Source organism: Monodelphis domestica, chromosome 3 (genome assembly GCF_027887165.1).
Source record: "Monodelphis domestica isolate mMonDom1 chromosome 3, mMonDom1.pri, whole genome shotgun sequence".
NCBI lineage: Eukaryota > Metazoa > Chordata > Mammalia > Didelphimorphia > Didelphidae > Monodelphis > Monodelphis domestica.
This window is the reverse complement of record NC_077229.1, coordinates 445373991-445518169: the sequence shown is the minus strand read 5'-3', so window position 1 is coordinate 445518169 and position 144179 is coordinate 445373991. Positions and strand designations below refer to the sequence as shown.

The 144179-nt window shown below is 35.0% G+C and overlaps 1 protein-coding gene across 4 annotated transcripts; it reads left to right on the top strand.

The window, feature by feature from the left end:
• The first annotated feature begins 44252 nt into the window (after nucleotides 1-44252).
• On the top strand, nucleotides 44253-133026 carry LIFR (LIF receptor subunit alpha). Of its 4 annotated transcripts, XM_056824562.1 has the most exons (21): nucleotides 44958-45770; nucleotides 48412-48451; nucleotides 69865-70022; nucleotides 71414-71528; nucleotides 81475-81614; nucleotides 88082-88245; nucleotides 92009-92180; nucleotides 92614-92871; nucleotides 95103-95232; nucleotides 100539-100708; nucleotides 102809-102954; nucleotides 104054-104216; nucleotides 105341-105411; nucleotides 108469-108691; nucleotides 114118-114297; nucleotides 116118-116219; nucleotides 117000-117167; nucleotides 121231-121398; nucleotides 122567-122660; nucleotides 124188-124266; nucleotides 124974-133026. In XM_056824562.1, exons 3-21 carry the CDS (start codon nucleotides 69887-69889, stop codon nucleotides 125598-125600), a joined length of 3306 nt encoding a protein of 1101 aa, XP_056680540.1. In that variant the 5' UTR covers nucleotides 44958-45770; nucleotides 48412-48451; nucleotides 69865-69886; the 3' UTR covers nucleotides 125601-133026. The 4 variants fall into 4 exon arrangements, with proteins under 4 accessions (XP_007487496.1, XP_056680540.1, XP_007487495.1 ...); XM_007487434.3 differs by lacking the exons at nucleotides 44958-45770; nucleotides 48412-48451 and adding an exon at nucleotides 44253-44646; XM_007487433.3 differs by lacking the exon at nucleotides 48412-48451.
• The last annotated feature ends 11153 nt before the right edge of the window (nucleotides 133027-144179 follow it).

Sequence of the window (144179 nt, the reverse complement as noted above, 5' to 3'; positions counted from 1 at the left end):
ACCTGAACTTTGTAGATGATAAGAAACATGATATTAAGCATTATTCCTAGATTCTCATAGACTCTTTTCAGGATATCTTTTGTAAAACGAGATCCTTTATCAGAATCTATGGTAATTGGTACACCAAACTGAGGAACAATTTCCTTAAGCAACACTTTCACCACAAAGCTATCTTGTATTAGTATTGGATGGAAAAGCTTCAGATCATTTAGTTAATCAATCAACAATTACAAGATAAAACTATCTTCCAGCTTTTGGCATACTGATGTAACCAATTTGCAAACTCTCAAATGTGCAATATATCAAAGGTCTACCACCCAAAACATTCTTTCTGAATTTACCTTGATTGAATTTTGGCAAATAGAACAACTTGTACAGATCTTATTTGCAACAGCACTTGTTCCTGGTGCTATCCATTGCCTTTTTACAGAGTCTACTACAGCTTGAGTACCAAAATGACCTTTTGTGTGAATGGCTTGACACAAATAGGTATATAAATCTTTTGGTAACAGCAGTTTTCTAGTGTCTGCAACCCATATTCCATGTTCTTTCCTTGCTCCAAATTTCTCCTTTCACTTCTGAATTTCTGAGTCTACATAAGCTCTTTCTAAATCATCAGACTCAATACTTGACAAATTCATTACATACACTGGAGCATTCTAGGCTGCAAATTTAGCAATTATATCAGCTCTATGATTTCCTTTAGAAACTGAATCTCTGCCACAGGTATGACTTCTACAATGGATCACTGCTAGCTGTTTAGGTTTTTGGATAGCATCCAACAACTCAGTTACTATTTCTGCATGTGCAATTGATTTTCCCGATGCAGTAAGAAAACTTCGTTGTTTCCAGATCTTCTCTGTTGCATGATATACTGAAAATGCATAATGAGAGTTTGTAAAAATATTAGCACTTTTACCATCAGCTAGAAGACGTGCTTGCTTCAATGCACCAACTCTGCTCCTTGAGCACTAAGGATACTAGGTAATGAGCCATACCACAGTGTCTCAAATTCTGTGACCACTGCAGTACCAGTAAAGCTAATTCCATCACACAAATATGAAGAATCATCTGTGAATAATACTAAGTCTGGATTTTCAATAGGAGTGTCTTTTAAATTCATCCTAGACATATCCACTAGGTCTGCTACTTCTATACACCCATGTAATGGTTCTTTTATTTATTTTTTTTTTTTTTGCAAATCAGGAAGAAGCATAGCTGGATTTAATACACTACACCTCCTCAACTGGATGTACACTACACCTCCTCTACTGGATGGTCTCACAACTCAGGAGAATAATTTCATACTTAGAAATTCATTGATCTGAATATGTGTGAGTATGAAATTTCTTCATTAGTGCTTCTATTTGATGTGAACAATATACAGTCAATGGACATCCCAAAACCAAATCTGCTGGCTTCTGGACTAACACTGCTTTAGCTGCTACACCCCTTAGACAAGGAACTGTACCTGCAGCTATTGGATCAAGCTGACAACTATAATATCCAATTGGACAATAACTTTGTCCTAAAGTCTGTGTCAGTATCCCAGAAGCAATACCTTTAGTCTCATTAACAAATAGTTAGAATGGTTTTGTATAGTCTAGGATACCCAAAGCAGGAGCAGATGAAATGACTTCTTTAAGCTTACTTAAGACTTGCATATGTTCAGCCTTTAGTTTCAGAGATTCAGGTTCTGTATTCCTGGTTAAATCTGTTAGACATTTTGTTAGTTCACTATATCCAGGTATCCATTGTCTACAGAATCCAGTTGTTCCAAGAGCAGCTCTGAGTTGCTTTTTGGTCTTAGAAGCACTCAGTTTCTGGATATCTGCCATTCTATTCTGTGTGATTCTTTTGGAACCCTCTGATAACATAGAACCAAGATATTGTACTTGAGGCAAAACCCATTGTAGATTTTATGCCCACGCTTATAGAATTCTAACAAAAGAACCTTTCTATCTCTTAGATACACCTTAGCATTTGGGGAAGCAAGAAAAATATAATGCACAAAATGCACCAAATTTACTTTCTTTGAATGTTATAGTTTTTAGATCTCTATTCAGAATTTGTGAAAATTGGTTTGGTGAATCGATAAAACCCTGAGGCAAATTAGTCCAAGTCTACTTAGTTTTGTTTTTTTTTTTTTTTCCAGGTAAAAGAATATATCTTTTGATTCTCATGAATTGGAATTGAGGGGGGGAAAAGACAAGCATAAATCTTCGACAGTGAAATATCTTGCCTGACTTGGAATGGAAGAAATTATAGCAGCTGGACTTGGTACAACAGGATGAGCATTGATTAAATAATCATTGACTGATCTTAAATCCTGTATAAAATTACATACAAATTTGCCATTCAGATCTAACTTTGGCTTTTTGATTGGAAGAATAGGAATATTAAATTATGAGAAGCAAGCTATTATGATCCCTTGTTGGATTGAATCCCTAGATTCAATGATTGGTCTTATACCCTCAATTGCTTCTTTTGTCAAGGGATATTGAGGTACACAAGGAACTGGCCCTTCCTCACCCTTAATTAGTCCTCACCCTTAATGGAGTAGATTATTTCAATAGACCTACATCTGTGGAAGACTTTGACCAAAGATCTTCAGGGATATCCTCAGGTATTGGATAGATTGAATCTAAGTCGCCCTCTGTACTGACTGAATCTAAGAATAGCAATGGAAAAGCTTTCAGAGATTCTTCTGGTAGGTGTAATGAGATATGACCTATATCAGTACATTGGATTATTGCCCTTAGTTTACATAATAAATCTCTATCCTAAAAAATTCATTGGACAGTCTAGCATACACAGAAATGAATGCTCCACAGATAATCATTTTTGGTTGTAATTTTGCTACTCTCTGTGGTTTACCAGTAGCACCTATTACTTCCATTATACCAACAGCTCTACAATTCTTAGGAAAACTTTGCAAAACTGATTTACTGGCTCCAGTATCAACCAGAAGATCATAAACCTGGTCTCCAATAGTTACAGACACATATGGTTCTATACTATTTAGTGGTTGCAATGTTTCCAATACTGGCACAAGCACAGTAACATCAGTACAAAGCTCAGTTATTTCTTGTCTATCCAAATTTACATCTGCTTAAATTGCATGATATTCCCAGGACTTCACATCTTTAACACCATCATCAGCTTTTCCACTGCTCTCACTGGTCTTTATAACCTCTACCTTGGTATCATTTTTCTCATTTATAATCACATTATATTAATCTAATCTACATTCTTCACTATTTTCCATTATTTCAAAATCATTAAAATTTTCAACTAATTTTACATTAAACTTTTCTTTTCCCTCACAATTATTAACACTAATTACATTATCCTTTGTTTCAATCACATTATTTATAAATTCATTAACCTTATATCCATTACATTCAATTCCATTTAATTCCAATCCATTTTCCCTTGATTTTTCAAATACTTGAGAACTCCAGGTACACCTTCATAATGAATATGCCTCTTTGTTCTGATCACCCTTATGTCCACTAACCACTTGGCTCTACTTGGGTCTCGCTCCTGATTTAACCCCCTCTTGCATTGTGTTCAAATTAGGTGCTTGAGCTCCCTGAAAGCAAACATTTTGGTAATTATTACTATTTCTTCTCTGATAATTATTGTTATTCCATACATTATTATACTGCCTATTATATCTGTTATTCTAATTAAATTACCTAGAAAATTGCCCTCTGAATCTACATTCCCTCACAAAATGTCCTACTTGATTACATAAGAAACCTCTTGGAGGTCCAGATCTTCTTTCTCTTAGCCCATACTGGCTATTTGGTTGCACAGATCTAAATGCTGCCAATGCTTTTATTTCCTTATTTCCTTTATTTCACTATCCCTTGCTTTGCTTTCAGGATCCCTTAGTTTCTTTTTCAAACCCCCAATTACTGTATCCCTGTCTTCATATCTATCATCATTATCCATGCATAAATACGTTGCTTTTCTCTTTAACTCTTCCAAACCCATCTCTTCCCAGTATGGTCAATTATTCTTTAAAAATAACTTTATCTTAGGACAGGCATTTGTAACAAATAGTCTATTGATGTGGGCAATTGTGTCATCCACTAACACATCAAGTCCTAATATTAATTCAGCAGCATCTGTTATTCTTTCTAGAAAATTGGTTGGTGATTCATTCTGTTTCTGCTTTATGCTCTCAAATTTGGACCAAGCATTTGGGTGTTATAAATGCCTTTTCATTACATTAATGATTGACCTCCTCACCTATTTTATCCTTCTATAATCAGGAGATGAATTAATATCTATTTCTTCAAAATCCTGTGGCCATGATGTCAAAGATGGTTCATTTCTGGTCTGTTCTATGAATTGGTTCCTCTCTCTCAGTTAGTAATTCCTTCATCAGTAAGAAAAAATCAGCATAGTCAGGGTCAAAGATCTCTATCGCCCTCTGAAATTCCTTTACCACTTTATTAGGTTCATCAGAAAAGAACGGAATTCTATGTTTGATAGTTTCTAAATCCTCAGGAGTAAATAACTTAGGTGTTTTAATGTTATCTATCTCATTGTAAATCCTCTCTTTCTTCCTGCCTCTTCCACAACATCCTGAATAACTACTGGTATATCTCTTAGAGGGAACAAAGAAACCTGATTCTTATTACATTCAGCATTTTACTTTTCCAATCTGGACATTTTCTTAATATTTCCTTCATTAAATTCCTTATCAACAGCATTATCCTTAAAATGATTCAAAATACCATTATTTAAAATCATTCTCTCCTTCATACATAATTCCATTGCTTTTATTTTATCTTTCATCATCATTATCATTTGCTTCATTTCTGAATCTTTCATTATCCATTGAAAAATTGCCCTTAATTTATAACCAATGCCAAAAAACAAGAATCTGCTTTTATACAACACAATTAAACATAAGCAAATCAATGGTACATAAGCCAAAACAGTTCTTACAGTCAATGACATTACTGGTTCCATCCATTCATAACCCAAGATAATATAATAGCAATGAGGGAACAAAGTGAAAATCCCATAAGGGATATATAGGAAACAATTCCAGAAAAAATACAAAATAGCATTTGCCATGTCTCCTGACATGATGCTCAAACTATATAGGAAACTTACAAAGCACAGGAAATGTGTTATTAGTATCCACCTTGATTAGAAATTACAATCACCAAATAACAGAACCAGAAAACAACAACAACAACAAACGTCTCCCAAACCCATGTGCTTTTGGCCTTTAGTCTATTTAAAATTTAAACCTCCCTCTGTGTCAATCAAGAGTCAAAGTTCCATGTACCAGGACCTTGGAGAGCAACCAGGTGCTGGGAAGGACAATAGAATGTTGCAAGGTGCCCTAACTGTCAGTTGTTATAAACTATTTCCAATCTGCTCTGCCCTAGGCCAATTCCTGTGTATTTGCTCTACTGACTAACCAACTGAAATATGTAGGTTAAATAAGGGTTCAAAACTATAACTATATAGAACAAAATAACAGGTTTATTAAACTAAAGGGAGAAGGGAAAGGGAATCAGGGAATAACTAATTTTTACCCCCAAACAGACATTAAAACCCTTATACCTTCCTATAACTATTCTATACTAACTCCTTAAATTATTAATTAAGATTAGGGACGGTTTGGTAGGAGCAAGAACAGGGACAAAGTAGATCTCACACAACTGGAGTCCTTCTTTGAGTCAAGCAGCTGTCTCAGTAGGAAGTCACCAGCAGCTCTGTTGAACATTCACTTCTCAACAGCAGCAAGGATAAGCAGAGTCTCCAGAAAGTCCACAGGAGAGGGAATCATTGGCTCTCTGGCTTTACCCCAGAATAACCAGACTGAAAACCCTCTGGGCTCTCTCCTGACTGCTTTGGAAAAGCAACAGTCTCTCTTTCCCAACATTCTGGAATCCCTTTTGCTCTCCAGGACTTCCTGGTTTACAGGATTTCTTGTTCCTGGTAAAATCCCTTACAACACCAGGAATTAGAAATTGAGGGGATGTCCATCAATTAGGGAATGACTTTCATGTCATGTCCTTCCTGTTCAGTCATTTCAGTCATGTCTGATCTTTCATGGCCCCATTTAAGGTTTTCTTGGCAAAGATACTGGAGTGGTTTGCTATTTCCTTTTCCAGTTCATTTTGCAAATGAGGAAACTGAAGCAAATAGGGTGAAGTAACTGACTCCAGGCCTAGAGCTCTGTAACTATCCTGCAGTTTGATATGTCTGATAGTGAATCAACAAACATCTATTAAACACTTAATTTATGCTATGCACAGTGCTATAAGCACTGTATAGACTAATGGACTTGGAAGCTAGATGATATGGATTTGAAATCCACTTTAGACATTTCCTAGCTAACTAATCTAGACATGATACTTCCCACCTCAAAACTTCAGTTTTCTCATCTGTAAAGTGATGGAACTAATACTGAAATGCCTCCATAATCATGTCATTGAGAGACAAGTGGTTTGAAAATCTTAGAATGTTATCAATACAAGTGGTTATTATGAAATACAGAGATCAGTCAGTAGCAATAATCTGGTCACTTGGTAATGAATTTTTTGACTTTGGGAACCTATGAAACAAAGAAGAATACAAGATGGTGGGTTCTTAGGCAAGTATATGATCCCTTCTGCTTCTGCAGCGAGAGTGATGGAATGGCCAAAAAGGGGGCAGGGGCTGCTAACAGTCACAATTTTTAGATATTTATAAATTATAAATTACCTATCAGCCTTATAAATGGGAGATTCTTGTCAATAAAACAGCATAATTCTCAAAGATCTGAGCTACAAGAATGTTGATGTTTTATAAATGAAACTAGAAGATAAAAGGCAAAAGTAATATTATTTCAGGTAGTATCTGGTCATCATGATTTGTAATCCCCATGATAAACCATTTTACTCTCAAAATAATTGCAGCTTATATGCCAAAATTGGTTTCAAAGAGTGAAAAAGAAGAGATATTCTATGATGATGCAAGAAGATCTCAATAAAATCAGCATACACATGGATACCAGGTATTATAAGGTGAGCTTAGAGAAACATTGGCAAAGGTTTTCGAGTTTCCATGACCAAACTACAACTTTAAGCTACCTGTGAGCCTCCCACATTACCCCCAGAGAGTGGAGGGAGGAAGTGCTTGCTTTGGGCAGCTGGGCAGGGGAGCAGGACATGCAAAAATGCCCTCAGGCTCTGGGAAGAGGAGGAATGGAGCAGTTCCCCATGCCAGCTGGGCACACATGCCAATACTTCACCAACACTGGCTTAGATGATGACAAAAATTTTTAGAAAATATATTTCGATATTAAGAAATGAAAAAAGACAAAAGCTTATATGTAGACTGTAGACTACCAATATTGTTGCTGTCTGTATATCATGAATGCTTTCTTGTAGAGGAGGAGAAAGTATTAGAAATTATGACATCACACAGAGAGACACATACTCACAAAATAAAATTGATTGTATCTAAATTTATAAGAAAAACTAGTGACTCATGTGGCACTTGTTCTGGGTTAGTCATCTGTGTCCAGTCAGGTCATCAATTAGTATAAAAGTCAAAATCAACTTTTGCCAGTCTTTTTATAATAACCTTATAACAGTGCACACATAATTTGTTATTGTTGAGTTGTTTCAGTTTTGTCTGATTCTTTGTCCCCACTTTTGGGGTTTTCTAGGCACAGATAATGGAATAATTTGCCATTTCCTTTTCCAGTTCATTTTATAGATGAGAAAACTGAGGCCAACAGGGTTGAGTGATTTGCCCAGAGTCACATTTGTGCCACCTTTGGACTCTAGTGCTGTGTCTTGTACATGTTTTTCCTGTTTTGGACCTGTTATTTAGTCAGTATAGGGAACTCTCTACACTGGTGTAGCTAGGTGCCACTACAGATAGAATGCTGAGCCTGGAGTCAGGAATATCTAAATTCAAATCCAGTCTCAGATACTGACTAGCTATGAGACCTTGAGCAAGTCACTTAATCATGATTACCTCAGTTTCCTTATCTACAAAATGAATGGTAGAAAGAAATGGTAAACTACTCAACTATCTGTACCAAGAAAACACCAAATAGCATCACAAAGAGTCACAAAGACTGAAAATGACAGAATAACAACAATAGAGAACTCTTCATTCTGGAAACTACTTTCACTGATACAGATTAATACATTTTTTGGTAATTTATAGTCATTGTTTCAGCCATTGAGAAATTAGGAGATTTTCTCAAGGTCACATAGCAAATGTGTATCAAATGTAGGATATGAACTTAGGTTTCTCCAATTCTAAGTCCACTATTCCTCACATCCTTTTCCCTTGTAGCAGATAAATTGGACCAAGGACACAATAAAAAGGTATCCACACTGGGTGGGTGTGGGACATAATTTTGAAAGCATTAAAAATTTGATTTTCAAGATATTTTAAGAAGAGGGAAATAGAGAACAATGAAGAATTCCCTTCTCTCAAAAAAAGGGCAACTGAAAAGACATCAGTAACAACTCATGTATCTATTTTCTTAGTTCTCTTAACATCATTCTAAGAATGATCAGTCATATCAAATTCAAAGAAAAATGGGGTAAACTAATCCACACATAATGATCCTTGTAGGCTTCATATATATTTAATTTTAAAATGTTTATTATTGTACATTTATTTTGTTGAATATTTCCTAATTACATTTTAATCCAGATCAGGTAAAATATGGAAATGTTGCAGGCTACATGCCTTTGCCCATTGACTAACATGTCTGATATCTTTGATCTACACAATACATTGAGGGCATCCTTGATGAATATATAAAAAGGGAAGAGAAAGATTTTTAAGTTATTTTCTACAGGAGATCAGATCTTCCCAGTTCTATTAGCTACTAAGAGATGTAGAGAATACAAGGTCTTCTGTGTTTAATGTTTCTTGGTTACAAAAATGCATTTGATTAAGAGGAACAAAATTCAACCTTTAAGACTTTCTTCCAACAAAATACTTCTTATGCATGAATTCAAATCTTACAACGTTCCTCAATAAATGAAATGGCAGAGTTAACTTTGGTTAGTGATCCTAAGAATATTGTTATTAAGGAGGACATAAAACAAGATGTATGCCTGCTGAAGGTGTTCACCTGTCATGGAGGATTTCCTTTGCAAAACCAGAGTAGAAGAATTCCCTATACATGGCATAGTCCTCTGATGCTCCTGTTTTTAAATGATACTGTGCTGGCTAATCACCAAAATATTATAGGACTTCATTGAAATTCATGGCCATGCAATCCAAATGGGGGGGTATGGGGATGGACTTAGACTATGACATACAGCTGAAAGAGCAAGACATTGATCTGATTCATTAGCTAACCTAATTTGCACAGGCACTGCAGCTGGACAATGAACTGGATCCTAAAATTGAAGAGGAGGGTCAGAGAGGTCAGAATTACATTGAAGAAATTGTTAAATTCCTAAGCAGTTCTACAAAATAAAACCACAAAATTACAGGATTGGAAGGCTCAGAGACCATCTAGTTCAATCTATACCTGGAGAACATCTTCTACAACATTCTCCACAAATGGTCACCTAGCCTTTGCTTACAGGTAAATGTGAACCATTGCTTCCAGAATATTAGGCCATTCTATTTGTAGACTCTCATCATTAGGTACTTTCCCCCTTTATCAAGTCTAAATCTACCTCTACAACTTCTACCAATTGGATGTGAATCATGGATCATCACAAATTATAAAGAATGAAAACTGTGGATTCATGAGCCAGAGAGCAATGGAAAAATGCATGGTGTCTGAAAAAGAATGTGGTATAGTTCCAATGATGTATGTGCAAGAAGTAGCATTAAAATATCATCAAAGAAATTATCATGGAAAAGTTGGTAGACTGACCATGCAGCTAAAGAAAAGGATAGCATATAGACAACACAAGAACAGCAGTAATACCCACATTAGAGGAAGATCTCCAGTAGGTCCCCTATGGAGGATTTAAAGGAGCTTTGTGCAAAACTGTGAACTAGGCAGTTATAGAGTCATAAAATTTCAAAGTTAAGTGGTTTTGACTTGTTCAAATTGATAAGAACATAGATCCTTTGAAGTACGAAAGTATTAAAATATGAGATCATATTGTTTCTTTTTTTGACTTCTATGTTTCATTGTTTACTTACACTGAGTTTGCAATACACTAAAACCCCCAAGTCTTTCAATGTATATCATTGTTGAGGCGATTCTGTTGCAATTCTACTCAGGTACAATGTTTTTGTTTTGTTTTTTAAATCCATGTAGGACTTTACATTAATCCCCATGACATTTCATCTGATTTGCTGAATCTTTCTTTCTTTTCTTTTTTTTTTTTGCATTTATGTTCAGATCTGTATCACTGACGATTTTGATATGCATTCCAAATATGCATTTATCCAAGTCATTGATAAAAACATTGAAAAGAACAGGACCAAGGACAGAGCCTTGTGGCATTACATTAGAGATAACCCCATGTTAACAATGAGTTCCCATTCCAGATAACTATATTATCACCCAATCCACACTCTCCATCTTGTCAACAAGATGTTATGATGAGGTTTGTCAAATGCCTTGCTCTGTAGCAAACGTAATAGTACAACAGAGTACACAATGTCTATAGCAATTTTGTTTTTAAACCTTCCCCCCTACAAGTTCCCATTTGTACTATTCTTTTGTCTTCCCCAAACTCTACCCCCTGCCACCAGCCAGGTTTTTATCCTGTGTTTTATTCTTGTTTTTCTTGTTGTTACCTAATTCCTAAAAAGATGTTAACTAATAAGGTACTAGCTAATAGTGGCCGATGGTATAATGTCTCCCAGAGGCATTCAGATTTTTAAAATGGATTATTGGAATGCAGACTTCAAGAACTAAAGTTAGAATGGTAGAATGAAAAGTGATACACTGGCTGGCCCTAGGTTGAGGCTGTGGGGCAGGGGAAGGGTTGGAAACCTTGGACAGAGGTGAGCACTAGAAACTTTCCTCTAATATTTTGTATCATTGCTACACATGGGTTCTCTATTTTATCCCTTTCTTTAGGTGCATGATCAGTCAACTAACTTTTCTAATCATAATTTTCCTGAAGATATTTAATGCTACTTCTTGCACATTCATCATCATTGGAGCTATAATACTCTACTTGAGACTATTCTGCAGCCTATGTATGCCACCATGCATTTCTCCATTGCTCCATTTACTTTATTAGCTTGAGATGAGGCAAGAGTTATCCTGGTTTTCCTCAACTGTACCTCCATTGGCTGACAGTGCAAGTTTGCTTCATAGCACAGTAATTTCTTAAGGAGGAGATCATTATCTGTGAAAAGTGTGCCTTCTTAATGGCAAAGAGCAAAAAAACAAACAAAACTGGCTTGCAACCTTTAGCCAATTGCCAACTCCTGGCTTTATTAAAAGATTCAAGTAGTGCTTTTACTGGCAGAGTAAGTAAATCCATGGTATTTCAGGTGAGCAGTAAAGTCCACACTGGATGAGGTTTTGGTGACTAATAAAGGGTCAGTAGTTCTTCCTCTTTGGAAATTTTGAGGAAGTGGCTAAGAAGTTGTTCTTCTGAGATGGGTTAAGTCCTCTTCTGATAGGAAGCTGAGTGATGGACTCGTTAACTTCCTATGAGTCTCCTGTTAGTATATAAAAGTGAATGTATTTCTTTTCTTGCTTTGAAACATTTCATGTCTTTGCTGGCAACGAGGCTGGCACAGGACGTTTATGCCAAGTTGGAAACAGATCTGGAATATCCTCTTCTATTCCATCTGCAGAAATCACCACAACATTTCTTCTTGTGACCCTAATGGGAAGCACATGGAGATCACTGAACAGTGGGATCACTCTTTTCCTCAAATTATGTTTCTCAACCAAGGGCTATGATAAAGTAACCTTAAAAATATGACCTTGGCAAAAAGAGTCAGTAGCCTTGCTTATTCTGGCCTTGGTCCTGGTGCAATCCAGGGTTCTGGGAATCCTTTCTTTAATTACAGCCTCTCTCACCCTCTCATTCTCTTTCTCTAAGGCTCTTGAACTCTTATATAAAACATTGTATTGAGGTTACTAAAATCAAGAACTTCATTCTTAAGTTAATTAAGTAGATATAATTTCCACTTGGATTCTTTCCCTTATAGAACATCTGGTAAAATTAATATTTTGTTGTTTTATGTTCAGTACATAATTTGAATTCCTTTTTTTTATTAACTTAGTTTAGTTTCTGTTTCTGAGTAAGGCTTCCAGTCTTGCTTGTTTATAATTTGTGATTGTTTAGACTTGTGATTTCATTACTTTGAATTTCTCTCAGGTGAGGAAATTCCTTATGCTGATGCAGATCTCCAGTTGTTTGCAACTTATTGTCTTAGAAAGCTTTCTGACAAGCACTGGGAGGATTAACAATTTGTTCAGGATCACACAGTTAGAGTGTCAATGGTGGGACTTGAGCCCAGGGCTTCTTAACTAGGAATCTGTGTCTCTAGCCATTATACAAGCTTCCTCTTATGTAAGATAATAAAAGGATTTGAAGTGAGTCTTATACAGCCTTTTCCAACCTATGAGCAAAATTCTTTCCAAAAACTTTCCTACTGCAAAGAACTTTAATATAGTGAGAGTTTTCCAGGAATATTAGTTTTGTCCTTCATGAAGTCATATGTTTCATAGTCAAGATATATGTGTATGTGATCTAGTTTACAGTAAAAAAATTATATTATAAATAAATTATATAAATAATTAAATTAAATAACATAGACCAGATTAGTCATGATAGAGTTACTCAATGCTGTAGAGAATTTAGAATATTGCAATGTAAACACATGTTGAGATATGATAAAAGTATTTCAATTTGCATAAATAAATGACTTCTTCTTAGAGATGTGGTATAGGGGAGTCATAAACTAGAAAATGGACAAGATCTGCTCTAAAGTTCCTCTCAACTTCCCCTGACCCCTCCCCACCTCTTTTTAGTATGTAGAAATTGCAAACGATTAGGAAAGGTGAGAAATCTGAGTATAATCACTTTCCTCTTAGTAATTTGCATCACTTTGAGTACAAAGATTTTGATGAAAACATTTATAAGGCAAAATCTGTTTTGAAATTAAAGAACTATCTTGTCTGTTCAAGATTCATTTGTCTTCTGAGACATTTGCTACTATTGTGTAGATATAACCTAAAGAGAAAATTAGAATGTTTACAAGCTCTTTTTTTTTTCCCTTTTGAGCAGAAGCATTCATTTACTGGGGATTTCTATCACTTCTTTCAATTTTCCTCTTTAAGATAGAAATGAAAGGGAAAGTAGTTCACCTACCCAGTCTTTGAGTCTATCAGTAGGAAAAGTTTCTAGGACCCTTTAAAAATGACTATAACTATTCCAGCAGGATTCAAATCACTGACTTTTACTTGGCTACAAGTTTGATCCAATGCATGCTCCAGCTCCCTTTGAGGGCTGCAGACCAGAGCTCAGCATGATCAAAATAATTGCCATACAAAACTTAGTCACTGAATAAAGTAATACTTAAGCACTGGAAAACAACAGCTCTTTCTATTTTCCATCTGCATGAACTTGGACACAGTCCTTTCCTTTCTCTGTGGTGATAATATTTAGGTAGATTTAAGAAAAAGAGAAGGTGAATGGGTAGAGGAAGAATTGTCTTCAACATAGAATCATAACATCTTAGAAATAAGGTCATCTAATTTTATCCCTTTCCAAATTACAAATCTTGCCTAAAATATCCCCAGCAAGTAGTTCTCCAGTCTGTATTTCAATATCTTAGGATAGTAGAGTCAAAACTCTATGAGACCTGAGAGAATATCTTTCTAGTTGAACGTATTCATTTTACAAAAAGTTCCAGTGATAGAAAACTTACAACTCTCTAACAATAATAATATTAATAAACTAGCATTGATACAAATTTTTCAAATTACTATTCAAATTACTATTACTATTACTCTAATTGTTAGGAAACTTTTCTTTATGTTAAGCTCCATATTTAGCTTCCTGTAACTTCTATCTTCTAGGCCTAGTTTTGCCTGTAAAGGGCAAGCAGAACAAGCATTCTTCATGATAACTCTCAAACATCTGAAAACAGATGATATTTGCCATAAATCTAAACCCAGGATAAATAACCAAATAGATAATAGAGATATACATATCAATATACACATATATGAATACATATTTTATATAACCATACATAAAATTATATGTATGTATATATCAAGGAGCAGCTAGTTGGTGTCATAGATAGAATGTCAGATTTGGAGTCAGGAGTGTTTTAGTTCAAATCTGGCCTCAGACACTTGTTACATGCCTGGGGAAATCACTGAATACTCTTTGCCTTAGTTTCCTCATCTGTAAAATAAATTGGAGAAGGAAATGTTAAATTATTATGGTATCTTTGCCAAAAAAAAAATCCAAATGTGGTCACAAAGAGTTGGGCACAACCAAATTACTGAAAAACATCAACACCTGTATAATATACATATAGACTATTTCAGAGAGAGAGAATATTTCATCTACATGTCCTCATTTGGTATAATTTTGAGTTCTCTTTCCTTTTCCATTGAGCCCCTTTGGATACATCCAATCTGTCAAATTCCTACTTTGTGCCACTAGAACTGAAAATTGTACCCTAGATGTGGTTGGACAAGAGCAGAGTAGAATGAGACTATCATCTCTCTTATTCTTGATTCTATATCCTATTAATCCAGTGTATATGCCCAAAGGATTGTATCCCAATGCATATGCTTTGATCCAGTAATATGACTACTAGGTCTATATTTCAGAAATTTTTTAAAAAGGGAGAAAGGACTTACTTATACAAAAATATTTATAGCCACTCTTTTTTGTGATGGCAAAGAATTGGAAATTAAAGGGATATTTACAGTTGTGGAATGGGTAAACAAATTGTGGTATACAGTGGTGATGGAATATTATTGTACTACAAGGAATAATGAACAGGAAGATTTCAGAAAGAGCTGGAAAAACCTACATGAACTGATGCAGAAAGAAAGATGTAGAACCAGGAAAACACTGTACAAAGTAACAGAAATATTGTGGAGTGATCAACTTTGATTGACTTAGCTACTCTTAGCAATGCAATGATCCAGGACAATTCTGAGGAACTTATGACAAAGAATGCTATCCATCTCCAGAGAAAGAACTACTGGAGTTGGAATGAGGATTGAAGCATGTGATTTTTCACTTAAATTTATTTGGGTATATGTTTTGGGGTTTGGGTTTTATGAGATTACACATTTATGAAAATAAATGATATGGAAATATGTTGTACATGATAATACATGTATAACTATATCAAATAGCATGCCAGAACTAGGAGGGAGAAGGAAAGAGAGGGATAGAGATAGGTTTGATCACATAATTTAGGAAAACTTGTGTGGAAGTTTGTTGTAACATGTAAATGGTAATTAATAAATCAGTAATTTTTTTAAAGCATGTGATTTTCACTCTAGTTTATTTGGGTTTTTATTTTGGGGTCTTGGCTTTATATGATTATTCTCTTACAAAATGAATAATATGGAAATGTTTTGCATAATAATGAATGTATAACCCAGGTAGATTTGACTGACAGCTCTGGGAGGGGAGAGGGAAAGGAAGAAAGGAGACAATTTATATCGTATAACTTTGGAAAACCTATAGGGAAATTTGTTATCACATGTAACTGGTAAAAATAAAATATCTTTATAATAAGAGAAAAAAGAAATAAATTAATACAGTCTAAGATTTCAATAGCTATTTTGGCTAGCATAAAATTTCAACAAAGTTGACAGATTAGAATCCCTAGTTTTTTGTCATATGAATTGCTTTCCAGCCATATTACTCTCATCCTATACTTTTATAATTCAGTTTTTTAATCCAAGTATCTGACTTGTAAAACTATATTTTATTAGAATCTCCCTTCTTATAAAGGGCAGAACAAGGAGAGGAAATCAAATGTGTGGGAATAAATAGGTGGCAATCATAACTCTGAATGTGAATGGGATGAACTCACTCATAAAACAGAAGCAAATAACAGAGTGGATTAGAAACCAAAATCCTACCATATCTACCAGTCTACAATAAACACACATGAGGAAGGTAGACGCACACAGGGTAAAGGTAAAGGTTGGAGCAAAATTTATTGGGCATCAACTGAGAAAAAGAAGGCAGGAGTTACAATCATGATATCTGACAAAGCCAAAGTAAAAACTGATCTAGTTAAAAGAGATAGGGAAGGTAATTACATCCTGATAAAAGGCAGTATAGACAATAAGGAAATATCAGTACTCAACATGTATGCACCAAATGGTATAGGTATTGGTTTTGTTGTTTCTCTCTCTCTCTCTCTCTCTCTCTCTCTCTCTCTCTCTCTCTCTCTCTCTCTCTCTCTCTCTCTGTCCTATTTTTCCCTTATCTCTAACTGTTATAATTTCATAGCTGGTATGTTTACAAGACCCATCAGAGAGACTAGTCTTCCTCGGGCCTCCACTAGTATAGTTTTACTATCTATTTCATCTTTGAGCTCCACTAGTTTCTCCTTTAGAAATTTGGATGCTATGCCATTTGGTACATACTGTTAAGGGTAAAATTAGGATTGTTGACTGAATATATTATTTTAGTGGTTGCCAGGGATTTAAATTCAATCTCAATAAAATACTCAAGTCAGTTTGGGATTTTTATGGTGGTTTAATTACAATAATAGGAAGAAATTAAGAAGAAGAAGAGAGAGAAAAGGGTATAAGATTTCTCTGGCCTAGCCTAAGCCAAGGGAAGTTCATAGGCCTCAGCCATGAGGCCTTCTCAGAAAATTAAATCTAGCTCATCTTCCAGCCACAAGGTCTACTCTGATGTTATTGATCAGGAAATAGCTAAATCCAATCTTCTAAAGAATGGTCTGAATAGGATGAAGTAGTTTTGAAATCCACAAAAGTAAACAAATTAAAAATCCCCAGATGAAAACTAAATTAGAGATCCTAAAATTAAAGGAGAAATTAACAATACTGAAAGTGAAAGAACTATTGAATTAATAAATAAGACTAGGAGCTGGTACTCTGAGAAAAACAAATAAGTAGATAAAGTACTGCTTAATCTAATTTAAAAGGTAAGAAAAAAACAAGATAACAGTATCAAAGATGAAAAGGGTGATTTTACCTCTAATGAAGATGAAATTAAGGTAATTATTAAAAACTATTTTGCCCAACTATATGGCAACAAATATGGCAATCCAGGTGAAATGAATGAATATTTACAAAAATATAAATTGCCTAGATTAACAGAAAAGGAAATAGAATACTTAAATAATCTTATATCTGAAATAGAAATCAAACAAGCCATCAAAGAACTCCCTAAGAATTATCCGCAGGGTCAGATGGATTCACAAGTGAATTCTATCAAACATTTAAAGAACAACTAATCCCAATATTATACAACATATTTGACAAAATAAGCAAAGAAGTGGTTCTACCAAATTCCTTTTATGACACAAATATAGTACTGATTCCAAAGCCAGGAAGACCAAAAACTGAGAAGGAAAACTACAGACCAATCTCCTTAATGAATATAGATGCAAACATCTTAAATAGAATACTAGCAAAAAGACTCCAGCAAGTGATCATGAGGATTATTCATTATGATCAGGTGGGATTTATACCAGAAATGCAAGGATGATTTAATATTAGGAAAACCAGCAACATAATTGACAATATCAACTCACAACAGAAATCACATCATTATCTCAATAGATGACAAAATAAACACTCATTCCTATTGTAAACACTAGAAAGTATAGGAATAGATGGGCCTTTCCTAAAAATAATAAACAGTATATATTTAAAACCATCAGCAAATATCATCTGCAATGGGGATAAATTAGAAGCCTTCTCAGTAAGATCAGGAGTGAAACATGGATGCCCATTATCACCTCTATTATTTAGCATTGTACTAGAAACAATAGCAGTAGAATTCAGAAAAGAAAAAAGAAATTGAAGGTATTAAAATAGGCAATGAGGTGACTAAACTATGATTCTTTGCAGATAATATGATATAAAGAGTCCTAGAGAATCAACTAAAAAGCTAATGGAAATAATAAATAACTTTAGCAAAGTTACAGGATACAAAATAAACTCACAGAAATCATCAGCATTTCTATATATTTCGAATACATTTCAGCAGCATGAGTTAGAAAGAGAAATTCCATTTAAAATCACCCTAGGCAATATAAAATATTTAGGAATCTATTTGCCAAGACAAACACAGGAATAATATAAACACAACTACAAAACACTTTCCACACAATTAAAACTATATCTAAACAACTGGAAAAACATTAATTGCTCATGGGAGGATGAGCTAACATAATAAAAATGACAATCCTACCCAAATTAATTTACTTACTCAGCACCATGTCTATCAAACTACCAAGTAACATTTTAATTGAATTAGAAAAAGACTTGCAGAAAAATATTTATAGCTGCACTCTTTGTGGTAGGAAAAAAATTGGAAAATGAGGAGATGACCTTTGATTGGGGAATGGCTGAACAAATTGTGGGATCTGTTGGTGATGGAATACTATTGTGTTAAAAGAAATAATGAACTGGAGGAATTCTATGTGAAGTCAAACAACCTCTTGGAACTGATGCAGAGTGAAAGGAGCAGAACCAAGAGAACGTTACACAGAGAGATGGGCACACTGTGGCACGATCAAATGTAATGGACTTCTCTACTAGCAGCAATGCAATGATCCAGGACAATTCTGAGGAATTTATGAGAAAGAATGCTATCCACATCCAGAGAAAAAACTGTGGGAGTAGAAACACAGAAGAAAAACAATTGCTTGTTCACATGGTTTAATGGGGATATGACTGGAATGTAGATTCTAAACAATCACCCTAGTGCAAATATTAATAATATGGAAATAGAACTTGATCAATTACATGTGTAAAACCCAGTGGAGTTTCTCATTGGTTACAGGAGAGGGGGTGAGAGGAGGGGAGGGAAAGAACATGAACCATAGTAATCATGGGAAAATATTCTAAATTAATTAATGAAATAAATAAACTTAAAAAAAACACTTCATACCTTTCTTTGAAATATACCATCATAGAGGTATCTTTATTCAATGTTTCTCTGCTAGTAAATACTAAGTGAGGTATTAAAAAGGAAGGTAGATGCTTCCTAGTGTCATGGAAACTATCTACAAAGGATAAGTACAAATGGAAGGGATTCTCTATGAGAAGCAAATTCCTCAAGATACTTCTTTTGGTGAATGGCATTGTACTGATTATATCAAGTTACAGACCACTGCAGAGATTCCTAAATGAGTAATCATTGGGGAGAGTTTGGCCTCACTTTCCACATAAGAAAGTCAGGAAATGAAGTAAACTTGTTGTCTACACCCTAATAGGCAATTAGATGGATAGTTCATGAACTAGTTCCAGAATTGAATAGAAGAAAGAGAAGAGAGTAGGTTACATTTCAGGAATTTTTGTAGTGCTTTTCATACACCCAAGAGTCTCTCTGAAACAGAAGATCATTTTATTAACACTAAAATTTTTACAGTTATGTTATAAAACTGTAAATCATGGAATATCACCTTTTCCAAAGAAAGGAAATTGCAAGTCACCCAAAAAGCAATGGGGATATATCTAGTGGGAATGAATAGATTGTAGCAGACTATCAAAGGGGAACTGCACATCAGAAGTGGTGGAAAAGAGGTCACCATAGCCATGAAGATCACAAGAAGAGCTAGTCGTATAGTAAGGAGCAAGGGCTAGAAGATAAATGACTCATATGTTTCACTGGTACTCCCATAACTTCAAGAGATCTAACCAAAAAAAAAAATAAGCTCCAGCTGATTGAGTGAATTTGTCTTGAAAGATGTACCGCATGGCATCAAAAAAGCACACAGGATGAGAAGGCAGGAGTTGCAATCTGCCCTGTTGGAGAGAGTACTGACAGTGGTAATACTTTTGATTGTTCAGTCATTTCAATTGTTTCCAGTTCTTTGTAATCCAGTTTGGGGTTTTCTTGGCAAAGGTCCTAAAAAAGTTTGCTATTTATTTCTCCAGTTTATTTGACAGATGAAGAAACTGAGGCAAGCAGGTTTTAGTGAGCCACATAATCTGTAAATGTCTGAGGCCAGATATGAATTTAGGAAGATAAGTCTTCCTGACTCCAGTCTCAGTACTCTATCCACTGTGATATCTAGTTGCCCCAGTTAATAATATAGTAAATCCTTTAAATATGTTATTCTCTGGGATTTGGTGAATCATGTTTGTTAGTAAAAAACAACAATACACCATATTAACATATACTTGTATATGATGCTTTAAGATTCACAAAGTACTATATATATGTACATATTATTATAGGATGGGTTAAAAGAAAGGTTCAAACTATACATATAAAATAAATGGTTCATTTAACTAAAGGGAGGAAGAAAGGGAAGGGAATCAGGGACTAACTTACTTCTAACCCACACCAAATAGTAAAATACTAAACTCTCTATAATTATACTAAACTAACTAATTAATTAAAGTTAAGGAAGGATTGGTAGAGGCAAGGACAAAGAGCCCAAAGAAATCTCACAACACAGGAGTCCTTTCTTTGATCCAAACAGCAATCCCAGTAAGATATCACTAGCAATAGCAGAAATCCACTTCTCTGTACCAGCAACAGTAGAAACAGGCAGAACATCAGGACAGTCAAAGAAAGAGGCAACCAATGGCTCACTGGGTCCACCCCAGAAAAACCAGACAGCTATCCTCCTGGTTTATCCTGATAGCTAGAGGAAAAGCAGGCTCTCATTCCTCCAGAGTCCACCAACTCCCAGTAACTCCTCTGTGTTCCATTCCTCACCTCCTGAGAGCTTTGGAATGTTGGTCCTGTCATTGCCCTGTGGGATCTCTTCGCTTCTTGCTTTTTGCAAAGCTAATCCCTTGCAACAATATAGGCATATACATTTATTTGTGTATATTTCACACATTTCATGAAATTACAGATCCCCAAAAGAATCAAATATGATATATTAAAATAGAAAGTCTTCTTGCTTTATATGTATTCCTTCCAATCTTTTAAAACATATTTATACCCCATTCCACTAGAATACTTCAGCTGTAGACTTTGTAACAAAGGGAAAAATGTTTTTTATGATTACAACATAAACAAACTAATAAATGGATTTCTTGTACTATAGGGAATCAGATACCCAACTCTTCAATCTTAATTTGTCTAGTATGACAGTTATGACATTCTCAATCTTAAAATGCCACAAATGATGACATCTCTCCTGCATTAATAATATTTCACATTTATATCATACTTTTCTTCTCATTGTTGCTATGAAGTAGGTAGTACAAGTATCATTTTCATCTTTCAAATGAGTTAACTAAGGCACAGAATAGTCAAATAATTGGTACATGATTATAGTCTTGAAGCTAGATCTTGAAACTGTGTTATCTGATTCCAATTCCACTAGGCTAAGTTGCTACTTGGGCAGCTAAGTGGCTCCATTGTGCCTGGAGTGCAGGAAGACTTACTTCCCTGAGTTCAAATATGGCCTCAGACACTAACTGTGTGACCCTTGGCAAGTCACTTAACCCTGTTTGCCTTATTTTTCTCATCTGGAAAATGAGCTGAAGAAGGAAATAGCAAAACTATTCCAGTATCACAGCCAAGAAAGCCCCAAATAGGGTCATGAAAAGTTGGATGTGACTAAAAATAACTGAACAACAACAAATGCTGCTACTAAATCATAGTATTGCCTCTTATCCTAAGGTATTACATCTTTGAAGGTAATTCTTATAGGGGGAAATATAGGAGGTGCTGCTATGGAATAAAAAAAATTGATTTAAAGAAACCTACCAAGCTTTTTACATCCTCTAAAGTGAGATTTCTGATTAATGAGACTTCTAGAAAACTATCTAGTTCACGGTGTTAGTGGTATAGATGGATCCAAATATAAAAAAAGCTATAAAGAAATGAGTGATTTATTTACATTGTATAAATTAAAGCCTTTTGAAAGTTTCTGAGCTAGTAGCTAATATTGAGATTCTTTCTGGAATCTAGTGGGTGTTAAAGCAAGCCCTAAATGTGTATTTCTTGTGACTTTATAATTTTGTAATATGAAATATGATTTAAGAGGCAAAAAAGGTGCTATATACAGTCAAAATCTTGTGTACAAAGCATTGACCCTGCTATTTACTAATTTTATGACCTTGGGCATGGCACTTCTACTTGCCAGACCTTGCGTTTCCTCAGTTGCAAAATGAAGGGGTTGTTCTAGACTGCAGGCAGTAGTAACTAAAGATATGGCATAAGGCAGTTCAGAGAAGAAGCAGAATCTGGAAATTCAGGTAAGCCTGACCTGTAATAACCTTCTAGTGCTCTAGAGAAAGCCTTAATGTGAAGACAGATGCTACAGGCCAATGGCCTGGATTTGGATTAATGCAGAGCTCCCTAGGAAGTCTCAGGAGAGACTAGGAACTGTAAGCACCATATAAAAATGGATTTCTCAAGAAACTCAGCCACAAAAGAGAAATAAGATATAGAATTGAGAAACATCTGGTGATGAAGCTGGTGAGAAACATCGAATTCTTTTAGAAAAGTAATTTTATTACTTTATAGTCACATCTCAATTTTTACTCAAATTATTATTACTAAAATCAATCACATATTTTCTTCATCAGACTTTGCTCTGAATGACTTTTAGCTATTTTTCAAAACTCAAACCCAACCTCAGAAGTAAGCTGTGCCACCACTAAGGATTCTAAAAAGTATGTGTCATCAGTTCATATACCATGACTGCATTATGGCAGATCATAAGATAGCCTGTAAATGAGAAGGGTGATTTTTCTCTAAAATAGGTTATAGATAGGATTATTGGTTTGGATTAGAGGGGATATTTTTATTATTGTTATTGTTGTTGTTCAGTTGTTTCAGTCTTGTCTGATGCTCTATGAATCTATTTGGGATTTTCTTTGCAAAGATATTGGAGTGGAAGGGACTTTAGAGATTATCTATCTCAATATCTTTATTTGTTAAATTAGGAAATTGAGACCCAAGGGGTTAGTTAAGTGACATCATAGTCTTCAGAGCTACCATTTATACAATACCTACTATGTGCCAGTGTTATAGTGTTAAAATTAGTTCTAAATAGTGTTATAAAACACTAAGTATTTCATAAATATGATCTCATTTGATCCTCACAACATCCCTTGGAAGTAGATGCTATTATCATCTGCATTTTACAGATGAAGAAGAGACAAAAAGAGGTTAAATGGCTTGCCCAGGGTCAGACAACCAGTAAGGGTCTGAGGATGGATTTGAACTTGGGTCTTCCTGACTCCAAGATAGTCATACAGAAACTGAATATGAGCCCAGGTCCTCTTAAAAAATTCTCAAAAAGCTAACACTCTTTCCATTTCACTATGATGGATTTCAATTTGGAGGAATCGTTTGATTCATGATAACAGAAGGTGGCAAAAGATATTACTTCCATCTCAGAAATAAGCAGAAGGAAACAATGAACCAAAAGGATCTTAATTAAATATCAGAAGTCCTTTGTTTCTAGCTAAAACTTTATGAGGGGAGCCAATCTTTTCATTTGATATTTTTAGCTTATACATGCATGCAGGACCTGGGGGTGGTAGGGAGGGGGACTTGGTTCTAGAGATTATGAAAGGTTATTGAGAAAAACTGGCAACCTAAGGGGCCTTCAAGTCATTTACTAAAGGACTGGGATCAGAGCCAGATGCCACATAGATTTTAAAATATTCCAGAGAAAAGCAGATCTTGTCTTTTCTTTTTTTATTCTCAGACCAAGAATTGTAGATGAGGTGCCTTACCCTGCCTATTTAAGAAGAGGCGCTTGTTAGTGAATGTGCAACATTCTTCCCTTCTCTTTCCCTTCCTAAGGGTCCAGGATATTCTTTAATGAAACACAATGTGTTATTACAACATGCTTAAGTAGGAAAAAATGAGGTCGATGGAGTATCTACCTCATCAAGACTAGGACCATTTTTCTTCAGCATCTTATAATTAGAACAATTAATTTGTACCTACAGTCTTTTTTTCTGTTAATCCCATACTTCCCTACTTGTTTACTCTTATTCTAACTTGATTTTTAGGTCCTTGTGGGTAGATACCCTATATTCTTATTCTGTTTTACTTCCTAACTATGTATATCGTCTGATTCTTGATGGATACTTGTTAACTAACTCCTTGTGTACAAACATACTTGGCTTCTACTATGCAGGTATCTCTTGAGTTCAGGTCATTCCTTACAAAACTTCTAAGTTCAGCCAGAATCTGCTTACATGGTTTTCAGAAGACTGGGAAAATTACTAAAAAGGGAGCTCAGTAGTAGTAGTAGTAGTAGTCTCTCGGTAACCGAGAATGACAATTGTCTTTGTGCGGTTTCATCTATGATAGATGAGTGTGCACAAAGACACTTGTGCATGAAGATTTAAGTGGAAAAGTTGATGCACAGAGACAGTCCCACTCTCTTGGCGTTGGAAGCTTGGGTCCAGTGGCATGAAAAGTCCTTACACCTGGACACTTCCTCAGCTACACTGGATGGCCATGTTGTCTTTTGTGCTCCAACACGCCCTAAGCACTCCACAGTGCTTTGCTGCGTCGCCATCTCAGCCATTGAACCTTCTTATTGGTTTATTCCGTCTCTTCGGCCGAGGCAATCTTCTCATGCTGGGTGAGCAAAGTCCTGGTTCACCAGGGGTCAAGGACGACCCGATGGCTACCCTCACAAGGTTTAGCCGGCCTGTCAAAGCCATTGCCTGGGGTGTGGCCACTGCCACATGCTAGCAGCTACTGGGAGCCACAAGTGAGAGGGGGTCAGAGGCTGGAGAGCTGCCCTAGAAGGGCACAACAAGCCCTCTATACCAGAGGTACTACCCCTCCCTGAACACCCCATACACCCCAAGAAACTATAAATCCTCCAAAATGTAGTGGCTCAATTTGCTTATTATAGCCCAAGCTTTATAACAAGTTCTAATTAATGAAATGCTATTATTTAGGAAGATAATTAGTCTATCTAGCAATGTCAAAAGCAGGATGCTCCAGATTTCATCATCTGACTGCAGAGTAAACACTCCTTTTATGACTTGTATGATCATGCACCAGGGGTGTTTTCCACTGTCTTTCACTTTGCATTTTATTATCTAAGGAGTTAATATGATAACACTGCATGGTCTTCAGACCATGATAGAAAATTCTAACAAAGGAACTAGAGTAATACATGTCCTGACTCATTGCCTTTGTCCTCCCCCACCTTTCTTCCTTATGACCTCCTTCCTTGTGTAGTTGTAGGAAACTTGATAAATTATGCTTTTTATGCCTCACAATCAGTAACTAAGATAACCAAAAGTTCAGGGCACTGGTTAATTTTTTTTGGTAGCCAGTGAACAGACCTTTCAAGTGATGATAATAGGAGAAGAGGCAGAGATATGACAAGAACACAATAATAATATGGTTCTTTAAGGTTTGCAAAACTTTTTTTGCATACATTTGATCCTTGAAATCCTCTTAGATAAGTGCTGTTATTATTCCACATTTCACAGAAGAAGAAATTAAGGTTCAGTGTGCTCCATAATTTGCTCCAGATCATATAACTAACAAGTATTGGAAATGGGATTTGAGTTCAGATTCTCCAAGTCAAGCATCCCATCCACTACACCAATCTGCCTCTCAGACACCCAGAAACTAAATCACAGTTCTCTTTTCTGAATATATAACCCTATCACCAGTTTCTCTGAATAATATCTGGATTTCTTTTAGAATTCTCATGGCTACAATGCCAACTGGTGCCCTCAATGTCAGTTAAAATCAGAGTTTCCAATGACAAAATAATAAATGAATTTCAGTGTTATCTCCAAGGATTTATTATAGTTTATACAATTAGCTTTGTTCATATGGGAATTTTAGTACCTTTCCAATCTAAAAAATACATTCATGGAGTGCTGTTTACTAATTTTCACTTGTTTGTACTTCTGTGGTCAATCGATTTTAACTTAGCATTTTGTCCCTTCCTTTTATACTTGCCAAAACAAACCCTAGGAGACATAAGGAAAGAGAGTGTAACTTTTCCTATGTAATGCAACTACTGTATCTAGATAAGTCTGAAATGTTGTTGCTCAAGGAAATTGTCTAATGCCCCATGTTAATGTAATAATAATAATGACCAACTGGAACTTGTCAAATTTCTTTCATTCAAGGATCAAGTACTATGTTTATTCTTCGTGTTTACAGTTGTTTGGCTATTGAGAAGTATCATGTTTCTATGGTTCTCCAATGTGCTGACTCTGTAGATTTAAGGGAAAGCAAGAAAGTTGTTAGTTGTTTGTTGTTATTGTTCAGTTGTATCTGACTCTTGGTGGCCCTATTTGGGATTTTCTGGGCAAAGATCCTGGAATGGTTTTGCCATTTCTTCTTCAGCTCATTTTATACATGAGGAAACTGAAGCAAACAGGGTTAAATAACTTGCCCAGAGTCACACAGCTATTCATTCCAGATTTGAACTCAGGTCTTACCTGACTTCTAGAAGTCTAGACCTCTATCCACTGTGCCACCTGGCTTTCCAAGAATGTCTAGGCAAGCATTACATCAAACTTCCCCATGATTTGGAATCATGGAGGTAGGAAGGTCAAATAGAATACAGAACTAGAATTATAGCAATGTCATGGGTCATCTGTTGAAAACTATTAGTTTTCCTGATGAGGAAACCACATCCCAAAGAACTTCAATGACTTGCTCCAGGTGGCACAGGGAGTAAGTAGCAGAGTTGAGATCTGAATTCAGGCTCCTTGTCTCTTAAGCCAGTCATCTTTCCCCAGCACCATATTAATTGTTATATGAAATTTACTTCAACCCACTCATTTTACAGATAAGAAAAGGAAACTGAGGACCAGAGTTAAGTAATTTTAAGTGATTTGTTAGATGATTTGTTAAGTTAAATGATCTGACTGAGGTTTGAGGCTGATTGATGTGTGGAGGAGAAGAAAGAACAGTCTTTTGCCTCAGAGGATCTGAGTTCATATCCTGTCTCTGGTACTTTTTGTGTGTATATAGACAAACCATTTAACTTTTCTGAGCATGAGTTCTTCATCCGTAAATTAAAGGGGTTAGACTGGATGGCCTCTTGGGCCCTTTCTAGGTGGGAGTGTGCTAAAGCTAGCTCTAATTCATTACGAATCTTTATACTTCAAGGATCAGCATATTCTAGAAATCAAAACTTGATTTATTATTTGTGCTAGAACAAAAATTACATTTCCCATCCCTTAACTCTGAAGTTAGCATATGCTTTCTCCCATGCTAGATATGCTCAATTAAGGATTCATCTGGGGGCAAACGGGCCAAGTAGCAGTCAGAAGAAAGTGGTAGATTTGATGTTTTGACAGTAACATAGTTTTCATTTTGTTCTATGCACAGATTGGTCAAGTAACTGCATAAATTCTTGCTTTATTTATGTTCTTGACCATATGATTTTCAAGTGATTGTTCACAGAGTGGAGACTTTTACACTGAAAGTGGATATTAGTGGACCAATATCCACCTGGGAATAAGTACCAAGTGATTCTGTAAAGGGTTCAGTTTCTCTCCAGAGGAATTTTCAGCAATACCACAGAGAAAGATACATTACATGTACAGATGGAACTGATATGGTCTCAGAGAGTAACTGGCATATTGGAAGACAGAGTCAAATCCTGAACTGAACTTAGAAAATTGTCATCAGAAACAGAGAAATAGAATTAAACAGTAAATGAACTCTACATATACAAAGTGTGGTCAGAATTGGGTAAAGTCATATTCACGTGTGGGTAAAACTAGGTAAAATACTCATCAAAAGTCAGAAAAATGGAATATAGTATATACAAGCAAGCATTTTTTGGACATGAAGAAATAGAAGTACAATTCTACCATTCTATAAGTTAATCTATAAATCTCAAACTATGTTTGAGCCTAGTATTCATTCTTCATTATTTTTATTTTTTAAAAAGTCAGAATTGAAAATTTCTGAAATTTTTGCAATTTTCTTACTAAATAAGGAAGTTTTGAAGAACGGACAGACAAAACCTGAATCAGCACATTTCCTCTCCTACAGGGAGTAAGTATTCTTTCATTAAGTACATAATTCTCAATTGTCATAGTGGGTGTTCTACTTTCAAAAGCCATGGTGGATAAAAATGTAGGTTGGCAATATACCCACTAGTATTTCCAAGAATTTCTAGGTGATATTAAGAGCTGTGATAAGTAAGCAGAGAGTACAGACAGTAACTTCTCTGTGCCTTAGTTCCTGGTTGCCCAGGAAGATCAAATTAGTTAATACATATAAAATGCTGTGCAAACCTTAAAGTTTGTAGTCTCTCCTCTTTTCCCCATTTTGACCCATTAGTGAACCAAGTCAATTTTACACTGTTCTCTTCTCTTGATTCCCTTCATCATTTCACTAATTACACCCTGCCAAGCTTCAGCCTTGGATCACTTCCACCATTTGCAAACTATGCTCTTCTACTACTGAATGAAGATGGAGAAAAGCATACAACCATTCTGGAGCCCAATATATATTTGTTACACAACTTCAACTGAGACCTCATTACTGATAAGCTTCTCTACCTGACTTATCATTTCACTATCCTACTCCCCAGAGCCTCTTCCAAATCTTTTCATCCTTCCTTAAACCTCTCATGACTTCCCTTTCCCCTGACCTTCTAAGTGGAGAAGTTTGCTTAATATTTTACAGGAAAAAAATGAGGCCATTTGCCATACGTTTCTTCTTCCTCATCTTTTATCACTTAGGTGTCCTCTACCATTCTCTCCTCCTTCATCCCTGTCTTACATGGTGAAGTGAGGTTACTCTTTATCAAGACTAATTCCTCTTCTTGTACAAGCAATTCCATTCTTTCCCATCTTCTCCAGTGGGTTACTCCCACCATTAGTCCCCATCTACCACTTATTTTCAATCTTTTCCTATTGGCTCACTGCCTTAGATTTTCTCTATCCTGAAGAAAACCTCCCTTGATCTTCCCATTTTCTATCTTACTACATTTTTTTTTGCCTTTTGTGGCTAAAAATTCCTTGAAAAGGTCCATAAGAGAATGCTCTACTTCCTTCCTCTTTTTTTTCCTAATCTCTTATAATCTGGCTTTCAACTTTAACATTCCACTAAAACTGTTCTCTCCAAAGTTACCAGTGATATTTTAGTTGCCAAACCCAATTGTCTTTTCTCAGTCCTCATTTTCTTTTACTTCCCTGCAGTTTTTGATACTTCTGATCATCCTTTCCTCCTTGATATTTCTCCTTTCCATGTTTTTGGGGCACTATTCTCTCCTGGTTTTCCTTCCTATCTTACCACTCCTCAGTTTCCTTTGTTGAATGTATATGCAGATCAGATCCTCTAATCATAGGTGATCCAAGGACTCGAGGTCTGGGGCCTTCTTCTCTTTTCTTTCTACATTACTTCACTTGATGATTTCATTAATTACCAAGGATTTAAATAACATCTCTATGTTGATGATTTTTAGATTTGCCTAACTTATCCCAACCACTCTGCCGACCTCCAACTTTGAACCTCTAGCTGCCTTTCACACATCTCATACTGGATGCCCAATAGACATCTTAAACTCAATATGTCCAAAACAGAATTCCTTCCCTAAACTTTTCTCACATTCTATTTTCTTTATTACTGTAGAAGACATTATCATCCCCCAATCCTTCAGGCTTACAACCTAGGGGTCATGTTCAATTCCTCATTATCCTTCACCCCAGCTTTCCCCTCCCATATTCAATTTGTTGTCAAAGCCTAGGAATTTCATGTTTGCTGTGTCTCTCAGATATGCCCCCTTCTCTTTTTTAATATTGCCATCAATCTGGTGCAGACCCTCATAACCTGTACTATTGTAATAGCCTGCTGTTGGGTGTGACTACCTTAGTCCCTCCCCACTTCAATCCATCTTTTATTTAGCCTCTAAAGTGAATTTCCTAAAGGTCCAACCACATTACCCCCTACTCAATAAACACTAGTGACTCACTATTACCTTAATGATCAAATGCAAATCCTCTGCTTGGTATTCAAAGCTCTTTATAATCTAGTCTTCTAACTTTCTAGTCTTATATCTTACTTTGGACCTACACTCTTTGATCCAGTGGTATCTGCCTCCTTATTTTTCCTCAAAAAATGCCTCTTATTGCAGGCATTTTCTTTGTCTATCACTGAAAAGCTCTCCCTCCTCATCTCTGCCTGCTGGCTTTCCGGGCTTCCTTTATGTCACAACTAAAATATCATCTTCTACAGAAAACCTTTTCCAAATTCTTCTTAATTCTAGTACCTGCTCTCTGCTAATTATTTCCTATTTATCTTGTAGATAGCTTTTTTTCTATATTTATCTGTTTATTTTTTCCCCTATTGGATGAGTTCTTTGAGGGCAGGGAACTGTCTTTTGCCTCTTTGTATCAGCAGCTAGATCACTCTGTGGTTAATGAGCTGAGTTTGAAGAAAGAAAGAAAGAAAGAAAGAAAGAAAGAAAGAAAGAAAGAAAGAAAGAAAGAAAGAAAGAAAGAAAGAAAGAAAGAAAGAAAGAAAGAAAGAAAGAAAGAAAGAAAGAAAGAAAGAAAGAAAGAAAGAAAGAAAGAAAGAAAGAAAGAAAGAAAGAAAGAAAGAAAGAAAGAAAGAAAGAAAGAAAGAAAGAAAGAAAGAAAGAAAGGTGAGTTCAACTATGGCTTCAGACACTTGTTAGCTTTGTGGCCCTGGGCAAGACCCTTAACCATGTGTTTGCCTTAATTAACTGGAGAAGGAAATGGCAAACCATTCCAGGATCTTTGTCAAGAAAACTCTATGGCCAGTATTGGCATGCTATGGTCCATGGAATCATGAAGAGTCAGATGCCACTGAACAATAACTATCTCCAGTCTTTAGCATAATGCCCTGCACATAGTAGGTGCTTAATAAATGTTACTTAATTGATTAAAGTGCTATCATAAATGCTAACTAATATTAGTTTGTTTGCTGAAACCCCAAGTAAGCCTTAATATTCTTATGAGTTCTACTAAAATGAAAAATGAAGATCAGATAAAATTGATTTCCCTCTCCCTCTACCCCTTTACTTTAAACAAACAAAAATTAAATTAAAAATGGAACAAGAAATCAAAGAATAATTCAAAATAAAGAAATGCTAAGTCCAAACTGACTGATTCAGACCAGGATCGCCAGACTCCTTACCACACAGGTACTAATCTGTCTTTTCAAGTTTTTAACCTTACTCAGGTCTTCACCTATTGTCTGATAGAAAGAGAACTGGGTCTGGAGTAAGACCTGAGTTAGGGACCTGGCTCTGATATCTATGTAGCTATTTCATCTTTCTGAGTAGTAATTTCTTCATTTATCAAATGGGGCTAATCATACACCATTGCCTTGTAGGGTTATTGCAACATAAATATGTTGTAACTCAAAGCACTGCAGAAATGTATGCTATTATTCATTTGTACCCACTGTTTAATTTTTCTCTAAAGATAAAATATATGCCAAGGATTTACAATTAAAGGAACTGCAAATAACTCAAATCCTGTTGGCTAAGATTATATGTTAATTGCCAATACTTTTATGAGCTGTAATTAACCCCAGAACTTTGATGATATTTAATGTTAAATTCTTAAACATTTGGAATATAAAATGGCATTTGCAGGAAACAAAAACAACCTCAGAACAAAGAGCAGGGAAAAAAAAACAAAAAAACATTTTTTATGTATATCTTTAAATGCCTGCTAAGGTAGTCTAAATTCAGCCACCCCCTAAATATAGCCTTAATAATACTATAAAACTTTTTTTTCCTCTTTAATCCTTACTTTCTGGCTTAGTAATGATTATATAACAGATGGGCAAGGGCTAGGCAATTGGGATTAAGTGACTTGCCCAGGGTCACACAGCTTGGACATTTCTGAGGCTAGATGTGAATCCAAGTCCTCCCAATTCCAGGTCTCTTCTATCTGTTGTGCCACTTAGCTGCCCCTTTATTATAATATCTCAAGGATCTGTTACTTCACTGGTAAAATTATTTACTGCAGTCATGAAGAGGATAAACTTTAATTCTTTTATATCCTGGCAAACCATTTCGGGGGTTGCTATGGCTAAAAAAAAAAATTATTATCTAGTGGCAAAAAATCTTCTGGTTATAACTGCCTTCCTGTTGTAGTCCAGAATGTGAATGGAGTGGAGTGGGGGAAGCTTTAGTTAACCCCAGTGTTTCTACAACATTAACCACTGTTACAAGCAAAGGTGCTAGGGAACAGAACTGGAGGACAATTTGATAACTATGCTCTCAGATAGATTGATGGGGGACCCAGCTATGGGTTCTTTGGGGCAAAGAAAATAGAGACAATACTTAGGGCTTTGGAGTAGGGATCCTGAATCCCTAAGGAACATCCTTGTGGTCTTATTTTATCTCCTTGTGGCTACTTATAATTTTGGAGACTGCTTTTAGCATCTTATGGAATGCTTTTACCTGTGAGTTACTGGACATGTTTTTATTAAGGAAACTGCATAGCTTAACTATAATCATTGAGTGGTCTATTATACTAGAGGTGGAACCACAACCAGGATTAGCAGCAAATAGGTTTGGATCTGGTACAATGGTTTATCATCTGTCTGTCAACACAGTCTTATCTATTTTATCTACCTTAGCTCTAGTAGACTTAAACAGAATATTTACTAGTTAACAGTGATTTTATTAGAATATATTTTGGTGTCATGATTTTAACCAATATTTTTCCAAATCACTTCCAAGAAAAAGATGTTAAACACATTTAATATATCCTCTAAAGTCATGTCATAAATTTTAAAAAATAAAAGAATCATTTATTAAGCATTTACTATCTGTTGGATACCATGATTTTAAAGGAGATAATCTCTATCTTCAAGGAGTTTATATTCTAATAGGGGAAGAGGAGAAATATGGGGAAGGGATAATCAAGGAAGGGAGTATTTTCCCCCCCTGGAAAGGAAAAAAAAAACTTATATGTGTGAAAAGTAGTGTGTGTGTGTGAGTGGGAGGTTTTAGGAGAGAAATTCTAGAATAACCTGTTTTATATGGTGCTGTTACAAGTAGGAAGAAACAGGTCAGAGGAAGCAGGCATATTAAGATGGTCTGGGTAGATGTAGATGGCTAAAAAAAGATATAAAGTTGAAGGATGGTCTGGTAGCCAGCAACTGATATGCTAATTATGCTAAGTGTGTTAGTTTTCACATAGTTAACAATCATACTGGTTTGGCAAATAGATCTGGAATTCCAAAAAGCAATGACTAGATTTGCTTCTTCATGGTCAGGGGCAAGGATTCAGGAAGTCTAGATAGAGGTCCAGATCTCAGTGTCTAGTGTAGACAGCATTGGTCCAAGGTGGGAGGAAGAGCAAGTCAGCTGAGAGGGACAAATGGTGAGATGACTTGGGTGAATGAACCATGTGTTAAACTCTCACTTTTATTAGAATGCTATTAGTATAAATGGCTATTTTTCTTTCCTGGTGGTCCTTAAGCAATGGCCAATAATTAGGAATAGTGTAATTACTGTTGATTCTACTTAAAGGGGCCAGAATTAGATTAGATGGCTTTTCAAAAGTAAAATGTAATATTAGATTAGACAATCTACTGAAGTTTTTTCCAGTCTTTTGAGTTGATGGTGTACTTTAGCCAAACTACATTTTGCTACATATATTGAAGAAGGTGAGAGATGGATACCTCTCACTGAGACAGCACTGTCTTCAATTACTTGAAGTTCAAACTTGGAAATCATCAGCTGACATATCCCCAGTTAACCAAGGCTACCATGGTAATGACTACCTAAGAGATCACTTTTTTCCAATGGAAAACTGAGGCAGTAACCCAGATTTAGCACATGAAATAAACCTTAGAGACCTTATCATTATTTAAATTATTTTTTCCTAAAGGAACAAGGACCTTTTCACCTAACTGAACTTTTAGAGGCTTTAGATTGAACCTAAAAGCAAGTTTTTATCAATAAAAAATTCATAAAAATTAGAGAAAAATATTTTATTTCTTAGAGCATGGGAATTTCTGACTTTGCATGGTATCCTGAAAGATATGGATGGAAGGCTTTAAATGGAGTAATTGGTTGAATTGGATTCAAAGATTTTTGGAATTGGGTATCTATTTCTAGAGACTCTATATTATCTTTCTCTGGCCTGACTTCAGCTAAATCTGGTAATCTTTCACTTTCTTCCTTTCACTTGCAAAATGATGCCTCTGGCATCCTATTCAATTGGATGTCAATGAGAATTAATGAATAATGGATTTAATACTGTCCTGAGAAGGAAGTAAATTGTTCTTTTGTGGGATCTGCTAACTCAAAGTGGACAGCAAATGAAGGGGACTGTGGGCTCAAAGAACTAGAAGGTAAAATGTACAGAAAAGGATAGAGAGAAGTGGGAATTCAGAGTGATAGAAATGTAACTGAGATGATGAAAAAAGATATTCTCTCCCCCACTCCAGCTGACCCCTCCCCAGATTGGTTAAGGAGAAGAAAGTGGAAGGACTTAAGGTGAAGAGACCATGAAATCAGAGTGGGGTAGACCAGGCTATGAACTGTAGAGCAGGAAAGTGGTAGGCAGGATCTACCTACCCTATGCAATTAAAAAAAATTAATTTTAATTATATTTTTATATCTTTCTCACTGAGTTCTTTATTCTTCCTCCTCCAAGAGAGCTATTCTTTGTTATGAAAAATGAAAAAGAATAATGGTATTCTTCTAGTAATTGTGTATATATTATTTTCTTGGTTCTGATTACTTTCCTTTGTATCAGTTTATATGTCTTCCTACACTTCTCTATATTTATGTTCATCATTTCTTACAGTCCAGTAATGTTCCATTGCATTCATGTACCACAATTCGCTTAGCCCAGTCATTGATCATATAATTTGTTTATAATTCTTTGCTGCTCCAAATAGGTAGAGATATGGATAGATAAGGATATATGCAGGGCATATTGTTTTTGTCAATTTTGAAATGCATGAGGTTTATCTTCAGTGATTTTTCATCTTTCGTTTTAGTGACTTTCTATTTTTTTCTAGGACTTTTTCTCTTAGTCTGGTGTAGGAACCACTAGGAATGAAGTACCATGAAGAAAATGTCACACTGAATCAAGGCAAAGGCAAAAGATTCAGTAAAAGCAAGAGATTATTGTTGAAGCAATTCTCTTGTCGTGGCAGCATTATGAAACTTCATGAGTTAACCAAGTCCTAGTCATCTAAATTAATTTTGGGGGTAATTTTCAAATTCTTAAAAATCTATTCATTGGCCAGAAGGACTAAATTTGCAATTGACTGCAGACCTAGTCTACAGGTGTTTTCATTAGCATCTCAGACTTCCTTAGATTTAGCTTTTACAAGGGCACATCTGGCCTAGGCACAGAGATTCCAGTCTGCCCTTACCCATCTCCCCATCCTCATTGTTTCCAGCCATAAATGTATAAACTCTACCATTAATGAGAATTAAGCAATTGGGTGGTTTATTAGGACTTTTGTATCTCAAAAATACTTCTTTGAATTGACCATCTATATTGTTTTCCCTGCCTGCCACTGATACCCATCAGGTGGTCAAAGTGTAATGATACCCTTAATAAAAAAAACTCTCCAGCTGGGGTATCAGAGAAAGCACTTTTCCCAAACATTTTGGCTCCTCATCTCTTCCTTTCTCTTCCCCTTCTTCCTAATTCCTACCACTTCATGTCAGTGGCTCTTCCCCAGTCAAAGAACTCTATCTAGGCCTGATGGAGCAGGAGGTAAGAGCCTGGTATCTTGAATAGGACTTTGATGCCTTCCGGTAGCTGTCAAAGACTACATAAAGTTGTTAGTTCATACCAGCTTATGCTATTACACCTGGATTTTAAGGTAAGACTCTTGAATATGGAAAAGTCTTTAAGACTTGAAGAAATGACTAATGGTGACAATTCAAGAATGTCTGTACTAGCCAGACTTTAACCATTTTGTTAACCAATTTAATTTTACATTTTACTCTACTATTGAGTCCCTTACCCCATACCAAACCCTTTTCCTCTATGCTTCATTGGTGCTCTCATCAGTTCTTGTGCATTTAACTATTGTCTCTTTACAGTTGACTCTCAAAGCTATATATAATCCAGCCTAGTTTTTCTTCTACCCCACATCACAAATTGCCAATTGAACATTTCCAATTGGATGCTCTAAAGGTATCTTAAACCCAGTATGTCTAAAAGATAACTCAGTAGTTATCTTTTAGCTATCACCAGAGATCCTGCACTCTTCTAAAGTTTCCTATTTCTGTTTCAGACCATCCCTATCTTTCTAGTTGCTCAGTTAAATGACTTCACAGTCATCCTTGACTCTGTCCTCTTTCTCATTCTCACATTCAGTCAGTTGGTAAGTCTTATCAATTGTACCTCTATGATATATCAATAGTTAAGCATTTATTGTGTCTACTGGGGCCATTGAGTGGCTCAGTGGATAGAGTGTCAGGTCTGGAGTTGGGAGGACCTAGGTTCAAATCTGGTCTTAGACACTTCTTAACTGTGTGACTCTGAGCAAGTCACTGAACTCCAATTGCCTAGTCTTTACTGCTCTTTTGACTTGGGACTGATACTTAGTATAGATTCTAAGATAGAATTGCCTTCCCAATAAGATGAGGGGTGAAGCACAGATGCCCATTATCACCACTATTATTTAAAATTGTATTAGAAAGGCTAATTTTAGCAATAAGAAAAAGAAATCAAAGGAATTAAAATAGGCAAGGAGGAAACTGAACTATTCCTCTTTGCAGATGATATGATGGTATACTTTGAGAATCCTAGAAAAATAACTAAAAAAATCAGTTGAAATAATAACTTTAGCAGTTGCATAATACAAAATAAACCTGCATAAATCACCAGCATTTCTACATATTACCAATAAAGTCCAGCAACAAGAGATAGAAAGAAATTCCATCTTAAACAACTCTAGATAAAATATACACCTGGGAATATACCTGCCAAGAAAGAGAAATTATATGAACATAATTACAAATTTATATTAATTACAAAATATACAGTGGTAAATAACCTTAGCGATCTAGTTTTTTTTATAAATCCAAAGACACCAATTTTTAGGATAAGAATTCCCCATTTGACAAAACTGCTAGGAAAACTGGAAAATAGTATGCAGAAACAAGTTGTAGATCAATCCCTCACACCCTATACCAAAACAAGTCCAAAATGGGTATATGATTTAGACATAAAAGGTGATACCATAAGTAAATTAGGTGAACATAGATTACGTCACCTGTCATATCTATGGAAAAGATAGAATGCAAAATTAATAATCTTAATTATATTAAACTTAAAAGATTTTGCACAGATAAAAAACCAACGTAACCAAGATTAGAAGGTAAATAACAAACTGGGGGAAAATTTTATAGCAAATTTCTCTGATATAGGTCTATTTTCTCAAATACATAGAAAATTAAGTCAAATTTACAAGAATTCCCCAATTACAAGTCATTCCCCAATTGACAAATGATCAAAGGATATGAATAGGTAGTTTTCACTCTGATGAAATCAAAGCTATCAATAATATGAAAAAAATGTTCTAAATCACTCTTGATTAGAGAAATGCACATTAAAACAATTTTGAAGTATCACCTCACATCTATAAGATTGGCCAATATGATAGTAAAGGAAAGTGATAAATGTTGGAGGTGGTGTGGCAAAATTGGGGCAATAATAAACTCTTGGAGTTCTGAACAAATTCAATCATTCTGGGGGACAATTTGGAACTATGCACAAAGGGATGAACCCCCCCCCCCCAGCATACTCTTTGATCCTGTATTACTACTATTAGGTCTGTATCCCAAGGAGAACCAGAAAAAGGAGAAAAAGGACCTACTTTACAAAAATATTTATAGCAGCCCTTTTTGTAGAGGCAAAGAATTGGAAATTGAGGGAATGCCATTAACTGGAGACTGGCTGAGCAAATTGTGGTATATAATGGTGATGGAATACAATTGTGCTATAAGAAACAATGAGCAAGATATTTCAGAAAATGAAATAAGCAGAACCAGAACATTGTTTACGATAACAGTAATATTTTGGGATGATCAACTGTGAAAGACTTATCTACTCTCAGCAATACAATAAATCAGGACAATTCTGAAGGATTTATAACAAAGAATGCTATCTACCTTCAAAGAAAGAACTGTTGGAGGTGGAATGGAGATGAAAACATTACTATTTTTCACATTAGCTTATTTGTATTTGTATTTTGGGATTTTGCTTTTATATGAATATTCTCTTACAATGACAAATATGAAAGTATGTTTTGTATGATAGCACATGTAAAATCAGATTATATTGTTTACCATCTCCAAGAGGGGAGAGGGAAGGGAAAGAAGGATAAAACTTGGATATTATAATTTTGGAAAACCTGTGTTGGAAATTGTAGTAACATGTAATTGGGAAAATAAAATATCTTTTCAAAAAAAGGTAAGGGTTTGAAAAAAAAGTATCTACTCTGTACCTGGCATTTTGCCAGCCATTTGGGATATAAATACAGCTGTGAGATACTTCATGCCCTCAAGGAATATATATGTTACTATTTTAGTTCAGGCACAGGGGGGATGGTAAATATTTAACAACTAGCTCCCCTTTACCAAAAATAAAATTGTAGGCCCCCATATGCTTTTGCATTTAATCTGCTTTATAAACACTTGTTGCATCACTTTCTTGAGTGTAGCCAATCAACAAAACAATAAATCAGACCTTGATCTATAAGGTGAATTTCTAATGTGTAAATGCTCACACTGAAAACTTAACAATTGACCCAAAGTTGTTTGAGCTGGCTCCAGAAAAACCTCTTCATCACTTGTCCCTTGGACTTTTAGAAAAGCATTCTAATTGGACCCCCAGCCCCTAATATCACTTTTTCCCTAAGTTATGCTCCACTCATTTTTTAAAAAGATATTTTGCCAATTACAGGTAATGACAATTTTCTACTTAAGTTTTCCAAAGCTATAAAATTAAAATGTCCTCTCTCCCTCACTTCCCTTTCCCAGAGATAGTAAGTAATTTGATCTGGGTTATACGTGTATTATTTTATTATTATTTAAATAATATTCATTATATTATATAAATATATTATTTAATATAATTTATTATTATTAAAACATATTTATATATTGTTCATTGTTATGAGAATAGTAATATAAAACCAAAAACCAAAATAAGAACACAAATAAACTAAAGAGAAAAATTGTATGCTTTGACCTGCATTATGATTCCAACAGTTCTTTCTCTGGAGTTGGATACCATTCTTTGCCATAAGTCCTTCAGAATTGTCCTGGATTATTGTATTGCTGAAAGTACCTAAGTCTTCCACAGTTGATCATCCCACAATACTGGTTATTGTATACAATGTTCTTCTGATTCTGCTTATTTCATTTTGCATCAGTTCATGTAGGTCTTTCAGTTTTTTCTGAGATTATCCTGCTCATTGTTTCTTATAGCACAATTGTATTCCATCACCATTATATACCATAATTTGTTCAGTCATTCCCCAATTGATGACATTCCCTCAATATCCAATTCTTTGCCACCACAAAAAGGGCTGCTATAAGTATTTTTGTACAAGTAAGTCCTCTTCCTCTTTTTCCTATTCTCTTTAGGATATAGTCCTAGTAGTGTAATATAGGGACTAAAAGGGAACAAGGAGGATGGAGGGAGAGAGGGGATGTGGAGGGAGAGAGGGGTTGTGGAGAGAGGGTAAAGAGATTGTTTTTCCCTTCTCTTTCTTTTGGGAGGAGATAGCCAAGTCCTGTCTCCATGAAAGAGGGAGTGTTTCCTCAGGGAATGGTTCTGGGAGATGGAGGACAAGAACTAGAGGGGAAAGCCTTAGTAAGATGACACAAAGTCCCCCTTGAGGTCCAAGCTATTCTTGAGAGGCAAGATGAATTCTTCTGCCTCTGGTTTCCTCAGGGACATCAACTGCCAATTCCCTTCAGGACCTTGGGGCTACTCCACAACCAAGGAAAAATGTTTATTCCTTAGGTCTGATAGTTTTGGATCATTGGGATTCTGAGGTTGACCCTTCTTTTTGGGGAGAGTTATTACCCTCCCCAAATCTTTAGTCCCCTTTACTATTGTTAGAAACTGGCCCAGACCTAAATCTAAAGTAACAGATAATTTATTTGGGTTCAAACAGGGAAAGAGTGGTAAAGGTATCAAGTAGGGAAAATGGGTGAAAAGGAAGTCCTACAACTTGCCTCCTCTGGCAAATTGGCCCTCCAAAGTCTTAGGGTTCAGGGCTTCTCAGCCTTGATCCCTCTTCTTGTCAGCTACCAGTTGGTTTCTTAAGATAACTAACTTGAATATAGGAGTCCAGGTAAGGGAGAGAGATGGAGAGTGAGATCTTTGAAAGGGATCTCTGTGGACAGCTCTCTCCAAAGTCCCAGTCCACAATATCTACTAATGGCTCTTGATTGTAGTTATTTAGAGTTGAGTGAGAGGTACCCAGGGGCTCTGGAAGAGACACAATTGTTCTCCAGAGGGAGACATTTCTTCTCAGCCTAGAAGATCTAACTCTTCCCTCAAGCTCCCAGCTGGAAGTGAGAGAGTGACCAGTTGGAGTTCTCCAAGCTTCTGGTTCCCCTTGGAACTTTCAGTTTTTTCTTCTTGCACCTCCCCCACTCTCTGCAGTTGATCTTTGTTAGAGACTGTTCTCTTTCTCAAGTGGATTATCTCTCCTCCTACCTTACAGTAGTCATCATTTACACATATGTAAAATTTTAATTCTAAAACATAGCTCTGACCATTTCATTCTCCTACTCAAGAAGCTCAAGTGGTTCCTTATTTCCAGTGGTATCAAATGTAAATTTCTATTTGGTTTTTAAAGCCCTTCACAATCTGTCCCAGTCTACCTTTGCAGCTTTATTCTACATTACTGTTTTTTGAAAATATTATGTTCTAGCCAAAGTGAACTACTTGCTGTTCTGGTATATAACATGACATCTTCTGTATTTATGCCATTACAAAGGCTGTCATTACTCATGGCTAGAATGTATTCATTCCTAAATTCAACTTTACAAAATTTCCATCTTTCTTTGAAGTTCTACTTAAGTATCACATTTTCTATCCCTGGGAAAAATCTGCATATATTTTATATCTAATTTGCTATGTGCATGCTTTTTCATCCCAATAGTGCATAAGCTCCTTGAATGAATGGATGGTTTCCTTGTCCTTGTATTCTTAGCAGCTAATAATCAATCAATCCATGAACATTTATAAGTGCTTCTTATGTACCAGACACTGTTCTAAGTGCTGAATGGAGATCAACACATAATGTGTACTTTACAAATTATTGTAGAATGAATCTCATAACTTCTTAGCTCTTGAAAGAAGTTGCTCTTTTGATTTAACAGAGGACCATGTCCAGGGTTCCTTCTAGTATACATCAAGTTCTCTCAATTAAAGTCAAAAGAATGAAATGAAAAGGGCAAATATAAAGGACATAAAAAGTTTGGATATTAAGTATTTTGTAAATTTCCACTATTCAATAGAAACCTTTTCTAAAAATCACACATTTTTCCCCCTAATGAAAGCTTCTGAATAGATTCGTAGGGATGTGATATCAAGAATAGTGTATATTACACTTCCCATGACCCTTATTCCCAACTACTCTGGGTAAAGACCTCTAAATCTAAGGGAAAGTTAGCTGATTACTCTCATTTCTTTTTTTTCCCAGTGATATAATTAAAGGTTTGAATCTCATCCAAAATAGTGCTCCAAAGTAAAACAATTTAATTCTGCATTTATCAATCAGGCTTAGGCCTAGGGATAGTTAGTAAAAAGCATCTGTTGGTGACTATACTTAATTTGCAGATTTTTATTCAGTTCCAAAATTTCTTCCAGGAATTCTGCCATATCTTATTCCACTGATTTATAAACACTGTACATATTAGCTCACACAACATAAGAAGCATGTTTAATGGGCCAAGATATGTGTAATTTAATAACAAAGAGGGAACCATGAGCTCAAATTTATGGTTTTTATGACTGACTGATCTTTTCAAAGGACAAATCCCCTCATTTCTAGACTTTTCATCACACGTATTTTTATTGTTTACTGATTGACTGAGAGGTCATTTCTCATCCAAACATTTTTATTGATATCTCTTAAATTTATAGTAGCTATTTAAAGAAATTGGAATAAAACAGAAAATCCATCTAAAAAGGAAAGGAGAATCATCCAGATTGTAATAAAAAAGAATGCCCAATCTTAGACTCATTCAACAACTTACTACCATATCATTTAACTTCTTCAGTCCTTAGTTTTTCCCATCTATAAAATGAGAGGTTAGACTAAGTGATTTGCAAGATCTCCCCAACTCTAAATCTATGATCCTAATGGCCAGAGTTAGAAAGAAGAGCACAAGTCTGTATATACAATGCAGTTAGGTAACAAGATTACCCTGCTTATCTAGCCAATGTCTAATACTTGCATGTGATATAGAGATAAGCTACTTTATTCACATTCATATCTCCAATGAACTAAATTTATGGTTACACAATATGTCCTTTTACATCCAATTTAGGCATCTTTATCATATACCCTTGGTCACATGCCCTGTCAATCATACCTAGGTTTGCACTTTTCAGTTTTGCACAGTTTTGCAAATTGCAAACCTTTCCATCCTTTATCACAAGAAACAACATTTTTGTTTGTCAGTATTAGTAGTACCTAAAATTCACGCAGCTTGAATTCTCATGCTAGTGGCATATCATTGTGTGTGCCTCATTTTGGAAAAAAAAAAGGAAAAAAGTTGAATACGATAATTATTGATACTCATGGATTGATTTAGATGGAAGAAAAACGAATTCAATTAAAATGAAAATTATATGAACAATTCATATTAGTTAATTAATGTCTTTTTCACAATTGAGTAATTCATTTCCACCGCATAGTTATCAAAACTATGCAAATCCTGTGATTTTTTAAGGTTCCCAGTAGTGATTTATTGGCCAAATACAGAGATAGTCATACCCAGATCTCTAGTCATGGACTATTTTGAAGCTCCTTTCCTTAGTATATAAATATAAAATTCCATTATCCTTCACATGTAAGTCTATTTGTAACACTGCCTTTAAGAACAGAAGCATACCTGAGATAGCTTTAAAAAAAAAAAAGAGGAATTACATTGTAGCAGTAATAGTATTTTTAAAGTGCAAAGTAACTCATCCATCCAAACTCCTGTGATATTTTTAATAACATAAAAGTTATTAAAGTATGTATTTATACCCAAAACATTTAAAACTGGAAAATTCTCAGGGAAAGGGTGTTTCATTTCCATTCAAGCCAGTTCCATTCAAGCCAGTTGCTAACTTCTCCCGCTATGTGTGCATTCCAACTGATGAGATGCAAGTAGATTAAAACAAGAATGGACAAGGGACAATCATAGTTTCTTCTGTATTGGCCAGAACATTTTTCAAAGCATACTCCTTGTAAGTGATAGGCCCTGGGAAAAAACCCACTCATCCCAAGATGATAGCTAGTACATAGAAGATAGATAGCCTTGTGCTTTTTTTTTTAACCTCTCCTGTAAGAACTAATTTTTTTTAACAAAACAATTTTGAACAAATGTGGCATTTTATTTCACAATTACAGCAACATGAAAAGGTTTCTTGGGAAAACATGCATAGCTTTGCCAGGGTAGAAGCTGCCACAGGACAACAGGGGCTACTTTAATGACTCTAGAAACTGAACTCCTGGGACTGTTATGCTTCGAAAATGCAGTGTCTCTCTCTGGCAATTAAAAAAAAAAAATCAGGTCTCCAGAGGAAGGTGTGTATCCAGGACCCCCTGTAACTTGCGTGCCAACATTTCTATCTGGCACCTTTTTGAACATTGCAAAAATTAATTGTGCCAAGACAAACATTATCAAAAGAGTCCGACATCAAGTGTAAACATCTTCCCACCGTGATTCTGCGCCATCAAACACTCTTCAGCTAATTTCATCTTGTGCATTACTTTGGGAGCACACCGTGGCCAAGTGAAACTGCGGAAATGGGAACAATGCACAGAGGAAAAATCTTACACCATTAAGGGATCCGTTTCTTCTTCACACAAATAATAGCCCAGCCACGCCTTGCTTTACAGGCAAGACTAGATGGCTCCAGGAAATTCTCAGTAAAGAGAATGTCCTGTCTGTCCTCTCAAACCGAAGTAAATCCCTCCCACAGGAAAGTTTGCCCATACCATCGGTAAGGCCACGGCCACGGACTGCCTAGAGTGGAACATTAATAGCCCAGAGAAACTGGAATGTACTCATTAGCCCAGCAGGACTCAGGATAAGGCTGCAGGGTTTATCACTGGGTATTAGGAGCCCCCGACTTGCACACCCGTTAAGAGGTAGCGGTGCCGGATTACTTCAAGATAAAGAGAGTAATAAACTGTCCCACGACCCTTGAAACTCACAGGGAAAGGGAGCTTTTAAGACATGGGACTGGAAGGGGGAGTGAAGAGGAATAGGACAACTTTAAGCATTCTCCCCTCCCCCCACAAGCAAAAGAATAACTATGCCTCCGGAACCCTCAATAAAATGCATAGCCCTGATGATACGCGAATGTGCAGCACTTGGGTGAGTAAAAGGGACGCGCTTCTTACTTTTCTCCTTTCCTCAAAGATATTTATTATTTTTAATTAGCAATATGCTTGTTGACCTTTTTGCCCGATTAAAAAAAAAGGTTTTTTTTTGTTTTTTGTTTTTTTTACACATGAGTATTGGGGGTTTATGCACAGCCTTAGTTCGCGCTGATCGTACCTCCTATAGCCCTTCTCCAAGCCTGCCTAGGACAGTGCTCACTCCGTTTTCCCTCGGATCACGGTAGGCAGGAGGACTGAGCTCTCCAGACCAGCTCCACCAGCTCGCTTTCTCCCCTTCTTCCTTCTCTTGGGGACTTAAAAGACCTTTCAAGATTTGCCGTGGGATAGAGTGGGGGAGGTGAAAGAAGTCGGGGGAGTCCCTCTGAAAGCACCACCCACCGCGCCCGACCCCCACTGCGCTGCGGAGCGCGCCTTGGAAAGGCCCCCGGGGCGCGCACGAGCCTCCGTTTGGTTTTCCCTGCTCGGGACACACGGGCGCGCGCGCAGGATGAGACTAAAGTAGGAGAGGGAGGGAGAGAGGCGAGGGCGCGCTCCAGGCTTCCTGTTGTGGTTGTAGAGGGAGCCGGCTGGAGTAAGAGGGAGCGAGCCGGGTGGAGCCGCGAGGGTGTGTGGGTGGGTGGGAGGGGGAGGAGGGGGCGGGGGCGGAGCCCGGGGGGAGCAGCGCCCCCAGCTGTGCTGCGTGCAGGCACCGCCCCCGCGAGCCGCAGTCACAGCTGTCGGGTCTGGGGCTTGGCCGCCGTCGCTGCCGTTACCGTTGCCTGAGGGCCCGAGGACAGGAGTCGAGGCGTCCGGGAAAGCGGCGGTCGCGCAGACGCCGGACTCGCGGCGAGGCGGCGGGGGAACAGTGGAAGGAGGCTGGGGGCGGGCCTGTCCTGGCCTTGAGAGCCCGGGGAGTGCGGAGCGAAAGCCGAGGCGGCGGCGGCGGCGGCGGCGGCGGCGTGTCCCTGCTCCGGCTTTGCCTCCCTTCCCCCCTCGCTTGTTCGAGCCGGCGCCGGGAGCCCCGGAGCCCGAGCTCCGGAGGAGGCGGCGGAGCGGCCGCGCCGCCCACGGGAGGATGGAGAAGTAGCGGCGCCGGCTCCGCTGCCCGCCAGCCCGCGGGTGAGTAACGGGAGGGCGAGACTGGGTGGCGGGGCGGGCGGGGGTCCTTGAGTGCGGGAAGGGGGTCATGGAAAGGTCAGCCCCCCAATCCCTCAGGAGCTCCCCAAGCTCTGCAACCTTGGGGGGGCTGGGAAAAGGCAGGGGATCTTCACTGTCCCCCACTTAAGGGAGGTGACAGCCCTGGGGTGCGGGGGGTGGGAGGAGAAAGACCCTCACCTTCTGATTCCTCTAGGTTTTTCTCTTGGTCAAGTTATCGTCTGACCTCCAACCCTTTTGGGGTTCTGAAGACCATAGGATGGGAAAATTTTAAGTTTTGAGGCCAGAGGTCAGCTGGCTGGGATGAGAGAAAGAACGCGCTGATTTTTCTCTTTGGAATTGGACAAGCTCCCTGGTTTCTATGTCCATATGGCTCTGTCCATCTTCAGTATCAGCACCAACCATCCATCCTTCTTCCCTCTCCCACGACCAGACTTTGTACTGAATTACCTTTTCGATAACTCTAAAATAAAATAAAATACACTTAACCCAAGGTTTCTTCTTGAAAGATGGTTAATTGTGGACATACAGACTTTGGTAAAAAGTGTTACTATATAAGGTGAAGTTTTGAACGTGTTGGTGCAGGTGGAGTACAGTTGCTATAGAGGCTACGGCGAGAATGAATTAGTGCAAAAAAATCATGTCTGATGCAGTGTTCCCCCTCTTAAGTGAACTCGAATGATGAGACTTGTTGTTTTTTAGTAGTTTGTGAAATATATGATACTATTTAACTGTGACTTGTTCTGGAAAGGAAGCTTGCATTAGGCATCTCCTTGCGTCGTTATGGAAACTTTCTTTTGTATCAGATTTTTTTTAGCCGTGAGAATTTTAATTAGAAGTTGCCCCAAATCTTTAAATCACTATTTCTTTAACACTGTGAGAAGGGGGGGGGGGGGCTGTGAGGGAGAAAGTAGAGGAAGAAATTTTGTATGTCATTCATAAAGTCTTATCAATGTTTTAGGTAATTGCAGTATTAGGTAATTGCAAATTAAACGTGTTTGGTATATTTTCAAGGTGAGCTGTTTATTCTAAAAAACTAAGTTTAGGTTATATCACACTCACATGTAATGTGTGCAAGCACTCACAGTGCAAGCCTGTTTTTTTAGCTTCTTAGGAATTGAAGGGATCAGGAATTGTGCTTAATTCCTTACAAAATAATTATTCTTAATGATTTCTCTTAACAAAATATAAAGATGGCATCACTAAAATTGAGGGAAAAAAATTTCCAGTCTATTTTTAGGTTTGTAATTTGATTTGAATGTCTCCAGTAACAAAATATTGCATAAGACATACTTCATATGTTTACAAATCAGATGTCAAAAAATGTATATTCTATCATTTAGATTCTACTGTACCTTGTCCTTGGGTGCCTTCTTCCTAAAGATACTTAAGGCTTTTTGTGTTGCTTAGCAATAAGTCTAGTAAAGTGAATAATTTGCATTTCAAGAAATGATGTTTATTTATGCTTACATTTTTTAAAAAGTTTTAACTCTCAAAAGAATTTTTGTGATTAAAATAAGAAACAAAAGTAGTTTGTTCTAAAGTAATCCATTCACCTTTAGGTTGCAGGATCAGTGAATTCCATAGATTATTCAATGTTATAAATTTTAAACTGATTTGGCAAACATATGTAAGTAAATTACAGGAATGATCATTTCTGAGATTGGGTCTTTTAATAGCATTAATGAGGTGGGAGAGTATTATTTGTGTATGTGGATTAATAATGTATCAAATTTCTTTTTCATTTAAATTTGAATTCTTAGTGCCTTTTACAATTTAAATTATAATGTTAATGGTGACGGACTATAAAGTGAATAATTTTATAGCTTAATTTATCAAATTTGAGAATTAGCTAACATTAAGGTTTATATTAAAGGGACATATAGGTGCTCATGACTATATGTTTATGTTCATGGTGTTATTTATGTAGTAATTACTACTAGTTTTTAAAATGCTTGAATTTCATTCTTGGATATTCTCTAAGCTTTTCTCATGCAATTTATAAATTGCTAAAATTTTAACATGTCACTATGGTACATATTCACATAGCTTATATATTGAAAATAACCTTTAACTTAAGTAAAGAAATATCTCATGAAATTTTCAGTAGAACCAGCCCTGGACATTGGAGAGTTAAAGAAAGTTGCTCTATTTTGGTAACTACTCAGATTTGGGAAATTTTGAATTAAATTATGTATTATTTAAATCCTATACTTTAAATACTTGTATTTTGTAATTAAAAGCTAAGTGCCCTTTTTCCTTATGTTAGCCTGACTTTTTCACCACATTTTGTAATTCAATGTGTTCTCTGAAAATACAATTCTTTATTCATGGTACTCACTGTGACATGAAGCTAAAATATTAACATGGTTATTGATTCAATAATGGGCTATTTTAATATTTTGTAGGCTATATACAACATATACACTTGATTTTATTAAAGCATTCATTTGTTTGCTTGTGAAGTTTTCAAAGCCACTATTTTATGACTTACAGCTTGTATTAACAAGTCACTAAAGATTTTATGTATATATGTATATAAACAGTACCTATATTTGTATTGTCATTGTTATCATAAAAGGAATATGTTCTTTCTCTATTTTAGGTAACATTTGGAAACTTGTGGCATTTCCTCATTCAAATTTGTAAGCTACTTGTAATTCTAAATATATATATAGCTGTGTGTCTCTGTATGTGTGTATCTATATAAATTGTATGTATGTCTGTATATATTATATATATATATATGTATATATGTATGTTGAGAGAGAGACAGAGCTGGCAAGTGCATGCAAAGAAGCTCTTCTTGCTTTTTCCATGTAAAATCGGAAGCTTGGGAACAAAATAAGTTTTGGTGCCAGGCATTGTGATAGAAATTGTAATAAGTATTTATAATTCCCTTATCTTATCTGCTAAGATTTTATGATTCTGTCATCATGCAAAATGAAGATTTTTTTTCCCCCCAATTGGCTGGTACCTTAATCTAACAGTGTATTTTTTATTAGGTTTTTCTTTATCTTTGCTTTTTCAGGCTTATTTGCATTCACAGGACTTTGTAGGTAGTAAGTGTTCAGTAAATGTTTATTGAATTGAATCCTAAATTATATGTATGTTCAATTTTAATCAGAATGTTTACCATCACTACTTGTAGTTGGAAGGTCCAGGAGAAATTCAAAAGTGTCAAAAAATAGGATTAAAAATCAAGTACTGACAGTACCAATTTAAGAGGACAATAGTAAGGTAAAGGGCAGACAACATGAATGAAGGCATTTAGCCTTTTTTAATCTTAGCTGGTCATTAAATTTAGTTGTTTGAGAAGACTAAATTAATTAGCCTGATGCTGGCAGATATAAGCCTAAAATAGTTCATTAGGCATTAGGAATGAAATAAGCTACAAAAACATTTTCTATGATAAATGTAATGGCCCTGTCCTTAGCATTTGCAGTCTCTAAATTTGCTTATGTAAGCTACTTGATGGCCAGTACTCTGCATATTAAATTTTCTAATGTTAGAACTTTAAGTCACTTACCTGTAACCTTTCTGATAAACGCTAGGAAGTTAGAAATGCAAAAGATAATTCAGTTCGATCTCTTCATTTTTTGGCTATAAGAAAACTGAGGTTGAGAGAGTTATTTTGGTTTCCTGTCTCAAATTAATCATCTTCCCCCTATATCAGGGTGTTCTTAACCTTTTTTGTGTGAGTCATGGACCCCTTTGGCATTCTCAAGAAGTTTATGAAATCCTTATGATAATATTTTAAATGCATAAAATAAAATACCTAGGATTACAAAAGAAACCAATTAAATAGCTATCAAAATTTTTTTCTTAAAAGTCCATAGGCCTCAGGTTAAGAACCATTATCCTATATCAAATTAAAGAGACTAATATAGATGGTCTATGAATCTGTGGGTTTAATCTTCATCTGGTGTGTTTCTGTCAGATGTTGTAATTCACACTTCCCTTTAGTTTATTCCAAAAGCATTTCCCCTCAGAACTTCAAAATTTGCAAATGTTCATGGAGGATTGATTGGGAGTGACAAGTAGAAACGGTTAGAGGACTTCTCATCATGCAGAGTGGACTTTGTGTGTATGTGTGTTGTGAGTAGGGTAAGCAGTATTTATACAGTGGAAAATATTTTTAATAATTTATATAATTGCAATTTTTAAAAATGCCAATTTCTGTGGTAACTAGGAAATATTTTATGATAAATCACATTTGTTACATGAAAGCTCAAAGGCTTAGTTAATATAGGAGATGTAAGAAATTTGATTCAAACTGTACAAAAGTAGAATGTGTTGCTTTAAATTAGAGAGCTTTTCATCAATATAGTCTTGTCCTTGGCACTCTCATCTTTCTAGGTTTTTTGGGACACTGTTCTCCTCTAGTTTTCCTCGTCTTTCTGACCATTACTTCTCAAGTCTCCTTTGATGAATCTTCATCCAGGTCATACCCAATAGCTGTGGTAGTCCCTCAAGTCTATAGTTCTACTCTTCTCTGGATAAACTTGACAATCTCATCAACTTTTATGGGTCTAATGAATTCTATGCTGGTGATTCTCCGATCCACTTATCCAGGTCTAGAAAGGCAGAGAGACCCAAGTGGAACTGCTCCCCTCCTTCTCTTCACTGTGCCAGATGACATTTTTTCACATCCCTTGCCCCTGTACCTAGCAGCTCAATGGAAGCTCACTAGGGGTAAGGTGGGCAGCTCACAGAGGGTGAGGAGCATTCAGCATCCCCTCTCTCTCTACTAGCTGAGGACATTTATCACTTCATCTGTCCCTCCACCCAGCAGCCCAATGGGAGTGCTTCCTCCCTCCCTTGTGGGGGGTGGGGGATGGGGAGTGGGGGGAGCTGGCACTCCATCTCTAAAAGGTTTACCACCACTGTTCTAGTAACTGGTTGGTAAATTAGGGGTCATATTCTGCCCTCCTTTCTCCCTCCTTTCCCTCCAAGCCAATCATTTATCAGATGCAGTCTGTTCTATCTTCCCAACATCTCTCTGAAATACCCTCTTCTTTTCTCTGACACTGCTACCAGTGTCACCACTTTCCTGGTAAAAGTCCATATCACCTTAGACCTGAACCACCACTACTGTAGCTTTCTAGTTGGTCTCTCTAGTCTCCATTCAACTGTCAAATTGATAATTGATCTATATTCCTGAAGCTCAAGTTAACTGCCCCCCCCCCACACACACACAAAATCTGGCATTAAAAGCTCTTCATAACCCAGTCCCTTCCTACCTTTCCAGGCTTCTTATACTTTACTCCTTTCCCAAGTACTCTGTGATTCCTCTCCTGACTGAATTTTCACTGTACCACACACCTGGAATGGGTCTCCCTTCTCACTTCAGGTCCCAGATAAAAGCCTGGTTTCTACTTAAGCCTTTCTGGATTCCCCTTTATGCTAATACCTTCTCATTGTTAATTATCTCCAATTCAATATGTAGTTTGATGGGACATAATTGTTTTCACCACTGTTAGTCTGGGAAGTTCTGTGAGAGTAGAGAATTTTTTTTTTTGTATCTTGACACATAGTAGATATTTAATAAATTCTTGTTGAGTACAAAAGGAATAATATGTAGTAAGGCTGGAAAGATAGATTTAAGCCAGGTGAAGTTTATTTTTGATGCTTGAAGCAACAGGGAACTACTGGAGTTTGAGTAACATACTCAGACCTGTACTTTGGGGAAAATTACTTTGACAGCTATATGGAGGATGAATTGAAGAGAGGAATGACTTGAAGCAGGGAGACCAATTGTGATGCTATTGAAATAGTAGAAATAAGGGGTGGAGAGCCTAAATTATGATCATAGCCATGTGAGTCAAAAGAATAAAGCATATGCTGGAGATGTGGAGATGGACAGATAATAGATGATTGAATATATAGGATGAAAATGAGTAATGAGGATTTGAGGATAATTTCAAGCCCAGGTTGTCGGAAGGAAGCTTTTAGCATCAACAGAAATAGGGGAATTTGTAAGAACAGTGAAGTTTAGGGAGAAAGGTAATTGTGTTACATTTTGAGCATGGTGACTCTGAGATATTTATGAGACATCTACTTTTAAAAGTTCAGATGACAGTTTTTAATATAGGACTGGAGGTCAGGAAAGAGACTTAGACTGCTTATAGATCCAGCAGTCATTTGCATAGCAATTATAATTACTCCTTGGGATTGATGAGATCTCTAAGTGAGATTGTAGAGAGACTAAGACCCAGGTAAGTATGATATGAATGAAAGAGCTAGCAAAGGAGACTGAATAATATGCAAAGGTTAGAGATGGAGGAGAACTAAGAGAGAGTAATTACATGAAAACCCTGAGAAAAGAGAATAACTAGAAAAGTATGTGTGTTGTGTTTGTGTGTGTGTGTGTGTGTGTGTGTGTGTGAGTGTGAGATGATAGTCAAATGCCTCCAAATCCTATATATTCTTCCCTTTCAGGTCCAATTTATTCCATTTTCTCTTTGCCATTACTGCTGTCCAATGTAGTTCTATCATACATAGACTACTATCATACATTCTTAGTTGATGTATCCCTTCCTCTTGTTTCTTTACTTTTCCTTTTCCATTCTCCTTTCTACCTGCCCTCTTTTTCCTCCCTCCCTTCTTCCTTTCTGCCCTTCTCCACTGCCAGTCTCTGACTGTGTCTGCCTATTTCATCCAGGTTAGAAGTGGAGAGAAGTCACCAATTCTAGTACTGATTGGCAAAGTTTGGACTTTCTCTGTTTATCTCCTGGATTAATTTATCAATACTTGGGTAGGTTGTTGGCCCCCTTCTCCTGAGTGGCTCTCCAAGTTGTTTCTAGACCTGGTATAGATGACCAGTAATCTTTTTATCCCTACTGCCACCTATAGAGCTCAAGAGATCCACCAGTTCCCAGGATCAGGGTTTACAAACATGAACCACCATGCCTGACCTTTAAAATTTTTATTTTGAGTATGTCATTTGCCTGCTCAAAAATCCACACATCCTAGTCCTCAAAGAATAAAGTCTAAATTGTTTAGTCAGGCATTCAGTGACTTCTCAGCTTATTTAAAATAATGGTTTTGTCTCCTATTTTTCACCTTTAAAAATCTTTTGTTTAAACCAAACCAGACTTTCCCAAACCTAGTTTAATATCCTCTCCCTCTCCTACTCCAGCCTTTTCTTACATATTACTCCTAACTTATTTGTTCTTTGTGTTCTTTGCCTATCCAAATCCAATCTTCAAATCCAAAATCAGGAACTCTACTCCTCCATGAAACATCTTGGATAACTCCAAACTACCATGATCTATCCCTCCCCAGAACTCATGACAATTTAGTATTTATAACATTCATTTAGTAATCAAGTCTATATTGCCTTAGGATATTTCTTACTTTATATTAGTGAACTCACATTTTTAGATTTCCTGATTTTTGTCTTCTCAACTAGATTATAAAATTCTTGAAGAAAGAACCTATGTATATACTTATTTGTGTTTCCCAATAGTTTTTATAGTAACATTCAGTAAATACATACAAACACACATATAAGAAGGTGTTATTTTAGAAGTAAAGGACTTCTAATCAAGGAAATTGCTTTATGTGAAAGTATGGATATGGTTTTGTTTATAGGTATAGTTAAATAAAACTAGTAGTTCTTCATGGCAATTGAAATGTGAAGTGGAAAAAATTCATCTATATGATAGGACATTCAAGGGGAGATAAAATGAATTTAGATATGAAAAGATTTTTTTAAAAAATACCTTATAGGAAAAATGTTATACATTTTAGAGTTTTCTGGTTAATGGATCCTTGCTTTAGGGTCATAGGATTGTAATTCTAGAGTTAGAAGGGGCTTCAGGGATCCTAGTCCAATTCCCTTACTTAGCAGTGAAGCTGATATGAGGATAGTTAATTGACTTGCCTAAGAGTACATATGTAGTTAGTATTTAGTATCAAAGGTAGAATTTGAATTTAGGTACTTTAACTCCAAATTGTTTCTATTGTATCACTTTTAAACTGGAAACAAGGGGTAAATATCCAAAACTGATGTTGACTGAAATGATAATATAATCTTTTTCTTTGGGTTTATTTTGTTGGACCATTATTAATAAACTAGTGTTTGTTACAACAAGGTTTTCTGTTAATTTCAGCAATAAATCTTCTAGTGTGGTGGCTCAGAATTCTACATTATAGTGAGTCATCATCATAGTAAAGTTTGTCTGTTTATCCAGGATATGAAAATCTGATTTACATGAAGATAGATTAGAATGTGATTATACAAATAGGATCCTCTTTAATATATTTAAAATATTTGAATTATAACAATTAAATGTACAACTTTTGGAGCTTATATCTATTGTGTGAAGCAAAAGTATATACAGAAGTTTTAATTAGTGTTGTCTATGTCTAGAGACTCAAGGTAGCAAATAACCCTTTTAACTGTTCTTTTCAGTTATTTGCTGGGTGTGATTCTTTATTCATTTTTGTTATTTCCCCCTTGTTTTTAAACTACTACTTCTTAAAGTAACAAAGTAAGCAGGTACAAATAAAAATAATATTTATTTGGTAAAGATTATCAAAGTTTCTATACAAATTGTCTTCTCTTTGTCCCTTCTATGTGAATATATTTCTTATAATTCTTAGGGGCTTGAGTCATTTCAATGGTGAGTTTTGACCAAGTCCCCAAAAAATTTGGACAATAATACAAAGAATGAAATGAATGCCATTGTATTTCTATAACACCCTCTGCCTCCTTTCATACCATTGTGCTATTTTCAATACAGAAGTAGAAGAAGGCCTGATAGGACTGAAGACTGCTTTATATTTTTCTTTGTTTTGTGGATTCTCATAGACAAAGAATTCATTATCCAATAGCCAGCCTGTTATTGATAATCCTTTCCATACTTGGACTTGTCTATCAAAAGTTATAATCTATTGCAGGACTATAGTATTTGAAGTTTTTTCAAACTGGTTGATAGAATGGGCTCCACTGGTATAGCTTTTGTGAATTCAGGGTTAAATTCACACCTTGTTTTAAGCATGGGAGTTAGTCTAACCAGCCTGGAGGAAACTGAGAGTACTGTTCTCTTGCTTTGCCAGCAGTTTACAATATGAATTGCTTTCTTTATATATAACTTGAAACAATAGAGAAATATCTTTAAGAGTATGATATTGTATACTAATTAGGTTATTCAGCTAAAACCATAAGTTTTAGGTAGACTTGTTTGAAATTGAAGAGAGTCAGAACCACAAGGCCAGTACCTGTAGTGGAGAAAATAAACACATCTTTTAAAGTTTTGAGTGATGACATCCTGAAAGGTCAAAAGCTGTTAAAGCTGTTATTCCATAAATGTAATTCTTTTTGTGTATTTTTCACTTTTTGACTGAATCTTCATGTCTTCATCCATGTGCATGCCACTAATTCTTTCTGCATTTTTTCCTTTTCCTTATTCTCTTCACAGTAACCAGTAAATTTAATATAATAGAACTGAAATTTTGATTTTGATCTGGAATCATTGGCTGCATCAAAAGAAAGGAATGCATAAATTGATGATTGTACAAGATCAACTTTTTAATATAAAAGTTATAAAATGTGGTAGGGGCAATAAGGGCTAAAAGAGATAGAAGAAAAATGGAGGTAGAGGGAAAAAATAAATCAGATAAAGAAAGCTGCTAGATTAGACTTGATGACAGGATAGTGACAGCAATGACATACAATGGAAGTAATGGTAACCAGTGGTTAAGAGTAAGCTGTAAGAGTGGCAACTTGTTGGATAGCTCTGGAAACAGAATCACTGATGATGAAACAGAACAGCTCTGCATTCTTAAGTATGTATGTGAGTGATGACACACATTCACTTGCACTTCAAGAGTGTAAGTAACACTTAAGGGCATTTCTGTATGTCATGTAGGAAGTACACCAACCTGTACACTAAAAAGAGAAATCTTGAGTATGTATTCACCATATGCAGTATTTTATAGAGATAAACTAAGTACATATCTGCAGCACAATATAATTTTTAAAAGGCTGAGAATAAATAATACATTTTTGAAAGTTTTCCATTAAAAACAGGCTCCAGCATTTGTATTTCTAGAAAAAAAATAATTCCTATTACTTCTTTGTCTAGACAACTAAAGTTTTTTCCATTCAAATGAAGATTGTTTTTGTAGTAGATTCTTGTTTTATTTCCATGAAATAGCTAACAAGTTTCTGTGTTTGTAAAGATTTAGAACTTAAACAGATATTAAAGCTGAAGATGTCATATGCACATATTCAAATGAGAATGTTTGTGAAAGAATTTTGAATATTGTAAAAGCAGATAAAATGTAAAATTGTAATTAAAATTGGGAAAGGAATATATAACATGGTTATCAATGATTTGGCTAAAATGAAATCTACTTAACCTTAATATTATACAATAAGAAAGATATGACATATATTCAATTTTGAAAGGAAAAAAAAAACATTCTCAACAGTGCTCTCTCAAAATAAGCATAATAAAAACTACTTAAGGTAATTTGTCACCTTTTGGGTCTTTGACACCTCCTTAAGACCAGTAATAAAAAGAATCTCTAGAGGAATTTCATAAAGTCATAGCTTGTTATTCTATTTAGATAAGCCTATTAATATTTGAAGTTGGAATTGAATATTAGCCTTTGCGTGTGTATATGGATATGTATGTATGTGTATGTATACAGTTATTTGGTTTACTAAAAAAAAAACCCAAAACACTTGACTTAAGTCAGGAGACTAGTTTCTGGTACTTCGAAGCTTTGTGACTGTTGGTAAGTCAAAGATAATTCTGAGATTTTTAACAGGTGATCAGAAAAATGGCGTTGCTATTAACAGGAATAGGATAATTAGGTAGTAGGGCATATACAAAGAAGGAAACAACTAAAGTTTTAGACATACTCAGATTCAAGCAGGAAGAAGTCCATATAGAAATTTTTGGGTAGAATTAGATCTGGGTCTCTTAGGAGAAATTAGGGCTACATTTAAAGGTTTGAAAGTCACAGTCAATTATTGTATGTAGCCCATTGTGATCTTTTTGGACATTGATTCTCATATCCATTGAATTAGATATCTTTCTCATCTTCTCATTTGCAAATTTGATAAGCATACCATTCTTCATCAAAGAATGGCTGAGCATTTTTATTGGCAATGGAGAAAACAAAGGGATAATATAAAGCATTATATTATTCCTGCATTTAGGGGATGGGTTTGAGAAAGGGGTGAGTGAAAGCCATACCTGGAGTGATCTGAGAGCTAGAAGGTGATCATGCTCCATTTGGTGTTATAAAGGATCAAATAGGAGATGATAGAGTATTACAAAGAAGAGGAGGTGCTAAGGAAAAGGAGAACCCAGGAAAGCCAATCAATATGCAGCAGTTGAGATAATGGCTAGATAAGAAATTTCAGATAGAGGAAGGAAGCCAGATTGCAAGAGTTTAAAGAATAATGGAGTAGTAGCAGTCAGTGTGTATTATATACTTTTTGAGAAATTTGGCAGTGAATGAGGAGAGGGAGATGATGATACATTAGCTTGAATGGGGCATTGGACTTAAGGGAAGATTTTCTTAGAACAAAGAAGACCTGAGAATCATTTTAGGTGGAAGAGAAAGGATGATTGAAACAAGATGTGAAGCAAGATGGGTGAAACAGGCTAACTTCTTTTAAGGTAGAAAGGAAAAAGAGGGAAGAGTATAAATGTAAATGTAGAGCAAGAGTTCATAATCCCCAGGGATTTGTGGATATATATATATCAGGGGGTTTGTAAAGTTGGATGGGGAAAAAAAAACCCTATATCTTTATGTCAACATAATTGGTTTCCATTGTAATTCTATGTATTTGGAAAACGAGTCCACAGGCTTTATCCCAGATAACAAAGGTGTTCAAAATGCAAATAAGGTTAAGAACTCCCACTTATAGATGTTCAAATGTGGCCAGTAAGTTGAAGGAATTCATATCACATGATCTTTTTCTCAGTAAAATAGGAGGAAAATAAGTTTTTTCTTTATTAACATTTAAAAATCTTTATGTACTTCAATGACAAGAATTTAGTTTTCAAAAACGAATCTACCCAACAAAGTCTGAAAACTGTTCATCTTGACTTCCTGATAGAGTAATAATACTTTAGTATTTCTTCTCTGGTCTACCTTGGGTACATTGGCCTCTGTTCTTGATTCTATAAGTATTTGTCATTTTCCAAGAAATGATAAATATGGATAGATGCATAAAATTTCAAGCTAAATAATATCATTCAGCTAAAGTTTTGTCAGTGGTTATGCTGGTTGTAGATACCTATTCTGAATCCCTAGATGAGGCTATGAAAAGAACTGTATAGAAATCTTAATGAAATATTTTCAAGATTTCTTAAGAATTGAACGATACTTTCAATTCCTATCAGGATCATGCCACTACTGAATTGGGATGAGTCTAATTTGTGAATTCCTATCCTACTTTGTTTTGGAATTCAATTCAGCAAGCATTTATTAATTACCTGTTTTGATCTAGGCACTGGGTGGGGATACAGAGACAGAAATGAAACAATTGAACTGAATATCTTATAGACATCTTAAAACTCAGCACATTTAAAACTGAACTACTCTATATCTTTCCCATTCCAGATTTCCCTTTTCCTATTGAAGATACCCCTATTTTTCCAATTGACTCTTAGTTAACTAATAAATAATCTATTACACTCCCTAACCCCAATCTAATCAGTATATTCTACCTTCAAAGCAACTTTTGTATTTTACATTCTCCCCTCTGATATTGCCTCCCCCTCTCCTCCCTCCTTGCCCATTCAAGGTCTTCTTAACCTGGACTATTATAGTAGCTTTTGATGGTTCTCCCCACTCCAATCCATACTCCATTCAGCTGCCAAACTCAACTTGCAGGTTTAAATATGTCATGCTCCCTATAGAAACCTCCTTTTGTGCCCAAAGGAGGTGATCTAGTTCCTGTGAGGTTTTGTTTGTTATGGGTTTTATTGAACTGTCACTTAGTATGACCAAAAAAGAGTATGCAGAACACTGTTTATTGCTTCGGTCAACACAGAACATATATGTGTGATTATGGAAAATAATATAGGCTTGATTTAACCATCCTCTTTTTACCTTTCATGATGATAACAGTTTAAGATAATTCTGACTTTACATAGACAAACATAAAGGAAATATAAATAATGGAGAAATTATGAGTGTTAACTGATATATCTTGTCACCTTTACTTCTGCTTGTGCATTTGTGTAGTACTTGACAGTTTACAAAATACTTAGGGTTAGTGGACAGTGCTAAATTTAGAGTAAAGAGTTCAAATTCTGTTATACTAACTTTGTTAGTATAGAAAGTCACTTAACCCTCTTGAGCTTCAATTTGAATTATCTTTAAAATGGGAATAATGGTACCTGTAGTACCCATCTTTTAGGGTTGTTTGGATGATTCAGTGACATTTGGCTAAAACATTTTGCATATTTTAAAGGCATATAAATGCTCGTTCTTATTATGTACATTGTTTCATTTGATCTTCCCACATTAACCTTTAGAGGGAGTCATGGTATAACAACACCAATTTACAGAAAACAAATTGAAGCTAGGAGAAATAATCCAATGTCATATGCCAATCAAATAGTAAAAGGACTAGAATTCAGATCATCTAACTTGTAGTCTAATTTTCTTTCCATGTTTCCTAAGCAATAGTCAATGCTTTTTCTAAAGTTTAAAAAATTTAAATGTTTTCCTTTGCATATAGAGAGCATGTTCAGATTTATACTTTAGATAAAGTACTATATAATATCATCTGCATTTCTGATGTTTCCTTTTAATCATGTGAACAACAGTGATCAAACAACTTCAATTAAGTTTGCTGCTTTGCAAAATAAAGAATGCCTGTGCAGGTTCATGTAACAGCAAATTCAGATATCAGTGAAATTATTATTTTGGAGAGAACACAGCTATTTTGTGGGCAATGCTTAGTGATATTTGGAATAAATTGAATGCAAACATTATTTCCAACAATAATAGAAATATAGAAAACTGATTTCCAATTTTGGTTGGTCTTTGATTTTACCACAGCCCAAAGTACTGATTAGGATTTGTATCATGCCAGAGAAAGACTGTCATGATTAATAGGAACTTTCTCCTAAATTAGCTCTTAGTAAATTTCCAGTTTCTGAACCTCATTGAACCAATGTTGGTAGTTTTCTTGAAAAATTCTTGAAAAGTTCCCTGATATCAACTTATTGATAAAGGTTCACATTATTTTGGTGTGCCTTATCATTATTTAGAAGTTAAAATTTTACATTTTGTACCTCCACATGCTGTGTCCAAACTCTTATTTGTCATTATGTCCTCTACACATTATTCTTTTCCATCTCCATGCCTTTACTTATGCACTTATTTTTGCCTGTCTTCCACCTACTATATCTCCCCCATCTTTCAGCAAATTTTGCTTACTGAATTCCTACCCATTTTTAAAACTCTGTCCATGCCATCCTTTTCATTGTCTTCTATGATTACTTTTCTCACTTGAGTCTAAAATAATCGTTACCTATTTAGATCTATTATAGTGTTTTATTTGCCACTTCTCTTATACACTTATATTTTGTCTTATACAAATTTATCTCTACGGTAGTCTCTCATATATTTTAAACTACATCGGAAGGAAGAAAAATTACTTCTATATCTTTCCTAGTGCTTAGCATAGTGCTTTATAAATACTAGGTTGGCAGTGCTCAAATATGCCTGCAACTTCATTGAAGAGGATATTCTTTGCATAAACCAACCTTTCAGTGCCTCCTCATTCTGTGTAATACTTGTTTATTCCCTCCAAAAAGTTCACCATCTTGGGTTGATTCAATGTTTAGGGTGCTTTCACTGATTTCTTTTGACCCTTGAAAACACACTAATAAAACGAATAAGCTACCTATAAATTAATCTTTTGTATTCACCACATGACCAGCCCATTTTTATTATACATTTTGATGAAATATGTAATTTAATTATCCCTTACATTATTGCTTTGTAATGTGTTCCCAACCTGTTTATACCTACTTGTTCTCCTTTATCCATTGAGTAATCCTCAAGTTTATTTCTTTGGAGAATGTATAGTTCTATAATTTTCTGCCATATAGTACTTGAAAAATACCGTTATTTAAAAGATAGGCATTCACAGGGAAATAAATGCATGGGGTCATTTAGAATTTTGCAATTAACCAGAGATAATTCAGGTCAGTCTTCTTTACTTCAATTCTTGTTCCAATTATCTATTTTCAGCATTTGTTCAAGATATAATTATTGATAGTTGACTTTTTAAAATACTTTTATACTGTTGTTGTTGGGTCAATAAGTATCCTTTATACACTCAGTTTTTACTCTGGTTATTTGTTGAATTCATTGATTATAATATCAATTTGTTAAATCTTCTAACATAATTTTAAATAAATTCCTTAATTTTTAATGTTTTCGATGATTTTTAAATATAACTTTTAAGACTTTTTCAGTAAAATTGAATTATTCTGATCAATGAGATATTTTATTGTATTAGTGTTTTTTTTGGGGGGGGGGAATGGCAATGACTTCTGTGATTTCATCGGTATAAGGAAATCTCAGAGAATTTCTTTCACTGATGCAGATTGTCACCTGCCCTGATTCTTAGTTTTCATGAATTTTTTTGGAGTACTGAGAGATTAGGTGACTTACCAAGGTCACACAGAAAGTATTAGAGATAAGACTTCTACCTCTGTCTTCCTGACTCAAGAGACCAACTCTATTGGTATTAGTGTATTAAACTATAAAAATGGAAAGTTTTTCTTAATAACTGACATTTGTATCTAAAACATTGTAAATTATTATATCAATATTTTCCTAAAAATTTTGTGAGGGGGAATAGTACAAGCAGTAGTTTTTCCATTTATAGATCAGGAAACTGAAACTTAGAAGAAAACGTCTAAGTGACTTGGCCAAGATCTCATGGCTCCCAAGTGTCAGACTTGAAATTCAAATCTCATCTTCTGATTCCAAGATCCTTTCTTTTTCTACTACTTTATTGTAAAACTTCAAATTTTGAGTTATTGGTAAATTGTATTAAAATTATATGAAATACTTAAGATATGTAAAATAATATATTACCTTGCCTATGTTGTATTTTAAAGACACTTGTAGACAGGCTGTTTTGTATTTTGTACAAAATATGAGATATTTGTAAAGCATCTTACAAACTTTAAAGTACTATATAAATGCCAACTATCATTGTCATTACTATTATTGTATTCTATAGCCTAATGGGTTCACCAATTTTTTTTTTATTAATGAAGATTCAATTGTTAAACAAATTTTGATCAGGAGCAGATTATTATTTGCAGTTTGTAGGAGACTGACATTTGGATTTCTGGGCTGGACTTTAAAATTTAAGAATACTAAATAAAAGTGAATTATCTTGGCTAGAGTTAAGAGTGCATCTAACAAGGAGTGGGAACTATGTTTATCTATTTATCTTTGCCTAGATTCTTCCAAATCTAATTATAAAAGGACTTTAAATTGAAAAGGAGTAAGAGGGAAAAAATTGGTTATGAATATCTCCCAAACCAGTAGTCTATTATAGTAATTCACAGAATATAAAATTCAAGAAAGTAACCAAATATAAATACAAATGAATGAAGCACAAGCACTAAACAAGACCAATAGAGATTATAAAAGAAAGGAAAAATAGACCCCATAGGTATTACTGAGAGTTAGTGGGGATGTTCTAATTGCCTATTTCTTATAAGACTGAGATTCATCTGATGCCTACTTCTTTTTTTTCATGTTTGTATATTCTTCTTTTATACCCTAATTATGAGAAATAGCAAATGTTACCCTTCCCTTCTTCTATACAGCTATATTTCTATTACACTCCTTTCCCCTCTTAGAACTTTTAGAACAGATCTTCCTCATTCCTAGGTCTTCTGTTGGAGGTTTTTTTTTGTTTGTTTGTTTAACTGTCCATACCCCTTAAGGATATTAATCTAAAGCCCTAACTAAATTAAAATGTAATTGACAAATATTTAACAAAATAATTAAAAATACAATATAATCTAATATTAGTATGTTACTTTTCTAAGTCAATATGTAGCCTAAAGGCATTCTTATGTATAGTTTAGTGACCCCTTTTTTGATTTGCATTTGGCACCACTGATATAGACCACACCTGCAGAAACTAACTGCCTCCTTCCCTCCACCCCTCCCATAAAACTTCTCATATTTATAACTCTGTTTTGTAATTGGGGTAGTTTTATTGGGGGATGATTGAATAAAAGCATACCACTCACCATCCCTAGCTGGCCTTAGACTACTTCATATGTCATTTACCAGGAAACCAGGATCTACTCAGGCATGTTATCTACATTGCCATACTAAAAATGGTGTGACAATTGTTACTGCATTGTGTCTTTACTTATAATCCTTTTGACTTTCCAGACCAGAACTCCCCTTCTACCAGTCCCTTTATACTTTGTATTCTCTAATTAAAATAGAATCTCCTTAAGAGAAGAGATAATAGGGAACAGCTGGGTGGTTCAATAGATTGAGAGCCAGGCCCAGAGATGGAAGGTTCTGGGTTCAAATTTGTCCTCAGACAAATTTGTGTGACCCTGGGCTAGTCACTTAACCCCCATTGCCTAGCCCTTACCACTCTTCTGCCTTGGAACCGATACCCAGTATTGATTCTAAGACAGAAGTTAAGGGTTTTTAAAAAAAAAGGAGAAAGAAAATTTACATGGTCATTTCAAATATAATTTATCATAATTTCTGATGAGCAATATAATTCATAATACTTTTTAGTATATACACACACACACAGATATATATATATATATATATATATATATATATATATATCCTCAACTTGGAAGTATAATAAAGCACCAATAGAAAAAGAAAAAGGGGGGCATAATTTTTTTCTATTTTCAATAATTATTTTTTAAAAATTGAAAATACTTTGTATAATAAAATGTTATATAAATGTCTTTTTATTGATATCCTTAAATTCATATATGATATGAAGCCTCTATTCCCCTTTATATAGTTTCTAAACATTACATAATTGAAGTATTTTTATGTATCTCTGAGCCTTAATTTTCACCTTTCCCTATGCATAACTTGCTATGCATAAGTAGATTAGAAGGGAGTTATGCATAGGGAAAGGTGAGAGGATAGGAGTTTGCACAAGATTAAAGAGAAAATTTTAGAATTCAGGATCATGGAGGAAATACAGTTATGGGTGATGATAAACTGTTGGCTGTGACTATCTTACTTAGTGTTCTGATTTAATAATAGTAATCATGATGAAACTTGAAATAATAGCTAGCATTTATATAATACTTTAAGGTTTGCAAAGTACTTTACATTTATTATCTTTTTGATCCTCAAAATCATGTTGTGAAGTAGGTGCTATTATTATTTTCATTTTACCAATTAGGAAATTGAGGCCAAGAGAGATTAAAGTGACTTCTTCAGCATCACATAGCTATCTAAATGTCTGAGGTAAGACTTGAACTCGGGTCTTTCTGACTCATATCCAGAGTTTTATGCTTTATGTCACCCATCTGCTTAGATTTTGAGTGAAAGAGTTGTTCAAGAGGATATAAACATAAAAATATGTTGAAGTTCCTATTGGGTTGAGATGAAAACTTTGAGCCAGGTACTAAACTTGAGAAAACAAGAAATTCCTCATCACTTACAGATGACTACAAAATCATCTAGATTGAATTTCTCTCTCTCATAGGAGGGGAACAGAAATAGTTGATCAATATAGGACCCCAGTCTCATAAGATTCTATGATAGCAGGGGAGTGTACAGTTCTTTTTTTAAGTATAGATTTTTAAAAACATATAACTATAATATAATATATATGATTTGCTATAAATATGGAATTACAATAAATATGCTTATCCAAAAGAAACAAACTTTCACATTAGCTAGGTCCGAAATTTTGTCTCCTTTTCCTTTTCCTCTTCTCTTTCTTTCCTCCCCAAGATGAGATGTAATATTATATAGGTTGTACATCTATTATCATATAATTCATATTCCCCTGTTCATCATGTTGTGAAATGAGGTATATTGCTTACACTAGAAAAACAAATTCATGTGTGGAGGCATTGTGATGCAGGATTTCTGGATTTAATCATGGGGCTGGGGTTTCAATCCCAACCCTACCATTCTACCTGTATGAATTGGACAAATCCTATAATCTTTTAGGATTTCAATTTTTTCATTTGTAAAATTATACGGTTAGATATAGATAAATTTTGTGACCCCCTCAAGATTTAAATGTATTATTTTAGAGTGTATCCTTGATCCATTCTATTCCCTAGGTGATTACTGAATCTACTGCTCACTTTTCCTAAATCCAAGGAAAGAAGAACACTGGTTCTACCATTAGAAGATGTGGGTTTCTTGAATGCATAGTACTTATGTACCCTTCAGCAAGTCCATTAACCTCCTTGGCCTTTGGTTTTTCATCCTTAAAATAAAATTGGGTTGTGTGGGGAGGTTTCTAAGATCTTTTGTACTACTATTTCTGTCATTCTATGATTCTTATTAATTGCTGCCATCCATATGTATCACCAAATATCAGGGATTGAAAACTACTGGTCACACAGAAAATAAATTTATTGCTGAAGAGATGAAACTACTTTCTTCTACCCCGAACTATTTTTATAGTATAAATTTGTATAAAATCAGTTAACATGCTAATTACTGTTCTTATTTATAGTCACTAAAAGAAAACATTGTAATCATTGAGGACAAATTTACTAGTACATTTAAAAATTTTTTAAATATATTTCCTTGAAACTAAAAAAGCTGAATATCTTTAAAAAATCCAAATGGCTCTTAATTTGAGTATCTATAATTTAGAGAATAGTAGCATGAAATCCTGAGGAAGTAATTAGATTGTGCGGTGGGTAGAGTTCTGGGTCTAGAGTCAAGAAGAACTGGGTTCAAATTCAGCCTTAGATGCTTACTAGCTATGTAATCCTGGGCAAATCACTTAACCACTACCTTATTCCATTGGAGAAGGAAATGGCAAACCACTCCCATATCTGCTACGAAAACCCCCTGGACAACATTGTCATATCATAGTATAGTCCACAGACTCATAAAGTGTCCATTGCAAGTGAACAACATAAATAGCCATAAACATGATATCCTAGAAGATAAAATCTTCCTCATTTGGAGTTGGGTGCTATTTGTATCCATTTATATTCTTCGTTTATTCAAACACACTCAGCTAGGATGTGGACATACGAAAGACCAAAAGTAAAATTTCTTGTTTTCAAAGAGATGACATTCTATTGAGATATGACACAGATAAAGATAAATACAGGATAATTTGCAAAGGGAACTTAATACCAACAACCAAGAAGATCTTGAAGGAGCAATCTGTTAGAAGTGGCACCTGGGTTGAACTTGAAAAGATATGATAAGGATTTGAAGAATAGGAGAGGAGAAAATATATTCAGGTACAAGAGGCAAAGGATAGAAGAGGGAAAGGGATTGCTGCCACCTATTACTGGTCAACATAATGGAATCTCTATATTGTTCTTTTGGTGAGCCATGGTTTTCATTCCTCTGAAACTGAAATAGTTGATGATTCATAGTCTAAATCATTACCAGAACAGTGCTGGCGTTTAAAAGTTAATGTTTGTTTCAGGAAAATTCATGGAGTGAACAGAAGCATAATATAGTTTACTAAATAAAGTGGATTCTCCCTCTTCCTCCTTTTTAGTTCTGGACCCAAAAACATTTTTAATATGAAATAACTCTCCAAGTATACATACATACATACATATATATATATATATATATATATATATATATATATATATATATATATATATATATGAATGGACCAGCTCAGTTGTCCATACATCTGAATGATGCATCTACTTGATTTTTCTTGTGTAAAGAATGACTATTATCAGCTTTTGATTATTTAGTGGAAACTTTTTCTTCCTATCCTAATAGAACTTTAGTATCCAGACCTTGATTTTTTCCAAATGATGAGTATAAGACTTGGGGTATCATGAAGAATGTATTAGTTTACTTCTCACTTTCTTTGGGGAGTGTTGTATTCAAGGTCAGCAGGCCTTGTTTCCAATTCCAGCTTATGAGAAAGGGTCTCATTGCCTTCATCTGTAGCAGTTCAACTAATGGGGGAAAGAATTGTCATTTTACATTTTAATCTTTTACTTTTAAAAACACTTAATTCTTTCTTAAATTTAATTTTTCTTTTACCAATTACATGAATAACAAATTTCCACACAAGTTTTCCTAAGTTATATGATTGAACTTATCTCCCTCTCCTGTTTCTGGCAGGCGATTCAGTCTGGGTTATACGTGTATTATCATGCAAATTATTTTAATATTTTAAAATTATTTCTGTATTCATTTTTATTAAGTGAGTAATCTTATAAAACCCAAACCCCAAAATATAAACCCAAATAAATGACTGAAAAATCATATGCTTTTTTTTCTGCATTCTGACACCCACAGTTCTTTCTCTGGAGGTGGATAGCATCCTTTGTCATAAATCCCTCAGAATTGTCATGGATTGCTGATAATAACAATGTTTTTCACAGTTGATCATTCTACAATATTGTTGTTTATGTATACAATGTTTTTCTGGTTCTGCTTATTCCTCTTTGTATCAATTCATGGAGGTTTTAACAGCTCTTTCTGAAATTATCCTGTTCATTATTCCTTACAGCACAATAGTATTCCATCACCATCTTATACCACAATTTAGCCATTTCCCAAATGATGGATATCCCTTTAATTTCCAATTCTTTGCCACCACAAAAAGAGCAGCTATAAATGTTTTTGTTCAAATATGTCCTTTCTCCCCTTTTAAAAAAATCTCTCCAGGGTACAGACCAAGTAGTGGTATTAGTGGACCAAAGGGAATAAATTGGGAAAAAAAAAACCCATTTATTTCTTGAAGGAAATTTTTTAAAGATGAATTTTATGCCTAATGTTATTAAATGACAGGTCAGACTAAAAAACAATCTTATTTTGAACTAAATTTTATTATTAATTTAACAGTATTATGAATAAGGAAATTATTCAGTGATGATGACATCGTTTGCTGTTTATGAGTGGTAACAAATATTAGATATAGTAGATTACTAAAGTACTTCTTAGGGCAGGTGAATAGAGCAATCGGCTTGGAGTCAGGAAGAATTATTTTACCAAGTTCAAGTCTGGCCTCAGACACTAGTAATGTGACCCTGGGCAAATCACTTAATCCTGTTTGCATCCATTTCCTCACCTATAAAATGAGCTACAGAATGAAATGGCAAACCATGCTAGTATCTTTGCTAAGAAAACCCTAAATGGGATAAGGAAAAGTTAGATACAATGAAAACAACTGAATAGTAAACACAAAACACTTTTTTTCTTTACCAATTTATTTACATAAATATTTTGAAATCATTTCATTACTCAAATTAAAATTTGAGTTTTGCTTTTACATTCTTTGCCAATATCATAGAACTGTTTTTAAAAGAATTATTTGTGTTCCCTGAACAACAGTATTTCTAAAAATAAGTTAAAGTTGTAAATAAGTGCTTCATTTATATTTCATATACATTTAGGCTTTCATGCCCAAATTAATTTTGTGAGTGTTTGTTTTATCATTTTGGTGATTTGTGGATAAGCACATCATTTATAGTTCATTTACATTTGTACTTCAGTATTCAAATTAGATTTGTGGATATTTTTGATTACTTAAGTTTTACATTTGTTTCTCTTCAAACAGTAATTGTTTCCCCATTGTAATTCCTCCTCCCCCCCCCCCCCCATCCCCATGTATCTCTAATGGGCAATAGAAGAAGAAAATATTTTTACTAAAAGCATGAAATGTAAATAGGCATTGTTTTCACATAACTACTGAGACAGGCTAATCAATTGATTATTAGTTTTGGTATACATTATGGACCCCCTTTTTATCATTTGATTAATTTTGACATGTCTATAATGGCCTTTCACAATGATTAGTGCACACAATCCAGATAACAAAATAAATGGGTTTGCTCTGTGGTGGTAATTGATTGATGTTTTGGTAACTCAAAGTCCATCACCCCCTTCCCAACCCTTAGTCTTTTTACATTGGGGATAAGGATATTCGACTTAATTCGACTTTAGTCCCATGGTAGCCAAGAACTCCTGGAACTCAAGAAATCCACCAGCTCAAATACTACCTCCTTCCTCACAAGTAGCAGGGATTCATTCCAAGGATACTCCATCCTGCTTGGCTTGCTGTGGACTTTTCATCTGTTTTAAGTAGACCTCTCAAAATTAGACAGAACAATTTAAGGGAAAAAACCAAACTGTCACAATTAGAAAGATACAAAGAGAAAAAAATCTTGGTATAGGAAAGATAGGGGTAGCCCATTAAAAGGAAAATTTTATGTATAAATTGTATTTATTTAAGATAAAAAAAGATTTTTGAAATAAGTTTTGAAGTCCTTCCCCTCCCCTTCCCCGCTTCAGTCATCCAAACCTGTTATTTCATTGGTGTGAAGAAATCCTTTTGTAGCAGTCTTAGAAATTTGCCTGGGGGCACTGGATGATTAAAAAATATGTCCCTGGTCATTCAACTAATATATGTCAGGGTCAAGACATAAAACTTTCTAACTCTTAAACCCTCTATCCTCTATGCCTGACAACTTGCAGATACTTATTTATATATCTAGCTGCCATATTCTAGATCCCACTAGGGATCAGAGCCATTTCTGATACTCCCCAGTAGAATGGTAAGGGCTAAGCAATTGAGGTTAAGTAACTTGTTCAGGGTTTCACAGCTAGGAAGTGTCTATGGACAGATTTGAGTCCAGGTCCCCCCCAACTCCATGGCCTGGTCTTTAGCCACTGTGCTACCTAGCTGTGCCTAATTACCTTGATTCTTGATAGTTTAAAATTTCTTAATAGTACATTGTTAGTGTATCTTAGTGTTCATATATTTAATAATATTTATTTTATACTTCTACCTAACAATGATTCTTTTATAGTACATGCAGGTTTTAAAATAAATGTTTTCTTTTGGTTTTAGATTTGACTGATGTGTGTTGAAAATGGAGGTTTATTTTTATTTGAGACTGTTATTAAAAAGAGGGGAAAATAAAAGAATGAGAAATAGTTCAAAGTTCCAATGGCTATCATCAGTTATTTTTTTATATTTGGTGAACCAAGCACATGGCCAGAAAAGAGGTAAGTGTTAATTATAAAACTGATTAAAATTGAATACCATTCTGTTTATACAGAAATAACCCATATTGTTTATTAAACATTTCAACTATAAGTTACTTAATAGTACAATTAAGCAAAAATTTTAAAAGATATTTTGTTAATTTTCTCCATCTGCCTTTTTATCCCTCCCTCATCTCTATCTGCCCTACATTAAAAAAAAATATATATATATATAATTTTAATACCATTCACTAAAGTTATATTTTAGTGCTTTGTTATGGCACGGTGATGACCCTGGATTCTCAAAGGTTATACCAGTGGAAGGGAGCACAACCTCTGGCAAGTCATAACAAGTTGGAAAGATTTTTGAGTATGGTTCTGTGAAGAACATATATTTGCTGATTTTTCAGTAACATGTTATAATCAAACTGACCACTTGGTGATGAATTTTTCAGTCATAGCAACTCTGAAAGACTACAAAGTTAAAGTAGTTGCTGTCTTTATCAATGAAGAAAGTAAACCACACTGCAGAATCAGAGATTCTTAAAATGTTGAAGACCACCTAATTTAAATACCTTTAATATCAATATTTTGAACCCTAGATTTATAAAGAACATTTTAACTACATGGCTCTCTGACTTAGTTTTGTAATATTTGGGGTAGTTTATTAAATCCTGTATCATCATCAAGGTAAGTGATTAAAATAAGTTTGTTTGCTTTTTTATATTGATCTCTTTAAAAAAGTTGTTCTCATAAACTGAAAATCAAATAATACTTAAATAGAAAAGAAATCAAATCTTTGGTCATGGGAATATCTACATTTATAGAGAAAACAGGAAAGGTCTCTATGCTGCTATTGCTATTTTCTTTGGGTAACTGATGTTCTGATTATGTAGTATCTGATAACTTACTGATATAGTATATTTTATTACCATTCCTACATATAGCATCCTCAAAATTGTGACTGTGCATAGCAGTCAGTTAGTAGCATATGGAAAATTATAACACATTTGTTCATTTCCATTTATTTCTTTTACAAATCATTTTTAAAGCCCATAAATGAAATGTTTCAGCTTAACATATTATGTAAAAATCCATGCATTCAATCTTCCCAAAACTGATTAGCTTTCTTCTTTGTGATTAGGTGTTGATAGAATTCTTTCTCCTCACTATCAATTCACTCTTGACCTTTTACAAACTTTCAGTTTTCTAACTACTTCCCATTTCTTGCCCAGAAAACAAGTAGGAGATGGTGTAACAAAATAAGCAAAAGGAACTCTTTTCATTATAGTCCTGGAAATGATACTTTTGGGGGCATACATGTGGCATATAGTCTACATAGCTGAAATATCTTATGCTATCTGTTTTATTACTTCACATTGAAATAATGTATTATTACTTTTGCTCACCAGGTGTTCCCCATGATTTAAAGTGTATAACCCATAACTTAAAGATATGGGACTGTTCCTGGGAAGCCTCCTATAGAATAAACCATGGTACTACTTATGAAGTTTGTATTGTAAACAGGTATGTTTCTAATGCTCTTAAAACTTTGATGAAATTTTCTAAGAAACTTTATAATTATTAGTTTTGTGGAAAAAGTAGGAAAGTATATACTGTTTTATTTTGCAACAATTGGATGAATCCCATTGTTTAAATATAGTTTGGTGAAAATTTTCTTGTTCCGTAAGTTCTAAAGAAGAAAAGATCATCTCTGGCATTGAACTTTGGTAAAAATGTGCGTACTAGAGAATGTTAAATTCAACTAAACCCTTCTGTTCTGTTTTTAAGTATGCTGTATTATGCCCCCTAGAGCCACACAAAGGAACAAGCTCTCCTTTCTCAACCCATATTGATTTTCTACCCCAATTCCCAAAATTGTTATGCTAGTTTTAAATTCTGAAATGGTTACACTCTGAAGATTGTTTTTTTCAACTTTCCATTTATAACTGGTGATTTTGTGTGAGTCCTGAGTGCTGTTTGAAAAAAATAAAGCTATATGAATGAATAGAAACTCTTAAGAAGATAGCAGTCCAGGATCATTTAATATGTTATCAAATGGTGATATTTACCTCTGTACTTCTTTATGGTGGTAAATGTTAAACCTAGGTCATTAAGGAAAAATTAAACCTGAACCATATAATTTAGAATTGGGAAGACCCTTCTTAATCCTGTCAACTATATCCCCATTTTACAAATAAGAGAAGTGAAGTTACTTGCCAGTTTTATACAGATGATAAGTACCAGGGCTCACATTGAGATTGAAGTTCTTAAAGTCCAGGTTTAATGCCATACTCATTATGTTCAGTGTATACTATTTAAGAAGCGGAGATCCTTTGGAATTAATTTAGAATTATTTGTCAAAACCTTTAAAAAATTTGGTTTTGAGTAATCTGGAAAATTCATTTCTGTAGAACACTTCATTCTCATAAATGGCAGATAAAAATAGGTGAACTTATATCCAGGAATCTGAGACCAATCTAGAAAAATAAGAGGGAAGTCTAGTTAATGTTAGGGAATTAGTAGAAGCATTATTCAGAGCTACCTCAGCTTCTTCTATGAGTAAGAAAATTGTGAAAATGGGGCTCTTGCCCTACTTCTATACATTAGGACAATATAATAGCAACTTTTATTTATGTAACACTTTCAGGTTTATAAAGAACATGTTAAAATGTCCTTACATGTAATTGGGGAAAAATAAACTATTATCAAACTAAAAAACGTTAACCAAAAAAGCGTGATTTTTTAGAATAACTGTAAGGTAAATTTAAGTATAAAACCTGCCAATTTTCAAATGGAAATATTAAGGTCAAGAGAGATTGTACCATGTTAATAATAATTACACAACTGTGTAATAAATGAATGAATTAAAAAGTATTTATAAGGGGCAGCTAGGTGGTTCTGTAGATATAGAGCTAGATCTGGAAATGGGAAGTTCTGGATTCAAATTTGGCATCAAACACTTCCTAGCTATGTGATCCTGAGTAAGGGTCACTTAACCCCAATTGCCTAGTCCTTACTGTTCTTCTGCTTTGGTCATGATACTTAGTATCAGTGCTGAGACAGATGGAGAGGTGTTTTTTAAAAAATATTTGAGTAACTTCCGGGTAATCATGGCTGCAATCTAGACGCCACACGCTTCCTCTCCCCGGCACCGAACGAAATAGACTACATCAAAGGAGCATAAAATCACCTTTGGAGGAACAGAAGGACCCCCCAGTACCCCACAGAGGCAAAGGTAAGTGGGGCTTGAACATTTCCACACTAAAATAAGAAGGAAAAGCTTGCACAGAAATGTGAACTGAGCCGCCCTCCCCCCCCATTTCCCCCACTAAACCAGAGTGAGCTACCTGAGCGCTCACTGGGACAGCGAGTGAGTGGGGAGCGTCTCTGTCTGGGGGGGCACTCCAGGGTCCTTGGGATCTGGGGACTGCCAGGAAAAAACATCTCAGGGGGCTTTCACTGGAGAATCCAGTGGAGCTGTACTTGGGGCGGGTTGCGCTGAACAACGCAGACCACGTGCTGATTATCTGGGCGGAGCTGAATACCTGGGCTCGGAGGCTGGGAAGAACTAGTCTGAAGCAACCTAAATTCACAGAAAAACCGCTCATATAACCCAGACCCCAGACCAAAAAGGAAAGGGGAATAAAACCACCAAAGGGATGACTCACATGGCCCAAAATCAAGCCTCCAGGAAGAAAGGGAAAAAAGTGACTATTGAAAACTTTTATGGTGGAAGTACCCAAGGAAAAGAGGAGAATGAGGAGGAAATCCAAAAAAATTCAGAACACGCCTCCCAAAATGGAAACTATCAACAAGCTCTGGAAGATCTGAAACTGGAACTTATCCAAAAGATGGAAACCTGGAAAAAAAATGGGAGAAAGAGATCAGCTGTCTGACAGATAAGAATGCTCAATTGGAAAAAGAACTCGAAGCATCCAATAGAAGGGCAGACAAGGCTGAAAAGCAAAACCAGTCCCTAATGACCAGAATTAAGCACCTCGAAGAAAGTGAGATGATAAAACAGCAAGAATCAATAAAGCAAACCCAAATAATTAATGAATTGGAAGAAAACATAAAATATCTCACTGAGAAGGTCACAGACCTGGAGAACAGAGGAAGACGAGAAAATCTCCGTATTATCGGTCTCCCAGAAAAACCAGAGGTAAACAACAAATTGGATATTATTCTACAGGAGATTATAAAAGAAAATTGCCCCCACGTTCTGGAGCAAGGGGGCAAAATAGAAATAGAAAGGATTCATAGAACACCTTCTATACTAAATCCCCAAAAGACAACGCCTAGGAATGTAATTGCCAAATTCAAGAGCTTCCAAGTAAAGGAGAAAATCCTACAAGAAGCCAAGAAGAAGAGCTTCAGATATAAGGGGGCTCCCATAAGGATCACACACGACTTAGCGGCTAACACACTAAGAGACCGCAAAGCATGGAACACGATATTTAGAGAGGCAAGAGAGCTGGGTCTCCAACCAAGAATCAACTACCCAGCAAAACTGACTATATACTTCCAGGGGAAAGTATGGGCATTCAACAAAATGAAGATTTCCAAGCATTTGCTAAGAAAAGACCAGAGCTCTGTGGAAAGTTCGATATCCAAGCACAGAAAGCAAGAGAAACATGAAAAGGTAAATATGAAAGAAAGGGAAAAGGAGATAAATCTTATCTTTTTCTTTAAGTCAAACTCTCTTCTATAAGGACTACATTTACATCAAATTATATATATTAATATGTGGGGAAAATGTTTTGTGTAACTCTCATAAATTGTATCATCATAAGAGTAGTTAGAAGAAACATGCATAGGGAAAGATTGGGGCATTAAGAAGATTTGGGGAAAGTTGGGGCAAAGAAAGGAAAAGGGAGGGGGGAACCGCGATAATACTAAGATTAACTTCAAGAAATAGGGGGGGAATCAATAGAATAATCTTTCCCATATAAAGATACACATGGGAAGGGGAGGGGAAGAACTCTCATATGAGAAGGAGAGGAAGAGAGTGTGAAGTGGAATTACTTAAACCTTACTCTCAGTGAAATCAAATCTGAGAGGGAAGAACATCTAGATCCAGTGGGATCCTGAATTCTATCTTATCCATTAGGGCAAGAAAGAAAGGAAAATCAAGGAGGGGGAGAGGGGGAGGGAGTACAAAAAGGGAGGGAAGGAGAGGGGGGAGGGGAAGGGAGCATAAAAAGGTAGGGGCTAGAAAGGGAAGCATCTCAAGGGAGGGGATTAGGGGGACTGACCTAAAGTAAATCACTGGTTCAAAAGAAGAAAGCTAAAGAAGAAAGGTCAGAACTAGGGGAAGATATCAAAATGCCAGCGAATCCACAAATAACAATCATAACTTTGAACGTGAATGGGATGAACTCACCCATAAAACGCAGACAAATAGCAGATTGGATTAGAACCCAAAACCCTACCATATGTTGTCTTCAAGAAACACATATGAGACGGGTTGACACTCACAAGGTTAGAATTAAAGGTTGGAGTAAGACCTTTTGGGCCTCAACCGATAGAAAGAAGGCAGGAGTTGCAATCATGATATCTGACAAAGCCAAAGTACAAATAGACCTGATCAAAAGGGATAGGGAAGGTAAATATATTCTGCTAAAAGGAAGTATAGACAACGAGGAAATATCACTAATCAACATGTATGCACCAAATGGTATAGCATCCAAATTTTTAATAGAGAAACTAGGAGAATTGAAGGAGGAAATAGACAGTAAAACCATATTAGTGGGAGACTTGAACCAACCACTATCAAATTTAGATAAATCAAACTTAAAAATAAACAAGAAAGAGGTAAAAGAGGTGAATGAAATCTTAGAAAAATTAGAATTAATAGACATATGGAGAAAAATAAATAGGGACAAAAAAGAATACACCTTCTTTTCAGCACCACATGGCACATTCACAAAAATAGATCATACACTAGGTCATAGAAACATGGCACTCAAATGCAGAAAAGCAGAAATATTAACTGCAGCCTTTTCAGATCACAAGGCAATTAAAATATTGATCGGCAAGGGTACATGGAGACCCAAATCAAAAATTAATTGGAAATTAAATAACATGATACTCCAAAATCGGATAGTTAGAGAAGAAATCATAGAAACAATGAACAATTTCGTTGAAGAAAATGACAACGGCGAAACATCCTTTCAAACCTTATGGGATGCAGCCAAGGCAGTACTTAGAGGAAAATTCATATCCCTGAGTGCATATATTAACAAATTAGGGAGGACAGAGACCAAGGAATTGGAAATGCAAATCAAAAAACTTGAGAATGAACAAATTAAAAACCCCCAGAAGAAAACCATACTAGAGATCCTAAAAATTAAGGGAGAAATTAATAAAATAGAAAGTGACAGAACTATTGAGCTAATAAACAAGACTAGAAGCTGGTACTTTGAAAAAACAGACAAAATAGACAAAGTACTGGTTAATTTAATTAAAAAAAGGAAAGAAGAAAGGCAAATTAATAGCATCAAGGATAAAAAGGGGGATCTCACCTCCAATGAAGAGGAAATTAAGGCAATCATTAAAAACTACTTTGCCCAACTATATGGCAATAAATATACCAACCTAGGTGATATGGATGAATATTTACAAAAATATAAATTGCCTAGACTAACAGAAGAAGAAATAGTTTTCTTAAATAATCCCATATCAGAAAAAGAAATCCAACAGGCCATCACAGAACTTCCTAAGAAAAAATCCCCAGGGCCTGATGGATTCACCAGCGAATTCTATCAAACATTCAGAGAACAGTTAATCCCAATACTATACAAACTATTTGACATAATAAGCAAAGAGGGAGTCCTACCAAACTCCTTTTATGACACAAGCATGGTACTGATTCCAAAACCAGGCAGGCCAAAAACAGAGAAAGAAAATTATAGACCAATCTCCCTAATGAATATAGATGCAAAAATCTTAAATAGGATACTAGCAAAAAGACTCCAGCAAGTGATTAGAAGGGTCATCCACCATGATCAAGTAGGATTTATACCAGGGATGCAGGGCTGGTTCAACATTAGGAAAACTATCCACATAATTGACCACATCAACAAGCAAACCAACAAGAACCACATGATTATCTCAATAGATGCAGAAAAAGCATTTGATAAAATACAACACCCATTCCTACTAAAAACACTAGAAAGCATAGGAATAGAAGGGTCATTCCTAAAAATAATAAACAGTATATATCTAAAACCATCAACTAATATCATCTGCAATGGGGATAAACTAAATCCATTCCCATTAAGATCAGGAGTGAAACAAGGATGCCCATTATCACCTCTATTATTTGACATTGTATTAGAAACACTAGCAGTAGCAATTAGAGAAGAAAAAGAAATTGAAGGCATCAAAATAGGCAAGGAGGAGACCAAATTATCGCTCTTTGCAGATGACATGATGATCTACTTAAAGAATCCTAGAGACTCAACCAAAAAGCTAATTGAAATAATCAACAACTTTAGCAAAGTTGCAGGATACAAAATAAACCCACATAAGTCATCAGCATTTCTATATAATTCCAACACAGCTCAGCAGCAAGAACTAGAAAGAGAAATCCCATTCAAAATTACCCAAGACAAAATAAAATACTTAGGAATCTATCTCCCGAGACAAACACAGGATCTATATGAACACAACTACAAAACACTTTCCACACAACTAAAACTAGACTTGAACAATTGGAAGAACATTAACTGCTCATGGGTAGGACGAGCCAATATAATAAAAACGACCATCCTACCCAAACTCATCTATCTATTTAGTGCCATACCCATGGAACTTCCAAAATTTTTTTTTACTGATTTAGAAAAAAACATAACAAAGTTCATTTGGAAGAACAAAAGATCAAGGATATCCAGGGATTTAATGAAAAAAAATACAAAGGAAGGGGGTCTTGCAGTCCCAGATCTCAGACTATATTACAAAGCAGCGGTCATCAAAACAATTTGGTACTGGCTAAGAGACAGAAAGGAGGATCAGTGGAATAGATTGGGGGCAAGCAACCTCAGCAAGACAGTATATGACAAACCCAAAGATCCCAGCTTTTGGGACAAAAATCCACTATTTCATAAAAACTGTTGGGAAAATTGGAGGACAGTATGGGAAAGATTAGGCTTAGATCAACACCTCACACCCTACACCAAGATAAATTCAAAATGGATGAATGACTTGAACATAAAGAAGGAAACTATAAGAAAATTAGGCGAACACAGAATAGTATACATGTCAGACCTTTGGGAAGGGAAATACTTCAAAACCAAGCAAGAATTAGAAAGAGTTACAAAATGCAAAATAAATAATCTGGATTACATCAAATTAAAAAGTTTTTGTACAAACAAAACCAGTGTAACCAAAATCAGAAGGGTAGCAACAAATTGGGAAACAATCTTCATAAAAACCTCTGACAAAGGTTTAATTACTAAAATTTATAAAGAACTAAATCAATTGTACAAAAAATCAAGCCATTCTCCAATTGACAAATGGGCAAGGGACATGAACAGGCAATTCTCAGCCAAAGAAATCAAAACTATTAATAAGCACATGAAAAAGTGCTCTACATCTCTTATAATCAGAGAGATGCAAATCAAAACAACTCCGAGGTATCATCTCACACCTAGCAGATTGGCTAACATGACAGCTATGCAAAGTAATGAATGCTGGAGGGGATGTGGCAAAGTGGGGACATTAATTCATTGCTGGTGGAGTTGTGAATTGATCCAACCATTCTGGAGGGCAATTTGGAACTATGTCCAAAGGGCGATAAAAGACTGTCTGCCCTTTGATCCAGCTATAGCACTGCTGGGCTTGTACCCCAAAGAGATAATGGACAAAAAGACTTGTACAAAAATATTCATAGCTGCGCTCTTTGTGGTGGCCAAAAATTGGAAAATGAGGGGATGCCCTTCAATTGGGGAATGGCTGAACAAATTGTGGTATATGTTGGTGATGGAATACTATTGTGCTCAAAGGAATAATAAAGTGGAGGAATTCCATGGAGACTTGAACAACCTCCAGGAAGTGATGCAGAGCGAAAGGAGCAGAAACAGGAAAACATTATACACAGAGACTGATACATTGTGGTACAATCGAAGGTGATGGACTTCTCCATTAGTATCAATGCAATTTCCCTGAACAATCTGCAGGGATCTAAAAAAAAAATACTACCCACAAGCAGAGGATAAACTGTGGGAGTAAAAACACCGCTGAAAAGCAACTGCTTGACTACAGGGTTGGAGGAGATAAGACTGAGGAGAGACTCTAAATGAACACTATAATGCAAACTCCAACAACAGGGAAATGGGTTCGAGTCAAGAATACATGTGATAACCAGTGGAATCATGCGTCGGCTGATGGGAGAGGGAAAGGCGGGGGGGCGGGGGGGAAGGAGGGGAGGAAAAGAAAACGATCTTTGTTTCCAGTGAATAATGTATGAAAACGACCAAATAAAATAATATTAAAAAAAATAAATAAATAAAAATAAATAAATAAAAAATAAAAAAAATAAAATGTTAATTCTAAAAAAAAAAATATTTGAGAGCTTGTCAAGTTCTGTGCTAAGTCCCTAGGATATGAATACAAAAGTTAACTTCCCTGTCCCTAAAAAGTATATATTCTCATGGGGTTACAAAGTATAATGGCTCATTTTAGCTTAGGAAACCATTAGAAAGGTGAATGGAATCATGGGGGACATTCAGTGTCAATATTGACTGGATTATGCTTCTAGTTTGGAGTGTGGGCAAACTGGCAGAGGAATGCAGCCAGCAGGACAGATGGCAAGATGATCAGAGTGGAATGTTAAACCTGACTCTAGGGCTTAATAGATATAGTAACCTTTCAAGACTATTCAGGCCCCCACACTTCAGCCTACATTTCTACTCTTAATATAATTATTCCTTTTCATACATTCTTTGATTTGGCTAAACTTGCCTTTTTGCCGTTTCTTACTCCAGAATGCCATCTCCTCTCTCTGTTCCCCATACTAGAATGCTTTCCCTCCTCAGATCTGCATTTCAGTAGCCTTAGTTTCCCTCAGAGTTTAGCTGAAATGCTACCTTTTCTGATTTCCCTAGCTTCTAGCACCACTCTCTTTCTCCACCCCCACCCTCCAAATTACTCTTTATTTTTTTATACATACTTTTGTGTGTATATATATATATTGTCTTCCATAATAGCATGTCAACTTGATGAACACAGGAAATGTTTCCCTACTGTCTTTCTATATCTGCAGTCTTGCACAGTGCCTGACATACCGTTGACATGTAAATATTTGTTGATTGATTTATGTAGTAGCAATGTTTGAATATTGGGGGGGGAGTATTTATTTTCACATTAGCTTAATAGTCTGGTTCTTCTTGGTGTAATATACAACTTAGAATTCGTAGAGCTGCTACTGTACAAGATTCTGGCCCTTTAATTGCAGAGTCAAACAGCTTTAAGAATCTATTCTAGGATAGCTTATTTCACTAATAAACCTTGAGTCTAATGCCCTTCTTCTCCGAATGGAGCTAAGTGGATTCCTTGGGTGCATCTGTGTTCTTAGTCTTCTAGATAATGTTTTGGGGGTCCCAACTTGTGATAAATGTTAATTATCATGATTATACAAATAAAAGCAGTGTGAATGCACATATTTCTCCATATCTTAAAAAGTTAAAATAATTATAAAACAATTCACATCCTTTATGCTGAGAAATTACTTTCAGAAAAAAATGCTGTGAGTGGATGCAGTTATTTTGATATTAAAACCATTCTTAAAACAGAACCCCTGCCATTCTGTTTTTTTATATATTCCAAAATGTTTTTACAGTGCTGTGTATAATAGGCATTTATTACTAAATGAATTTGATATAATTGGTAACTTCTTATTTTATTGTTGTGAATTATTGTTGAATGAGATTGATGTAATGAGATTTATGTTATTGTGTATTTAATGTTCATTAAGTAACTACAGTAGACCCTGCATCAAATCCACTGTATTTTCTCTGGGATGCGAGTTCTTCCTTGCTAACCAAATCTTGGCTCTGTTCTTTTTTTTTTTACCCTTACCTTCTGTCTTAGAATAAATACTGTGTATTAGTTCTAAGGCAGTAGAGCGGTAAGGGTTAGGCAATAGAGTTTAAGTGACTTGCCCAGGAAGTATCTGAGGTCAAATTTGAACCCAGGACCTCCCATCTCTGGGCCTGGCTCTCAGTCCACTGAGCCACCCAGCTACCCCCTGGCTCTATTAACAAGTAGGCACTATAATTTATTCTTAACTAAAGGACTTAAAAATGATAATTCTAGAAATACTAAGCATAAGAGCTAAAATAACCCAAGCTCTTTGTTTCCTTAGTATACAGAAAGTTTCTAAAAATACATTTCCAATATTATTCTTCCTGAAGATTATTTTGCTGACTTTTCTGTATTTAATTCAAATGATACCTTTCTTATATTGCAGTTCTTATTCCTGTATTCAAACAGAGAAAACACATTTTGAGATTCCAGCTCTTTCACTTGCCGATCATGAAATAAAAATAAGTTCCACACATGTTTCTGGGAACTCTGTGACTAAATTTATCCTAAGTGAAAGAAATGTTTGTAAGTATCTTTTTTACAAAATTTATCTTAAATTCTGATAATGCTTTTTAGGAGGGTATTGAGGTCTCTAAGGTTTCTAGCTGATAGAAAAGACCATTAAGATACCATAGTAATATTTGATCCCTCTAAAAATATTCTCACAATCTAAACTATCCTTCAAAATACCTGAGAACCATTAAGAAATCAAATGACGTATACATTTGGCCCTTGCTATATTGTGGTTCACTTATCATGGCTTCACTGTAATGTGGGTTTAAAAAAGAAAAAAGCTACTCCTGTATCATGGAGTTTTCACTACATCACAGGATTTTGCGGATGAATACCATACTGTACACAATGGAAATGCAGTTTGCCACTACCGTTTGTGCAAAGGCAACCAACCACAGTGCCATGCTCTGTATCCTGGGCGCTGATTGGCTCTCTGACTGTAGCATCAGTTTGTTTCCTCTCTCACTACTTTGAAGATTTTCACCTATCACTGGGATCTCTAGAATGTAACTCCCACAATAGGTGAGGGATCACTGTATATGTATAGATAAAATAGATGCAAAAAAATCTAAGCTCTAAAATTTGTACCCTTTGTTTCTAGGAGAGTTTAGAAGTCATCTACTTTGTTTTGGGATGCAGTTTTTAACAAAATTGGTTTATTTAGTGTTCCATTCCACAGTAGATTTGAAACATAAAATTTAGAAGGTGGGGATAGGGTGGTATGGGCAAACATATTATTTAACAGCATGAAATAACAGTTCCCTGTTTCATCATCAATTTTGTTTCATTATCATGGCTCTAAAGACAAGATTGGTCATTTCATTGACTTCTTTTGATGTCTTTATATAACTGTTTTTCTCGTATGTTCTCTTAGTTCTACTTTTTGTAATTCAATTCATATTTCTCGGAATTCTTAATGTTAGTTACTCCTTTAAAAAAAGTTTTGCTTTTTTGTTTTATTTTGTTCTAAGCATGATAAACAACAACAACAAACGAACATTTCCATATGTAAAGTATCAAATAAAAAGTACATTGCATATAAAACCATGAATCTCTCTATATCTAGTTTAAAAAATATTCAAAATTTAGCATATTAGTTCCCAAGCTGTCCCATTTGTCTGGGTTTACCTCTAAACCTCCTTCTGTTTTTTTCTATGCATTTCAGAAAATTTAAGTTATTTAATATTGCATTTTTTAACAATAGCAAAGAAAAAAATCTACTGTTTTGTGACTACAGTTAAAATATATTCAATTAGATATTGTTTTCCCTAAATCTTCTTTTCTCAAAACTAAATAGCCTCAATTTTTAAAATTTGTTTTTCATGTGGAATTATTTGAGGACCTTTTATTACTTTTGTCACATTTCTCTAATTTATCAGTGTGCTTCTTAAATTTTGACATTTGGAACTTATGCAATACTTCAAATGAATTGGATAGTGGAATGAACAGTGAATTGGATTCAGAAGACTTTAGTTCAAATCAAAGACCTTTACCACTTTGAAGACTTATCTGTAAAATAAGTGAACTAGATGTCCTTTCAGGAGCCTTCTAGCCCCAAATCTATGCTCCTGTGAGCTCCCTTGATGTATTAATACAGTAATGATGATTTGATAAAAAAAAAACATATGATAACTTTACCTTTTTATAGAATAATGTCTTATAATTATCATTTGATTTCTAAGTTAGAATATGCCTGAAGTCATATTTGAATTCAGGTCTTTCTGACTCTTGGTGTAGCACTCTATGTACTGTACCACTCAGAAGGTGAAGAACCTCTGACGTGGATAAATGAACAATTAATTTTAACTGCTTTTGTTTTAACACCAAAGCAGAACTTTGATCAGATTGTCACTTAAGATGAACATTTTACTTTTTAGAAAGCAAGTATTGTTATTGCAACATCAACAGAATTGTATAGAATAAAGAATTTATTTTATTTTAGTTTGCAGTCAAAAGACCTAGATTCAAATCTCAGTTGTAGTTTATAACCTATGTGACCTTGTGTAAGTCATGCTCACTCTCTGGACCTTAGTTTTGTCATTTATGAAATGAAGAGATTAAATTCAGTGGTCCCTCAGGTCCTTTTCTGCTCCAAATCTCAGATTTTAAATTCTTGTTCCAAATGTGGAAAAGTGCAAAGATAACATGGATTTGTAGAAATTTCAGAGTTGTAGAAATACTTTAAAAATTAGCACTGAGGAAGCTCTTAATGCATTTCATTTTTGCGGTTAAATATACATCCATTTGTGCAGGCCAGTCACCAAGTGCCTATGATGTCATTATTGAAATCTTTCAACTCTTTCAAGGCCAATCCCTAGCACCACCTTCTGTTTCCCTTGATTCTTCCTCTCTCCACCCTTGTCCAAAAGCTTTATGTGTTTCTTCCCATTTCTCTCTGATTTCTTTTAACATTTTGTCCAGGACTTTTTTGACCTCTCACATATTATTTTGTCTCTGACTTAACTTGGGTATATAACACTCCTTTTATCTTTTCAAAACCTGAAGAAGTTTTTGGTGGAGAAAGATATTTTAATAGATAAGTATGGCTTTAATTCCACATTGTAATGAACTGAGAATAAAACATCACTCTATTTTAGGCATAATGAATTAAAATACAGATTCTTAGGAGCCTTCCTATCCTGTTTCAATCAGATTGAAGATCTTACAATACCTTTCATATCCTTTTTCATTGAAATTTTACCTGTGGCCAAGCATTAAAGCCACAGAATTTGCCAAAGGTGGAAGATCTTAACTTACTTTATAAAAGGTTACATGACTCAATGAATAAATGAGTCAACCAATCTTAGAAATTTTTTAAATACTCACTTATTTAATATGTAAAGAGTAGGTATTGTTCATTTTCATTTCTTCTGCTGGCATTTTTTTTTAAATTACTGGGGAACAGGTAGCCAGAATAATTGAAATATCTTTCTACTTAATTTCCCTATCATCAATCTTTTCCCTCCTCCAAATTCTCTTTTATTGTACTGCCTGACTAACATTTCTGAAGCAATCTTATAATTTCATTTACCTACTTATGGATATTTTTTGACTCACTATTGAGTAACATTAAATTGAAACTCCTGGACTGGTGTAGTGAAAAGAGTCCTGCTTTGGGAATTAAATGTTTGGCATTCTAGTCCTAGCATTGCCACTAACAAACTGTGACCTCTGGGGCAAATCATTTAATTTCTCTTCATCCTGTAGAATGAAGGAGTGAAATATAAAAAGTCCATCCAGCTGGAATATTCTTTGATTTTTCAAGGCTCTCTGATAATTTCATATTGTACTTATATAACCTTTTTAAATGCTTCCTAGTATTAACTCTTCTTAAGTCAGATTGTCTTATAATTACTCCCATATTTGGCGATCTTATTCTCTCACTATGTCTTGGAATGACATCCTTCCAGATCCTCTAACTTATCACAGAAATCTCAAAGTTGAAAGGAGCTCTAGAGACAATGTAGTCCTGTACAGTTAGGTTTCATTGAACCTAATGTTCAATGAATGTTGAACCTAATGTTCAATGAATGTTCATTGAACATTAGGTTTCATTTTTCATTTGAAAGATATCTTTCAAATATCTTTCACAGTTGGCTCAGTAGTCACATCTACCAGTTCTAAAAGTAAACTATGATGTAGTTTATTCACATATAGTGAATTGAATAGTTAGGCACATTCTTTTCCATCTCCTAATTCATGTTGGGTATCAAAATCAGCCATTTTCTCTTGTCATTTCAAGTTAAAATATTCTCCTTGGCAGAAAGAATAGAAACAAGATAAGAACTAGGCAGCTCTACCTTCTCTCCTTAGTATCCTTTTCTTCACTCTCTACAATGATCCCAGTCCTTTGAATCTCTTCTCTATTATAGCTAAGAGGCTTTAAAAAATCTATGTTTTGAAGTTTAATTTCTTCTATGTAACTTTTTACTCTCTACTGATTTGTCCTTTCTCTAAACTCCTACTGAATTTAGAATCAATAACAATCAGTTTTGCTTTTAATTGTTCTCATTGTTTCTTGTGTGCTTCATAATTTTAACTAGATTATAAATTTCTTAACTTCATAGATCTTGTTTATAGTTCAGGAACTGAAATAGCTCAGTCCTGGGAACATAGTAGATATTCAATACTTGGTTAAATGATTGATTTAAATAGTATTTTCCTGAAGTTTTCTTAGGTTTAGGACATATCTAGAATGAAAATTAGCAGGTCACACACATAGTAAAGGAACTGCTTAAAATACTTTAAGTCATTTTAAGCACCTTTAGTTTTTTACAAATGGGTCTCATCTATTTGTTAAAAAGGCCTCTGAATGAATTTCATTATATAAACTATACATAGGATCACAGGAATTAGAGCTGAAAATAACCTTGTAGATAATCCATTCCAGTTTCCTTTAAAATATTGTTCAAATAATTTGCTGTTGGATTAGTGATGCTTTATTTATTTGGAACACATGAAATTGTTCTGAGTATCCAGTTTAGTTTTCATAGTTTTAGATATTTCTTCGCTTAGTGCTCCCATAGAAATTATAATATATTGTGGCCTTTTCTTCATTACAGCAGGCTTTGAATCAGAGAATCCAAAAAATGCCTTAGATATTATCTAAGGTACCACTGACCCTCCAGTTTACTCAAGCTAAGAACTCAAAGTCAGACAGAAAAGAATTGATATAATTTGCCTAAGCCATAGCAAGTTGTTGTCAGAGCCAAGGACTTAGAACGCAAGTCTTGTGATCCAACCTAATCTTTCCACCACATTTTTGGATCACTTTAGAAAATGGTAGGTAGATGTAGGAAATTTTTTATCTGAGCTAAAAGAGAACTTGCCCCCCTTGCAAATGAGGAGTGTATTTTATACCTTTTCCAGCAGTAAATAACAGAAAATTCGTTACCTTGAAGCCAGAATAGAACTCATTCCCCAAAGTCTTTGCTTGATACTTTAGTGGTAATTGGTAATTTTTCAACTTGACTCTGTTGCCTTAGTAACATAAATGCCATTTTTAGAATACTTTATTTATAATTATGACTCAAAATCAAATACAATTTAATGAGTTTAGAAATTAAACAATTGAACATTTTAAGTTTTTGAGAGAAAAATCTTTTGGCTTTGATACCTAAATTGATATCTAAGCCCTAAATATTAATGATAATTTGGTTTGAATGTGGTCTTCCATGACAAAATGATGAATACAGTAAATTAAAGATATGATCCTTATTCTTCCATCACCCAAATTTATCTGTGTAAGTACAAATTTTGAAAAACACCAAACCTTTAAAAAATATTTGTACTCAGAATTGGAGGAAAAAAAGTAAAAAGTGGAAGAACTGATATCAGGGGTATATACTTTGTCAGACCTGCCTCAAAATATCTCCCTTTATATTACATTAGCAAAACATGTGAAACAAAGTGTTTTGCAAATTGGTAAATAATATATAAATGCTAGCTATTCTTCTACTCATTAGAGATCTGTTGTTCAAGACCCAAAAGAAGGTATATAGGCAGTGCAATGGGAAAGCGCCAAAGACTGACAACCATTTTGAAATTCTGTCCATCACTAAAAGAGGAAAGAGATATCTAGGTGGTACAATGGATCTCTAGCCCTGGAGTCAGGAAGACCCAACTTCAAATGTGAATTCAGACACTTATTAGCTATGTGTGACCCTGGACAAGTCATTTAAAATTAACTGGAGAAGTAAATGGCGAACCATTCTAGTATTTTTGCCACAAAAACCCCAGAGGGGCACACAAAGAGCAAGATGTGACTGAAACAACTGAACAATAAGAACAACAATAAGAGAAAACTACCTTCTTCCTCTGGGACCATATGATCCCATGACTTCCAGTATTCAGAACTCAGAAAGATATTATTCTTAATGTAGTTCAGCCACATTAAACATAATTTACTTCGGTTCTTGTAGGCTTACCTGGTAACTTACCAGTGTTATGATATTATTTTTATGGAAAATGCACAAGTTTCACATAAACAATTAAACAATGAATTTCTAAAATATAAATAGTTTATGGTTGGATTCTACTTCTGATTATATAAGATTGGAATTGGATTTTTTTGTGATTTCATTGTGTATTTCATGTGTATGTCCTTCTGTCTGTCAGTCAGTTAATCAACTTTGCATTGTGGTAAAGAGAAGGCCATTAAGTCAGTAAACTCTAGGTTCAAGTTTCATTTATGTCACATTAACTTCTCAGTGCCTCCTAAACACATGAAATAACAGGTCTAAACCAAAAAAGTAAAAAATTTAAATATGTACACACATATTTATGTACATTTAGATATATACTCATTTTAATGTATACATCCGCATGTATGTATGTATATATAAAATTTTAATAAGGTTTTTCTATTCAAATATTGTGTTGAAATTTTTGTTTATGGTCAGAAAAATAAATTTCTACATTAATTGTGAAGTTAATTATTTGAACAAGTGAATAATTTATTCTCTCTTCATTTTCAAAAGCCTTAGTTCCAGCCACATTACAGATTTTAAATTTGACAGCTGATTTTTCAACATCTACATTGTACCTAAAGTGGAATGACAATGGCTCTGCTTTTCCACATCACTCAAATGTCATCTGGGAAATTATTGTCCTATATAAAGAAGACATGGAAGTTGCAACAGTAGTAAGTTCCCTGACTTAAAAAAGATGTTTCTTCTTCCTTCCTAAATTATATCAGAAATTGAATTTTCATAGCATTGGGTACTCTTCTGGCATTGTAATCCTACTACACTTCTGGATTTGGGGGAGGTAAATTGAGTGACTTTTCAAAGTATTGTTCTTTGTTTAAATCACTTAACTTTTCTGGTCCTAAGATTAATCATGTTTCTAATGAGGGGATTGAACTGCATAATCTTTGAAATCCTATCTAGTTCTAAAGCTGTGATTATGTGATTAAGAAGAAAAAACATTATCCTAATATATCATAGTTTACTTTATACTTTTTAATACCTTTTTGGAATGATTTCTCTGTGAATCATTTTCATTTGGCTTTTTTACATTTTGCTTTATTTAAGTAGTAGTGAAAAGCTGTGAGGGCCTGTACCCAGTAATATATTTTTCTTTAGTCTCTTGCTCCTTCTTTAATAATTCTATTTATGTTGCCTAAGAGCTTTGAAGTATACTAATGGGTTGCATATTTAATAATTGAACTCAAAGTCAATAGAAGAATTAATGTGTTACATAGTTACTTTATCTACCGCATCATTTCTTATTTGGGTAGCTATACTACATTATATATAGTACTGGAGTAGGTGTGGGTGTGTACATAAACATACACTTCCCTCATTCATTCTACCAGTTTTTGGGGAACTGCTGTATGTACACTTTTGACACTTTCCTGAATGACTCTGCTAAAGGCTTCAGGGACCAAAAAGAATGAATGAAATAGACCCACCTTTTGTGGGGCATACGGTATGATGGAGGAGATAACACTGCAACAGAAGGTGATATGTGAACGTCCAGTAAAAGAAAAATAGAATATTGTGTTCAGAAAATAAAGATAGCACTTTCGCCTGGAGGAATTAAAGAATGTTTCCTGGAAGAGGCAGCATTTAATGTGGGCCCTGAAGGATTGTTAGATATCTTTTTTCTCTGCCAGAATACACATATGCTTATGTGTAGTAGAAACATAAGAATTCTGTATCATAAATATATATATATACATGTGTATATATGTACACACATATATTTATATGTAATAGGTGACAATGAGATTCATGGCTACCTGATTGCTTAATCATTGAAACTAAAGGACAGCTAATCAAATTTTTATTCTTAATACATGCCAGGCACTCTAAGGCAAACTGGGAACATAAATACAATTAATGAAGTAATCTCTACTTGCAGGGAGCTTACATTCTAATGGGGAAGACATCATATATGAATTTGTATAGAATAAACAAAATGAGAATGAATACAAAGTAGTTAAATAACAAGATAATTTTCAAGGAAAGAGGCTAGTAGTTGTATGGATAAGAAAAAACTTCATATTGAAGGTGATGGAAAAAGATAGGTTGGAACTATATATATAGGTTGGGAAGGGCATTTCAGGCCAACATACTTATAAGGAAGGCCTTTGCACAGGCAAGATTTGAGATAGGCATTAGAAGGTGGTGTGAGAGTTAAAAAAAAAAAAACAACTGGTGGCACTTGAGCTGAATCTTCAAGAAAGAAAGGGATTTAATGAGGGCAGATATATTCCAGGCATGAGAGATGACCAATACAAAAGTGAGATAAAGTGTTATTTGTGAGAAACAAAAAGAAAGTAAATTTGGCTAGATAATAAAATGTGGGAGGACGAATAATGTCCAGTTGGAAAGGTAGGTTGGGGTCAGGTTGTGAAAGGCTTTAAGTGCTTAACAGAGGACTTAATATTTTATCCTAGAGGAAGCCAGTGATTGAATAGGGGAGTCACATAGATATTTTTTTAAAGGAAAATCAATTCGGCAGAAATAAGTATTAGAATGGTGAGAAACTTGAGGCAGGAAGAACAGTTAGTGGACCCTTATAATAATCTAGGTGATTAGTTTGGATAAGAGCCTGAATTAAGGTGGAAGTGTGAGTTAGAGAAAAGAGGTTAGCTGCAAAAGAAGTCGATGTAAAAATGGCAAGATTTGGTATCTGACTGGATTTAAGGGAGGATGAGGAATTAAGGATAATTTTAAGGCTATCAACTGAAATGGTGGGGAAGATGGTCATACCTGTGACAGAAATAGAGAAGGAAGAGGAGTATATTTTAGAGAAGAGATAAGTTCTGTTTTGTACATATTTAGTTTGAGAACTCTCCAGGATATCCAGTGTAAAATGCCCAGTAGGCAACTGGTGATGTGGGATAGATGTTGAAGAGAGAGATCAGTCAAACATTTGAGATATCCTGTGTATGTGTGTGTGTGTGTATATATATATATATATAGATAGATAGATAGATATATTTGAGAATCGTCTATGTAGAAGAGGTATTATAAGCCCATGGAACTGTTAAGGTCACAAAGAGAGCAAGCATACAGAGAAAAGAGTAGAGGACCTATAACAGAACATTGGGGAGTATATCCACTTACCCATTAAGAGGTATGATATGGATAATGAACCAGAAAAAGAAACTGAGAAAGAGTAATTATTTGTCAAGAAAACTCCAAAAAAAGAGTGATTAATAGTGTCAAATACAGTAAATGGATCCAGAAGGATGACAACTTAAAAAAATCATCAGACTTGACAAAAGATCATTGCTAATATGGACAGAATAGTTTCAGTGGGAGGGCAGATTGAAAAGGGTTCAGAAGTAAGTGAGAAGTGTAAACAATTAATTTTGAAGGAACCAGCACATACGAAGAGGTTTGAAGATTAGAGAGAATAGGGATGATTATGGGGGCAATCTGATGGAGGAGAGTTTGGGGATCAAGAACACATATAAAGGGGTTGTTAGCCAAGGAAAGGGCTGTCTCATTGTTGAGACTGGGTGAAAGGAGAAAAAAGTCAGAGATGATGTGAAAGGTTTTTTGAGATGGAGTAGGGGAAGCTAACTTGAAATTGTCTCTATCTGAGAGGTATCAGGATGTTAATATGTTAACAAATTACAATGGCATGTGAATCTCTCTTATCCCTTTTGGAAATGTGAGGAAGTTCTATGATAGAATTGGACAGTATAGAGGGAAATCTGACAAAATATCTAAAATGTCTCTAGGTTTCTCTGTAACACATAAGACTTGCCCTGTGGAGGTTTAGACTTGCCTTGTGTTCAGATAGCAAATTTAGAGCAAAAGAAAAGTAAATACAGGTGAGTCTTGACCAATTATGAGACTCTCCAAGAAGTAAGCAACTGGGGTTGAAAGCAGTTCAGGTCCCAGACAAAGTTGTTTAATGTAACAGTAGAACTCCATGGGCCAAGATATGGGTCACCTTAGTAACAGGGTGTCTCCAAGTCCTCTTGGACCAGTGGCACTATTGTCACTCTTGAATCTTTCCTAGACATGGCATTTGGAAGGAACTTGAGAAATGTTTGTTGAATTGAATCCATTGCTTATTTTTATCTTCAAGTTTTTTAGGTTGATTCATCTTTACTCTCTGTGAAATAGAAAATATGCGTTTTTTTTTCATGTAGACTAATAATGTTCAAATATTTTAGTTTGTAGAATTCCTTAGCAGTGTGTTCAATAGTCCTAGAATTTCAGGCCCTTGTAACTATGTTAGAGTTTGGAGGAATTGAGACATGTGTAACTTTAATATGTTCACACTTTTTGAAAAACTGAAATTCCAATATAAGACAATGGAAAGCCACTGACTTCAAATTATTAAATGTTAGAGATTATTTTAGAGTATAAAATGTTTTTTTCTGTCTTTGGGGAAATCATTGTTACTACTTTAAGATATTTTTTATCCCCTTTTTTTAGGCAACATTTAACACAACTCTGATGGGTAAGGATTCAGTCCATCACTGGAACTGGACCTCAGATATCCCTTTGGAATGTACAGCACACCATGTAAAAATCAGATATTACATTGATGAACTTCATTTTTTTGGTCAAAAAGAGTGGAGTGAATGGATTCCACTTAGGATTTCAGGTAATCCATGTATTCCATTTAAATGATTTTGTTAAAGTAATTAGCAGAGCCCAGTTATGATTGGCATTCAATGCAAAATTTAGTGTTTTGAAACCATGAAGTTTTATAAATATTCTGAATCTTCACTGAGGTATTAATTGATATAATGAACTTATTTCATTTGTCATATTTCCTTATCCATAGTAGGAAAAAATTGATCAGAAAGTTAAAAGAGAAAATATTCCATGATCTGATAAATATTTGATACTTTTCAATTATTATCTAAATACATAGGTGATTTTTAAAAAGGTTAAAATTAATTAATGAATTGACTTCTGACATGACATTACAGACTTCTGGTTTTATATCCACATTAATACTTTTCCATTACAGAAGATACTTTGATGGAGAATTTCTAAAGTATTTTAACTTTGAGTGTTTCTTTTCCTCCTAGGGTCTCCCATAAAAGAAAGTTATGAGGTTTTTCCTCGAGACAAAGTGGTACCAGTAGGTTCAAATATGATGTTTTGCTGTGTTGTTGAGGAAACTGTGTTAACTGCACAATATGGAAGTGAAAAATGTTCCCTTATCCCCCTTGATAATAAAAGTGTTGGAATCAAGATCAACAATATTACCATTTCTCCAAGTAGTGGAACAAATGTGGTTTTTACAACAAGGTCAAACCTGTATGGAACAGTTGTATTTGCAGGATGTAAGTTATGCAAAAACTAAAGAGATAAAGTATTGCTGCTACTTATACAACAAGTTCTATAATTTTCATTGCTGGGTGTATCCTATTTTTCCTTTCTTGTTTCTTAATGTAAATTAAAATATAAAAGTTTCAGAATATTTACTTATTTTCTTCCTAATCTGAATCATGATAATTTGTGATCTTCTTCTAATGAAAATCATAGCATTTAACTGCTACAATTTTAAGTGAAATTATTAACAGTAACATTCTAGACCAACTTGTAATTGTTACCTCATTTATCTGATACCCTCAGGAAATGAGCTATTTCACATACAGTAGGGATTTTTCCTTTTCATGCAGATCTTAAAAATTTTTTTGGAAAAATGCTAACAATACTTTCTATATGTTCCTGCATAATGAGTGTCTGATATATCCCTACATGGAATAGTATATGTATATTTTGAGTGATATAGTGGCAGGAGGATTAGAATTGGACATAGAAATCCTTGAATCAAATTCTAGCTCTTCTTAAGCATGTTATTTCACTATTCTGGTATTTGGTTTTCTTATATTTAAAAAGATAGGTTTGAACTACATGACCTTTAAGTTGTGTAGCTCAAAACTAATCAATGATCTCTGCCCTACCCTTCAAGAGTTTTCAGTTTAAGACAGCAGCAATGCAGGTATTATGTTTGAACAATAAAAATAAAAGGGTGAAAAGAATAAACTAAAAGTTGGAGGGAAAATTAAGTAATTTAATTTTTTAATGACCTCATCATCATTATGAATACTATGTTGTAATCTAGTTAAAGGAACTATTCAGCTGAAACAGTAACATCTTCATTAATTTTTTTCCTGTTGCCTTTTAAAAAAATTATTTCGACTTTTTGTAACTTCTGTTGTCTCCCAACTTACTTTTATCTGTCATTTCCTGTTGCTTTTTATATAATTCCCTTCCCAATATCACCAAATTATCTGTATCTAATCTGTTGTAGTTTAAGGAACTAGCTAAAGCTTATTAGAATATTGTGTTTTAAATAAATATCAATAGATTCAGAATAAAGACTTAAGGAACATTCTTAAGGGGCATTCACTTACTATATGGATTTTATATTTATTTTAACTGCAAAAGACATTTTTTGCTTACTCTTTGATTTCTGTGTTTTAAATAGTTGTGAGTTCCAGATAATGTTCTGAGTAAATGAGATGTCGTACACCATAGGTTTCCAGACTGAAAAAAATGAACAAGCCATTTGTTTAAGGAAGAAGCAGAATACAGACCCTTAGAGTAGAAGATACCTGTTTTTTATTTTTTGTTCTTTCTAATCATGTTCTATGTTTATCATGTTAGGTGTGAGAAAATAGATGATTTATTGTATAATTTACCCCACTTAGTCATACCTTTTTTTGACTGTTAAACTGGGCAGGGGTGGATTATATGTTGATCTTCCTCTTACAAAGGGGGGGGGGGATGTATAGTTTCACACTGACAAGTTATGGTTATTATGATCATCATTGTCATCATAATCATTAGTTCGCTACATATTGTACTCTTTGAATACTTAGTAGAGCTTGAACTTGGATTTGGGAGATCTGAGTTCAAATGCTGCCTCAATGTGTTGATTGCTATTATCACAAATTAAAGTATCACCAGGCAGCTAAGTGTCGGTGTGGATAGAGTGCTGGACGTGGAATCAGAAAGAGTTGAATTCAAATTTGCCTCAGATACTTACTGGCTGTGTAACTCTGGGAAAGTCATTTAACCCTCTTTTTCTCAGTTTCTTTTTCTGTAAAATGAGTTAGAGAAGGAAGTGGTAAACCACTCCAATACCTTTGCCAACAAAACCCCAGATGACAAAAAAGTCAGACACAACCCAAATGACTGAACAACAACAAAAAATAGCACTAAGCTATTTTAAAATAATTTTAAGTGTAATGTACTACAAAAAAGTCATGCCAGGTACTTTGGTAAGAACAGAGAATACAAATACAAACAACAGGAAAGAGTTCCTCCCCTCAAGGAGCTTATATTCTAATGGAGAAAGATAATATGTAAAAAGAAGGTAAAAAAGTACTGTACAATAAATGCAATTTTTGAATTCTTTAAATATAATTATATAATATGAAATGGGAATGGCACTAACCATATTTGGAAATGGACAAAAATTAGTTACTAAGTAAAACATTTATTAAGATAGTTTTAAGTATACTTCTTCAAGGCATAAATACCTATAGATTTTTCTCTTCGTTAGATCCACCTGATATCCCCAAAAAGCTGAACTGTGAAACACGTGATTTGAAAGAAATTATATGTAGTTGGAATCCAGGAAGACCAACTGGATTGGTTGGCCCTCGTGATACAAATTATATATTATATGAAAGGTAAGTTTCATTATTGTGAAAGGCTTAAAACCGTGTAAGTATTAAGAATAAATACTTCATCTAGATTTCAAAATTAAAAAGTTAAAACATGAAATGTAGGTTTTACATGAACTTTTTTTCTTTCCTTTCACCTCATTGTGAAAAAAAAGAAAAAAAACAAATTTCTTTTAAAAAATATTAAGATTAAAGCAAAACAAAATCCTCCACTGGCTTATTCACTCTGTATCCTAAATCCTTTACCTTTCTGAAATGGAGAAAATATTTCATTGTTCCTCTGTAATCAATGATGGTAATTTTATTGCTCATAGTTCTTACAATCTTCATAGTTTTTTAACACTACTGTTATCATATAAATTGTTTTCTTAACTATATTTATTCTTCCTGTTTTTGAAAGTTCTCAAAAATGATCATTTTTATAATATTGACTTTATACTACAAATATTCTTCTGGTTCTCCTTTACTCTATATACATTCATATAGGTCTTCTCATGTTTTTTTTTTTTAATCATTTGTTTTATAATTTTGTATCCCAACAGTACTCCATCGTATTCATGTACCACAACTTACTCAGCCACTCCTGAGTTGATGGATATCCCCTTAGTTTCCAGTTTGAGGCCACTTAAAGAAAGAGCATCATCAATTATTTAAGATAGTGAGTTGAGAACAAATAGATAACACAAAATGATCTCCTCATTTCATGATTGCTTAAGGACAGTGAAAAGAGCTAATGAATTTGAGTTCAAGTCCTGGATCTCCCACTTAGTACCTGTACGATCTTGAACAAGTTGCTTAACCTTTCCAGGCCTCAGATTCCTGATCAATGTGACAGTTTGACTAGAAGGCCTCCTGGAGCCTTTTGAGCTCTTAAAAATCACTTATTTTTACATATGTGTCTATATTTATATGGTCTTAAAATTACTATTTACATATGTATGTACATTTATGTGGATGTATATATATATATATATTATTATAATGACTAAGATCAGTCCTACTGTAATCCCTTATTAATCACTTACTATGTGCCAGACAATATACTTAGTTCAGGAGATTCAAAGAAAGGAAAGAGATTGTCTTTGTCCTGGAGGAGCTCACTATCCAATGAGGGAGACAACAAGCAGACATGTACAAAGAAGCACTGTAATTAAGAGAGTGTGGGAAAAGCTTCTGGTAGAATGTAGGATTTTAGTTGGAACTTGAAGCCAGGGAAGCTAGGAGGTAGAGATGAGCAGGGAGAGCATCCTAGGTATGGGAGGCAGCCAGAGAAATTGCCCATCCAGAGCTAAAAGATTGAATGTCTTGTTTATGCAACAATGAGGAGACCAATGTCTCTGGATCAAAGAATGTATGCAGAGTATAAAGTATAAGAAGTCCAGAAAGCTGGAAGGAGAGAAAAAAAAGGTTATGAAGAGCTTTGAATGCCTAACAAGATTTAATCCTGGAAAGTGATAGGGAGCCATTTGAACTTATTGAGTGTAGCATTCTCATAATGATGACTAAGGTGAACCCCATATTCTTGAAGGTTATACCAGTGGAGGACAGTCTTTATCAGAATCTGTCAAGCCTGAAAGTCTTCAGGAGTAGATTGTTTATTTGCCTAGAGAGAACTCATAAGAACTGACTTCTAGGGGCAGCTAGATATGCACAATAGATGGAGCATCAGGCCTGGAGGCAGGAAGACTGATTCAAATCTGCCCTCAGATATTTCCTAGCAACATGACTCTGAGCTAGTCACTTAACCCTGATTGCATACCCCCTTGCTGCTCTTCTGTCTTAGAATTGATACTAAGGAGGTTAAAAAAAAAAGATAAAACCAAAACAAAGTTTAAAAATGGACTTCCATGATCTTGTTTTGGCCACAGCAATACCTGAAAAGGAGTTGTTAGAGCAGAACAGAAGTTGAGGGTGATGAGTATTACAATCTAAATTTGGGAGAGAGCTATACCCACCAATACAATTATGAATCCTAAGAATTATTGGATTATTTATATAGTAAAGGCTTAATATTTGCCTTAAAGAACTGTCCATAATGTGAAAAAAATTGGAAGTAATTTGGTTTTAGAATACATACCTTTTTGTGTGTGTGTGTGTGTGTGTGTGTGTGTGTGTGTGTGTGTGTGTGTGTGGTGAGACCCTGAGAAAGTTGCTCTCTCTCCAGGTTTCCTCATCTATAAAATGGGAATGATAATGGTACCTACCCTTGCCAACTCAAAAAGTTGTGGTGAAGATAAAATGAGATGAAAGATTTTAAAGCTTTTTTTTTTAAATTTTAGGCTTATTTTAAATTAAGTTTTCCATAATCATAAATCATTTTATTTTAAGGGACATAGTCTGGCAGTGGACTTTGTGTAAAAGAAAACTTTGTGTTAAAGTTAACAATTATTATCAGAAAATTAACAAAATAGAAAAATTCATACATGAATAATCAAGTTTTGATGGTATTCAACAATATCTAAGCAGGGAGTGATTATGAACTAGTCTGAGGTTTCTGTGGCTTATGGAATCCAGCTCATTACTTTTTAAAAACTATATCTTCAATATTTATATACATAATCAGAGTCAATAAGCATTTATTAAGTGCTTACTATATGCAAGGTATTATTCTAAGACCTGGAGATACAAAGAAAAGGGGGAAAAAATCCCTGGTTGCAAGAAACTTACATATTCTCAGAGGCCTGAATAATTTTGAACAGGAAATCTCCAGGCACTAAAAAAAAAATCCATGTACTATTTTAAAATATTTTATTAATTTTTGAAATTATGTCAGTGAGTACAAGTCCTTAAATAAAGTCCTGCTTTGATCTTCATTGTGGTATGGGAATAACCCTATACTCTAGAGAGTTATGTCAGTAAAACAAAAGTCATATCAAGGCACAACATCATATAGTGAGTCTGTTGTCTTAAGAGTCATCCTAAGTAAGTTTAGAGGTTCATTGACTATTGACTGATGCCACCTTACTTTTCCAACTTTGTATCATGGTCTTTTCTGTAATATGCTTTGTGCACCAGCCAAACTGGACTACCAGATGAACTAGGAACAGAACCTGTTTCCCCACCATTCACCACTTGGATCTTACTGTTCTGGAAGAAAGGTCATCCTGCTCCTTAAATTACTACACCTCCTTTAAAACCCAGTTAAATGCTACCTTCTCCGTAAAATCTCAGTTAATTGCTCTTTTTAAGGATTTTAGATAGTACCTCTCAGTTGTAAAATAAGGATAAAAAAGAATAAATCCTACCTCCCAGAGTTGTTGTGAGGATCAGATAAGATAGTTATAAAGCTTCATGCCTGGCATACAGTCAGTCTCCTTATGCCTGCTAGTGTCTTTCCATTGTCCTTCAACCTATATGCAGTTTTCTTCTTAGGTTGTGGTCTTTGTGATTCACAGCAATATAGTTTTATCAGAAGCATGTTGAAGAGAACTTTGGGATCATTAAAAATGCTTCACAGTTTTTCAAATATAGTCCAGCCTATTCTCTTCCTCTTCAATTCCAGGCCTAGCTTATTGTTAGTTGCAGTGCCTGTCCAACATGAATGTACTGGTAGACTAATTTAATGAATGTTTTATTTAGCTGTGTGTCATCCATTTGGTTTTTCCTTTATGGATTTTAGGCTGTTTTCTTCTGAGTTGTCATAACTTTTAGTGAAGAGATACCATAGTACTCCTACACTTGATGTTGTGAGCATAACATTATTCATAAATAGGAACATATGGAGGACATCACCATCTAAGGAATCCCTAATCTAACTGGATTTTGTACAAAGCATGTTCTGTGATAAAGGCAGATACCTTTGAAAAGTACACATTGGCCTGTTTAATGCCTGACTTGGTCTTGATAGAGGAGGATTATACAAATATATGTATTTCTTTAATTGCCTCTATCAGGGAATCTTATTATCTTAACATCTGCATGAGAGGTGCTTTGTTGAAGGCCAGCCTTTATATCGTTATTTTGATTTACTAAATCAAATATCTTTTTAAAATCAAACACATAGCAAACATCAACAGCATAGAAATAAGTTATGATCAAGGACACATGTAATACCCAGTGGAATTGCACATCGGCTACGGGAATGGTGGGGGGAGGGAAGGGAGGAAAAGAACATGATTCTTGTAACCAAGGAATAATGTTTGAAATTGACCAAATAAAATTAAAAAAAAGAGAATCAAACACATTCTTTGCATGATTTATACTTTTTAATCAACTGCATGACTTTGAAGATGTCTTTATAGAAAGTAATTTGCCAGGGACACCTAGGTGGCTCAGTGGATAGAGTGCCAGACCTTCAAATGGAGGTCCTGGGTTCATATCTGGCCCGAGACACTTCCTAGCTGTGTGATCCTGAGCAACTCACTTAAACTCTATTGTCTAGTTCTTAACTTCTCTTCTGCCTTGGAACTAGTACACTGTATTGATTGAAGAATTCCATTAATGGAAATAGTTTTTGAACAATGATACATGTGGAATTGCTTATCAGCTCAGGGAGGGGGTAGGGAAGAAGGGAGGGAAAGAATATGAATCATGTAACCTTGGGAAAATATTCTAAATAAAGTAATTAGTAAAAATATTTAAAAATAATTCCATCAATATGTATAAAAATCATATGCATTTCATAGAGGCAAGAAAATACATCTTTGTGTTGGTAATTATAAATATTGTCTCATTTGCCTCTTTTTGATCTTAATATCTGTGACTCTTCCCTCAGTTATTTGGTCTCTCACCTTCTGTGATGTCTTTAAAATAAAACCCTCAATGTTTTCAAAATTATCACCAGTATATAAATTCTTCCATGAGTTTCAGGTCAGCATTCAATTACTTAAAAATGTTTAATTACACATTGCCATTTCTTTAAGACTTTACCTAAATATATATGTATTTGAGTTTAAAATTATAGAATCTTTTAAATACCTTTAAACATAAATAATACATTTTTTAAATTGTCCTAGATTTTAAAAAAATTCTTTACCAAACGAAAGGAAAGCATGAGGAATTTTATTAGTAGGTAAATGTGTCTGTATTTACAGTTGGAACAGATTCTGGAGGCCCAAACCAATTTCCTTTTTTTTAAAATAGATTTTTATAGATTTTATAGATGAAATACTAGAACCTGAAGATGTAAAGTAACTTACCAAAGGTCATTCTAATAAGTAAGCAGGGATGGAATTCAAAACCAGGTCTTCCTACTACAAAACCAGTACCATTTTTTTGTCCTACTTCTTATTTAATTTTTGGTATTTTTGTCATAATTTTTCCTAAGTTCTTCAGACAGCTTAATTTTTTTAATTTTTAATTTTGACTTACAGGTTTTCTGGAAGAAATGTTACATATAAGAGAGATGAAGAACACATGAATGAAAACCATCAATTAATCTTTCAAATGATATCTGGTCAGGAAAGATATAATTTTACCTTGAAAGCTAGTAATCCTTTGGGTGGATCTGAAGCAGTAATTTTGGTTGACATAACTCAAAGAGGTAATAGTGTTATATAAACTACTCTTTATGTAATTTTAGAAGTTGCATTATTATTTTTAGAGCAACCAAAAGTGGGGTTGGGAATGACCTTTATAGTAATTATGTTCTTTTGTAACATTGCTTAAACATTTTGTGAGAATGATAGCTGTGAAAACTGCAAGTTGATTGAATAGTAAATTACTTGACATCTTTGTGTCCAACATTGTGTAGGGCTGCTTCATTAGAGAAAAAATATATTTAATGCTTGTCAATATCTGAAATTTATATATCAAGCCTACAAATCATTGTAGCCCAAAGTAACAAAATATTATGCTCATTTTTGCTGTTGTTGCTCACTTTTGATTTTGACAGAAGTATTATTTTTTAATTCTGTTCCCAAATGTAATATTTCCTAAACCTTTCATAATTTAGAAGTGAATGGCCTAGTCATTTTGTACTTCAGTACTCTTGGAGTGTAATTTTATGAGCAGATCTATTGCTATCCTACCAGACCCTTTCATGGGATGTTTTTCAGAGTTCCCTGTGTTGTTTTTTGACAGAAAAAAATTATTGTTTCACTTGTAAATATTTAATTAAGAGACTTATCCTCGGTCATCTTTCTGGAATATTCACAATGATATTTTTCTGCAAAACTTATGTGGAAGTCTATTCATTTTCAAGTAAGCAGGCCTGTTTTGTTGATACACAAGTGAGCCTTGATCAAATGAGGTATTACTGGTAAAGTGCTTAGCACAGCTTAATAAATAATTATTCCCATTCTTAACACCCCCATCCTCACTTATACCATTTGGAAAGTTTCAAAACCATTAGGAAGGTTAGAATTATCTTGAGATTAGGAGAAAAAAATAAATTTGTTCCCAAGTAGAAACTATCCCTACTATCTTTATCTGCCTTTCACTTAATTTTCATTAAAACTAAATTTTGGGGGGGGCAGCTAGGTGGCTCAGTGATTGAGAGCCAGGCCCAGAGATGGGAGGTTCTGGATTCAAATTTGGCCTCAGACACTTCCTGGCTGTGTGATCCCCGGACAAGATACTTAACCATTACCTAGCTCTTTTGCCTAGCACTTTTCTGCCTTGGAACCAATGCCCAGTATTGATTTCAAGATGGAAGGTAATGTTTAAAAAAAACAAACACTTAAGTTCCTAAAGCCTGAATATTTCACCGATATCTTCTAATTAAATAATTGGCTTATTATATTTATAAACAATGACAGAAGACTTAATTTTTACCTGCTTTCAAAGTCATTTTGTGATTTTTTAATGACCCCAAATCATTTTTTGCATTTAGCCAGGGCTATTTGAAAATAGATATTGGTTATGAAAATGGGTTACATTTAGTCTATTTTAGTTCATAATTCATTCCCTTGCAACAACCATGTGTCCCATGGAAATCAGAAGTCCTATATTAAGGCAATGATACGAAGCATGTATAAATATAAATATGTGCCTATATCTATCCGCTTCTCTTCCTATCTCCCACTATTTCCTTATGTGAACCCTTTATTCTGACCAAAGGGTTCTACCTATTATTCCCCAGAACTATTCACATTTTTACCTTTCAGCTTTTGCTCATACTATCTGCCTTCTTTTCCACTTAAATCCTGTCCTTGAAGACCTACTTTTTCTGTGAAGTTTTCCATGACCATCTTAACTCTCAGTGAACACTTTTCTCTGAACTCCTGTAATACTCATTACATTAAATGCTTAGTATAGATTTCCTTGGATTGTTTTGTAGATAGATAGAGAGATGCATACATACATACCCTGTATTTCACAAAGAGAGTTTGATTCTCTTGAGGGCCAGGGTCCATATGTTTTACTTACGAATGTTCTCAGCAACTAATAATCCTAGTACACATTAAATAAATAATAAATATTTGCTTATAGTAGTGTTAGCAACAAAGTGTACTCTTGTCTCCTGTGGTAATAAACGGTAGAAGAAGTGAATTCCTTATTTCTGTGAATGCAAATTAGAATATTGGTGATTATTAAGAATAATGATATTATATAGTTATGTTATCCTAGAAAACATAGTGTTGTTGCTTATTTTTTCATTTTTAAATCATTACAAAATAATTTTTCTAATTTCCATTTGCAGTTTATCCTCATACTCCTTCAAAACTCAATGTGAAAGGCATTAATTCAACTGCCATTTTTCTTGAATGGCACTTATCTGGCAACTTTGCAAACATTAATCTTTTTTGTGAAATTGAAATTAATTCAGCTTATTCAGGGCAAGAATTGGTAAGTATTTTTTCCTGTAAACTTAATAGTTCTTTTAATGAAATACTTTTTTAAAGCAAGAAATAGAAATTAAGTTGGCATGAAACTTTGGAGAAATTTTTAGTACATTTACAAAGAGGCCTTATTTTTTGGTACAATATTATAATTGATGTTTTAAAGCACAATAATAGTAGTATATAGTGTGGCAGATAAATTACTGTTTTAAGGTTAAAAAAAAAAAACCTGCCCATAAATTGAGATCAATGGGTAAGCCATTGTATTAGCAAGTGAGTCTTTCCATATAACTCTTGACAGTGGTTATTGAGCTTATGAGTAGCAGAAGGGAGAAAGACTGATAATCAAAACTTCTAAATAGGAAAGCGACTTGGGTCCATCTGAATAAGTATAAATACTTGAATTTTAAAATAATTTTCCTATAGAGAAATTCAGATTGACTCAGACCTATACATAGAAATTTATTTCAAATTAATTTCAAAATAATTTTAGGGCACATTACATATATATGTATATATGTATGTATATATTTAGTCCTTCCAATTTTTCTTATTTATTTAAAAAATAGTACTTACTTCCTATTTTTTTGTGGATGGGGCTTGCAGAATATAGCTCTCTGAGCCTTAATTTCTCTTATTTAAATAGAGTGAATTGGGCTCAATCTATACAGTGTGTCCTTACCAGCTTGAAATTCTAGAATTCTAAATGAAATAATATTCATAAATTTACTTTTGAACTGAATTCTAACATTAATATATGAAGTATTAGGTTTCCAGGTGCCCAGAAGGTTTTTGAGAACGAGGACAATAGCATCAATGGCATCCTTGTCATTCTGAACAGGGACTTTAAAAAATGTTTGCCTTTCTGTCCCCAGCCTTGCACATTGGACACTTAATAAATGAGTGTTTGCTTATTGGTGAAATAGAACCTCTTCCCCTTATTTAATTCTCACTCATATAATTGAGTTTCTCTATGTAAGGGTTAGAAAAAAGTGATTGAGTAATGTTTGGTTTTATCTTTTTACTCATATAATTTATGGCGTCTGATATAGCATAAAGTTTAAAAAGGCTTTGTTTATTTTTTAAATTCCATTAATTTTTAACAGCGGAATATCACTGTTAAAGGATTAGAAACTTCTAGTTATCATGTTTCTGTGGATAAATTGATACCATATACTATGTATACTTTCCGGGTTCGTTGTTCTTCAGAGAAGTTTTGGAAATGGAGCAAATGGAGTAATGAAAAACAATACTTGACCATGGAAGGAAGTAAGTTCTTTGAATAATTTAAGGGCTGAATCCTAAAATTCAATTACTATCTTTAAAAATTCTTATTTGAGATTCAAGAGTAAAACCTGTGATTTGAGTTTTAAAGATCTTACAGAGTTTAAAAGCTCAACAAAACCTGAAGGTAATAGGAACCCACTGAGTGGGGGATGGACTGGAATGGGGGAGAGACTTGATGCAGGGAGAGCAGTTAGAAGGCTATTGCAGTTGTCCAAGTCTAAGATATTAAGAGTGCCCAAAGAAGGTGGTTGTGTGAGTGGAAAGGAGGAGGTATATATTAGAGAAGTTGTGAAGGTGGTCTCCACCTTATACATGAGGCCTTTCCTGATTCTCTGTTTGTGCTTTGCCCACCGAAATGATATATATGTACAAATTATTTTATCTTCCCCATCAGTCTGTAAGCCACTTGAGGACAGCGAGTATTTTATTTTTGTTTTTGACAGTGCCTGCCACAGAAGTAGATTTTGATAAGTGCTTATTAAGTGATTTAACAATTATGAAATACATATTAAAATACATACAAATGTACTAATCTCAAAATTTATCCAGTAACAAGAACTTTATCTGTAGTATATGAACAAGTAGAATTTGTAACATAAGAAATCATATCTTATTGTAAAACAAACTTTAATTGAGGTTTTGCCTTCTCAAATAAGGAATAGATAGCTTAGCAATATAGTCAGGTACAAAAAATAATCATTCCTGCAGAAACATAGATCTTGTACAAGGGAGCCCAAGGGGAATGAGAACTTTCTTATTTAATTCTCTCCAGTTCCAAGAAATAAATAATGGAAACAAAGGAAAAAATTATCTACTTTGCTTTTATATTTGTAGATAGATAGATAGATAGATAGATAGATAGATAGATAGATAGATAGATAGATAGATAGATTTCTTGCCATCACCCTGACCTTGGCTTATTGTATTCTTACTTTAAGATTTCTTGGAGTTGAGTTTTTTCCTTTTAGCCTCATATCCTAACCACTATCCCTGGTCTCCTAGGATTTTTTTATTATTAAGAATTCAAATTTATTACTCTTAGCATGATACTCACTAATAGTTTCATCAACTGAAATGAGATTAAGATTTTCAAATATCTTTTCTAGTTCCTTCAAAGGGACCAGATATCTGGAGAGAGTGGAGTGCTGATGGGAAAAGTGTAATAATATACTGGAAGGTAACTATCTATGTTTTTTTCTTGAATACTCAACTTAATTCTAATAAATCACATAATTTACTTTAGATACCATCTGCTACAGTTTTCTGTCACATGTTACATTAACATGTTGTGGCTGTATTGTGTCTTATAAGAAAAAAAATCACTTCTGTCTTGATGGTTTGTCATATTCTTCAGGAGAGTCTGTCTTAATTTTCATTTTTTCCCATTTTAAAGTCATAGGGCTGGGATGCTATGTTTTCAATTTCCCTCATTTCAGGCAACAGTCCACTTAATGATTCAGTAGCAGTTAGTTGTAAAATGATTCATTTATTCATTATTTATATCAGTATCCCATTGGGAAGCTAGGTGACACAGTGGAGAGAGTGAAGGACTAAAGTAAGGAAGACTAATTTCCTGAGTTCAAATCTAGCCTCAGACACTTAGCTGTGTGACTTTAAGTCACTTAAGTTGGCCTTAGTTTCCTCATCTGTCAGTGACCTGGAGGAAAAATGGAAAGCCACTCCAATGTTTTTGCCAGGAAGATCCCAAATGGGGTCACAAAGAGCCAAGCATGACTAAAAAAAACAACAAATATAAGTATTTCAAGGATTTGTCATTGTGTCCTTTGAAGCAAGTTGTTATCCCTCTAATCTCATTCGTGAACTTTGACAATTGTGATGCCTAAAAAATTTAGAACTCTAAGCCTTACTTAATTTAGCTAAGCTAGCTCTCAGATAGCTAATATACATGTATGTCTATTGCTTGGCCCACACCTGAAAACTCTCTGGCTTGTTAGAACCTACCAGAGCTCATGTTCTATCTAGAAGATAGACTTCTAGAAGTCTATCTGCCTTCACAAACCCTGGACTTTGAAGGGAGTAAAGTTGAACTTCAGTGGAAGATTCAGGTAGAGAACCAAATTACTGTCTAATAATAAAAAAAAGAACGCCTTCTATTTTAACTCATGTAGTAAGGGCTAGGATTGTTTTGATTTCTGTTGTTTTATTTGGTAAACTATTTTCTGATATTATGAGATAAAGCCATAATAGCTTTAGAGTTGATGGTTTTAATCTCCTTTTTTTAGAGTAGTTCTCCAATATTTTTTTCTATCACAATATTGTTTGTATATGGATATATGCCATTTTAATTAAATACAACTTATTTGTTAAACAAGCAAGTAAACATTCTCTTTGAAAGATAATTCAGAATTCTTATAAATAGTAAATTTTTTGTCTTTAAAATGTCCATAAATATTATTTATATGAAACTTATCTAAAATATAGCTGTTATATTAATAAAGTCATTTGCAAGTCTAGAAGTATATAGTCTGTTCTCATTAAATATTTCTAGGGAAAAGAATTTTTTGCTGCTTCAGTACCTTGCCATATGTTGCTAAACCTTTATAATTGAGTTTTCTCAAAACTTGAACAAAATTTATCCATTTATAATTTAATTTTACTTCCTCCAAATCTGTTCTCAATTCAGATGAAAAAGTTTGATCTTCTTTATGTACTTGTTTATATGTTTTAAGCTAGAACTGCTATATTTTAGCTATCTTTTCTCCCCAGATTAAAATATCTATTTTTGCAAATGTCTTAAAGAATTCTCATCAGTATTTTTTTCTGGATCCATTTTAAGTTTCCCATAATCTCAAAATCTGGAGACTATAATTGAATTAATTCCTCCTACTTACTAAATCACACACTTATATTTTAATAATTCATATTCACCAGTCTTTACCATAACAGATTATCATATATTTGTGAACTTTAATTCCAACAAAAAGTACTTGGGATTTCTGGGTTACTGTCTGGCATCTTGTCCCTAGGTCTTATTCTTTAGACATGAAGATAGGCTTTACACCATTAACAGAGTTCCCTCAGTATAAACTCTACAGTTTGATGTACTATATTAGTATTCTGTCACCATCTGATACCACAATTTATTCATCCATTCCCCAATTGATGGATATCCCCTCAATTTCCAATTCTTTGCCACCACAAAAAGAGCTGCTATAAATGTTTTTGTACAGTAGGCCCTTTCTCTGTTGCTGTTGTTGTTGTTTTTTTCCTTTGGGATACAGACCACCCAGTAGTGGTATTACTGGATCAAAGAGTATGCTTTAGTTTCTAGAACTTTGGGCATTGTTCCAAATTGTCCTCCAGAATGACTGGATAAGTTCACAACTCCACCAACAATGCATTAGTGTCCCAATTTTGCCACATTACCTGCAACATTTATTAGGTTTCTTTAATGTCATATTGGCCAATCTGACAGGTGTGAGGTGGTACCTGAGAGTTGTTTTAATTTGCATTTCTCTAATCAAGAGATTATCAATAGCTTTGAATTCATCTGAAAACTGTTTATTCATGTCCTTTGACCCTTTGTCAATTGGGGAATGACTTGTATTCTTATAAATTTGATTTAGTTTTTTATATATTGGAGAAGTGAGACCATTATCAGAGAAATTTGTTACAAAATTTTTTCCTCAGTTTGTTGTTTCCCTTCTAATCTTTGTTATATTGTTTTTGTTTGTTAAAAAAAACCTTTTAATTTAATATAGTCAAAATCATTAATTTTATTTCTTGTAATATTCTCTGAATCTTTTATTTGGTCATAAATTTTTTCCATCTCCATCTGACAGGTAAACTATTCTAATTTACTTCTTCTAATTTACTTACCCTTTATGTCTTAAATCATAAACCCATTTTGACCTTATCTTGGTATAGGGTGTGAGATCTGTACCTAGTTTCTACCATACATACTGTTTCCAGTTTTTCTAACTATTTGATTTTTTAATACTAGAAACAGCTTTAATTTGCATTTAGAATGTGTGCCACTCTGAGTCACATGTCTTTTATTTTTCAATAGTGTACGACATTACAGAGGTAGACTTCTCTCATAATTTGACCAGATTACATTGAATTCTAGTCTTCTGCTTCAGTGTAGAAAACCTCTGTTTTCCCCAGCTTTGTATTATCTTCAGAATTAATGAATATTTTCATATTCACATAATTACCTTCTTCATGAACTAAGTTCTTAGCAAGTAATTTTTCTTTGTGTTGATTTTTCTAGCCCTTGCCTTTTAATGAAGCTAATGGAAAAATACTTTCCTATGATGTATCATATGGGTTAGAAGAAGAAACACAGTATCTTTCTGAGATCCCTGATCCCCATCATAAAGCAGAAATAAAACTTGACAGAAATGATTACAATGATTACATCATTAGTGTTGTAGCCAAAAATTCAGTTGGATCATCTCCACCTTCTAAGATAACAAGTTTGGAAATTCCAAATGGTGAGTATTTTAGACAATAGTAACAACATCAACAGTATAATTTTACATTTTATTTGAACAAAATATAAATTAAAGTTTATTTCTTTTTAAACATAATAGCTAACTTCTTTAATAAATGGCTGTTTTTGCATTCCTCAATAGAGGTGTTATTACACATTAAAATAATGATTTAAAATTTATAATACTTTTCCGTGGCTTTCAGAAATTGGAAAAATATTAATTTTTAAAAGCCTCATGATTTATTCATTTTATCAAGTATAAATATTTGAATGCATAAGACTTTTTTCCTAAAAAAGAGTAAAGAATTAGCAGTCACATTGATAGTATTTTTTTTCCATGGTAAAGTTGTCAGCATATTTTCAGAACAGTTCTACTGAGATTCTGTATTTAAAATAATAAATTAATATTTCCATTGCATAATAAGAAACAAGACTCATTAATATTGTCTCAAAGCATCTTAACTAGTAAAAGAGCTTTTGTATACAATTGCATTCTGGTTAGCCTAATATGTATTATTGAAAGAAGAAATAGCTTGACAGTTTTTTTACAGATTTTATTTTCATATCTAAAATCCTAATGCTCAAGAATTCCTCTAGTTCATTTTGCTAATCTTGTAGAAAATGATCCCTGTGAACTCTATATTGACTTAAAAAAATAAAATAACACCATCTTTATTGTATTGTATTTCTATTTATTTTAATATTTCCCACATATATTTTAATCTGGTTCCTGGTGGGGTACAAGCCATCAATTTGACCACTCTGCTATAGTTTATCACCCTACACCCAGAGAGGATCATACTTATTGTGAGAACTGGAAGATAACTATGTTCTTTAAGATAGTTCAGCATAAAGATTCTCCTAGGCATATATAAGATCCAGGAAGATTATTTAGCAAAGTAGTCCATTGTAAGGAATTAAATTTTATGGTTGAACTAAATATATGAGAATTTTAAGATAATACTGTGGTCACCAATGTTAAAATTAATACAGTCTGTGGTAGAGACATGAAGAGAGAGAGGTTTTGCAGGACAAGCCAAGATGCAAGAACCAAGGCTGGGGACCTATCTGCAAAATCAAGGAGAAGGTTCCAAAAGGAATGTTCCCAGAAGGAGAGGCAGTTGAAGCTGGCTGAAGGACCCTTGGGGGGCTGGCTTGGCTTTGGGCTCTTACCAAAGGAGGAACTGATTCTGTCTTTCTCTGGGAGTTGAAGCTGACCAGGGGAGAAACTGGGATTTCTGACTGTCTCTGTCTCTGGGGTTTGACTGACCAAGACAGGAGACTTTGGCTCTCTGAATTTTTCTGATCAAGGGTAGCTGGCTGAAGGAGAAGAGCCATGATGGCTGGTAGTTCTGGTAGTTGGCTGAAGGACCCTTGAGGGGAGCTTCTGAAATTAGGCCGAGAGACCTTGGTGGCTTTGTGAAGAAGAAAGAAGATTTTAAACAGTTGTCCATCCATCTCTCTAACTGTCCCTCTGTGACAGTTGTTACTGGACTGATTTCCCAAACCCTCAAATTCTTATCATAGATTAGGGAAACACCCTCATCCCTCTTTCCTCAGTTTCCCATCCTATTGTTTCCCAATAAACCCCTTACCTGAGAAAGAAAAGATTATCTTTATAGTCCACTCAGGGGGGAGGGAGAAAGCCAAAGGCTTCAAGAAGTGGGTGGTTAAGGGAGGGAGTGAGGGAGGAAGAGGGTAGGAAATAGATTGATCCATTAGCCTTCAAATAGGGATCAATAGGCAAACCCCAGAGCATTCCCCTGTGGCATCATCCCTCTTTCTCAAGTGTTCCCTACCAGATGCTCTCCCTAGTCTCAAGCCAGAGTACATCAGTCGCAACAACCAGAAATAATTCATAACAGATTAACTTTTATTACATTTGGCACCCCAGATGGGACTCGAACCCACAATCCCTGGTTTAGGATTAAGTCGAAATAGCTTTCAGTAGCTTTATGTACAAAGAGGTAGAATGAGTGAAGGTAGAGAAATGTGAACGAGGGTAGAGTAAGAAGTAGAACTTATCATCCTAAATGTTGCTCTGTCCCCAGCTCAACCCATGTAAGGCTTGTTAACTCCTCAGCCAGAGGACTTGGTGGTGAATTAAGCAAGGGTTCAATCCATATGGCCTCCTCCTCCTCCAAGAAGGGGAAGCTTCTCCAGAACTAATCTCTCCAGAAGCCTGGAAAGGAAGGTCAGCTTTTCACTCACCAGGAGAAGATCCAGGGAGCTGTCTTACCATAAGCAGTCCAAGATCCAGAGTCCCAGGTCTAAGTGAAGCCAAAAATTGAATTCCCAAGGTGAAGTCCCGAAGGAGAAGATCCTCCAACCCAAAAATTCAGGACGAAGGCCTCTTGCACAGGATGTTCATCATCTTTTATAGTCCTTTTTTTTTACATTACTTCCAGTCCCTTCCTCCATTTACAGGAACCAATTGCAGTCTTTTAATTTGCATAGCACTGCTCAGGGGGACAGTGTTTGTAGGTTCCACCTCTTGTTCTATGAGGGTGTAAACTAAAAGATTCACAAGTTTCTGACTGATTGAGTTGAAAGGTTGGAGCTCTCTAAGTGGCTTTCATACTCACCCACCTAGTGCCAAGTAGGGGTGTTCAAGCCTTGGTTGATTAATTCAAAATTTGGCAAGGGGAGAGTCAATCCCATCTTCATACCACATATCTAATATAGAGCTTGCTTCCTTGATTTATTATAATTTTTTAATTTTTTAAAGATAATGGTAAAGGATATATGTTATTTGCTTCTCCTCTCCCCCATTAAAATGAATTATAATCAACTTTATTCTGAATTGTTCACATGATCTAGATTCTCTGATCTGAAAATTTAGTCAAAATATTGCTTTTACTCTTCTAATAGAACTAACTCCTCTCTTTTCTCCTAGTTAGTCATGACATTGGGATCCCTAAATCCATTTCAGAAACGATCCATTCTCCATTCACCTCAATCCAATAGGACCATTACCAAGAGAAACAAATTATCATAGCCTTGTCTGGAAATAGTATGGGGATAATAAATTCAAAGATTACAAAAACTGAAAAGAGTTGATAATATTTCATATTCTTTCCTAACTGAGCATTTATGGACTTTCTATTTCTTTAGAAGCAGTCATTTTTCTTCAGTCAGAGTTTTATTTTGTTCTTTGGCTTGTGCGTGTAGAAGGAAAGTTAAGCAGGATTGGACAAAGCAAAGTGGATCAAAGAGATAAATAAAAATCGCATAGGAGAAGGATAGAAATATAAACCAGGGAAAGATCACCAGGAGAACACATAAAGTGAGATAGTAATTTTGACTTGGCAAAGATAACAAATATGTGAGTAACTGTTTAAATTAGCTTCTGTCAGGGATTATATATTTAGTAGTTTTCTTTTCTTAGTATTATTTACAATTTGTCTTCTCATTTATTATAAACTTTCTGAAATACAGGACCATGTTTTGTATCATGATTTTGTATCTTATAAAGGACTTAGTAGATAGATAGATAAATAGAGCTAGAAGAGAAATCATCCTAGTTTAGCACAGATATTAAGTAAAAATGAATCATCCAGAATGGATACTTATTTTCTTCTTAAAGACATCTAGTATTGCTGATTCTACATATTCCTTCATAAAACCTCTTTTCATTGATTCAATTTGGGGAGTGTTTGGGGTAAAAATTATGGTTGGACTGAATATTTGAGAGTTGGTCGCCAGGGATACTAAATCCCAATTAATTACACAAGTTAGAATGGCTTTTATGGTAGTTTATTTATAAACAGAGGGAAGAAATTAAGGAAATGAGAGAGAAAAAAAGAGATATAGCTGCTCTGGCCTGGTCTGAACCAGGCAGGAATTCAGAGGCCCAGCAAGGAAGTGCCCAGAGGATTAAATTTAGTGAGGCTTCCAGACACTTGAGGACTCCTCCAAGAGGATGGACCTCTCCAGAGGCTAATGCCTCCAGAAAAGCCAAGAAAAGAGAGGCAACCTTTTCACTCACCATGTGACAGTCCAAAGGGAAGCAGTATGAGATCTCAAGCCTGAGCTCCTCCAAGGTCAAGTTCCAAGGCAAAAAAATCCTTACAGGAAGTGACCACAAAATTTAAAGGCAGTTCCTTGTGTCACTTCCTGTCCATTCCTTCCACCTTAAGGTGTACCAGTGGTGGCTTAAACTTGGCTTTGGTTTGCCCAAGGGGTCAGTCAGTTGTTTCTGATTTGTCATTTGCTAGCACATGTGGATCATAGCCCTTCCTCCCCCACACTTAATTCTTAAGTGGGAGTATATACATTCCTGGTGACTAAAATTCTAAAGAATAAGTAAGGTGAAGTTAATCTCAGTTTCACAGGGGAAGGGTACTGTATGGGAGGGAAAACAAAATCAAACATAGTAATAATCAGTTCTTTATGTCCAATTAACTTCCCACCCTGACTCTCAATTTTAAACTGTTCTTTCTTGGTCTAGTACAATATTGTCATAAGATTGTTGTGTAGCCAATATCCTACTTAAGTCTTTTCCTTTACCATTGTGCTCATTAACAGTGGGCATCCCCTAAGCCTCTGAACTGGGCTTTCTCCTTTTCCTCAGTTCTCACATACTGAATTATCATCTGAACACAGATGATTATCAGGTCTATTCACTAGTCATAACCTCTCAACTGACTTGCAGCTTTATATCTCCAACTGTCATTTGGACATATGAAACTGGATGTTCCATAGACATTTTCAACTCCAAATATCCAAAATTAAGCTCCTATTTGGATGATCATTGCTGACACAAAATGAAACAATATCCAAATTATTGCATATCCCAAGTAATTCACACACTACCAATTAGGAAAGATTTTTGTTTTGGTTTAGAAGCATATTATGAATTATATAGGTTTTTATTTGTTGGCTTAAAAATGAAGTCATTATTGGGGAAATGGCTCATTTATAAAATAGCAGACTCCTGTACTTTAAGCTGTTTAAGTCCCTCATTTTAATAACGAGTTTTCTGAGTCCCACTTGATCCCTGCCCCCTGTTCCCCCTCTTGCCTTCAATTTCATCTGGTTTGACTTTAACTCATTCCTTCAAAACCAGAATTCATTAACTTGACAGTATACTATTATATTATGGGGTTCAGGAAGAAGCCACAAACTATTTCTTTTTCATGACAGATCTAAAAGTCACTGAAATTTTTAGCCACCTAAGGATGTGATTTAAACAATTGCAGCCTTTGCTATGATCCCTTTGTCAAATATTTTGGGCTTTTTTATAACAAGTCATATCAAAACAAAAATATTTCCAAACTCCAGTTACTTAGTTGGAACTAATTTAATTTAACAAAATTTCATTGCATGAAGCAATTTGTACTGCCTCTAAAATCTGTTTTTGTAGTATCTGTCCTGCATTACTGTTTTAAAGCCAATAATGTCTCTTTTTAACTCACCCTTTTGCAGAAGACCTCAAAATGGAACAGGTTGTTGGAATAGGAAATGGCATATTATTTCACTGGAATTATGATCTCAACATGACTTGTGACTATGTTATAAAATGGTGTAACTCAACTCGATCTGAACCCTGTCTCATTGACTGGAAAAAATTCCCTGCAAATAGTACCGGAGCTCTCATAGAATATGGTAAAAGCAATTTTTCTCAACTAAAATTCTTTAAAAATTAGTAGTATCACAGTTTTCAATTTAGAATGTACATATATGAGAATGAAACCTAGATGAATAATTGTTTAGTTAATTTCATGTAAATTGATTTTGTGTATGTAGACCTTTGCTCAGTTAATGAGTTAAAAAAGAAAATTTAACACTTTTTTTACTATGATGTAATTATTTACAAGTGTTTCTAAAATATTTAAATCATTCTTATTTACTGTACTTTTACATAAAATTTAGGGTCATTGAAGATGTATAATAGCACTTTTAGAAACAATGGATGATAGCTGAAGTGAACGCCAAATAAATAAGTAGAAGGATATAGAGGGATAGAAAATAGAAAAAGATGTTTAGAAATGAAGCAAGTTTTCAAATTAGGGATCCAATAATATAAACCCCAGTATGACTGTATAAATACACATTGATCAGAATATAAGGTATATAAGAGAAGAGGCAGCAGGGGAATTACACTTTGATTCTCATCCCCTGACAACCTTTTGTTGCTGTCTTTCTGGACAACTCTATCCTCATAGATTTTCCTCTTCTCTGCTAAATAGCATTTATACCTTTTCTGCTAAAATACACTCCCACCTATGAAAAAGAATGCTATTTACTCTAGAGAAAAACTGTTAGAGTAAAAATGCAAATGAAAGCATATTATTTATCACTTGTTTATTGGGGTATATGATTTGGGGCTTTGATTTTAATAAGATTATTCTTACAAAAATGAATAATATGGAAATATGTTTTGAGTGATAATACATGTATAGCCCAGTAGAATTGCTTGTCAACTCTGGGAGGGAGGCGTAAAGAAAGGAGGGAGACAACATGAATCATATAACTTTGGGAAATGTATGTGTAAATTTCTTATTGGAATAAAATAAAGATAGTTAAAATAGACTCCCAAAATCTATATGTAAACCAGTAAAGAAATAGATGAGCATGAAGCTCCAGAAAGATGATAGTGGTGGCACATTAATGCCTCTCCCTCTGTAGAATGCCAAAAAGCTCCCTTCTTTTAAAAAGTTGAATAATTTCTACTTACTCTTAAAGAATTGAATGAAACCTAAACTTTCAGTTTTTCAAATTTTGTTTTGGAGAAGGAATATCCTAAATGAAGAAACTAACCTAGCACACATGAAACAAAATAAAGAACATCTTTGATAACCATCTGCCACAGGATTTCAGAGGGAATATAAGGTAGTCTGTAGTTGTCAAAGAAGGCTTCATAGTGGAGATGAAATTTGAACTGGCCCTTGGAAGTTGGAAATTCATTTGGCTGAGATTTAGTGCTACCTTTAAAAGAGAATGTCAATAGCAGTAGTATTTCCCATTCTGCTAAGAGTCAAAAATAGTCCCTTTGGTTGTAGCAAAGGATTTTTCAGAGAGGCCTAGGGGTTGGAGATGGGAGCATAGTCTTCCATTAAACTAATAAACTGATCTTAAGAGTCCAATAGTTTGATCTTAAGTTTAAAGAATTTTAAATCTGGGACCTAATATGTCTGGTCATTTTGGTCACTGTAGTTGTTTCTATCATCAGATTTCCAAGTTAATTTTAATATGTTTCAAACACTGTTTTGCATTAAACATTTTAATATAGTTCTAGAAGTAATGGCTTTTCAGGTAGGACTGATTTTTATTTCTTTTGAACAGATAGAATAAAATGTCTTTAATCTAGTTTCTGAAGGATAGTCTTATTTGTAAAATTTGTTGCAAATTTCCATTTCTTAAGTAGATCTATTTCTGATAGAGAATTGTTTTGTAAATTTACTGAATGCAGTATTTTTTAATAGATAATTTTCAATCTGGAACACGCTATAATTTTTTCCTCTATGGCTGCAAAAATCAGAAATATCAATTATTACGTTCAATTGTTGGATATACAGAAGAGTTGGGTAAGTTATTAGATTTCTTTTAAAAATTTTGCTTGCATATTTTGTTTTTATATGTTCATTTTCAAATTTATCCTCCTTCCCTATCCAGGAGGCCATGCTTTATAATAAAGAATAAAAAAAGAAAGAAAAAAGTCAGGTTAACAAAACTAACCAATGCATTAATCAAATCTGACAGTTTATATAATATTCCACACCCATAATCTTCTTCACCTATGTAAAGAAGGGAGAGAGATGCATATTTTTGTCATTTGGAAGCTAAGCTAGGTTATTTAATTATACAGCATTCATTTTTGCTTTGTTTTTTTCCTTGTCATTTACATTGTTGTATTTATTATATATGTTTCCCATGCTCCTTTAAACTCTTCTTATTAATCATTCCCTATGATTGAATAATATTCCATTACAATTATGTTCCACAATAGGAATTTTTAGATTTTAAAATAAAATAAAACCTCGCCATGACTAAATTCCACAAAATTGCTATATTAAAAAATTGTGATGAATATTCAATTAAGACCTGTATTTTGAAAATTGAAATATTCAATTCAAAGACATTAAAATGATATAATATATTATGGAATCAAGTACTACTTTTTCAGGAAAGAGGACTTTTTCTCAGTATGATTTTTTAAAATTGGTTTCACTGTAAATGGAATAAGTATATTTGTTGAATTTCTTTATAAGGTTGTGATGAAGTTTTATGAACTTTGACTCAAAATTACCTGGTAGAAACCTGTCTTAATAAAATGCCCTTTAGTCATTGATAATTTCTTTCTACAGCTCCAAATGTTGCACCAAATTTTACTGTGGAAGATACGTCTGCAGATTCAATATTAGTAAAATGGGAAGACATTCCTGTAGAAGACCTTAGAGGATTTTTAAGAGGATATTTATTTTACTTTGAAAAAGGAGAGAAAGGCACTTCTAAAATTCAAGGTTTGGAATCAGGTAAATTGTTTCCCAATTTTTATACTCAGGATTTCCTATGAGTTTCCTTGTGTACAATATATATATATATATATATATATATATATATATATATAACCTGAAAATCTGTAATATTGTTATAGATAATGATATTCTAAAATTGGTTGGTATCACTAAGAAAGGACTCAAAGTGATTCTTGTGATTATGATTATTTATGTTTTAATGTATATTAAAAGAGGATGTGAAGCATTTTCCAAATTAACTACTGTGAAAGTTTAATGCTTATAGAGGAGGTATCATCCTGTTACCTGATCAGATAGCATTTTGTAGGTACTAAATAAATGCTTGTTGATTGATTATTTGAATTGATATGATTATAGTAGTGATTTAGCAAGCCTCTAGGAATCAAGAAACTTTAGGATTATGGTCATAGGATCTTAGATTAAAAGCTGAAAGGAGGAACTAGCAGTTCACCCAGTCTAACCAATCTGATTTTACATAAGATGAAACCTATGTGACAGGCATTGTGTCAACCCCTGGGGTTACAAAGAAAAGCAAAAGACAGTTTCTGCCCTTGAGTTGTTCAGTGTCTAAAGAATTCATTTAAAACCTTGTACATTTCATAGACTTTTGTTTAAGTTAATGAACTTAAAAGTAATTTTTAAAAATTGGTTGTCCATCTCCTACTGGACTCCTATTTAATTCTTGATTTCACTATTAGTCAGGGTTATACATAGAGGAGGGAATGTGAGAGAAAAGGGAAATTCTCCTTCTGAGAGTGTTTCCTGGCCCCCATTTTCATTTCACATTTACTAAGGTATGTGTGCGTGTGCGCATGCGTTTACTCACACATTTGGGATTTTTTTCCCATAGTGACTTGATTACATTGATGAGGAGGGATTGGGTGAAGGCTTGTAAATTTGTGGGAGCTGGACAGAGTAGTGGGAATATAGCATGGACTAGAGATGGTAGTTCGAGTAGAAAAAGTAACACAGTTGACACAGGCAGTTAGAATCTTCCCAAATGCCAAAAGAGTGTAAGCTTTTTGAGGACAATTACTCTTTTTATTTTTGTCTTTGTATCGAAAGTCCCTAGCACAGTGCATGGCATAGAGCAGCTTAAATGCTTTTTGGTTAATTGTTTGATGCCTAGATAACTATAGAAGGATGAAGGGACTTCCTTGTTAACACTGAATGTTTCTCAGAGGTTTCTTTTAAATTACTGGACCTAGAATAATTGCCCTCAAATTACTACATTACAGGGATGATTCTACTTTTTTTTTTAAAAAAGTCTCACTTCCAGGATAGAGAAAGTATTTTAAATTAGGAACAAAAAATCTTGAAAGAAATGTTTTCCAGGGAGTCAGAGGATTGAAGCACTTTACAACATTGCATATATTCAATTGTTTATATAAGTGAAGCTTAAAAGTTTGAATGAAGACACAAAATTGATTAAATTAGCTATTAATAAAAATTATTTCCTGATAACTAGAAGAAAACAATTACGAGGAAGATGTCAGCTTATAGTGGAAAAACTGATGTATATTTGTTACAGTGGAGACCTGGGTGAGGGGAAGTAGAGAAGGGTAAACTAATGACAGAAGTCATTTTTAAATGTTCAACAAAGAAAAAGTTTATAATAGGGCAGTTTTGTTATTACCATGTTAAATTTAATATACCCTTAAAATATATAACATAAATTAATGATTTCATACACAATCCTTTTTTTGTTCCTTGGGTACTATAGTGCTCATGTTTATTTACAATTGAGAATTTAATGAAGTTGAGAATAAAGAAATTTAAATTAAAAAATAGAATAAAAATTTTAGATCAAAACCCAGCCTTAGTCCATAGGATCATAAGAGTGAGAGCTGAAAAATATAGCTTAGAGTACATCTCATCTAATCCTCTAATTTTACAGATGTGAAAAGTAAGGCGGAAGGGAGGTGTGATCTCATATATATTGACTAGCAATATAAGATATGTACATTACCCGTCTTCTTGGGGAGGCAGGAGAGGTGAGAGGGAGAGAAAGAATACAGATTGCAAAATATCAAAAAATGAATATTAAAAATTGTATCAATGAATAATCTGAAAAAATTATTATTTTTTTAAAAAGCAGGGAAAGAGGTAAGTGCTTTTTTGTCGCTATAAAATGCAGCCTGAGAATTGGGTTTACTATTGGTATGACTATTTTCCCTGGGAGTGTCAGGAGGATTATATATCTGGAGAGAGATGAATTCAAATCTTGGCACAGATACTAGCTTTGTGATCTTGGGCAAATTATTTAGTCTCTCTCTGCCTTAGTTTCCTTAACTCTAAAATAAGGGTGTTGGTCTTGGTAAATATATGTGGAATAACTTCAGTTTTAGCACTGATGATAATACTTAATATTTGTTGTTTTCAATGCTGTATCTTGAAAATTAGTTTCATGATATTAGATAATTTTTCTAAGTCCAGCATTTCATTTTTCTGATATGTAGGTCTTTAGTAATTTTTTCTTTTCATCCTGTTTGTTGATTTAAAATATTTTTGAAGTAATCAGTGAATATATGCCCAGGTGCCATTAATGTTTAGCAGAATTTGTTCTAAACTTTGAGCACATTAGCAATCTAGAAGCTCTCATTTCTTTGGCATTTAATTTATATAATAGCCCTATGTCTTTTGTTTCAATTCTCTCATTTGTGAAAAGAAATAATAAATAATTTCCCCTCTCTTCATAATCTTCCACCTATTGTGAGGTTAGGAATGATATTGATAGATATATACATATACACATGTACAGAAGAAACTAATAAGATTTACTAGTTCTACAAAAGGAGTACTTTAGCAAAACTTTGAGAGACTATGAAATGAAGAGTTGGATTGCATTTTATTGCCAATCCATTGAATCCCTGGGATTAATCTCCTTCCAAAGAGGTTGTTAATGGTCAGATGTTTATTAAATATCTACTGCATGCCAAGCACTGTGCCAAGTGCTGGAGGATCAAAACAAACAAAAGACAAAGGATGTTCCTTGCCCTCAAGAAGGTATCAGTCTTATTGAGAGGCAACAACAACTACTACTATATATATATATACATATACTTATATATGTATATATATATATATATATGCAAACTATGTACAAGATATAACTAGCAAATAATTAAGAGAAGGAAGGCATTGGAATTGAGAGACTGAGAAAGACTAACTGTAAAGATGAGATTTTAATTGGGACAGAGAAAGCCAGGGATGTAGAGATGAGGCGGGGAGAGCATTCCAGTCATAAAGAAGACCAAACAAAATATTCCGAATCAAGAGAATGGAATGTCTTGTTCGTGGAAAAACAAGGAGACCAGTGACCCTGGATTGAAGGGTACCTGAAAAAGAGTGAGATTACTGGAAAGGTAGGAATGGGCTGGATTATGAAATATTTTGAATGTCAAGCAGAGGGTTTTATTTAATCCTAGAGGTGATAGAGAACCACTGGAGCTACTGGTTGGACCTGTGCTTTAGGAAAATCACTTTGGCTGAATGAAGCCTAGATTGGAGTGGGGAGAGGCTTGAGGCAGGCACACCCACCAGCAGGCTATAGCAGTAGTTCAAATGTGAGGTGATGAGGGCCTGTACTAGAGGTGTGACAGTGGCAGAAAAGAGAGAAGCAGGGTATATTCAAAGGATGCTATAAAGGTGAAATCAACAGATTCAATATAGAGGCAAGAGCCAACAAAGAATTCCAGATGACTCCTAGCTTGTGAACCTGATGGACTGGGTGATTGGTATTACCTTTATCAGTAATAGAAAAAGTAGGAGAGGGGGAAGTTTTAAGGAGAAAGATAATAAGTTAGGTTTTAAACTTGTTGAATTTAAGATGTCTCTTGGATTTTAGAATAATCAATATAGAAATAATAATTGAATCCCTGAGAATTGATAAGAGGATAAAGTAATAACACAATAGTTATGAAAATGCCCATCCAGATCAGATGTCAGATTTTTAATATTGATTAAAGTATTATCAATAGAACATTTCTTCCAGTTCATATTGCCATTTTAAAAACATTTCACATAAAATTATTTTGAATCATTGATATATTTGTTTCAGAAACAAGGCGTTCTGATGTAAAAGTTAAGAATATTACTGACATAACACAGAAGACGTTGAGAATTGTTGATCTTCAAGGAAAAACAGGTTACCATCTGCTCTTGCAAGCTTACACAGATGGTGGAGTGGGTCCAGGAAAGGCCATGTATGTGGTTACAAAGGAAAATTGTAAGTTAAATATTTTTATTAATAGAAATGTTTTCAGTACTGATTTATGTGATATTACTAGTAAATCTTGAAATGTAATCATAGAAATCCCTTAATATGGCTCTGAAATGCTTTGGGGGGGACAATTTCAAGTGTACAGTCTAATTTGTGATGGGGCATTATGGTAAGAAAATACCTTTTCTTTTGTTTCTAAGGCAGAAGAGTGGTAAGGGCTGGGCAGTGGGGGTTAAGTGACTTGCCCAGGGTCATACAGCTAGGAAGTATCTAAGACCAAATTTGAACCCAGGACCTCCCATCTCTGGACCTGGCTCTCAGTCACCCAGCTGCCCCCTACCAATTTCATTTTATTCTGGTTTTGCCCACTCTGGGATGGCAAGTCAGTGAGTTTAAAACTTTTGCTTTAAAGAACAGAACCAAAAAATTTCAGTTGATGCTTAGTATTTTTAATTGCATGTTAACATTAATAACATTATAGGCTAAAGCATTGATTCACCTAAACCTGTTCTGTCAGATTCTTTGCCCTCTGCTCTCAAGTCCAAAAAAAAGAGAAAGGAACAAGTAATTCTTTGAGAAAAAGATTAGAAAGTGAAGGGTGGCACCGTGGGTGGGTTGAACTAGCCTTCAATATATCATGGTGCCACTTTTATTTTATTTTGTTTTAATTTTTAAATGTTTTATTGATTAATTTGGAATATTTTTCCATGGTTTCATAATTCATGTTCTTTCTCTCCCCTCCTCCCTCCTGGAACCGAGGAGCAATTCCACTGGATTTTACATGTATCATTGATCAAAACCCATTTCCATATCATTAATATTTGCAATAGAGTCATCATTCAAAGTCAACATCCCCAATCATATACCCATCAAACCATGTGATCAACCATATATTTTTCTACTCTATGGTGCCACTTTTAGATGAACACTAAATTGATCTCTACTTCCTACGGGGGCTTACCTACAATACCTAATTAGAGAACTATTATGACTGTAATCATCCCAAAATTTAATAAGTAGAAATTATATTTAATTTTGTAATGTCAGATAAGATAGCAGTATTTCAGGATAATTTCATTTTCCACTTCTAATTTGTTCCTTCATCATAAATTTTCTGTTTGTATTTTGGACTAATAAAAAGGGCAACTAATAATCTGTAATATTTTCTTTTCAGCTGAGGGATTAATTATTGCCATTCTCATCCCTGTGGCAGTGGCTATCTTTGTTGGAGTGGTGACCAGTATTCTTTGTTATCGTAAAAGAGAATGGTAATCATATATGCATATATATATATATATATATATATATAATGATGTTTTGTACTTAGAGGTAGTATTGATTCTTTATGAGTTTGGTTTACAAATTACCATTATAAAATTGAGTAAAATCTTTATATTAATGCAATCAAATAATGGTATAGAATCATAGAACTTACAGCTAGAAGGAACCTTTAAATTTAGTATGCTTGCATAACTGATCAAATAGACAAAAATAGTACTTATAAGGGGAATGTTATAAAATTTTTAGATTATTTAATTTAATTACATAACCTCCACTGTTAATTAAACAATCATTGTTTTTTAGTATTAGTAAATGCTAGGCTAAAAGGAGAAGTAAATAACATAGTGAAGCTTGGAGCTGTTATTTAGATAACATTTTTAATGTTTGCAAAGCACTTTAAAAATAACAATTCTCATAATCTTTTTAATTAGTCACAGTGAGTATTATCCCTGTTTTGCAGATAAGAAAACTGAATCTCAAAGGCTGTGATTTATACATGAATATCTAGCTAGTAAAGAGCAAGGATTTAAACCCAGGGCATTTTCTACTATGCCATGCTATCTAGGATTCTTGGAATTTGAAAACTTAATGTGAAATTTCAAATTTAATGTGATGGTGTTTTCTTTTTAACTGATAACAAATTTCATTTTCTCCATTCATCATTTTGGTTTTATTCTGACATCTTTTTCAATCTTTCATGTTAATATAAAAGATACCCTTTCCTGAAATCATAGCTTATATGTTGAAGCCTCTCTCTAATATGACCCATTACAGAACATAATTCACTCTATATAAATACAATGTAATGTTATGCTGAATCTGAATTAGAAGACACTCTCAGAGGTCCTCTAGTCTAACCCTTCCCTCCTCCCAGTGCTTGAAAGTACACATTTTCTCTACAATATCCCTGAAAAGTGGTCTTCCTTTCTAGCCTCCTATCAAAGATCTTCAGTAACAGCTAATTCCTGAGCTGGCTCATTTAAATTTCATAGAATTTGAGCATTAGTGATTTCAGCAGCCACCTAATCCAGTGCATACATAAAGACCTCTCTAGGTCCTTCATTATCCTAGTTGCCTTCTGGATACTCTCCAGCTCTATCAGGTTCTCCAAGTCTGAAATGGGCAGAGTACAGTACAATTGTCACCTTTCTGTATTTAAAAGTTTTTCTCCTCTAACTTGGTGCGATCTGGAGTTCTGTGTTTATAGTATGCATTATACTTACAATTTGGGGACTCCATAATTATCCTATGGATGATATATTATTGAATTTCCAGGAAAAAATACAGGCACTACTATACTATACTATACTATACTATACTATACTATACTATACTATACTATACTATACTATACTACTACTATAGATGAATATTCTATTACTTAAAATAGTTCATATGAAGAAAAATAAAATTGAAGATAAAATATTAACTTCTGTTATCTAATTTGCTTATTGATAGACTTGTAGTCTTTATAAAATCTTATTCTTTAATCATCCATCCTTTATTTTTTTAAGGATTAAAGAAACCTTCTATCCTGATATTCCAAATCCAGAAAATAGTAAAGCATTGCAGTTTCATAAAAGCGTCTGTGAGGTAAAATTTGTCTGTTTTTAAATGGATTGTTTTCTAGTTTATCCTTAATATAGTGGCTTCCTTCTCATTATTTTATTATAAAGTTTAGGAGAAAGAGGAACCAAATTTATATATCAACTTGAAAATTTTATACCTAAAATGTTACATTACACACACACACACACACACACACACACACACACACACACACACACACGTATATACATATATATAGTCACCTCAACTTGTGGGAGTTAAAAGATTTCTTTGTACTCTAATGTACTCTTCCCCCCCTTCACTGTTTTATTTATAATTGATAAGAAACAGTGCGAGGTGGCTCAGTGGAAAGAGTGCTGGGGCTAGTTAGGAAGACTTGAGTTCAAATATGTCTCAGACACTAGCTGTTTGACCCTAGGCTAGTCACTTGCCTCTGTTTGCCTTAATACACTAGAGAAGGAAATAGCAAGCCACTCCAGTGTGTGTCTGCCAAGAAAATCCCAAATGGGATCACGAAGAATCAAATAGAACTGAAGAGTCGAACCAAAAACAAGCAAAAAGTAGATGGGGGGGGGGGGGGGACTGGCAATTTTGTTAAAGTATATGGCAGAAAATATTAAGTTTTTAGTGATTAGGTTACAGTTGGAAAATGAGCAAACATATCTTGTTTTCTTTGTGTGACAATAGTTTGAGTCTTCTGTTCTCATGGAGTGTTGTTTTTCCCTTTCTAGGGAAGCAGTGCTCTAAAAACACTGGAAATGAATCCTTGCACTCCTAATAATGTAGAAGTGGTGGAAACGAGATCAGCAGCTCCTAAAATAGAGGAGGATACAGAAATCAAATCCCCGGTAGCTGTTGTTCCTGAAGAAGGGTCTGATGCTGAGCCTGAAAATCATGTGGTTGTCTCCTACTGTCCACCAATCATTGAGGAGGAGATAGCAAATGCTGGAGGGGAGGAAGCTGGTGGCTCTTCACAAGTCATTTATATTGATATTCAATCAATGTATCAACCTCAGGCAAAACCAGAGGAAGAACTAGAAAACAACTCTGTTGGTGGAGCAGGCTATAAGCCACAAATGCATTTGCCAGTTACTTCTACTGTAGAGAACATAATTGTAGCAGATGACTTAGAAAAAACTGCAGGTTACAGACCTCAGGCAAATGTAAATGCCTGGAACTTAGACTCTCCAGACTCTCCTCGGTCTATAGACAGCAACAGTGAAGTTGTGTCCTTTGGAAGCCCGTGTTCCATTAATTCTCGGCAGTTTTTGATTCCTCCAAAGGATGAAGAATCTCCTAAATCTTCCAATGGAGGATGGTCATTTACAAATTTTTTTCAAAACAAACCAAATGATTAGCAATAGCGTCATGGGTTGCATCAGTCTGCCATCTCAATAAGCTCTGACTCCTGGGGTTGTAATCACAGCAGCACTGGTTTCTAGGAGGCCTTCCAGTGGAGTATTTTTAGTGAGAGGAATTTTACCACATGTAAGTTACACTGAAAGTGTTAATATTGTTTTACTGTAACCTAAAAGCCAAAGTATAGCAACTGAGTAATTCAATTCATGTGATCCAAGATACTGAGTTTGGACCTCTTTGTGATTCCAGCCAAAGAAGCCTCACTTACTCTACCTTCAAGTAGCATTTTCAAATTAATTATTGCTTAATACTTTAGAAAAGACCCAAACGGTTGTATATCCTTTCACTGATTATTTACACATCACTGAATCCCAATGAGAATGTTTGAAATTGTAGGCAGGGGGAAAAATGTACAGATGTTCCAATTAACTGAGAAGATCACTTGACTGAAATTTGTTCAAATCCAGACAAAAACCAAGCACAGATCAATTCACATAAGACCATTTTTTCTCTGCAATTAATATAGTTTTAAAAAACATAACAGCAGCTACTTTAATTTTGTTCAATAACTAGATCTCTATGTCTGCTATATGTAATGGTTATCAAATTGTTGACTCAGGGGCACAAACTTGGAAAAAGAGTATAACACTGACTTATGCCACATTTCTGAATATGGCTTTAGAACATTCTTTTCCCCACAAATTTTTAACTCCTTCTTGTAACAAGGTGCCCTAATGTATATGCTGAATAGTTTATAGTGCTAGGATATTGCATATAAACAAGCCCAGACTTTTGACATTTATTTTGTGAAAGTGCCAGTTTTATAAATGTGTGAACAAAGCACACACTTACATATAATGCTTTAGCATCGATTGCACTAATTTCCTATTTAACATTTCTTTTCAGCAAGATCTAGCCAAACCAATCACTACCACAGGTAGCAACAATTGGCATTAATTTTCCATGTAGAAATAATTCCATGAATTTTTCTCTTTAAGTAGTGAGCCATGAATTAATTATATTTAATATGGTAGAGGATCTATTTCCCAATTGTGGTCTAACAGTTACTTTTCTTAAACCATCAGAACCACCTCCTTGGTAGAACACTTATTGTTTTTGGTGAAAATGTAAAGATTGGTTTTTTTTTGCCTTAAAATAATCACTTAGCGATTTTATAGCAAATGCCATGAAAAAACTTCAAATTCTATTTGATTTAGTTCTGTTAAGCATAGAAGTAAAGAGTTGCTTTTATCACCCATAAAAGCTTGAGTGCCCTTATAACATAGGGAATCATTTAAACCTCCAAGTTGTTGTTGTTTTTTTTTCAGAAACAACTGTTAATTCTGGAAAATGACTCCAGAAAAAGTTTCATGTCAAACTAAAAATTACGAAGTGTTTTTTTTAAAATCTGCCTTCAGGTCCTATGTGTTTTTTTTTACTCTTTTTTTTAACCCTTACCTTCCGTCTTGGAGTCAATACTATGTATTGGCTCCAAGGCAGAAGAGTAGTGGTAAGGGCTAGGCAATGGGGTAAAGTGACTTGCCCCAGGGTCTTCCCAGCTGGGAAGTGTCTGAGGCCAGATTTGAACCCAGGACCTCCCATCTCTAGACCTGGCTCTCAATCCACTGAGCTACTGAGCTGCCCCCTTTTTTTAAACTCTTAATAGTTATGGCAAGAACACTTAAAATCATATGAAAACTGAATAAGTCAAGTTATTTTTTTTTTGTTTACTATCAGAGAACCATTCTGTTTGTATACTTGGACCCTTGAAAGGGAGAAGACAAGTAGAAGCAAATTTTATTTAGAGATCATGTTTTAAAACCCGTATTTTAACTGATACATTTCAGCTAATCTTTAAGACACAATATGAGACTAGGGAAGAAAATGCAGAGTAAGATATACTAAATATATTTGTAGCATGTTTAAACTTTGCTCATATGCAGTTTTCAATCCCCAGGGCCAACCCTAAACAAAATTGTAAAGTAGGTGATATTTATCTTTTTTCGTATCCTCTTTTTAGTGCTCTCTTCTTCTCTCTCTCTCTCTCCTTGCCCCTTTCCCTCTCTTCCTCTTCCTATCTTTTCACTTGTGCCTTCCTCCCCATTAAGCTTCTAAACTCTCTATACCTCATCATCTTAAGTACTGCTCTCCCCAGCAAGTATCCAGTGATTCCCCAACTGTCTCTTGCTATGATTCCCACTTTCACAAATAATAGTCAATGGAAAAGTCTTTTTTCTTCAGGGCCAAACTATCAATATTCAAGATGCCAATCAACTAATCTGAGCTAATAGGGAGAAAAATATATCCCCAAATTTCTCTCTGTCTTTAAAGAAATAGGCATACATTGTAACAGTGGTCACCTGAGGACATTGCCCTCTATTCCTCGTCCAAACCAAAGAAGTTATACTAAAGTTGAAAATTTTAGGCCAGGTAGGCAGTGATGTGGTGCAGGATGTTAAATGAGTTTGGGGGCAGTCAAACTTTAAATAGTTTATTAGGTCACACTGGTGGATAATTCCTTACTACTTATTTATAAAGTCAATTCAGATAAGAAAAATGTAACTATAATAGGTTTTATACCCTTGTTAGTTGAATAGTACCATACTTTGAAACATTTTTAAAGCATTAGAACATTTCTGGAATTTTTGCTTAAATTTTACATTTTCAAACAAGCCTCCTTTGCACACCAGGGTCAAGTGACTTATTAGGAATATTTAGCATTTTCATAATGCTTCCATGTTTGAAAAATGCTTTATAAATATTATTTCATTTGGTTCTCACAACAATCCTGGGAGAAAGGTGCTGTTATTATCCTGAATATTTCTACAGTTGACAAAGCTGAGGCAAAGAGTAAGTGATTTGTCCAGTGTCACAGAGTATACTTTCATGACTCCAAATCCTACAACTTTTTGTACACTGCCATATTAGATGAATTTAAATTGGTAATTACATACCATCCATATAAAAAAATACAACCAGGCTATCAAATTTTGTCATTTATATGTTTCAGAAAGATAGCATAGCATAGTGAAAAGAAAGGCCTGACCTCAGTGTCAGTGGGCTCTAGTCTGTCCTCTGATATATATTGGCTGTATGGCTCCAGGCAAATCATGGAGTTAAATTAATTAAGGCTAAAGACTAGAACAGTTGCTGATGTGCTTTGGTAAAGAGAATTTAATTGCTGGGAAACTTCTTTACTGATGAAATCACAGCTATGGATAAAACTCATTTTGTATTATGTAGAATATTTCACCTGTTAAAAAATTAAAATTATCTTTGAATGTGTTGAACATGGCACTTTCTTTGAAATGAGAACAATCAATAGCTTTTCAATTGTATAACACTATTATATGATATGCTTTTGGTTTCTGCAAATTAGAAACTAAAATAGGGAGAGAAATAGTTTATTAATTTAAAAAACATACAATTAAAAATATATGACTAGAATTCTCAAACTATTCATACTCAGGTGGGTTTTTTTTAGTCAGTTTCTGAAGGTTTGGTATTGTTGCCGACGGTGGGGGATATCCATCCATGTCCTTAAAACATTTGCTTCAAATTAGATATTTCATTATTTGTCCTTTCTTTAAAACTCTGAATCAATCACTGCTGCTTTCTATTTTGAGCCATATTTGAATTTAGATAACTTTTGGTTTGGGGGGGAGGGGGACTTTATTGCTGTAGAACTACAGCATTGAGCATCAGTCTAGGAGAGAAGAGCCAGGCTAATGATGCTTGTTCCTCCAGCTACAGAAATGCTGGGCACATAGATGCCTAATAAATATAGATAATTGAACCTTGATCTAGAGCAAGTTTTTCCAGTTGGGGTAACCATTAAAATTAGAGTACATTAAGATCTAGAGTAACCTAGTGTTCCTTTGTCACACATCAATTAAAGAAATGACCCTGTATAACTAATCTGACCCCATACTCCAGAGATCTTCCAGACTATGAATGAGTGGTTGTGTGCTAAATCTAGATTACCCAGAAACTATTCTCAACTAATGTGGATCCCTAATTACCTGTCCCTGTCCCCAAAAAAGGGAAGCCTCTGAGGGGTAATTCTAAATCTCCTGGAAGGAGGAGGGGAAGGTCTTCATCTTTGGCCCTTTTATTTCTCTGACTTTGAAGCACTAAAAGCAAAGAAACAAACAAAACTTTATATTGTTGCTTTTTGTTCTGAGCCTAATTTGTTTTATATAAAAAGACTGTATCATCATTTTGAGATATGATCAAGCATAAATGCCACTAGAATTGTTGTGTCTATATCTGTACCCTGTGTATATTTTGAATGTTTCTTTTTGCCACAGTGTGTGCACACAACTTAACCACATATACTTACTGTAACCAGAAAACAGTTTGGGAAAGTATTAACCAGTGCATATTAACATGGGCTGTGATTTCTTAATATAGAAACCTATTCAATTGTGTAAGATATTTCCTCAAATATATATAACTCAAACAGGTGTTTTCTGTCACATTAGTGAGCCAATATTAAATTGCCATCAAAATTTATTTTATATTTTAACATCCAGTTTCATACATTCTGACAATCTTAGAATATTTTCTGAAATTATTTTTAAAGTTGGCTTATTCATATCTCTAGCTCTATGGCTGTACCATATTTAAATAGTAATCATGAACATTTTATTTGGTTACCCTGTTTTTATTTATAGTCATAGTTGCCAAAAATAATTAATAATTAATTAATAGAGCAAAACTTAAAAAATGCTATTACTGAGGAAATTCAAATCAACATTCACTTTACAGCATTATGACATTGGGCTTCTTTACATGTAACTGTGTTTCAGGATACTCGATTTAACCAAGATTATATGTGAACCCATGTGATAACATTGAGTTGTGTTATAACAGAATCTACTGTGTTTAGAGCAGAGTTTGATCATAAGACCAATAGTGGTAATTTTTCTCTATGCTTTGTCATTAATTGGTGTGAATTAATACTGATTATGGTAGTTCCTTATGTGCTTTTCCTGTGTGTCCCATTTTTGTTGCTGTTTTCCCATTAATCCTTCATATCGTATCTGTCCAATATGCCAAAGACTTTTGTGTTGTTCTCTCAGTGTCTCTTGCATACCAGGGCATCATTTGGGCTATGGATTTGTCTCCTTTTTGATATATGATTTGCCCCTGTTGTTCTGGTCATTTCTCTCCATGATAATGTCTCATGCTGCTTTTTATGGGCATGCTGTCATTGATAACATACAGTAATCTGTTTATTATGCTCACCATGTATGTTTCCATTGCATCCTTTGGATCACTTGAATAATTTCTTTCCTACATTTGAAATCATAAAATTTGTAATTTAGATGTTCAAAACTTAAAATTTATCTATGCAGGTCAAATTCTGACTATCTAACATTTTGGTGAGTTCATAGTTGTGGTCTTACAAGAACCCTCTGAAATAGTTTTGTTTTATTTTTAACTGTGAAAGTGCCTAGGTGAAACACATTGCACCGTTCTTAGAAAAATAAATCACAATTGAATAAATATCAACCAAATATGGAGTGATAATTTTCATCCTTTTCATTACTGAAAAGACTATCTTTTCAACAAATTGATGTTAAAGAGACAAAGTTAATTGAGTTAATCACATTGATTTCTATTTTAAAAAATCAGAACCCAAATAATTTAAACTTAATATAGTACACATCAATGAAAAGGATGTTGATAAAGTGGTTAGTTTCATTCTCACCAAATCTTCTTTGAATTTCATTACATATTGCACAAATGCCATATGCACTTCTTCAAAAAATGCATACCATTTTAAAAATGGGTAACCCCTAATTTTTAGATCACTGTTCTATTTGCTGAGCATTCCAGGTGGTTTAAAAGGTTAAGCTATTCCAGTGTAGTAAAACACATTGCCACTGGCTTGTTGGAGAAGTGAAACAGTATGTTTATTGTGTGGAATCATTGCTGATCTGGTTTTTTTTTTAAGTGACTATGTTCATGATTTTGCCGTCAACATTGAAAAAGAACACTGAGTACTAGTTTTTATAGAGTTTATTTTTTTATATTTTCATAGATGCTTCCTTCCCTACCAGTAGTTTCCCCCAATTTGATGATAGATATCCTGTACTTTACTCGTGTTCTTAAAATAGCACAAACCATTAGTTCTTTTTTAACTTTATTCCCACAAATATAAATGCCAGAAATGTGAATAGCACTAAGAATAATGCAGTTGAAGGAAAACATAAAAAGTCTATTCAATGTACTTTTTTGAAAAGAGAGACTACTTTCCATCTCTAATATCTTGTAGCCTATGATTTATTTTAAAAGAAAAATAGTGTGAATTTTAAAAAATTAATCATATATTTGATTCAAAGTAAAATATGTCTAATTTGCTTCCTTAAAATTTTTAAAGGAATATATTTAATAATGCAACCCCAAGCTGGAGTGGATATTTCAAAATATTCAACTGCTGTATTTTAGTATGCTTATCTATCTTATGGCATCCTTCCCATTCCTGGAAAAGGAACATCAAAAAATACTTGCCTTAATTTATTTTCTCTCTCTTTAAACAATCACAAGTCATGTGTCCTCATAAATCTAGGAAATTGACCCCCTTTCTCACTTACAAAATTGCATTATACTGAATTGCTGTTTACTAAATACGTACATACTGTGAACAGGTTTGTTTTTGTGTCTTTTATAAGGTTGTATGTAGAATATGTGTTTTCTTTTTTAAAGGGAATGTTAAGTATGTTAAGCATTTTCAGTTTGCTATATATATTAATAAATCATGTTTACTAATTTGTTCTGTAAAGATGTTCTGAGTACAAGTTGAGAGAAGGTTGGGAGAAAAACATAAGCTTCAAAACTATACCGTTTATATTTCATGTAATAACTAACCCCTAAAGATTTACCTTTAAATCTGCTCACATGTGGAATATATGCAATACCTAAAAGTATGTATAATAATAAAAGAAACCTCTTTAAGAAATCAGAATTATTAAAAAAATAATGATGCAAACAATATGGATCAAAGTGAATCACAATCTGAAAGCCGTGAAATAAACCCATGGAAAACCCATTACGTGGAAATTTGAAATTGTATCTATTGTTTTCTATCAGTAACAAATGTAGGGATATTTCCCCTAGTACTGTATTGTTATACCATACCAAATTAAGGTAGGAGAATCAGACTGATTAGGAGGCAAGCATTTGGAAATAATGTGTACTTTAAAAGTGACATTTAGTATCATGTTGGAAAAAATGATTACAGCAAAGGCATAGACTATTAACTAATGTATTACTAAGACATCATAAATGTAAAAATTAGTTGCTTGGCTGTAAACTCTTGAAGTGTTGCTTATGTCTGTTTTTAAAATATGCATGTATTTAACAGTTTTGCCATAGTATTGCCATGAAAATAAATAAATATATTTTCTTACACTCTAACAGGTTTGGACATTTTTTGCTTATATGTTGTTTTTTTTTTAATTGACTCCTGGCTGATTTGGTGTAGAGATGGGGGAATAGGGAAGGGCGGAATGGATTAGGTTAGGTGGAAAGATGAGTATGGTCTTAGACAATGCTGAATTTTTAAGATGTTTTGGGGGCATCCAGTTTGAAATGTCCAGTTGACTGCTGATTTGGGATTGACACTTCGAAGAAAAACTGAGGGGCTCGTCACAGATTCTGAAAGTCATCTGCAAACAGATTTTAAGCTATTTAAACCCTTGGGTGCTAATGAGATAATGAGAGAGGGTAGAGGAGCAGAGACAAGAAGCCAGGAAAGAATCCAGTAATATCTTCAGATAAGGGCATCATGTAATCAATAAGCCAGCAAAGATGACAGGAAAAGCATTTAGGAGAGAGTAGTGTCACAAAAATCCAGAGTATCCAGAAAGAGAGTTTCATTGTGTGTCAAATGAAGCAGACAGGTGGAAAAGAATTAGGGCTGAGAAAAGACCATAAGATTGGGCAGTTAAGACAACAGTTTGGAGTGAACATTTTCAGTCCAGTGCTGAGATCAGAAGCCAGTTTGCAAAGGGTGTCCTTTTCTGTTAAAAAAAAAAAAAAGGAATAATACTTAAGTATTAAGCCTTAAGTAGTAGCTCACAGGATTGTAGCCATTAGTAAATTAGATACTGTTTAGGAAAGTACAGTCACCTTGACAATTGCAGAAATGTCTCCCATTTAAGTCAGAAAAACCTTCTACAATACTAGCTGCCAGATGGCCAAGAAACTTCTATTTATAGGCTTGCACTTCCCAGGCATCCCATTTCGTATTGACACACTTGCCATTTCATTTCAGCAGTAACTGTATTGTTCTCTTTTATTTCATTACTTCAGAATTTTCCTACAGGTGAGATCAATGTTAAGGAGTGGGGAGAATTGTGGTAATTCTACATTGACATAATTTAAGGTAATGAGCTCCCCATTGCTCAAAGTGTTCCAGCAGAAGTTAGGTGAGTTGACTACTTAGTGAGGTTATTAAAGAGGGGATTTGTGATTCCATCCCCAGGACTTAGCAGAGTGCCTGCATGTAGGTGCTTAATAGATGTTTATTTTTGCTCATCTTTCATTTTCAGAGAGGACCAATTATATCAGTGGGGTGATGATGACTTGAACTTGAATTGGACTTTAGTGAGGTAGAGTTGCCCAAATTGCCAGCTTCACTCTCTCTTGCATCATCTAAGCCCAGTGGCAAGTCAGGATGACAGGTTTAGCCCTTCTGCAGAGATGGGTTTATTGGTGTGTGGCCACTATGCATGCTACAGCTTCCTGGAGCCACAGACGAGAGTTGGGCAAAAGGTGGACACCAAGCAACCATGGAAAGGGCTCAGCAAAGCCCTCACACTGGAGGTCCTTTTCAACTCCAAGTCTGCATTCCTTGTAGTAAACTTGTAAAATAGACATACCACGTACACACAAAGTAGCTGAATACACGAATGTCAATCTCCAAAGGCAATTTAAATCCATTTCCTTTGAAGATAATTAAAGATTCCTAGAGATTGTGGTTCTGTTTCAAAATTCTCTCAAGTATGAAAAAATACTAGGAGAGATTCAGGAACACCATCAAGTGACTTCCAAACATCAAGCGATCTCAGCTAGCTGGATGTGAGAAACAAAGACAGGCATTAAATGGGAAGTCCACAGCCATCGTCTAGACTCGTTTCAGAATAAACATTGACAGATGGAAACGGATTTCTTATACCTTATGGTGAAAGAAAGTGGATACTTGAACTATAGGCCAATTTGGAATGACTTATGAAACACATGGTAGCAGTTAAATGCTAGAATGCTTCATGGTATGTAGCACATCCTCACAGGAGGTCTCTGCTCTACACAACAGATTATTAACTTGATTCCACAGGGCAAATTCTGGAGCCAAACTCTCTCCAGTACTCTCAACTGAAGAACTAGGAGGAGGTCATGAATAGAGAGAATCCCTTTCAGAGTTCTAGTAAATGCCAGGCTAATTATCCATCACATGGAATGATTAAAGCTCAGTTAGAAAGGATTGTTAAGGGTCATGCAGTCCAAGTATGATCTGTCTCAGCAACATCCCCAACCAGCCTTGTTAAAAAACAAACAGGGGGCAGCTGGGTAGCTCAGTGGAATGAGAGCCAGGCCTAGAGGCAGGACCTAGAGGTCCTGACTTCAAATCTGGCCTCAGACACTTCCCAGCTGGGTGACCCTGGGCAAGTCACTTAACCCCCATTGCCTAGCCCTTGCCATTCTTCTGCCTTGGAACTGATACCTAGTATCCATTCTAAGATAGAGGGTAAACCCTTATGGGTTTACAAACAAACAAACCTTTACCCTCCATCTTAGAATGGATACTAGGTAACAGTTCCAAGGCAGAAGAATGGCAAGGATGAGGCAATGGGGGTTAAGTGACTTGCCCAGGGTCACCCAGCTGGGAAGTGTCTGAGGCCAGATTTGAACTTGAGGATCTTATCTCCATTTTAGCTCTCTAGACCAGTCTCTCTTTAAATACTACATTGATAGATGGGATGTTCACTAATCTAAGGCAGCACATTCCACTTTGGAACAGCTTGAATTGTTGTAAATAAATAATGCATGAGTAACACTTCATAGCTGAAACAGAAATAAAGTGGTTTTGAATTGCTTACTTGTAAATATGGGCTATTGCTCTGTATAATGATGTTACTGTATTTGATTTGCATGGATAAGGGCCTAGACTTATTTCTTAGCATTTCAACTCTGAGGTCACTGTGGTGGAATGAAAAATGCCTTGAAATGACAGCCAGGGTGAGACATACTAGCTATGTCACTAAGTCACGAAGGTAAAAAAACATGTTTCTTACAGCAGTCCTATGAGCTAATCTTATCTTATACCTTAAGTTTATCTCATAGGACTGCTTCAAGAAACACTTTGTAAACCTTAAAGCATCATACAAATTTAAGTTGTTAATAATCATAAAGAAGTTGGAACCCATCACTGCAAGCTACAAAATTTAGCACCTACTAAATACCTAGCAAAATACAATGAACAAACCCAGAGGAAAAAACACAAAATCATGCTAAATATATCAGCTGCAAATTTATGTTACATAATCCTAACTGAGCTCTCACTGCAGCAAGGCAATCTTTTACATCTTTTTAATTGACTCACTGGAGGGTGCAGTGAATAGTGTTCAGAGCCTGGAGTCCAGAAAACCTGAGTTCAGATCCAGCCTCAGTCCCTTACTAGCTACCTGACCCTGGCAAGTCACTTAACACTATTTGTCTCAATTTCTTTATCTGTAAAATGAGCTAGGCAAGGAAATGTCTAACTACTATAGTATCTATGCCCAGAAAACTCCAAAAGGGGTCAATAAAAGTTGGACATAACTGAAAATGGCTAAACCATCACTACCAACAATTTGATTCATTTTTCCCATTTACCACAAGTGGGATTTTTCCACATCTCTTCGTCTTTCCTCAAACCTCCCATAGCTCTTTCCTCCACTCTCCTAGCTGAAAATCTAACTTCATACTTTATTAAGAAAAGTGAGATCATTCACCAAGAGCTTCCTTTTCTTCCCTCTTCATCTTACATCTCCCAGATGCCTTCTGCCATTTTCATTACCTTCTCTTGTCTCATGTGAAGAGGTGACCCTTCTCTTTATGCAGAAAAACCTAATAGATTGCCTTTGATCCCACTTGATCCATCAATTCTCATAGTTATTCCATACCTCTCCTCCCTTTGGGGGCTAAATTCCTTGACAAGGCTATCTATAGTGGATCCCTCCATTCACTTTATCCTCACTTTCTTCTTCTTAACAGTTCCATCTTCATTTAGCTGAAAATGCTCTCTCCAAAGTTATCCATGATATCTTAATAATCAAATTTAATGGCTCCCCCCAACCAATGCCCATTTTGTTACCTTTCTTCAGTCTTTAACACTGTTGATCATTCTTCTTCTCCTTGATGCTCTCCCCTCTCTAGGTTTTTGTTGTCACTACTTTATCCTGGTTCTTCTTCTGCCTCTCTGCTTCTTCTTAGTCTCTGCGGCTGAATCTCATCCAGGTCATACCCTCTAAACATGAGTGTCCCCCAAGTCTCTGCCTTAGATTCAATTATGTCTATGCAGATGATTCACAGATCGACTTAGATAGTTTTGTCTCTTAACCCCCAGACTTCCATAAACTCAACTTTTCTCTTACGACTTCCTCTCCTCCTCATTTTCTTATTACTATGCAGGGTACCACAATCCTTCCAATCATCCAGGCTATAAATTCGGGTGTCATTCCACCCTGAAACTGCTGCTGTGCCTAGATTTCAATTCCTTGGAACAAGATGTCTCTATACTGGGTACCCCCTAATCTCCTAGTCCTCAGCCTCCCTCCCTCCCTTTGTGTATTGACTTCCTCACCTATTAGATGGTAAGCTCCTTGAGGTCAGAGCCTCTTTCTTTTTTAAAAAATAATTATATCCCCATGACCCTTCAGTTGGGAAGGGCTGTACAAACCTGTGCTACATGTTGGTGATGGAATACTATAGTGCTATAAGAAATGATAAGCAAGAGATTTCAGAAAAAAAAAAACTGGAAAGATCTGCAAGAACTGATGCAGAGCAAAACAAGCAGGACCAGGAGAACACTGTACATAGCAACAGCAATATTGTATGATGATGAACTGTGAAAACTTGGCTCCTCTCAGCACTGCACTGATCTAAAAGACTTATGAAGGGGAATGCTCTCCTCCTCCAGAGAAGGAACTGTTGGAGTTGTCTTTCACATCAGTGTATCTTTGGTTTGATTTGGGGGTTTGGCTTATGTACGAGGGTGCTCTTACAACAATGACCAACATGGAAGTGGGTTTTGCATGATGATAATAACATTTTTAAAAATAATGATGTCCCCAGCATTTATGACAGTGCCTGGCACATAATAGGCATTTACTGAATGCTGATTGGATTGGGTTGGGTCTTCAACTCCTCACTCTTCCCCCGAGTCCATATCTGACCCTACTTTATCTGACTATCACTCCCTACTCTATTAACTCCTTTGGCATCCTGTCCTCTCCAGGATCAAATATAAAATCCTCTCTATCCCCACCCAAACCCCTCCACTCCACACATGTCTTTCCTGTCTTCTTACATCTCACTCAGTGCTCTGGGAGAGAGCTGGTGACTTGGGCTTCCTCATCATTCCTCAAACAAGGAACTTCATTTCCTGACTGCATTTTCACTGGCTGTCCCTTAGGCTTGGAAAGCCCTCCCTCTTTTCTTTCTCCTGGCTCCCTTCACAGTTCACTTAAAATCCCACTTTCCAAGGGAAGCCTGTCCTAATCCCCCTCTAAGGCTAGTGCCTTCCCTCTGCTGATGATCTCCAGGTTATCTGCTGTATATATCTTGTTCCTACTTAATAGTTGGCATGTGTTCTTCCCCATTAGCCTGAGCTTTATGAGACCAGGGTCTATCTCTGGTCTTTCTTTGTATCCCCGGAACTTAGTATAGTGCCTGGCGCATAGTAGGTACTTAAAGTTTGTTCACTGACAGATACTACCTCAAGGCCAGAATCTTAACTTTGTACCTGCTTCCCTTCCTAGTGCCCCTTCCAAGATAAAATCAAATAACTTCTAAATTCACCCCCCATACTACTAACTGAAGCATTGGTTGATGCCACCTCCCTCAGCCTTCTTTCTCCTCTGATTGGAAGGCTGGAGGTTGGAGTACTAAAATCCTTCATATGTTTGCTGTTACAGAAGCCAGAAACTGAATTCTCAGCTCCTCACTCCACTTTGCATCTGCTGCTCTGTCTGGTTTTAATTCCACTAATCACATCTCTTCCCTCACCCCACTTTATTCCCTTGTTTTCCTGCATCAGACTGAGTTCCTTCAGCTCTGACTTCAGACATGTCCTTCCTAGCTGTGTGACCCTGGGCAAGTCCCTTAACCTTGTTTGCCTAGCCCTTGCCCTTCTGTCTTAGAGTTGTTATTAAGATAAAAAGTAAAGACTTAAAAGAGACAAAAGAAAAACAAAGATTATAAGCTCCCAAGGGCAAGGACTATCTGTTTTTATTAATTGTATCCCTAGTGCTCAGCCCAGTGCTTGATACATAGTAGGCCTTTTACAAATGGTTATTAGATTTTATTGGATTAGAATTAGATGTCAGAAGTTTATAAACTAACAAGGCAATAAATCTTTCTACTGGGAATATTGGCCTCAAAATCTCCTTGAAGAACTCAACAGATAAATTGTACTGCAATTGTACCATGACAAAAGACACAAGTGCTGCTCACAACTGCCTGGCCAGAATATTGACGGATAAGAAGTTCAGAAAATATTTTCAGCAGATGGTCACCACCCCAGGTACTCATAACCCAAAGGATTACGAGGGAACTCATTTTTTAGGGACTGAAAGATGTAGGGAATATAAACACCTGGAAGAAGAAATCACAATCCTGTGGGAAGAGAATGAGGTGCATCTCCTCAACCTCCTGGCTGCCAGATAGAGCCAGAAAGAATGAAGATGAAGAAGGTATCCTCGCTTAGAAACAGGCGGTCCAGTATTATAATCTCTGATGTATAAGTGACGTTGAGAGCTAAAGGAATTAAGACTTAACTAAGGCCAGGAGAAACTGTAAACTGAAATAGGCTTCATTTTGAGATACCTTTATTCCCAAATACCTTTGGTCTCTATGCTCTCTGAATAATTAAATTGACAAAGTGTTTACAATTAACTTTAAAATGGAAGTGGAAATTATGTTCCTGTAAGCTTAATTGCTAGGGGTGCTTCCAGATCCTCTACTGCTGAATACCTTTGTTTTTCCCGTTAGTAAGAGGCCTTGAGGAGCCTGAAAAGGCCAGGAATAACTAGTGGCTGAAGACAACGGCATTGCTTTTCTCACACACACTCTCTGTTGGGATGTTGGATACTTGGAAAATACTTCATTCAGTGCTGAAGGAGGGGAACCTAATTTTTAGTCCTCCATGTAGGATGTAGGTGGTTCCTCTGTGCATAGAACTATCAGCAAGATTTCTTTCTTCAATCTAGTTCAATCTAGACACCCTAATGTGCAGAAAATAAACATGGTGAGATTTCTCCAGTCATCTATATGGCTAGAGTGGCTCTGTTCTTTTCTCATGTTTGTTGATGTTTCAGGCATAATGAGGCATTCTCTCCTCCTTTGCTTCTTGGTTTGCCTCTTTCCCTACTTCCTTTTCTTCCTATCTAATGCCTAGAGACCAGAGAGAAAGAGGTCAGTGAAGTCTGACATGTCTTTGAAGGTGAAAGAGAGGGATTCAGGAAAGCTTAAAGGTAACTTGGACCTTGACTGTTCCCCTACTTCTGTGAACTACTGTTAGATAATGTCAGGCACTATCACGTGTGCATAGTTCTGAGGAATTCTATCAGTGTTCCTTTTTCTCTCCTTGGGATCTACAGCACAGAAAAAATTTGAGACTTTCCTTCCTTCCTTCCTTCCTTCCTTCCTTCCTTCCTCTTCCTTCCTTCCTTCCTTCCTTCCTTCCTTCCTTCCTTCCTTCCTTCCTTCCTTCCTTCCTTCCTTCCTTCCTTCCTTCCTTCCTTCCTTCCTTCCTTCCTTCCTTCCTTCCTTCCTTCCTTTCTTTCTTTCTTTCTTTCTTTCTTTCTTTCTTTCTTTCTTTCTTTCTTTCTTTCTTTCTTTCTTTCTTTCTTTCTTTCTTTCTTTCTTTCTTTCTTTCTTTCTTTCTTTCTTTCTTTCTTTCTTTCTTTCTTTCTTTCTTTCTTTCTTTCTTTCCTTTTCTTTCCTTCTCTTTCTTCCTCCTCCAAGACAGAAAGGCAAGAGCAAGGCAAAGGGCATTAAGTGACTTGCCCAGGCACTGCTAGGAAGTATCTGAGACTAGATTTGAACCCAGTACCTTCCATCTTCAGGCCTGGTGCTCTTTCCAACAATGATACCTAGCTGCCCCAGGTTCATCCAATTTCAACCAAGGTAGAAACTTGGACTTTCACAATGCTTTCTAATCAGGTATGAGACAATGGTATAATCTAGAGTGCTGATTTGAAGGATGTTGATGCTCAGGTACTGACTCCTTTCAGTGGTAACCCAGACTTTGACACAGGAGACTGAGACTAAGGCTTGGAGAAATAGCCAGCAATTTGGATGAGCTTTTTTCAGTCTAGGGGGTTGGATGAAATAGGGAAGGTGTTGTTAAACCTGGTACCTTTGACTTGTTTGTTTTTTTTTAAACCCTTACCTTCCATCTTGGAGTCAATACTGTGTATTGGCTCCAAGGCAGAAGAGTGGTAAGGGCTAGACAATGTGGTAAAGTGACTTGCCCAGGGTCACACAGCTGGGAAGTGTCTGAGGCCAGATTTGAACCTAGGACCTCCCATCTCTAGGCCTGGCTCTCAATCCACTGAGCTACCCAGCTGCCCCCCTTTGACTTGTTTATAAAAATTATTCTGATAACTCTATTTCTATATACTCAGTTTCCTTTGTTATTCTTTGCATTTTATTTTATGCTTTAAAAAACATGAAATTGAGTAGTCCCTAGCATTTACCAGACTGCCAAAGGGGTCTATGATCTCTAGAAAAGGTTAAGAATCCTTAGATTGAATTCAAGCCTCTGTTTGTGATCAGAGCTAATGCTCTGATTTTTGTGTTTATTTTTATTTTAACCCTTTAATGAAACATTTTAAAAATTGTTATGTTAAAATAATAAAATGATAAAAAATTAAAACTTGAACTCCCTCCCTCCTCTCCTCTCTCCATAAGAGAAGGAATCTCTTGACAAAAATTCATGTGTATAAACAAAACTTTCTTTTTTCTATTTCTATTTCCAGTTCTTTTTAAAGTAATGGCCTAGGTAAAGATGATTTCATGATGGGCCCAAGCAGAGAGATTTTATTGATGGTTGCAGCTCATAGATCCAGATAACAAAACCCAGCTCCACTTACCCAGAGGCTGGAGCTCAGGGGAATACCCTCAGATTATTATCAGGGAGAGGTAGTTTGGATGACACATCCTCAGGTGGGAGGGCCATTAAGCAGGGTTTTCAGTCTCTCTCCTGGAGGTGGGACAAAGCATTTGTGTACCCTGGTCATTCTTTGAAAATTTTTACATCTTGTGAGTCATTGTGGTCAAGGAATTTGTGACTTCACTGTTAACACAGGCAACATAAGCACAAAATAAAAATCTAGGCACCAAGCAGGAAAGAATTTTCTGCCTGAAAAATAGATGCGCTGACTAGAAGGAATATTGAAGTGTTTCATCTCATGTTTTGTGGCGTGGAGTCTTGTGAAATCCTCAGTGACAGATTTTCGTTCTGACTTCTTTCCTTACTTGTCTCTCAGAAGACATTCCCTTATGGTGGGCTCAGCTCTCTTAAAGGCAAGAGATTCTTGAATTTTTATCCCTTGCACCAAATACATAAAAGACCTCTTATGTGGGTTTAGGAATGTTCTTCCTAAAAAATTAATTGCTGCAGTGCAAAGCAGTGTTATAGGGACAACTGGTGGCCAAAAGAAAGTCAAAAGCAAGAGGCTTTCATATTTGTGGCAATGGCTGTTAACATTTAGAAATCTTTGCCCTTTGTACATTCTTAAAAAAAACCAACAACTCTTACCTTCTATCTTAGTATCAATTCAAAGAAAGAAGAGCTGTAAGGGCTAGGCAGTTGGGGTTAAATGACTTGTTCAGGGTCACACAGCTGGGAAGTGTCTGTGGTCAGATCTGGACTCAGCTTCTCCCAACTCCAGGCCTAGTGCTCTATCCACTGTGCCCTTCATGTACTCTTAATAAATATTTGTTAAGGTGATTTAAATAAATAAATAAGTTATTGTAATTTAGGTTGCCCATTCAGTGATGAATTGCCTTTGACCATAGCAACTTTTAAAAATCACACAAAAGGATTGCACTATATATTGTTGGATAGGATGCCCACACTGAGATTATGTATTTTGATCAAAGAAATAATTCTTTATAGCATTCAATTATTTTGATATGCTACAGTTTCTTCAAGGACATCCCAAATTTTGAGCACCTTAGATCTCATGATACTCCTTTTTTTCTGGGTAACTTCCTATATATCTGGTTGTTCTTTTTGGGGTTTCTACTGTATCATCTTCTTCCTCCCTCTCCCTATCATTTTTTTTATCATCCTTGGATTTCTTCATTCCTCTAGACATTTCTTCATGGTCAGCTTGATCTACTCCCAGACTTGAGTAATAATCTGTATCCTGAGCTTTTTCAAATCTATATATCCAGTAACATCTTTTTCCCAGAGATCTCTAACCATCTATGTCTTTCCCTAGATGTCCAGTTAATGTATTAAACTCAAAAACATTAAAATGGATTCTTCCCTTCCTAAACCTGCCCTTCCTCCCATCTTCACTGTTAGATCTCACCTGAATAAAGTCCTATTCTGATGCTTACTATGTCCTGGATATGTAAGGAAAAGATTGCAACACAAGATGGATCTGCAAGAAAAAGCAAGAGATTTGGAATTTGATGAACTGCCAATCAACCAGATGGGTACGAGATTCCAATAGAATCTTGAAGAGGGGACAGTTGGGAAGCCCAACAGCTTGACTTCACTTCTTCTTTCCTCTGACTGTTGAAAGGAATCAGGAAAACCAATTCCTCTCTTGGTCAATGATTATTTTTCTGACCGAGTACTAAGAAGATTTGGAGCTTAGCTCTGAAGAATTTATGTCAGCTTTTGCTAACAATATCTCCCCACAGAGAAAATAACCTTATTTCCTTGAGTGAACACATTGTGAAAATCTTCAATCAACAGGAAATCATAGGAAGTTAGGGAAACCTATTTTCCTCTTTCCCCCTTTCCCTCTTTACTTCCTCTATCTTAAAGAATAAAACCCTCGTAGTTAAAAGATGTAAATTATGGGATTAGTTATTGGGGAAACCCTTCAAGCTTACCATCCCTGAGAAGAACCTTTAGATCAGTTGAGAAAGGGACAGGAAGTGGTGTGGGGGGGGGGGGAAGGAGTGTAAGATCCAGCCTTCCCTTTAGCTGGCTTCCTGGTGTCTCTGTCCTATTATCATAAATCTCCTAATATTACCATCTATTACAGATATGGTCCTGGATTCCCAAAGACTGTGCCAGTGGGACAGAGGCTCTAGATAGAATGAAGCTATTGTTCAAACTT

Excerpts from the sequence above, each read along its gene's own strand:
- LIFR (XM_007487434.3), top strand. The coding sequence starts at position 69,887 with ATGGAGGTTTATTTTTATTTGAGACTGTTATTAAAAAGAGGGGAAAAT. Across the intron at positions 105,412-108,468 it reads GTGTAATAATATACTGGAAG|CCCTTGCCTTTTAATGAAGC; the intron begins GTAACTATCTAT and ends TGATTTTTCTAG. Across the intron at positions 108,692-114,117 it reads AAGTTTGGAAATTCCAAATG|AAGACCTCAAAATGGAACAG; the intron begins GTGAGTATTTTA and ends ACCCTTTTGCAG.